The sequence below is a fragment of the Gopherus flavomarginatus genome, chromosome 3 (assembly GCF_025201925.1).
Source record: "Gopherus flavomarginatus isolate rGopFla2 chromosome 3, rGopFla2.mat.asm, whole genome shotgun sequence".
NCBI classification, from domain to species: Eukaryota; Metazoa; Chordata; order Testudines; family Testudinidae; genus Gopherus; species Gopherus flavomarginatus.
The window spans coordinates 108,024,575-108,168,753 of record NC_066619.1 but is presented as its reverse complement, the minus strand read 5'-3'; the positions used below and the strand labels follow the sequence as shown (position 1 = coordinate 108,168,753).

Below are 144,179 nucleotides of genomic sequence, written 5' to 3'. Positions count from 1 at the left end.
TCACTTGCACCTGTTAGCAGCTATCCTAGCAGGAAACGGAGGTGGCAGGAGACCGTGGGGAACAGCAGAAAGGCTATAGAGGCACAGGAAAACACTGAGGTGGGGTGGTACTGCCTGAGGAAGTGCCAGATGTGGGGGTCAGAGGAGCCTGAGGAGGATACAAAGGAGTTGGGCACAGAGAGGGGGTCTTCGAGGTTAAGGCTAACATGTGAGATAGGAAATGATTAAGAGGAACATAAGGAGTTGGGATTGTAGGGAAATGTGCAGAGTAGAAAAGAAGCTGAATAGGTGCAGGAGACAGGTGGGGCAAGCGAATAGGGACTGGCAGAGGGAGAATATGAGGATAGGATACTGTACAGGGAAAAGGAGGGAAAATGTGGTGTTCAGGTGATCAAAGGGAGTAGGATGGGGAGAAATATATTTTGGGGATCATGGACCGTGAGTGGAGAAGGAGATCGGCAAGGGAAAGAGATGGGATAGTGATGGAAAGGGGTAGAATAACTTCCCCCAGCCCAGAGGCTAGGACGAGATAAGGAGAGTCCCCCTCTGAACAGACCATTGGGAAGTTTGAATTTTGCATGAGCATTTAAGGTGGAATTTAGAACCTGAGATGTTCAGATACATATGGGGCGGGAGGAAGCAGATATCCTCATTATAGCTCAAAACTCAGAAAACAAATTGAAAGATTCCACATCTTATTTTGTTAATATCTTATGATTTTTGGACTCTTAAGGGTTGGCAATACTGGTAAAATAAGGCACAGAGTAATTAATGACTTTCCTTTGGACATACAGCATGTCAGAAATAGAACGTGCCTCGAATTGTAATTCCCAATCATTGTTCTAACGTATAGACCACGCTGCCTTGGAAGTCAAACTATCCTTAAAACTTTCTCTCTTGGTCTGCTTACACCACACTAGTAAGTAAGCAATTCTTCTCTCACACACCCAGGAATGTTCCCTCACAGGGTTTACTTACACTGCCTAGAGAGGCTTTGACCTTTGCTTAAAATTAAATAAATGCAAAATTAAGCCTAACAGCTGCAACAACTGTAACAGCAGCTGAGCTCTCCTCCCCACTTCTGTAGCTCACCACTTCCTTTAAACTCTCATCTTAAAATACCTCTCTTCCCATTTGCCTCTGCCACTTCATTTCCCTCTCCTCCTATTATTTTTTAAACTGTGAGAAGTATTTCAGGATACAGCATATATAAAAGATGCTATATAAAATAAAGTTACAGTGTATTATACTGTATCACAACAAAGATTTCCAGAACATCTGGTTATATTTTTATCGTTCTACCACATCCCCATAAGCCTGGAATGTTAGCATTTATTGGCCTCACAGAAAAACTAACTCAGTTTAAGAAAATTGTTGTCATCCACCCAGGAAAGTGAAAAGAAAACAAAAAATTCCCAAGATACAACCTTTCACTTTGATGTTTATGTTGCTTCTCTGCTTGGAGCTTGATTCTGCAGACACTTTTACTCATGCGAGGGTCCATGCAGGAGTGGGCCTTTAGGCTGCATCTTAAAGACTATTTTTCCGTGGTTTGACCAGTGCCAAGAATACTGTCAGCACTTAACAAATGATAAAATAAATAAATAATATTCTAGAAACTAGTTTTATACAGAAAAAAATAGAGTTTTCTTAGTTTATGTTTTAATTAGGGATTATTGTGTAGTATCACAAAGAATGGAAGAGTTTCAGGAATCAGGTCTCATTCGCTTGTTAGTAAAGAACAAAATATTGTCTGTTATTTTCTTAACAGCCTCTAAGAGCACAGCATAGGAAAAAACAAACAATGCCAGTGTGTGGTTATTTTAAAAGGGCATGTTTTATATGGCAGCATAGAAAAGAAAAGGATGGAATCAGATGCAATAATGGATCTTTTTGTAAGCAAAAGAAACCAAACAGTATTAGGAGCTCGTCCAAGTTGAGTTCTTGGAGCATACACTGTTTTAACGGGATGGAGGTTCTGCAAAGAAAAACAGTCCAGCTACAGCTTGTGAAGCTTGCCATCTACTGGGGAAAGCGTAGCATAGAAACATCTGAGACAACAGGAAAAGTCCCAAAGTATTGGGAGGGTCCTACCCCACAGCCCTATTGATTCTTTGGAGTTTGTGGCCATGCAAACCTCTGAGCTGTGTCAGACAATTGCCAATTGTTTTTAAATCACTCAGCCATAGAAATGTTTCTCTCTCCCCTTCCCCGCCTCCCCAAACGCAAAACTTCCTTCCAACATAACACTGGTCTGGATGGATAATATTTTATTCTGGATGAGTGACAGGTTTCAAAACCAATATCCTGTGCCTCTGTACAGTAAGGATTAACTTTATATTACTGGAAATAGGAGATTCCCAACTTCCCAGTGGAACATACAACACTCACTTCTAGCCGTGGGAGGCTAGATGACAAGTTTAGAACTTGAAATCATAACATTATCACGTACAAAACATAGAGATTTCTAAAATTACAGTTGTTATTTCCCCCCTCTTCCTTTACGGGTTGTACTGTATAGTAGCCAAAAATGGCTGACATTACAGCTAGAGTGATATGAAAAATAGTATCAATAAAAATAATTGAAAATATTTCTAAACGAGCCTTTCTGTAAAATGTGTGGCACATATTTGTGCAGTATTATAGATAGGCAAAGAAAGACAAGGTGGGTGAGGTAATATAAGCAACCAGATAGCCATCAAACCAGCAGACAAAAGTGATGCCCTTGTAGTCCTCAAGCATGATGACTGTATTAACAAGGCCAACTGACAACTCTCTGACACCACCTAGTATGAAGAACTCAAAGAAGACCCCCCACCACAATTTACCCAGGAATTTAAGTTATTATCAAATCCTTCCTCAAACAACTCCAAGAGAAACTCTACAACTTGTTTCCCATGAACCCATCCCAAGGACCTTCTACCTGCTTCGCAAGATACGCAAACAAGGGAAACCAGGCAGACCCATTGTATCTAGCCATGCCACTGTTACTGAAGAACTATCAAGACAACTGACTTCCTCCATAAACTCTGCAATTTTAACAACCGCTTTCAGAACATTGTCCTTGCCATCTTGGTCGTCACTTCCCTATACAGCAATATCCCTCACACTGATAGCATAGCTCCCTGCCTCAAATATTGACAAGGCAATGGACAACTCTCAGATATCCAACCCAAACACATTGCCAAACTCATCCATTTTATTCTCACTATACCAATGTTACGGTCAACAACACACAATTTGTCCAAACCATGGAAACAGCCATGGGTACTAGGATGGCTCTCCAATATGCCAAATTCTTCAAGGGCAACCCCGAAGAAGAATTTCCTAACAACTGCATCATGAAACCAATGATATACCTGAGATATATTGACAATTTCATTCTCTAGACAGATGGCTTAAACTCCCTCACAGATTTCCACCACCCATCCCTTAAACTCTCTCTGGAACATTCCCACTAGCATCAACTTCCTTCAACAATAGAACCATACAGACAACCATATACAAGAAACCCACGGATCACCTCATATACCTTTATACCATCCCAAATACACCAAGAAATCTGTTATCTACAGCCAGAAACTAAGACACCACAGAATATGCTCCAAGGAGAGAGTCTCAGATATACACCTTATCATGCTTAAAACTGCCTTCACCAAACAAGGACATTTCATCAGAGGAGTAGATCACATCACGGAATGGGCCATCCAAATACCGCCAAGACAACCTGCTTCAATACAGAAATAAAGCCCTCTCTGACATCACACCCCTAGTTGTCATCTATCACCCCACACCGGAACCCATATGGAGTATCAAATAACTACAACTCATACTTGATGGAGACTACATCCTGAAAGAAATATTTCCTGAACCCCCAACTTCTGGCCCTCAAACAACTGCAAAGACTCTTCAAGCTCATCATCAGAAGCAAGCTCCCCACAGATTAGGACACACCAACTCAAAGCAGCACGAGACCCTGCCAGAACAGATACAAAACCTGCAGACATATCTCCATTACTACAATGATCAACACCCCTCACAACACACTTTTCAAGATCCATGGATCCTACACATGCCTATCACAACATTTGGTGAACCTCAATCAGTGTACTAAATGCCCCAACAACTATATGAGTAAAACCAGACAATCACTATGGTCTGAAATGAACTCACATAGGAAAATGATAAAAGACAAAAACACCATGTTAATTCTGGATGAACACTTTTCATACACCAATCCTTCTATATCTGATCTATCAGTCCTCATCCTCAAAGGAAACCTGCATAACACTTTCAAAAGATGAGCCTGGGAGCTTAAATTCATAACTAAGCTAGACACTAAAAATCATGGACTGATCTGAGACACTGGATTTACGGTTTATTACAACAATCTGTAACCCACTAATCCAGGAGTAGTCAATTCTTTTTTGTCAAGGTCTTGGTCAAGATATTGTCGAAGTCTGGACTCCAGAGAAAATAAAATAAAATAATAATAATAATAGTGATAATAAAATAATAAGTAAATAAAAATTTTTTAGGATCCATTCAAAAGTGTCTGGTGGTCTGGATTTGGCCCATGATCCACCTACTGACTACCCTTACAATAACCCTCTCTTTCTGGTCAATAACTGCAGAGAGGTTAAAAGGCCACTCTATCTTGAATGATCCCTTAGAAATATGTCCTAAGTACTTATGCTAAACAATCTGTTCCATCTTGTATTTAACCGTGATGCTCAAAGTAACTTTACCAGACTTGAAGAAGAGCTCTGTGTGGCTTGAAAGCTTGTCTCTCTCCCAACAGAAATTGGTCCAATAAAATATATTTCCTCACCCATCTTGTCCCTCTAATATTCTGGGATCAACACAGCTACAACTACACTGCATTGTATAAAAGTTTGATTTGCCTGTGTTTGGGATTGTCCTGCATAATTCACTTGAGACTTTACCACAGGAGCATTATATCCATCCTAAACTCATGCTGATCTGACCTTTATACCGCACCTGAAGATATTCTCTCTATATATAGACACAAACATACACTAGACACAAATATCTAGATCTTCTTGAAAATATCAATATACATTTATTTTCATGGATCAGTAAAATTTTCAAAAGTTAGAGTCTATCTGAGTGACTGTCCATCATCCCCTCTCCTGCTTCCAGTCAGGAGTAGATAGCTGGGCAGCAGCAGTTCACTGGCAAATACTCAGCATTTTCCCAAATTACCAGCATGTGTGAAGATGAACCTAATATTTAGCACTGTGCTCAGAACCCAGTGGTATTGCTGAGCTGGTTCAAAAGACTATTTGCATCAGCACCTTTCGCCTCTACCCCCAGCAATGAGCACCCAGCAGCAGACATTGGACTGCCACTTAGTTTTTTAAAAGTCTATTGCCTAGTAATATACTCTGTTATCAGTGGTCAACATCTGTTATCCATAAAATGTACCTATAAAGAACGCAGAACACACCTTTGTAAGTGAAAGTGATGCTTCAGGATGGAATGGAACCTGGGACTGTCATAAACAGATAGTTAAGGGTTAATGTCTCTTTTACCTGTAAAGGGTTGCAAACAGTGAACCTGGACCACCTGACCAGAGGACCAATCAGAAGACAAGATACTTTCAAATCTCGGTGGAGGGAAGTCTTTGTTTGCATGTTTTCTTTGTCTGTTGTTCGCTCTGGATTCTGAGAGTAACCAGACGTACCTACAGGCTCTCTAAGTTTCTATTCAAATAGTGAATATAAGTACAAAGGCGGTTTAGTCTTTTTGATTGTTTTCTTTATTTGTAAATGTGTATTTTGCTAGAATGATTTTAATGTGTATTTGTGCTGGGGGGAAGGCTCCTCTCTAGTGTCTATAAGCTGAAAGACCCTGTAACATTTACCATCTAAATTACAGAGACAACTTTTACTTTTTTTCTTTCTTATTAAAAGTTTTTTCTTTTTAAGATCTAATTGATTTTTTTCCCCTTGTTGAGGCTCAAGGGAATTGAGTCTGTACACACCAGGGAATTGGTGGGAGACAGGAAGAGAGAAGGAAGTGGGGAAGGTGGAATCCCTTTGTTTTAGATTCACGGAGCTTGAATCTGTATTACCTCTTGGAGACGGGGAAAGAGGAGGGGGCCAGGTGCACTCCTCTCTGTTTTTAGATTCAAGGAGTTTGAATCACAGTGATCTTCCAGGGTAACCCAGGGAGGGAAAGCCTGGGAGAGGCAATGGTGGGGGGAAAGGGTTTACTTTCCTTGTGTAAGATCCAGGGGGTCTAGGTCTTGGGGTCCTCTGAGAAGGTTCTGGGGTGACCAGAGTTTACCAGGCACTGCAAGTGCTGGTTGGTGGCAGCACTACAAGATCTAAGCTGGTAATTAAGCTTAGGGGGATTCATGCTGGTACCGCATCTTTTGGACGCTAAGGTTCAGAGTGGGGATTTATACCATGACAGGGATCTAAACACGGGGTTCTCTATTGCCTGATCTGAAAGTCCCAGCTTTATTAGCTCAAAGGCTGTATACAGGCAGATTCATGAAGCTCTGTGTTGTCCAGACGGCCACCTAAGTGAATGCACAGGAAGGTGCATTATATATTTGGCAGATACAAAATCCAGATTTGACTTAAGCAAAATAAAAATAGAAATGTTTTTAACAGTAAATAATTCGCATTAGTAAAAGATGCTGTGGATGGAATACAGAACTCAGTCCAAGTTACTAGGACTACTTGATATTTTTAGTTCAGCAAATAGACATGATTAGCCACACAGAATCTGATGGCAATTTTACATCACCTTCCAAGCACACAGTATTATTTCCGTCTTATTATTTCCCCAAACCTTTCCCTCAAATTCTTTCTTTCCCCTGCAAACAATATTTACCAATTTCTTCATAAGTTTTGTCAGTTAACAGCCTGTATAAGTTGCAAACAGAATGTGGCTTTGGTTCTCCTTACATTCCATTAGCACATGTACAGCAGCTATTCATATTCTGTTCTGTTTGGGAGCAAGCCAGTTTGTGAAAGTTCAGCATGTGACTGCTTCTCCTTTGCTGTAAGGCCTTTCATATGCCTCCCTTCCTGTTAGTGTTCTTAAAGGAACTCTTTATTCCACCCTTATTGAATAGGCCTTTCCTATGTTTAAGGTGAAATTGTAGATTGCACCCTTGATCTGGGTGAAATCTACAGCTGGATTTGTAGAGCACCTGCTCAAGGCCACCTGTTCCATCTGAGCCCTGTGGTGAGCCTGGGTGGTAGGTATATTACTAGGCTGCAGACTAGGTCCTTCATGCTCCCTACATAGATGGAGGGTTCCATGTTACCTCAGAATAGATCAGTGCAGAAGGGATAATGTGGGTCAGAATCAAATGGGACCACAGACTGGAAGAATGGTTGTAGCCAAGTTACTATTGAGTTACTCCCAGCTATGCAAGATTTACTCCTACAGTAAGAGCTGATACACCGACTGCTTGGTACCCTGTTTGCAATGGTTTATTAAGGCCCTGTTTACTGAAAACCTGTCTGAGAAATCCTATTGAGATCAGCCCCTAATCTCATAGCAGTGGTCTTTAAAATACTGTAGTCAGTGCTAAGTTATTAAATAGATTTGTACACAGTGTAATTATTAGGCTTTTTTCCTGGTGGGCTAAATCAAATCAAGGAAAAATATATTATGTTTCTAAAGTGCATTTACAAACAAACAATCTAAAACTGGAAGGAATTTGTCACCGAATGTTCTACAACAACAGGCACGTCTCCTGCTGGTCTAGTGCTTCATTACATCATATTTTTTTGCAGGCCATTTTTTTATTTCCTTTTTCTAAAACAACTTTTCTAGTTCCCTTCAATCTTGTAGGAGGCAGCCAGATGCAGTGCACATAGTAGTTGTCCTCGAATCAAGACAGCCAAATTCTTGCTCCTACCATTGATTCACTTTATCACTGTGGTCAAGTCACTTAAAGACAAATTTTCCAAAGTAGCCCCTAATTCTGAGTCCTGTTTTTGGGTGCCCAACTTAAAACACCTAAGGTTGATTTTCAGATGTACTTGCACATTCAGCTCCCTATTTTGAGGGCTTGAGTGGGACTTACATGGTACAGACCCTCTCCATAGGGGGTGAATTTCACACTCTATGTGTCCCACTTCAAACTATCCCTAAAAGGCCATATTCTAAATAGAGATCGATCTGAACTGGAATCCCAGATCTAGAGCTGCTGAATAATGAAAAAAATATTTAGAATATTTTTTGAAAATATATATCACAAATTTCATCAGAAATTATTTCACAGCCATTATTCAACTAGCTCTACCCATATTTGAAATCATTCCCTCCGCTGCCTCTTCTGCCCTTCACCCCATGAGCCTTCCCAGCCTTTGGGGAAGTTCAGCCAGACCCAGATATGAGTTTTGTGCACTGAGTCTGTTTCTATAAAAACCAGAACCAGGATTCGACATCTGAATTTGTGGAAAGTTCAGACCCAGTCTTGACATCTCAAGTCTCTCTCTCTTAATATATAGAAAATTCCATGTACTAGAGATTAGTTTGCTTTTAATGGTCTCTAGATTCATGTGCATCTTTGTACCATACATATAATGCTCTCCATTCATGTAATTGCTAATATTTTCTACAAGGGGTCGGCAACCTTTCAGAAGTGCTGTGCCATGTCTTCATTTATTCACTCTAATTTAAGGTTTCGCGTGCCAGTAATACATTTTAACATTTTTAGAAGATCTCTTTCTATAAGTCTGAGTCACATGTTAGTCTGTATCCCCAAAAAGAACAGGAGTACATGTGGCACCTTAGAGACTATCGAATTTATTTGAGCACAAGCTTTCGTGGACTACAGCATCCGCTGAAGTGGGCTGTAGCCCATGAAAGCTTAAGCTCAAATAAATTCGTTAATCTCTAAAGTGCCACAAGTACTCCTGTTCTTTTTTCTATAAGTCTATAATATATAACTAAACTATTGTTGTATGTAAAGTAAATAAGGTTTTTAAAATGTTTAAGAAGCGTATTTAAAATTAAATTAAAATGCAGAGCCCCTTGGACTAGTAGCCAGGACGCGGGCAGTGTGAGTGCCACTGAAAATCAGCTCGAGTGCCGCCTTTGGCACATGTGCCATAGGTTGCCTACCCCTGTTCTACAATATCCTGCCTTCACTTTGAATGTTGCTGCTTATAGCAGGCTGAAGCCCTCAAGCCAGCTTCTCTGAGATAGCCCCTTTAAATTAGCTGTACTCGAACTAGCAGCAAAGTCTTTCAAACATGACATAACTCAAACGCACATGGATAACAAAGTCCTTTCCTCTCAGGCATCCCTGCTGGGGTGCAGTCTCTTAGGGTTCACCTACATGGCAATAAAAGACCCACAGCACAGTCATCGCTGGCCTGGATCAACTGACTTGAACTTGCGGGGCTATAAAATTGCCACGTATACGTTTCCCAGGCTCTCAGAGCCCAGCCTCAGGCTGAACTCCTCCACTACCATTTTATAGCCCTGCAGCCTGAGCAGGCTGACCTGGGCTCAGAGATCAGTGCCATGATTTTTTAAATCACAGTGTAGATATACCATCAATCTTCCCCTCCACCATCTGGAAGCAAAAGTTAAACCCCTTCAGTCAAGACTGGATTTTTATTTTAAAAAATATTAAGATATTCAATTAATTAGTTCAAAAGGAATTATTTGGGGGCAGCTCTATGGTGTTATACAGGAAGAGAAACTAGATGATTACTTTATATGCTTCACTCCATCTCACATCTTGTCCTAGTGAGCGCAGAGAGAGAGGAGGCCCCTCCTCCCCTGTCCTAAAACAAAACAAACAAACAAAACAGTAACCTGGGTTTTCCCAGATACTAACTATTACCCCAGGACCACTTCCGCTCTCACATCATCTGCCTCTGCCATTCTCTGGGTCCTTATCTGCTCCAAAACTCTTGTAACAGGTAACCTGGCCTCCTCTGGACTTAAAGAGACAGTGCCTCACATGAATGTTTAACTATTGTCCATCCCACCCTCCATATTTCTCCCTAGGGTTGCCAATTTTGGATGGCTGTATTCCTGGAGGCTTCATGACATGACATAATCTTTAATTAAAGATTTATCTTTAATTCCTGGAGATTCCAGGGCAATCCTGGAGGGTTGGCAACCATATTTCTCCCCCACCAAATCCCTTCTATATGCAGCCAGGAAGACAGTAAAAAAATTGCAGCTGGACAGCTTTCACAACCAGTTATTTTCTCTTTTCTGTATTGATAACATTTCTATATAACATGGAGTACTCTGGATTCTCCAGTTAATCAGAACTTATTTTCAGTAGCACTGACATGTATTCCCTGGAGTGCGGAGTCATTCTTTTCCATGAAATGTTGTTTTGATTGTGGAGTTTTCTGCATTGTTTTCCTCTTTCCTTTCCTTCTTTGCAAACAACTTAACATTTTTATACACATACACATACTTTATAAAGAACTTCATGTCCGACAACCCATCCAGATTTCTCAAGTCTTTCAAAAGGCTGCAGACATCACTCTCAGTAATTGAGAGAGGAGAGTTCAAAACACAGTACATTTCCAGATTAAAAACTACCTTAAATTGGAGTTAAATTATTGATTTGTTCTCAATCTAAGGGCAAAAACATTACAGGGATGTTGTAAATTATCCCCAAAACAAGCTGTACACATGCTGGAAATTAAGAGTTAAGCTTCCATTTAAAAGAGAGTGCTTTTGGTCCCAGATTAGATTAAATTTATTTTTAAAGACAGATTAGATTTTTTTCCCCTGCGTTGTTTCTCTTATCACTCCAGTTGCTTGCTGTGCATTTCCAAGTCTTATTGTGTTTGGATTTCTTTTAACTTCAACTCTGAATGTCTTGAATTCAGAATGCTTGTTTAGTACAACACTTAAAAAAAATTAGGATGAATGGTAATTTTTTGCAGTTATTCTTCATAGTTGAAAGTTTCTTCTTCAAATATGAACTTGAAAGGACTAAAGAATAATGTTCTTCAGCAGAGAATTCCATGAAGAACGGCTCCTCTTGCAAAATTGCTGCCATGTTTCATTGGTCTCAATGGGACTTGTTACAAATAAGCAGATCACGAGAGGGATACTTCTGTGGACAGCAAAAAGAAGTTGTCAGGCTACCCAGGGAAGGGTCAGATTGGGGACTTCATTTCTAGAGAGATGAGATTTTCCTTTCTCTATTCCTAAGAAAAAGGAAGCCTGCTTCACTGGGCTTTGGGAAATAGTTAGTTAAGATATGTTACATAAACCATTTATTTTGTTTTTACGACTACTATCTGTTTGTAATACATCTTGTTTTCAAGACAACTGCTGTTGCACTGTGTGACTCCATGCAGAAATCTACAAAAGAGATGAGAAGCCTAGAAAAGGTTAAGAGTTGTGGAGCATGACCTCCATCTCCCCATTTTCTCAGTCAGAGGGGGCATGCTGAGGTATTCTTTCTCATTAAAATTTACCACAAAGGGCTGCAGGTGGAGAATACAAGAGAGAAGCCTAAAGACCCAGGAAGAGACATGAGTGGATAGGGGTGAGGGTGACACCTATACTCTATGAAGAATCTTCTACTGCCATGAAGAAATGGCCAATGACTAGACCCCTGAGATAGTATGAACTCCTACCCTGTGGTGATTCTGCAAAAGGCTTGCAAAGTACTTAACCTTATTTTTACAACTGTTAAAATGGCTAACCTACAAAAGCAAGGTGAATGCTTCAAAAAAAGTCAGTGAAATTGAAATATGAATTTTTAGTCAGAGATTTTCATTGTGTTCCCTTCTCTTCCATTTTTGCTTTTCACAAAGATTCAGGAATGATCACACAAGCAGCCAATTTTAAGTCAATGTTGTAGACTATTAATAAAAAGCTAACGCTAGTTTTGTAGATGCAAATATTTGCACCAGACGTCCCAATCTAAATTGTGGCCATCCAGTCAATGAGCAGAAGTGTATCACATGTCCTAGACATCTAATCAAAATAGCTCAGTTTGAATTTCAGATATGGAATATTTACGACCAAGCCACAGACCAAGAATTTGTTTCAGAAATTATTTGGCAAATTACTAAGAAGAGCAAATAACTTTGAAATAATGAAGAAAATCATGGACAATTTGTAAACAGAAAAAGTCACAAAATGCATCTGTTTGATTTATCATTCCAGCTCCAGGAGATGCTGCAAGGTGTGTGTGCTGACTTACTGTTTGTGAACAAGCCACACAAATTGTGAAAAGTGAAATTCTCATTTAAAAAATCCTCTTAAGTGTTTAATCTAGGTTGTTAGCAAAACAGTTAAATACGTGTGGTTTGATGGTGCAACTGCTACTTTTGAAGTTTATTGTTCAAAATCCTTTGGCCCATCCATCCCCTCTACTCCCCCCCCCCAAAAAAAATAAAAAGCCTGAGAGAAAAGTTATGTTATACTGAAACTAGAGGAGAGTAAATAGGGAACTTAATGACTCAGGGGCTAAGTCAAGAGCCTCTTACTCTTGTGACAATAATTTGAGTCCCAGCTCTAGTGCAAAGTGAAATCGATTGAGTGGTCTGAGGTTCTGACCCCCAGTGGGTAGCAGCTAGCTGTACAAACAATGCATAATATTCTGGAGGGATCTAGGACAACTGGCAGTTTGTGCTCACTAAAGACATGGGACTGAGGTGGAATGCAGAATAAACCACCTCTTATGTGTGCAGCGGGTGGTCTTCCCAAGTCAAGGTTAATGGCATTCGTGCAGGGAGTGTGGGAAAGCATGCATTACTGCTACCATTGCCACAAACGGCCTGTGAATAGATTAAGGGACTTCTGTTTCTATAACAATGAGCCACTTAATCTAAATGAACAAAACTGTATTTAAAAAAACAGAAAACAAAAATTCTATACATCACCTTCATGACATACAAAATGCTTTTGTCCCAACAACAAACCAGGGAGAAAGAGAGGTAATGTGTGTATGTAGTAAATACACATCCTCCGAATGTAGTCTTCTAGGGCTTTCTGTTTACCAGTAATTAGTTTTCAGGACAGTGCCAATGGCACCAAGTCCTTGCAACTAATTAACGGCAGTTTTCTGGCTCAGTATTATTACCCCTCTGCAATTATAGCTAGAAGACAAAACACCAGGAGCCAGCAAAAGGCTACATTCTGTTTTTTCCCTCTAAAATTTTGTTTACTCACAGACCCACCATGAGCATTGTTTCTCTGTTTTTAGGACTCATCTGTGGATTGCTGTTGATGTTTTGTTCTCACTTCCCAGGGGCAGGGAAATGCCAGCTTATCTGGGGAACAGATGAACAGTTAAGCAAGGCCATCCTGGAAATGCTACATATCAGTAAGTTATCCATACCTCTCAGGACCAAGCCTCACCACTACATGAAGTTAGTCTATCATCTACGAAACCCACTGGCCTTAAACAGCGAAGGGACTCTTGTGCAGAGTTTCAGGAGCATCCAAGGTAGGAAACTGACCACTATTTATTTGTGATTTACATCATATCTTGAATAACTTTAAGCATTACCATGATAAATAATTCCTAAGCGGAAAAACTATTGCCAGTTTGAAAAGCTTTCCTTTTAAAAACAGGTTATCTAATAGATTTTCTTTTTTTTTCTTATCATTAATGACATTGCTTTTATAAACCTATTACTTTACCATTTCAATATCTGCTTTATACATTTTATAACACACAGCATGTGTTTTGAGAGATCTCTATGCAGCCTCCTAGGCCAGAGTTAAATAAAAAGCATCAGTTTATTTCAAGTGACTGCTTTGAGGACAGAGCACTTTAGAAATGAGAAGCTACCTTAACTCTCAACCAACTAAACTTCAGTCACCAGTTGAAACTACTGCACGTCAGTCTTATGAAGACTATCGCCAAGACAAACCACAGCAAAAAAAGTCCTTATTCACACTACTAACAACAGCTGATATTTTTAAAAATGAGTTTTAAGAAATTTAAATTTACTTTTCACCATTTATCCAGTCTGTTTACGTTGTGCTTGTCATGCTGCTTGGGCAGTGAAACCAGAATGGCCTGTGTATGTTTATAATATAACTATTAAGGCTGATGGTTCAGAAGTCCGGAGATTTCATGCAAGTGACTTAACATCCTAATTTGCACACTTGAAGACTGTATCTAATCTTGTTACATGAAAGACAACAAACGGCATGATTACCAGACAGAAGCCTGGCAAAGTTGCAGCATAAAAAAAGTTTCAGGAATACAGGAATCGCTTCAGAGTGGTTCTAGCATCTCCCTGGGGCCGTGTACACATAATTCTGGGGCTTATTTGGCTGCTCCTTGTCCTGGGCCAAGTAAAGGTCTGTGGTTGGGGTTACCACTACTCCTTGGTACTGGCTGCTGCTTGCCCTGTGCTGAGAAGGTGAACTAGATGTTTCCTGCCATCAACTGGGGGATGCTCTGGTTGGGATGCTGGCCCTTAGCTGAGTCTCTCTCTGGCTGTTCCTTGTCCCTTACTTCCAACCTATAGGGTGTGGAGGGTGGCTTAAGCCCCAGCTGTGGTTCCTGCTTCCTGTTACAGTTTACAGGCTGAGAGTGTCTCCTAGGGTCTCTAAATTAGGATTGACCTCCTGGGCTAAACAAAAACATAGTGGCAAAGAATCCTGTGGCACTTTATAGACTAACAGACGTTTTGGAGCATGAGCTTTCGTGGGTGAATACCCACTTCGTCAGATGCATGTAGTGGAAATTTCCAGGGGCAGGTGTATATATATATATATATATATATATATATATATATATATATATATATATATATATATATATATATATATATGCAGGCAAGCTAGAGATACTGAGGTAGTTCAATCAGGGAGGATGAGGCCCTGTTCTAGCAGTTGAGGTGTGAAAACCAAGGGAGGAGAAACTGGTTTTGTAATTGGCAAGCCATTCACAGTCTTTGTTTAATCCTGAGCTGATGGTGTCAAATTTGCAGATGAACTGAAGCTCAGCAGTTTCTCTTTGAAGTCTGGTCCTGAAGTTTTTTTGCTGCAAGATGACCACCTTAAGGTCTGCTATAGTGTGGCCAGGGAGGTTGAAGTGTTCTCCTACAGGTTTTTGTATATCGCCATTCCTAATATCTGATTTGTGTCCATTTACCCTTTTTCGTAGCGACTGTCCAGTTTGGCCGATGTACATAGCAGAGGGGCATTGCTGGCATATGATGGCGTATATTACATTGGTGGAGGTGCAGGTGTATGAACCGGTGATGGTGTGGCCATCACAGGACCTAACCAGATCAGCCACACCATCACCGGTTCATTCACCTGCACCTCCACCAATGTAATATACGCCATCATATGCCAGCAATGCCCCTCTCCTATGTACATCGGCCAAACTGGACAGTCGCTACGAAAAAGGATAAATGGACACAAATCAGATATTAGGAATGGCGATATACAAAAACCTGTAGGAGAACACTTCAACCTCCCTGGCCACACTATAGCAGACCTTAAGGTGGTCATCTTGCAGCAAAAAAACTTCAGGACCAGACTTCAAAGAGAAACTGCTGAGCTTCAGTTCATCTGCAAATTTGACACCATCAGCTCAGGATTAAACAAAGACTGTGAATGGCTTGCCAATTACAAAACCAGTTTCTCCTCCCTTGGTTTTCACACCTCAACTGCTAGAACAGGGCCTCATCCTCCCTCATTGAACTACCTCATTATCTCTAGCTTGCCTGCATATATATATATATATATATATATATATATATATACACACACACACACACACACACACACACACACACCTGCCCCTGGAAATTTCCACTACATGCATCTGACGAAGTGTCTATTCACCCACGAAAGCTCATGCTCCAAAACGTCTGTTAGTCTATAAGGTGCCACAGGATTCTTTGCTGCTTTTACAGATCCAGACTAACACGGCTACCCCTCTGATATAAAAACATAGCGCTAACATGAAGAGTAGGCTGGAGTGGGGCTAGCTCCCACCTACAAGTGCCAATGTCCTAAAAGGGCATGGACATCTAGCATGGAGGTAGGGGTAGGCTCCAGGTCTCCTGCACACATGTTGTTGTCAGCAGTGGGTGGCAGGAGACAGCAAGCACTGCTCCATTTTAGAGCAGCTGTTGAAAGCACCGCTGAGCATCCTGTGTCTCATTGTGCCCCAAACCAGTGAGTGTCCTCAGGCACCCTCTGCAGCATTTATTTACCTAGGTGAGGTCTGGGTGAATAATCGAAGACAGGTGGGAACCATCTGAACTTAACCTGAGTCATTACATACCTGGGGAAGGAGAAATGGGATATTTACAGTGCCACGTTTTGGGCCTCCACATGGACAGGTGAATGACATGGATGAGAGCAAAAGGTGCATTATCTGGCAAGGAGAGTCACACATCATCCACAGTCTTCCACATAGTGATTGGTGTGGGCCCTCTTCAGTTTTGGACCTGGCCAAACCGACTAGTTTGGGTATATAGTGCATCAGTCCTAGAAACTGGGTGGGTTTCTTCTAATCTGTGGTATTAGACTGGGCCCTGATGACCTATAAAAGGACATCCTTTGTGCTGGATGAGGCTGAACATAGTGTCTACAGTGTAAGGCTAAGGTCCTGTCCACACCAGGAGCAGAACTGGGCTCTGAAGCTATTTATTTCCCACAAAATCTCTTCCATTTCTGCTGTTGTATCCTTGAAGTTAACTAACCCTCCAACAGTCCATCCCCATCCTGATCAGGGTGCACTGGGTCAGTCCTGGGAGAATGCATTCTAAGTAGGGCTGTCGATTAAAAAAATTAATTGCGATTAAAAAAATTAATTGTGACTAATTGCACTGTTAAACAACAATAGAATACCACTTATTTTAAATATTTTGATGTTTACTAGATTTTCAAATATATTAATTTCAATTACAATAAGAATACAAAGTGTACAGTGCTCATTTTATCTTTAGTTTTTATTACAAATATTTGCATTGTAAAAAACAAAAAAAAGGTATTTTTCAATTCACCTCATACAATTACTGTAGTGCAATCTCTTTATCATGAAAGTTGAACTTACAAATGTGGAATTATGTACAAAAAAAGGACATTAAAAATAAAACAATGTAAAACTTCAGAGCCTACAAGTCCACTTAGTCCTACTTCTTGTTCAGCCAATCACTCAGACAAACCAGCTTGGTTACAATTTGCAGGAGATAATGCTGCCTGCTTCTTGTTCACAGTGTCACCTGAATGTGAGAACAGGCATTCGCATGGCATTGTTGTAGCTGGTGCGTGCCCAATGCGCTAAAGATTCATAGGTCCCTTCATGCTTCAACCACAATTCCAGAGGACATGCGTCTATGCGGATGATGGGTTCTGCTTGATAACGATCCAGAGCAGTGTGGACTGATGCATATTCATTTTCATCATTTGAGACAGGTGCCACCAGCAGAAGGTTGCTTTTCTTTTTTGCTGGTTTGGGTCCTGTAGTTTCTGCATCAGAGTGTTGCTCTTTTAAGACTTCTGAAAGCATGCTCCACACCTGTCCCTCTCAGATTTTGAATGGCACTTCAGATTCTTAAACTTTGGGTCACGTGCTGTAGCCATTTTTAGAAATCTCACATTGGTACCTTCTTTGCGTTTTGTCAAATCTGCAGTGAAAGTGTTCTTAAAACGAACATGCGCTGGGTCATCATCTGAGATTGCTATAACATGAAATATATGCAGAATGTGGGTAAAGCAGAGCAGGAGACACACAATTCTGCCCCCAAGGAGTACAGTCACAAATTTAATTGACACAGTCTTTTTTTAACGAGCATCATCAGCATGGAAGAATGTCCTCTGGAATGGTGGCCAAAGCATGGAAGGAGCATACAAATGTTTACCATATCTGGCATGTAAATACCTTGCAACGCCATCTACAAAAGTGCCAAGCGAATGCCTATTCTCGCTTTCAATGACATTGTAAATAAGAAGCAGGCAGCAGCATCTCCTGTCAATGTAAACAAACTTCTTTGTCTTAGCGATTGGCAGAACAACAAGTAGGACGGCTGTAAAGTTTTACATTGTTTTGTTTTAAAGTGCAGTTATGTAACCAAAAAAACTGTATTTGTAAGTTACACTTTCATGATATAGAGACTGCACTATAGTACAGTAACTCCTTTATTAAATTGTAGTTATGTTCCTGAAAAATGCAACTTCAAGCAAAATGATGTTAAGCAAATCCAATTTCCCCATAAGAATTAATGTAAATACAGGGTTAGGTTCCAGGGAAATTTTTTTCACCAGACAAAAGACTATATTATATATATATGTATACACAGTATAAGTTTTAAACAAACAATTTAATACTGTACACAACAATGATGATTGTGAAGCTTGGTTGAGGTGGTGGAGTCAGAGGGAGGGATATTTCCCAGGGAATGCCTTACTGCTAAATGATGAACTAGAACTCAGTTGAGCCCTCAAGGGTTAACACATTGTTAATGTAGCCTCATACTCTACAAGGCAGCATGAATGGAAGGAGGGGAGACAGCATAGCAGACAGAGAAAGAAACACACCGTGTGTGTGTGTGTGTGTGTGTGTGTGTGTGTGAGAGAGAGAGAGAGAGAGATGTGCATTGCCCCTTTAAGAACGCTGACTTCACTCTAAGTACATTGCCTTTTTAAGTAGATCAGCAAGTTGAGACAGCAGCTGCTCCCAGCAATTTCCCTCCGTCCTGAGTCCTGTGGCATCCCCACCCTCCCCCACACCGAGCTGTATGGAGATGGGGTAAGCGGGGGACAGAAGCATGGGGGAGGGGGACACCCTGATATTAGCCCCCTTCTTCTCTCCCCGCTGCACAGCAAGCAGGAGGCTCCTGGGAGCAGCTCCAAGGCAGAAGGCAGGAATAGCACATGACAGTATGGGGAGGAACAGCTGAACTGCTGGCAATTGATAGCTTGCTGGGAGGCTGCTGCATAGGGAACTTAGGGAGTGGGGAGCTGACGGCGGGCTGCTGGTTCACCCTGGTTCCAAGCCCCCACCTGCTAGCTCCAACGAGCTGCTCTTTCTGCAAGCAGTGGACAAAGCAGGTGGCTGCCAAACAATGTTATAAGGGAGCATTGCACAACTTTAAATAAGCATGTTCTCTAATTGATCAGCAACATAACAACGAAGCCACGTTAACAGGGATGACTTTAAGTGAGGAGTTACTGTACTTGTGTGAGGTGAACTGACATACTTCAGTTTATCATTTTACAGTGCATATATTTCTAATAATTAATAATATAAAGTGAACACTGTGCACTTTGTATTCTGTGTTGTCATTCAAATAAATATTGAAAATGTAGAAAAACCCACAAATATTTAATAAATTTCAATTAGTATTCTATTATAAGTGCAATTAATCGTGATTAATTTTTTAGTTAATCACATAAGATAACTGCGATTAATTGACAGCCCTAATTTTAAACAATGTGTCTTTTGACTTTCCATGTCCAACTACCAAGAAGCTGCCTACTTATTTAATGTTGATAAATGCGAAGTAATGCACATTGGAAAGCATAATCCCAACTATACATATAAAATGATGGGGTCTAAATTAGCTGTTACCACTGAAGAAAGAGATCTTGGCATCATTGTGGATAGTTCTCTGAAAATGTCCACTCAGTGTGCAGCAGCAGTCAAAAAAGCAAACAGAATGCTGTGAATAATTAAGAAAGGGATAGATAATAGGACAGAAAATACGTTGCCTCTATATAAATCCATTGTATGCCCACATCTTGAATACCGTGTGCAGATGTGGTTGCTCCATCTCAAAAAAGATATATTTTAATTGGAAAAGGTTCAGGAAAGGAGAGATTAATAAGACTGGGACTCTTCAGCTTGGAAAAAGAGATGGCTAAGGGGCGATATGATTGAGGTCTATAAAATCATGACTGATGTAGAGAAATTAGATAAGGAAGTGTTGTTTACTACTTCTCATAACACAAGAACTAGGGGTCACCAAATGAAATTAATAGGCAGCAGGTTTAAAACAAATACAAGGAAGTATTTCTTCATACAATGCACAGTTAACCTGTGGAACTCCTTGCTACAGGATGTTGTGAAAGCTAAGAGTATAACAAGGTAAAAAAAGAACTAGATAAATTCATGGAGGATAGGTCCATCAATGGCTATTAGCCAGGATAGGCAGAGATGGTCTCCCTAGCCTCTGTTTGCCAGAAGCTGGGAATGAGAAACAGGGGATGGATCACTTGATGATTACCTGTTCTGTTCCTTACCTGGCACTGGGTATTGTCGGAAGACAGGATACTGGGCTAGATGGACCTTTGGTCTGACCCTGTAAGGCCATTCTTATGTTATGTACTTTTAATTGGCAATCAGATAAGAAACAAATATTTTCCCCAATCTAGGATGATTTAGTTGATTTATTTAGTGCCAAACTCAGCCTGCAGATGTGTGTGCCAGTTGTACTGATCTTGATGGATCTGGTGTGCACATAGTCGAGTGTGGAATCTGGTTCTTAGGAACCTAAGGCGCAGATCCCATAATATCCAGTTTGTAAGCAATAAGACCATCTTAGCTTATCTTAAACAAATAAGTGTATGAAATAAAACAGAGAAGAAAAACTATTAGCGAGCAAGAGAGTTGCAGGGAAAACAGACAGAAGAGTTTAGTGAAACCCACTAGGGACCTTAGACCTTGGCTGACATCCAAAGTACTCTCTTAAATGAAATAAAAATTAGTTATACACCGACATGGTTGGAAATCTCTGTTGAAAAATTATAATAAAAGAAGCTAAAATCTGAGCTGGCAGCAAAACCCAGCTGCACATCTCCCTCCAGAAGGGCTGAACCAGTCAGATCATTAACAAGGTAAGATCACTACAGCAAAGCCATCTTTCATTAAAGGCCTGTAAACATTTCTGTTTTATCAATTGAGTGTCAGGGAGGTACAATTCAGCCATTAAACACAAACAAAACATGCTCCAAGTTGAAACTTAAGCCCATGCAAACAAATTTGTGTCTTGAAACCATCCTTTTAACAGATGTGTTTACAAATATTCACAAAGGTCATATTAAAGTTACTAAAAAGAAATAAAATATCCTCTGGAAATTTACTGATTTCAAGGTCACAGTATGTTTCTGCCTAAATACAGATTTCTTATTTCAAGTTACATTTTGCATCAATATTTTTAAAGTTTTACAAGAGTAGGGCCAGATTCAGTGGTACACCCTGACTTTAAGCCATTCCAGTGTCTTAGAACAGGTTTGTGGTGAGAACAGTGCAAATCAACCAGAGTATACTGGGGTACCTGGCCCTTGGATTTCATAATATAGTTTTACTCTGTTCCAGCACCCTTCAATAATTAATTGGTTCTGTAAAATGCACCTATTGAGAACGTCTAGGTACGTGCTCAGAAAGAAAATCACAGTTTAAAGTAACTGAACTGATACAATGTCAACAAAAAAACCCCAAAACTCATGATACAACAAAAATTGGTCCTCTCTCTCTCAAACAGGAAACTCCTCTCCCCTCCCTGCTCTTTCCCAAAAGCAACTCTTTCAGCAAATCAGCCTCTTACTGAGGCAAAACATAAATGGGTCTTTCACAATGCCCTGAATATCAACAAACTTGGGTTCTGTTGAACTATTGAGGAAAGAAAATTCCAGAACCAATGGCCCTCATCCTCTCCTGCATCCTCCTCCTTTCCCTCCCATTTACTCACCCTCTCTGCTTCACTGAAACTGCTATGACAACCACTGCCTCAGTTTCCCCTTCAGCTTCCTTGTCTACATGTTCCATGCCTGAAATAAAATTGTACATTAATTGTTCTCCTAGATCCAGATTTTGGCATTCCAGGATGGCTGTGGTTTAATATTTCTTACCTGAAACCTTCCATGAGGCTTGCAGAATTAGTTCTTCTCAGGAAGACTCTACACCCAGAATCGCTGACAGTAAATGTTACTGTGCACAGCATCTCCGTGGTCCAGGGAAATCTCACAGAAAGCAAAGCCTTAGATGAGAAAGTGCTGACATTAGATGAGCTACCACCATCTGGTTATGATGTCTTTAACATTTCAGCCATTTTTAATGATACCACCTCAGATGTCATAGGCTTTCAGCTACGATTCACAGATGACAGTGGCAGCTTGGTTCTCCATGAAGCTCTGACTAAGAGCCTGTACTGTTTGAACAGATGCACCCAGAGTGAGCCCTTACTGGTGGCTTATCGCTTCCTGGTGACTGAGCTATATGGTGGAAGTAAACAGCAGGTCATCAGAGAATGCCAACACTGCGCTACAGAGAGAAGGAGAAACTTGCCAGAAGATTCCAGGCTACGACAGTGCAGCCTTCACCAACACTATGTGAACTTCCAAACAATGCAACTGAGCCACTGGATTCTGGAGCCTCCTGGCTTCTTCACAAGTTTTTGCAAGTAGCTACTTTTTAAATCTCTTCCATGACGTAGGAATGTGCAAAAGTTCCAGTAACTGTCAGCTCTGGGAAGTCCATTCTAATGACTGGAAAGTCAGTTTGTACCAGGTATGTCCAGCAGCACATTTGCTGGATATACCTGCTACTTTTGGCATTTAGAGTAGGAATTGGGGATGAAAATGCTACATCTTTTCACCTTGAGAGAACTGGGTTCAGATTTGGTTTATGTCACAATTATTCAGTAATTTGTTCTCAGTGTGGTACCAAATGTGCAAATATAGATATCTTAATGAACCCACTATTTAGTAAAAAGAACAGGAGTACTTATGCTACCTTAGAGACTAACAAATTTATTTGGGCATAAGCTTTCGTGGGCTAAAACCCACTTCATTGGATGCCTGCAGTGGGGTGTTACCATACACACTATAACGAGAGTGATCTGTTAAGGTGAGCTATTACCAGCAGGAGAGAAAAAAACTTTTTGTAGTGGTAATCAAAATAGCCCATTTCCAGCAGTTGAGAAGAAGGTGTGACAACTGTAGAGGGGAAAAATAAACATGGGGGAAAATAGTTTTACTTTGTATAATGACCCATCCACTCCCACTATTTAGTAGGGTTGTCAGTGTTTAGAAACCAAACACTGTAACAGCATGGGTTTGACAGCTGTGAAGTTCTGATACGGCTTTAGAAAAGCATCTACCTATGATACAGCTGAAACACAAAGACATACAGTATGTGGTATGATTTACTCAAAAGGCATAATTTCTGAGATATACTGTGATTAAAGTATCCACAAAGTGACATGTTTTATAGAGTGGCTGGACATACCAGTCTTGTCTTTGCTTTTCTGCAGTAAATCTGTTAAAACTCTTACCTAGGCACATGCATTGTCCTGCAGCAGCAAAAGGGATCAATGAGGCCTAATACTAATCCTATTAATTGCACTCTTGGAAGTATATTGGAAGATAAGAAAAGCAGAAGCTGTCTCTCAGATTTAAAAAGAGTATCACAGACTATGCTTAAGCACCAAAATGTAGTTAGATGTCCCGTTTTAATCTGTCCTTAGTCAAAAGACCAAGTGGGTTCACCTCTGTTAACTCAGACTGATTTAGCTGTTTTTATGTATCTAATCCTAGGCCAATATATGAGCAATGTAGCATAGTTTGTCATAACTGACACACAGCTGATGTATATTCTTGTGAAGCAAATTCTTCCACTTCAAGGCATCTGGGGAGAGGGAGGGAGGGTACGAGGTACAAGTCACTGGTCAGTCCAATGGAAAGAATTTGACTTTAGGGATGAATGGTACATGAGCCTTTACTCTACACTTTCAAAAAGTTATTCTCTTGCACTTACAAATGCTATTTATATTGCCTTACTGAAGTAGGCGTAATGTCCTCCATTTGGTATATTGACTAAAACCCTTGAATCATATTATTGAATCTCATTTTATAGAAATACATTCAGCTGCAGCAGAATCTAATATGACTTTTAAAAAACTACGTATTTGTGTGTGATCTAAGCACTATACACAGATGTACAGACACTTTTTTCCCAACCTATGTATTATATATGTTTTTTAAACATTAGCTTTAATAAAATGTTTAACTCTTTTCTTTAAGAGGAGAATGCTCTGACGAAGAATTCGGAGAGCTCTCTGAAGCACAGCGGGGTGTAATAAATAAAACAGAAAACTGGATGAGGTAATATATTAAATAGGACATAGATACCTATATCCTTAATAAAAAACAACACAGAGCCCAATTCTTCAGCAGCTGTGTGGAAGCAAGTCTCATGGAAATTAAGAATTGGGCTCAAGACTGGCGCTAGGGTTTCTGGCACCCTAGGCCATTTCGCCGCCCCCCATGCTGATCCTGCGGCTCTGGTGGAGCTGCTGCAGTCATTTCTGCAGAGGGTCCGTTGGTCTGTGGCTCCGGTGGCCGCCCCTCGAATAATCCTGGCGCCCTAGGCGATTGCCCAGGCTGCCTAAATGGTAGTGCCGGCCCTGATTGTGCCTATGACATTTACAAATACCAGTCTGCTTGAATAATAGTAGCACAACACAGGGAGCAAAAGTGTGAACTGGTCCCAGAAATAGCTTTAACCTCCAGCTGGGATATTCAAAGGGGCCCAAGACAGACAAGTGCCCAACTATTGAAAGCTAATTGAAGTTGGACACCTAACACCCATAGTTCCTTTTAAAAAACCCAGGCTTCAGTATTGATCATTCAGAAAATACTTGATGTGTTCAGAAAAACATTACTGAGAGCAGGAAAGAACGAGCAATGCAACTGGATTTTTTTTTTTTATAAAGTAGTGAGAAACATATGAGCTATCCTTAAGTGAAGTGCCATTCATAATAGAAATGTGCACAAACTTCTGAAAGTTTGGGGGCGGGCTCAGACCACATTTTGGGGTGTGTGGATCTAGAGGGTTTGTTCAGGTCCAGTTCTAATTCACACATAGGAGGCGACTTCCTGATTTCCGAGGTGGTGGTGCTCTGACCCAGACCCCGCCCTCCACTTCATCCTTTCCCCCAAGGCCCCACCCTGTCCTGCCTCTTCCCACCCCCTCTTCCAAGGGTGCCCCATAGAAAACTGGTGCTTCTCCATACTGGGAGGGGCATGATCTAAAGGGGAAGTCACATGTTACTCCCCCCACATTCCACCACTCTCCCTGGCAGGAGGGGCAACCATGCTCTCCCCACCACGTTACTTGCAAAGGGGGTGGGGGATGCGCTCTGTCCTCACGCTGTGCCTGCCCAGCCCTGCACTCTGCCTGGCAGGGGCCAGCCATTTCTAATGCCGGCCCCTCCCGGACGTTGCCTGAGGGCTGGTCTACACTATGGGGGAAAATTGATCTCAGATACGCAACTTCAGCTACGTGACTAACGTAGCTGAAGACAAAGTATCTAAGATCGAATTACTCACTGTCCTCACGGCGTGGGATCGATGTCTGCAGCTCCCCCTGTCAACTCCGCAACTCCGTTCGGGTTGGTGGAGTTCCGGAATCTATATAAGCACGTTCGGGGATCGATATATCGCGTCTAGATGAGACGCGATATATCGATCCCCGAGCAATCGATTGCTACCCGCCGATACAGCGGGTAGTGAAGACGTAGACAGAGATCCGGGATGGGGAGGTGGTTTTCACTCCCTGCCCAGGCTCAGCTACCGGGGACCACGGCTGAGCAAGCCAGAAACCTGCCAGGGGGAGAGGGGTTTCTGACTCGCCAGGCTGTGATTTGGGTTTTTGGGGGGTGGGAAGGAGCGGGGGAACAATTCATAACTTTCCTTGCTTCTCCAACTGGCGGACCATATTTTTTTAAGAATAGGTCCTGTACAGTAATATGTGCACCTGAAGGAACAACAGAAATCCCAGCCAGTTCCTTAGCAGGTGTAACTGGCATAGTGCCACCGATGGAGTTAAACTAATTTAGAGGCCAGATTTTTAGCTGGTATAATTGCTTGTTTCAGCTCTATAATTTGATATGGCAAATTCAGATCAATATAGTACCTTGAGATTATTTTCCCCCAAATAAAACTAATTAAAGATTTGTTTGGTTTTTCGCTTGCAGTTCCCACTGTGTGCCCCAGAAGCGATCCTCCATTAATGTGATGTACTTATCTCAGTCAGAAGATCTTGTGATTGAAAGGCTGAAGGATCTGCAGGTAGAAAGTTGTGCATGTAATCAGAAGTTTTGATAAAGTCTAGGTCGCTAGTCATCCTTAAAGATTTGAAGCCTTTGTCACAACAGAACGGGAACTTTATACATTCAGGGTGCAAAAATGTAACCCTATAATCTTTGAGATGCCCTGTTCCACTGTAAAGAGCCAGTTAGATGTGTAAATATCACAGTCTGTACAGCAGATGATAACCAACAAACCAAATGTATCCAAGAATGGCTTGAGGTTGCATATAGGTTACAGCTAAATGGTTTAACCAAGGAGATCTTCAAACTCACAATACAACATTGTCACTACATCATATTCAGATTACCTATTGCCTGGATTACTGTGGTATGCAATTGAGAATAAATATATTCCTGGTCACCTTCATCAGTATTTTTTCCAGGTGGAAGAAAAGGAGAATGTTCAGGGTTTTTCCACATTACATTTGAAAACCTCATTATGTATGGGGAAGTAACCACTATCCTATGAATAACTGAAAGATGCCAGGGTACAGTATGTTTTAATATACAATGTCATTGTTAAAATACATCCTTACCACAGGGCCCTCGTTGCAGTGCTGTGCCTTACAGCAGACACTTAGCTTCAGTTTCCCAGCTGAGCTGCTGCTGCACCCAGCCGACACCACCTTCTGTGTCAGACAGGCTTAGCCCTGAAGCAAGATCACTTACAGTTCTTCCCCTTTTGGCAAACAAGCACGGGCAACCCAAACTTTTAAACTCTTCCTGTTTCTCCAGGGGAATCTGCTCCCCTGTCCCTAGCCCACCTTCTCTCCCACAGCGAAAGCTGCAGCCACCTCTCTTCCCTCCTATCTTCTAGCCCTAACTACTCACCTCTGCTACAGGTGCCTCAATTTAGGCTGATTAAGTCTTTAGTAGCCCATTAATTCTGTCCAGTGATTTACATGCACAGATTCCCCAGATTATAGGGCCTGACACTGCATCATTTAACACACTGGGAACTCTTCCTAGGAATTAAGGATACATAACTAGTTATTAACTCAGTTGGGAACACTGCTTTTTTCATGGTTGATTTTCATAATTAAACTGTGACATGTCCTAGATGTGCTAACAATGTATACTGTATATCAGACTTTGTTTAGACAAAATACCTTAAGGTGTTAAGAAAAAGGAGTGGATTTTTTTTGGTGGGGGGTGTCACTTAACTCTGAACATCAGGAAAATGTTCCTATTCATTCCAGAGTTCACTATAATCCTTTGTAACTAGTTACACATTACATTTTTTGAAAAACGGGAAAGAAACCTGGGGACAATGTGGCTGTTGTTTTTCCTTTGTCAGACCTGTAGCTCCTCTGAAAATAGAAAGGTATTTTTTAAATTAAAGGTTGATTTAGAAAACAAATATAGTCTGATTGGTGTCTGTGCAAGACTGCAAAAGATATTTTTGAGATCTGAATGCTGAAGAACCCAGGCAGACTTTAAAAAAAAAAAGAAAAAAAAGAAAAATTCAACTTGTAAACCAGAAGTTAATCTTTTTCAGGAGTATAAGGAGATGGTTATCATGAATGAGCCATAATAAAATAATTTTATATTAATAAAATAATTTTATATTAATATAGTGCCTTTCATCCTGAAGGATCCACTAACAGTTTACGAACTATAGGTCTTAAGCACACAAGTAATTTTACTCACATGTGCAATATCATTGAGTTCAATTGACCAAACAACCAATATCTTATAGAAGAGACAAAAGGGTCCCCCTCCTTTGTTAGATGCTGTAAGCAAATTTAAAAAACACGAAAACTCATTCACACTGACCTATAAATAAAATGCATGCCAGGCTATAAAACTTTTGGCTATCCAATATATTGCTGCAGATTATAACTCCTTTGCTCTGTACAAATGAACAAACCTGAATGTTTAGATTGATAGAGAGATATGGTTTACAATAACAACATTCAAACAAAATATTGCTTTTTGGGATGGAGACAATTTATTATATGTTAAACTTTAAAAATACAATTTACTGTAATTACATCACCTTGTATAGGTGTTTTCAAGTTAAAAATAAAAGCTACTAGAGACTTGAATATAACTTTAAATATCAAGACCCAAAGAAGTATTTCTTTACAGATGACACATACAATTTAACACAAAATGAGTCTGAAATATTGTGGATATAAACAGCATAATAAATGCAAAACATGACTAATGTTTTATGCTAATATTTGTAGGAGACTCTTATTTGATTGTTGAACTGACAGGTTGATGTTAGGATATTCTCTCTCTAGTTTTCGCTACTGGATTAACAGATTTTTCTATTTAAATTGCTGCTAGTGACAATCAATATACTAAAACATATACGTATTTTAAAATACCTAAGTGGCTTTAATTTTTCTAGCCATTCTGTTTAATTCTGCAAACCTATATTCATTTTTTGGGAAGAGGGTGGAGCATAGAAAGGGGAAAAGCACAGGATAAGATGTTTAACATTCCATGACTGTCTTACAAAGGCCACTTTCTAAGGGGCCATTGACACTGGAGAGATGTATACTGACTGCAGCTGGTGTTTATAAAAATCACATTGATTAGGCCTGCTCTGAGTAGGGTTACATGATAATGTTAAAAATGCCAGTTGCAGCCAGCAGCTTATCTACATTAAGACTTCCAGTATATCTAACACCAGTTGAAGCTAAACCATTGTTAGCAAGTGGGAAATTTTATCCACTGTAGATGACCCCTACTTGCAGATCTAAATTTTACAGAGGGTGACAGGCAAGTGATAGGGAGGGACTTACTGTGTACATTAATCTGCCTGCATAGGTCCCAATTCACAGCCTGAACTAAACGAGACATCTTTTTAAAAACAAACATGCCAATTCCAGCCAAAAATATAATTAAGTTACCAACAAATTGTGAAGAAAATGGTTTTTAAATTAAATTTTAATTTTAATTAGAGAAAAACTAAGATAATTTCTAATTATAATTTTCTTAAAATATTTTTCTGAAAGAGGAACCATCTCTTTTTGCAAGCTTTTCCTCTCTGTGCTCTGGGTCTCCTCACCTGGTGGCGTCTTTACAGTTCCGTGTGCTCCGATGAGTTTAGGGAACCTTTAATGGACCATCACATGTATAGCCCTGATTTTACAAGCAGGCATAGAGGTCTTCTCAAGATGAACTTCTTGCAGGCCTTAGAGAACAATAAAATAGCCCTTCAGTAAATCCTAAATCCTTGTTCTCACCCTAGTTGGAAATGCCCCTAGAGAAGGGGCAGGCTTACCTATCTATCACCATCAAAAGCTCCACTACCCTTTCCCCACAGTTGTCAAGGGCTTCTTCTTTGAAGTGCCTCTTTTCCTCTTGCCCAGCGATACCCACTACTCTCCTCTCTCATTGTTCTTTTATGTCCCTCTCCTCCTTCTCTTTTGAGGTCTTTCCATCGTTTGTCACTGTTCCCTTTGGCCCCATGTGCCGAGGTTCTACCAGCTCTCACTTCCTGACATCAGTGCCTGGGTTTTACAGTAATATCTACCCAAATATTTGCGCTCTTCTGTTTCTGCCCCTTCATTTCTCTCTACTTCCACCCCACTTCCTTTCATCACTGTGTCCTCATTTTCTCCCTTTTTCTTTTTTTCCCCCTCCACGGTGTTCCCTTTCTTCCCTCCTAAATTGGGCTATCTGCTGCAGCTGGCAAGGGCCTATGGACGGTTCTGTCTGCCACTGCAGTGAGGCGTATGAACCAACAGAGAGCTAGGAAGAGGATGAGACATCTTCTAACGCCTCCAGTACAGCCTTGTAAGCAGACACAGAAGTTCTGAATACTCAGAACAAAGAGGTAGATAACTGGGACTCTGTCAAAACTTAGGAGAGTTCCAGCCAAATTGAGGCAGGTAGCAAATATGCTTCTCCGGCGAAGAGAACTCAGGTGATGGCCATTTCTTTCCTTGCTATCCCTGAGCCACTTGGCCAAAAAGCTCAGTGGCAACTAATTTATTTCCACTGACTTTTAACTCTCCTGGGGAGAGCCAACAATGGGTTGTTTATCTCGCCTCTCATCCCTTTTCTTGGGCATCAGGTGTAGAACTCAGGTACTGAATCAGGGAGAGCAAGGAATGCGCTGGTGGTCTCCACAGCTGTCTGGAGCATTCCCTATTGTTCTCAATGGAGTATTAAAAGTATCTCAAGAGCAGCTTTTGTAAATAGAGTGGTGAAACTCATGCATTCAGTGGGTAACCAGTAGAAGAATATGTTTTAGGAGTGGAGGAAGAAACTCAAAGAAATTTTAAATGGATTTGGAGTCAGTTTAAGGAAATAAGTACATTATATTTGCATATATTCAAAATCTACAAAGAACTACCGGGCTATTATTGACCCAGGCTTTGTATTGGGACACCAGGCCATTCTCTAGAGGTGAATGACTCTTAATCATGCAACTTAAGAAGGAGGCAGGCAAACATGGACCAAACACAGAATGAAGCAAGGTAGCCTTTTAAGCTTTGTCTGCATGAGGAAATGTTAACCTCCAAAAATTACTACTAGCAGTTGAACTGGTGTTAACACCTGTACACAACCTTAGACTCTCCTTTTGTATCTGAAATATATCTAAAGCATCACTTATATGTGCAGGCAGGCCTCCCTTCAAAATCAATGGGAGCTGTGTACATACATCCAAAGGCAGAAGAGGTAATTGGCATAATTGTTGTGGTGTCAGCACTGAGCAGAAAGGACTTGAGGTCTATTATAGAGTGAACATGAAAACATTAACATCAGTATCACATACTCTGCTACAAGATATATATCAAACAGTTCTTAAAATAAATCATAGGTTTAATTCAGGTTGGTCTGAAAAAAGTGCATTCTTCACACAAAAAATATAAACATCAGAATAAACGAACACTTTCACCTAATAAATTTACCTATAGCATCACAGTTGGTATGGGCATGAAGTGTGATGACACATGGCCAGATTCTGATCAAAATTAGTTTGGCATGGATCCAGAAATGCCATGGATTTCAATGCAGCTATTCCTCATTTACACAAATGTAACTGAGATGTGAAGCCAGGCTATTTATTGTTAGAAATATCCTCAGTCTTAATGTTACTAACTTCTCTTCCAAGGAGAAGACCCCCAAAGTCTCGGCTGTTCACCAATAATATTCACTATACCTGTTATTAATTATTCTGCTCACAAATAAACAATCAATTAATAAATAGATTTTTAGCACATTTATTTTCCTGTCTCCCCAAGTAAATTGATTAGGTTGATTATAAAATCTCAGTAATAGATAATTGCATAATGAAGTCTTTCATTGCTTGTTTCTCCATCCACTTTGTCTAAAATCTGTTGAAGTATTTAAATTGCCATTAAGAATCAAGTCAGAAAGTATACTTTTATTAGTATATTAAATAGTGCCCTGTTTCACAAATTACTATCAATTGTAGATATTGCCCCATTAATCCCATCACAAATGTAACTTCATTCAGCCTTCCTCTCTCCACATAACTCTGATTAAGAATCCAGTTTAAAACGCCTACTATATGGAAGACTAGTAACAAAAGCCCCTTATTTTATGAGCATGATGCTATATTACTATTAATTCAACAATTGTGCAAGTGATGTTTATATAGAGGCAAACCCCAAAACTACAGAATCCTTGTGAAACAGAAAAGTGAAAAGAGAACTTGCTTGGAAAATGGAAAACTTAATAGGCTGTCGGCAAAATACAAGGGAAAACACTTTCCCCTATGGCTTTCACAGGAATCAGCACTTGAACTTTATTTGCATGTCAATTTGTATTCTATGCACAGAGATCAAATGTAAATAATTTTCAAATTCCCTGTCTGACCAAATCTATGGAATAATGGATACTTCATGGAAAATAAAACCCCTGAGATCTATATCTGAAGTGAAGGGTGGCAAGTGGAAAAGGAGATATTTAATATTATCACATACAAAAATAATGCAAATTGATCTGAAATGACCTGGAATTGAATAAGACCATGAAAAGTATGGAAAAGGCCTTTTGCAACAACTGTTCTGTCAAAAAAAATAAATCTGGATATGGAATTTTTACATAATCTACTTTAAACCATGTTTAGGCACCTCTGCACTAGGATGACTGTTATCCATAGAAAATAGCATATTTTTAATTGAAGCTGGGGTCTGCACATACCAATGAATGATCATTGCACTGAAATGTTTATCTTGTTTTTAAGAAAACATTGCCTTTAAAAAATTTTGAAACCTTTTTTGGCTAGGGGAGACATGCAGCAGCTCATCTTTTTAAAAATATGAATGTGTTAAAGGAAAACTGCAATTGTATGACTAATATAATTCTTTGCTCTTCTATAGCACCTTTAATTCCTAGCATCTCACAGTGCTTTAAAAACATCACTCAATTAAGCCTCAACAAGCAAATTCAACCCCATTTTTACAGACAGGGAACTATCTGACTCCCATCCCAAAGGATCTGAGCATCTTACAATCTTTAAATGTATTTATTCACACAACATCCCTGTGTAATAGGGAAATGCTATTATCCCTATTTTACAGATGAGGAGCTGAGGCACAGAGAGACTTGGTGATTTGGCCAAGGTGACACAGGAAGTCTGTGGCAAAGCAATGACTTATCATAGAGTATTAGAGTTGGAAGGGACCTCAGGAGGTCATCTAGTCCAACCCCCTGCTCAAAGCAGGACTAATCCCCAGACAGATTTTCACCCCAGTTCCCTAAATGGCCCCTGCAAGGAGGGAACTCACAACCCTGGGTTTAGCAGGCCAATGCTCAAACCACTGAGCTATCCCTCCCCCCAATAGTATGAGGGATTATTGTGATCTAGTCTGACCTTCTGTATAACACAGGCCACAGAAGAATTCCTGCAGTATATCTTTTAGAAAAACATCCAATCTTGATTTTAAAATTGCCAGTGATGGAGAAGCCAACCAAACCTTGCTAAATTGTTCCAATGGTTAAAAACTCTCACTGTTAAAAATATATTCCTTTTTTCCAGTCCGAATTTGTCTAGCTCCAACCTACTTTTCTCTGCTACACTGAAGAGTTCATGATTAAATATTTGTTCCCTACGTAGGTGTTTATAGACTATTAAGCAAGTCACCCCTTAACCTTCTCTTTGTTAGGCTAAATTGATTGAGCTCCTTGAGTCTATTACTATAAGCTGGGTTATCTAATCACTTAAACATTCTTGTGGCTCTTCTCTGAACCCTCTCCAATTTATTAACATATATCTTGAACCAGTATTCCAGCAATGGTGTACCAGTGCTAAATATAGAGGTAAAATAACCTCTCTATCTGTACTTAAGAATCCCATTTATGCATCCAAAGATAGCATTGCTCATTTGCCCACAGCATTGCATTGGGAGTTAATCAACTAAACATTATCCATCATAACTGCCATCTCTTTTTTCAGAGTCACTGTTTCCCAGGATAGAGTTCCTCATCATGTAAATATGGCCTACACTCTTTGTGCCTACATGTATGCAATTACATTTAGCTGTATTGTTTGCCTGTGCCCAGTTTATCAAGTGATCCAGATCCCTCGCTCAGAATCAGTGACCTGTCCTCTTCATTATTTACCATCTCCCAATTTTGTGTCATCTGCAACCTATTTTAGTGATGGTTTTTATGCTTTCTTCCAGGCCATTGATAAATACTGTAAAAGTGCAGGGCCAAGAACTAATCCCTGTGGTACTCCAGTGGAAACACATCTGTTCACTAATTCCCCATTGATGATTACATGTTGAGATCTAGCAGTTAGCCAGCTTTTAGTCCTTTTAATGTGTGCTATGTAGGGCTGTCAAGCAATTAAAAAACTAATTGCTATTAATTGCACAATTAAAAAATTAATGGTGATTAATCTCACTGTTAATAACAGAATACCATTTAAATATTTTTGGATGTTTTCTACATGTTCAAATATATTGATTTCAATAACAGAATACAAAGTATACAGTGCTCAATTTGTATTTTATATTACAAATATTTGCACAGTAAAAAAGAAACAAGAAATAGTATTTTTCAGTTCATCGAATATATGTACTGCAGTGCAATCACTATCATGAAAATTGATTTTACAAATGTAGATTTATGTACAAAAATAACTGCACTCAAAAATAAAACAATGTAAAACTGCAGAACCTACAAGTCCACTATGTCCTATTTCTTGGTCAGTCAATCGCTCAAACAAGTTTGTATACATTTGCAGGAGATCACACTGCCTGCTTCCTGTTTATAATGTCATCTGAAAGTGAGAACAGGAGTTGGCATGGCACTGTTATAGCTGGTGTTGCAAGATATTTGCGTGCCCAATGCGCTAAAGATTCATATGTCCCTTCATGCTTTAATCATTATTCCAGAGTACATGCGATCATGCTGATGACAGGTTCTGCTCGATAACAATCCAAAGCAGTGCAGACCAACGCATGTTCTTTTTCATTATCGGAGTCAGATGCCACCAGCAGATGGTTGATTTCTTTTGGGGAGGTTCGGGTTCTGTAGTTTCCACATCGGAGTGTTACTCTTTTAAAATTTCTGAAAACATGCTCCACACCTTGTCCCTCTCAGATTTTGGAAGATATTTCAGATTCGTAAAACTTAGGTTGACTGCTGTAGCTATCTTTAGAAATTTCACATTGGTACCTTCTTTGAGTTTTGTCAAATCTGCCGTGAAAGTGTTCTTAAAATGAATATGTGCTGGGTCATCATCCAAGACTTCTAGAACATGAAATATATGGAGAATGCAGGTAAAACAGAGCAGAAGACATACAATTCTCCATCAAGGAATTCAGTCACAAATTTAATTAATGGGATTTTTTTTTAATGAGCATCATCAGTATGGAAGCATGTCTTCTGGAATGGAGGCCAAAGCATGAAAGGACATACAAATGTTTAGCATATCTAGCACGTAAATACCTTGCAATGCCAAATATATAAGTGCCATGCGAATGCCTATTCTCCCTTTCAGGAGACACTGTAAATAAGAAGTGGCACCATTATCTCCCATAAATGTAATCAAACTTGTTTGTCTTAGCGATTGGCTGAACATGAAGCAGGACGAAATTTGCTCTAAAGTTTTATATTGTTTTGTTTTTGAGTGCAACCATGTAACAAAAAAAATCTACATTTTTAAGTTGCACTTTCAGGATAAAGAGATTGCACTACAGTGCTTGTATGCAGTGAATTAAAAAATAAATTTCTTCTGTTTACCATTTTTACAATGCAAATATTTGTAATAAAAAATAATATAAAGTGAGCACTTTACATTTTATATTCTGTATTGTAACTGAAACTATATATTTGAAAATAAAGAACATACAAAAATATTTAATAAATTTCAGTTGGTATGCTATTGTTTAACAGTGCGATTAAAACTGTGATTAATCGCAATTAATTTTTTTTAATCATGATTTTTTTGAGCTGAGTTAACTACAATTAATCAACAGCCCTAGTGCTATTTTAATTTTTATAGTTCTAGTTTTTTAATCAAAATGTTGTGCAGTACCAAATTAAACACCTTCCAAAAGTCTAAGTATATTACATCAACATTAATATTTTTATCAACCAAACTTGTCATCTAATCAAAAAAGATACCAAGTTGGTTTTGCAGGATCTATTTTCATAAGTCCATGCTGATTGACATTAATTATATTACCCTAGTTTAATTCTTTATTAACTGAGTCCTGTATCAGCTACTCTGTTATCTTGCCAGGGATCAGTGTAACATTAACAGGCTTATAATTACCCTATCATCCTGTTTATATTTTTCTAAGTTTTGGCACAACATTAACTTTCTTCCAGTCTTCTGGAACTTCCCCAGTGTTCTAAGAATTACTGAAAAAGAATATCCTCAGCCAGCTCTTTTAACAGTCTTGGATCCGTTGATTTTAAAAAGTCTAACTTTAGTAGCTACTGTTTAACATCCTCCTGAGATACTAGTGTATTGGAAAGTGTGTTTATAATCATCATAGGATATGACTATATTTGTTTTTTCCCCCAAATACAGACCCAAATGGAGGTTTGAGAGTCTCAGGTTAGTGCCCTAACCATTGGACCATCCTTCCTCCCACTGAGGCACAGTATCCTTAGATGCTGTAATGACTGATGCTCTGTCTATGAAAACAGATGAGAGAGCGACGTATGACATCAGCTGCATTTGTGGCAAAGCTAGAAAGTAAACCCAGATCTGATTCCTAATTTTTATGCCTTAATCATTCTATGATGCTTCCTCTCTTCCTTTCAAATGTATGGTAATAAAAAAAAATATTGTAATTACAAGGAATAAATTATGACAAAAATATCTTAAACATAATAAGGAACAGTAGCTGCCATCTTGACACTTCGCTAAGTTAATTAACAAAAATTCTGAAAACTAATAGAACTTACTGGTCTGAAAGTCTCCTGCCTCTCTCTTGCATCCAGATACTGAGTAACATTTCTATGACTCATACCATGCCATCAGGGGACTACCTGATAAGAAGTATCATTAAAATCACTGTCACTGAAACACCAGCATTTTGCATAGTTATGGAGATAATAAATCACACTAGGTATAATTTAAAACTTTTGAACATTTATTTTTCTAAAAATATGTATTGTTAAAGCCAAATTCTGATTCCATATGTGTGAAAAAGGTATAATTCGGCTATTGTTTGATAAGGCAGGGTCCTAAATGAGTCAGGTGCCTAATTCTCATTGAATTTAAGCTTCTTTGAAGATCCTAGCCTAAATTATTTATCTATCTAAACCATCATCATTAATCAGTAAAGTTTTCCCTTAATTGCACATTTCACAGGTATTCTTTGAAATCTAAATCTACTGCAACTGACAGATTAATTCTTTTTAAAGAAGCACTTTTAATTTTTTACATTCAATCTCTCTTCTCCTAAACATGTTTTTTCTCTAGAACATGTACGTTAGTAGGTGATGTTGGTAAGTAGGAGTTGTGAGCCTGAATTGGCATTTTAATTTTTCAGTGCCGTCTCTGTTCACCAATTTTCTATATTGCCAATGCTCAGCTGTTAGTTTCTAACGCACAAGTAATGTCCTGGGCCAAATTCTGCTCTCAGTTGCATCAATATGAATCTGGAATAACTCCACTGAAATCAGAATCTGACCTACTATGTCAGTGTGAATTAGTCTATTTCTATATACTTTCAATACCAAAGATACTTCACTGTCTTTCAACATTCTTGTTCCAACATCTTGAACATATGCAAACCCCAATATTTTCAAAAGCAAATAAATAGCACCACCAGTGCAAATATAAACAATCTTTGTTGAACTATGAAGTATAAGAGTTTACAGTAACAAAGTACATTAATAGTCAAGACCTGTAGAAAAATAGATGCACAGCATAAGTTGGATTTCTGTTACATATATAGGAAGTGATCATTTTTATCTTTACGCTTGGGTTGGCAAAATGTTCTAAAACATACAACAAAATCTAATTTTTATATATTCTTCTGGCCATGAGGTATAAATACAATTGCTGCCCACATACATTAGAGCAACATATATAAACATAATTCCTTAATAAGTTTTCTGCTAAAATGTATTTTCTCTTCTTATAGTTTCCATTTTAAAAGTGCTTAAAATTTTAATACAATATATAAACAACCCTTCTCCAACAGAATGAACACTCAAACAGTATGCGTAAACATAGTAATAATTTCAATGCCGAAAGTTCCCTACTGAAGTGAAATTTTACCTTATTTTGTTCATGCTGATTAACTCTCTCTCCTTTAAAAAAAAATCACATCTGCTTTAAGGATGAAGATTATTTTATTCACAATGCTACCATTAATGTTGAGCCTAATTGTGTTCTTGGATGTGAGTATATATCTCCTACTAATGTGAATGGAAGCTGTGTCTTTGGAGTACATGCTCAACTTTGCTCAGAGACATTAAGGTCCCAAATCACTATTCAAGAATATCATTGGCATGGGCAATTGAGGTGAAGATCTCGAAAATAATGAGACTAAAACAGTATTATAATGAAGGCCCTGCATAAGCTTTTTATCATGATTCTCTTATCAATAAACCTCATCGCCTAACTTGGGGATAATGTACTAAATAACAATGGAATCTCAATGGGCTGCATTGTGCCAACTCACCTGGAAGCTACTGCGCTTTGAGCCCCTACTTCAGTGGCCTGGAAGGGAAGGCATCCTTCTCACCAGCTTTGCTGGAGCTTGCATTTACATTTTCTACTATCAATGGGTAAAAATTAACTGCCAAGAATGAAGCTAGGAAGACCTGCTCCCTCAAGATTCTAAAACAAACAAGCTAAGCATTTAGCAAGGAAGAATATCTATACGGGAGTTATATTAGAGGACTAAGGGCATCAAAAGGTACAAAATTGTCTTTATATGCCTATTCTGTTTGTGCATGCAATGTGGCTGCCTCCAACAAGAGGCTATTAAAAAAAGAAGCTACTTTAATCAGAAACATCACAAACACAATTATAGTGGGGAAAAAAAAAACTTTTGGTCTTGTTGACTTGGGAAGGCTTCACTGAAGAAACTGGGAAGCTGTTTTGTATTCCTGCAACTGATATCATTACTAATGCGATGTGTGTGCCTAATGCTCTGGACCAGGATATATCACATTATATACTAAACATTTCAAGAAAAGTCTTCCACTATAATTTTTAGGGTATGATCTGCAAACACCTACATGTATAGTTTTACTGAATACATACATGTGAGTGAAGTTACTCATGTTTGCAGGTTCAGGTTCTAAGGCTCTGAACCAAAGCCCACTGAAGTCAACAAAAGTCTTTCCATTCATTGATTTCAAAAGGCTTTGGATCAGGCCTCACATCTAAGGCCAAGCATTTAGAGCCACACTATTTGCTCAGATAGAGGATTCTTTACTGTTGCTGCAGCTCTGAAAATTCCTTTGTCAAGAATACATATATTTATGTTTAAACTAAAACTTTACTAACAGCCTTAGTTCTTTTAAGAAGATCTACGAGGAGAAAATTACATCTTGAAAAAATCTTCTAGAAAGACTAATCATAAAATTTATATTAAATACTTACTTTTTTTAAAACTTCTAAATGAATCTTTCATTACCATTAAAAACCACTAACTGAAGAGGTGTACATTTGAACAAAGTTTTTTTTACCTTGGTTATTTTCTTTCCTCTCCTGACAGTAAGTCACATATAGTGACTTCATCTCTTCGTATACTCATATACTTTGACTGAAACCCAACAAGAGTGGGAAGGACTCCCTGCAATCACTTATTTGGAATGAAACACAGTATTGCAAGGCAACCATAACTGTGGCTGTGCCTAATTTTGTTTTGAAGGAGATTTGTAAAAATATTTCACTGAAGACAAAATTAGTGTTCTTGAGGTGAATTTAAGTCCTTCATATTTATTTGGCTGAAAATTATTGTTTCTTTGATACACAAATTTCTGTTTCAGATGTTTGCCCAATATGTGACTGAGGCTACCACCATGCCAACAAATTTGTTCCAAGGGCACTATGGTCCTTATAAGTGCATTGCAGAAAACCAAGTTCCCATGGAATGCTGAAACTATGACATAAAATCATCTGCTTCACTGCAGAAACAATATTAGTTTTTCACATTAAAAAAATAAAGTGTTTGAATTAGACTTTATTGCACCAGCAACTGGCTTTTAAAATATACCCATTCAAATTAAACATTAAATTATTTTATGAAACAAAATATAAGTTCTTTCTTTAAAGTATCACACAGAGATATGGTATATGTACCTTAAGTAAGGCTAAGTTTTTGTCACAGATATTTTTAGTAAAAGTCAGGTACAGGTCAAGCAGCAATAAACAAAAATTCACGGAAGCCCGTGACCTGTCCCTGATTTTCACTAAAAATATCCCTGACAAAAGTGGTAGGTGGGTTCAGTAAGCACCCCTGCTGGGGCTCCCAGATCCCCCACTGCTGCAATCAGTGGGAGCTCTGGGATCCCCTGCTGCTGTGGGGAGTGGGAGCTGCGGGGTCCCCTCACCGCTGGGTCTCTTGCCGCCCATCATGGCTGGGAGATGCAGGTCCCCAGCCACTTGCCATGGCTGGGTAGCTGAGGGGAATCCCCATAGCCAGACGTGGCTGGGCAGCTTTGGAGGGGTCCCATGCCGCCCACCAAGGTTGGACAGCTGCAGAGTCCGCCACCTACCCGCTGCAGCTGGGCAGCAGCAGGGAATCCCCTTGCCACTCACTGCTATGGCTGGGCAGCTTCGGGGGGTCCCCTGCTGGGCCTGGGCAGCTGCAGGGTACCCCCACCAGTTCGGGAGCCACGGGGGAGGGGCTGGGAGCTCCAACCCAGGGCAGAAAATGTCAGAGATCAATGGAAGTCACACAGTCCATGACTTCCGTAACCTCTGTGATATAATCATAGCTTTAACCATAAGAAAAAACAGCCTAAAAGGATGACAAACATCAAATCACAGATGATAGAAAATATAATAATTAGTTGTTTCTTTTTCATTCTGTCATTTACATGATTTTTTAAAAACATTCAACCAAGATCACGTAGACACTTGAATTCATGGAAAAAGATCACCCTTCAGCTAAGTCAAGGTGTAGAAGCTGGAGTCATTTTCAGGCTGTCAAGTGCTGCATGAATCCTGAAGTGTAACCTGGACTCCATGGAGTATTCTTTGTAGTTGTTTCTGCAAACAATAAAATTACTTCATCAGCCAAAAAAAAAAACCCACCACCACCACCTCACCGTAAAATCCCACCAATCATTTAATCTCTCTGTCCTCTGTTCTCTTCCCTTCCCTTCACTTTATATGGTCCTTTTCAACAGCTCTCAGCCCTTTAGAAAAGATGAGTCATGCCCAACATGAAGATGTGAACAAAAAAACCATATAGGAACATAGCATATTAGTACACTGCTGTCAGCTGAAAAAAAAGTGTGGCCAACCTCAAAACACAGCACTCAAAGGTTCAGTGTAATTGTACAGAAACCAATCCAAAGTACACAGCAAGGTACAGGAAATGGCATTATCTGATCCAAAACCTTTTTAGCTAATGGTGAAATTGATCTCTAGGTTTGAAAGGTTTTTAGGAGGCCGCCATTGACATATACAGTACTCCCAATATCATGTAGACACTGTTAACTTTTTAATAAAAATATTAAGGGGCAAGTGCTGCCTCCAGCATACAGACTGAGTGAATGGGCTGTGCTCTGAGAAGATCTGCTCTCTACCTCCCTGCTCTGGGGGATTCCTGGGGAGTGGGGAGGTAAGGGGGAGAAGAGAGGAAATGGGCAGTGAGTAGATACATGTAGCCACAGATCCTGTCGCTGCTCCACCCCATCCTCACTCAGCCCATGGACTCTTCCACTGCAACATATAGGGAGGCCCACTAAGCTATTCTCTCTGTCACACAGGAGGTATGCATCACATACACTGGCTCTCCAACGCTCCCTGCCCTTCATACAGCAAAGCCACACCTTTTTTTTTATTTTTTTACTTTGTCTAGGGCCCTCGGCACCTATAAAAGTTTGAGTGGGAAGGAGACAGGATTTGCCCTTAATACTGTACCCCATTCAGTCTGGTTCAATTCAGCATACCAGGTGTGAAACATATGGCAGAATATAAGTACTATATCAAAGAATTGGTACACTTTAAAAATTCAGTTCTATTGAAAAACATTTTCTAAGTCTTGAATATAGAGTTATAATAAATGATTTATTTTGCCAAGTTGCTAGTTCAGTTTTGCAGAAAATGTAATGTCACTTCAGCTGAATTTGCAAACTTATTTAAAAAGAGACAGAGGAAGAGTGAGAGATTCCTTTGGTGCTTGGAGTGCCTCAGTTACTCTGAGTCTTAAAGAGTGCACAGAGACAAACATGAACTCTACTTACTTTGCAATTTCTATATATCTTATTGCTTTCTCTCTCTGGTCCTGCTGTTTGTATAGAAGTCCCAACTCATACAGAGTGAATGGCACCAAATAGTTATCATATTTTATCTGCTTCTCACTAAGAAACCAGAGAGATAAGAAACTGGTTAAATATAATAAACATATGTCGTACTGAAGTTATATGATTATTAATTTAAATATAGAGTATACGCCCACCTCAATTAATATTTGAGCACTTGCCTAATTTCCAAAAGTGCTAAGCATTGAATAGCTTCCATTGACTTCAGTGGGAGTTTCACTAGTTTTTAATATCAGGCAAGCACCTAATAATGGTTTCAGAAACCTAACTTTAGGCTTTAGTTTTGAAAACCAAGGCCCTAGTGGCTAAAATGTTTTCTGTGGCTTAGTCAAGACAGCATAGATAGTAAATTCCTCCTCACTCAATCTGATAGGCAAGAAGACAATCAATTGTCACACAGGACTAAAATCAGTGGATTGATCCCTCCAACTAGATCAATCCAAAGATCACCAGGGTTCACCAGCAAATTACATCAGTTGAAACACACAGGCAGAAAACTAGAACTTTAGTGGCACAATATCCTCTTCACATCTGTGACTGGGTGTACTGGCCCCGCACTGGAGTGGAAGGGGTTAAAGCAGCTGCAATATAAAAGGGAACAGCCTAGCTCAGTCTTGGCTGGACGCCAAGGAGGAAGGATGCACCTTGCTGGCTCCAGACGAGCAAGGCACCAGTCAAATGGAAGAAGCAAAGTAGGGAGCCCTAAAGAATGGGGAAATCCTGGACAGTGACTGGTTATCAGCAAGTGAGGAGAAACCCAATGTCCTTCCTGTTGTAAACTTAACCACAGAATCAGACATATTATTGTCTGGGTAATTCAAAATTTAAGAAAATATATTTCGTAATGGACAAAGATGATCGATGAAGACAAATCAGTTAATCTTCGTAACACTCCTTTAAGGCATCTAACATATCTAAAGGGTACCAGATAAGTGCAAATTATTATGATTAGCTCACTAACTCATAGAAAATTATAAAAAAGTCTTTAGAACAGTCCTTCTAGAATAATATAATTTCAAAAATAGCTGCTAATTGTTCTTTGTACTTTATATATTATCAATATGTTCACACTAAAATCACCACTACCACACAAATTCTAAATTCATTTTCCACAGCTTTGATTTCTTTTGTACGTCTTTACAAAACAAGCAACATAAATGAAAAAAGGAAATCAAATGTACATTTCTCATCCCCCTTTAACTAACCAAATTTTATTTTATGGAGACTGTTAAGAGATGCTGTAGATCAGTGGCTCTCAACCTTTCCAGACTACTGTACCCCTTTCAGGAGTCTGATTTGTCTTGCGTACCCCCAAGTCACACCTCACTTAAAAATTACTTGCTTACAAAATCAGACATAAAAATACAAAAAAGTGTCACAGCCACACTATTGCTGAAAAATTGCTTACTTTCTCATTTTTACCATATAATTATAAAATAAATCAATTGGAATATAAATAAATAATGTACTTGCATTTCAGTGTACAGTATATAGAACAGTATAAACAAGTCATTGTATAAAATTTTAGTTTGTACTAACTTTGCTAGTGCTTTTTATGTAGTCTGTTGGAAAACTAGGCAAATATCTAGATGAGTTGATGTACCCTCTGGAAAACCTCTGTGTACACACATCCCTGGCTGAGAACCACTGCTGACGATTAGAGAGGTCTGCACTTTATAACTAATGTAATGCACACGGGGGTGGTTCCTATCCAACTTACCAGTTTCCTGGAACTGACCTTCATTGTGTTATCAGTGGCTTAACTCAAAGCAAAAAATTTTGAGGGAGAACTGTATTTACAAATAGTTCAATATCACACTTTGTACTTAGCTTTTTCTGAGACAACTGCTATCACAGTATCAAGAGAAGTGCACTTAGAGTGGAACACGGAGAGGGACTACAGAAGTGCCCAGTCAGGAATCCAGCCATCACCTGTTTCTGGGCATGCGGTATCTCCAACAAACCAGTTTGCCTGAAATCCAGTGCCTGTGCTTTGATTTCTCTCCAAGGTGTACTGCCAGCAGTTACCAGTTACCACACAGCTCCTTCTAAGTTAAGACATCCACCAGCCTTATAGGGCCCTATTAGGCAAAAAGTCTTTCCAACTCTTCTGCAAGAGTTGGAGGGCCCCCTTGAACAGAAGGCCCTGTTTGTTTGCTGGATTAGAAAGAAGGCCCAGAGTCAGTTCAAGATCACCTTTTTATACCAAAAGCCCTTTCTTTGTCTCCTAGTCGCGAGAAAACCCAGTTTGAAACAGTATTTGCAATCCATTCTACCAATATCGATCTTTTCCTGCGGAAAATTATTTTATTTCAATGAAATCCCATTTTCCAAAGGAAAACTGTTTTAAATTTTTCAACCAGTCCTAGTCCTAAATCCTGACAGTGTGCTACAAACACCGTACTCAAGAGGGAATTTTAAAGACTACATTCCTTGAAATTGGTTACAGCCTAGAGACAATTACAGTATGTCTTACATAGTCTCTGTCTGTATTCTGAGATATGGTAGCAGAAGGTCAGATGTCACAGAGAAAGGTGGCAGAGACATCAGAAGCAAACTTATTCTTTCTTCTTTTCTTAAATGTGATTATTTTTCAATTATCTTTTGATCTTTGGTCTTTATTAATTAGAATTGAACAACACAGATATTTTCTGTTTTCAAAACTACTCTTCTACAGCATGATAAAACTGAGTGAAATCCCTCCACCCCACACACATCCTTGAGGAATTCTATTTCATGCAGGAAATGACATGAGTTTTCTGAAGAGACAGGACTGATTCATCTCCCCAAGTAATAAGTAGGCCATGGAGTCACAAGTGTAGCCATTCCATAGCTTCAGCCAGTGCTCCCCCATGCCCTTTTGGGGAGCATTTGGACACTAGATCTGCATAAGAGGAACCTTTGTAGGCACTCACTGGCTTGCCTTCAACTGCCCTATCCAGGACTTACACAGAGCCCACATCCATCCCACACAAGGGGTGAAGTGGATCAAAGTAGAGTTTAAGTGGGGTAAAAGCCCTTGTGCGGGCCCTGTACACAGGTGAATTTCATCCTGAGGCCTTTTAGATGAGGTAATAAAGTAATTAATGTAGTTTATAAGATGATCTGATATCCTGTTGGACTTTTCATTCTTCTGGTTATTATTTGCATTACAGTACAGTCAGTCTATAGGCACTTAAGAATTAGTGCCACATGTTCTGGGTGCCGTACCAATATGTACCAAGGAGCGTGCAATCTAGCCCAATGATAACACACAAAAGGTGAAAGGAACAGACAAATGGCTAAAATGCATGAGGGAGCAGATGAGGTAACAATAACATGAGCCTGTTTTACATAATCAGCACTAACAGTTCCCCACTTGCCTAGCCTTGTGGAAAGAGATAACACTGTTTTAAAAGCCTATTTCTATTCCACAAATTTATTTTTTGAGTTTTATTGTTATTTGAAACTCTAACTGAATTTGCAGTTAGCACTTGTGCATTTGCATTCAGTGGACTAAATTCAGCTACTGGTGTAAATGAGTATAACTCCATTGGATTTGACTGGGGTTTTGTCTTCCTACACCAGGAGTTAGAGATATTCTCTAGATTATGATTTCTTAAATTAAAGTTGCTACCACTTTCACTGGCAAAATTAAAAATCCAGTGTTTTCTTCATTTTACTAGCTACTAAAAATGTCAGCTCAATGCTTATCCAGACAGATTTTCTTTGTTTATAACATTAACAATCAACTGTTTATCATTTGTTACTACGAGCTCATCAGTATTTTATTGTTAACAGTATGTAAAGCTAAAACATAAGGTTACTATAGCTTTATTTTATTTTTTTACCTTTGGATAACTTGATTAAAACACAGCTCAGCTTGCAAGAGTCTTCCTAGGTGTTTCAAACAAAGGCCTTTTAGTAACTGCAGCAAGCACAAGTCATCTATAAAATATTCAGTGCGACCTTTAAAACAAAAACACAGACAAATTTCAGAGATATACATGGAAATAGAAAGAGAAAAGGTTAAAGGGATTAGTAGTAAGAGATATAGCCATACTTCAAAAGTTTTGCCTATCAAAATTTGCAGCCACATAAGAACATACATAAACCTCTGTACAAATTTTGAATAGTGCCTAATAAGGATCAGAAGAGCAAATTCCAAGCATATCAATACACTGATTCTGGAAAATAAGAAATCAAAAACAGTGGACCTGGTTCTCCACTTTACATATACTTTATACTAGGTACCAGAAACTGTAGAATCAGCCCCACTATTAATAAGTCTGAAACTCTGCACACACAGCAAGTTACTATGCAGCAATCCAAGGTATCAATCTATTGAACAGCAAGCTGGTGAACTGTAATGTGAACACTGCTACAGTGCAGTGAAAGTCCCTGGGTGTGGCCTAACATAGAATCATAGGATTGAAAGGGATCTCGAGAAGTCATCTAGTCCAGTCCCCTGCACTCATGGCAGGACTAAAGTATTATCTAGACAATCTCGGACAGGCATTTGTCCAATCACCTCTTAAAAATCTTCAATGATGGAGATTCCACAACGCCCCTAGGCAATTTATTCCGGTGCTTAACTACCCTGACAGTCAGGAAGTTTTGCCTAATGTTCAATCTTAACTGCCCTTGCTGCAATTTAAGCCCATTGCTTCTTGTCCTATCCTCAGAGGGTAAGGAGAACAATTTTTCTCCCCCCTCCTTGTAACAAACAACCTTTTATGTATTTGAAAACTTATTTCCCTCCTCGGTCTTCTCTTCTCCAGATTGAAAAAAAACAATTGTTTCAATCTTCTCTCATAGGTCATGTTTTCCTAGACTTTTAATTGTTCTGTTGCTCTTCTCTGGACTCTTTCCAATTTGTCCACATTTTTCCTGAAATGTGGTGCCTAGAACTGGACACAATACTCAATTTGATGCCTAATCAGCACGGAGTAGAGAGGAAGAATTACTTTTCGTATCTTGCATACAATACTCCTACTAATACATCTCAGAATGTTTCGGGTTTTTTGCAACAGTGTTACATTGTTGACTCATATTTAGCTTGTGATCCACTATGACCCGCAGATCCCTTTCTGCAGAACGCTTTTCTAGGCAGCCATATCCCATTTTGTATGTGTGCAATTGACTGTTCCTTCCTAAGTAGAGTACTTTGCATTTATCCGTATTGAATTTCATCCTATTTACTTCAGACCATTTCTCCAGTTTGTACAGATTATTTTAATTTTAATCTTTTCCTCCAAAGCACCTGAAATTTCTCCCAGCTTGATATCGTCTGCTAACTTTATAAGTGTACTCTTTATGCCATTATCAAAATCATTAAGATACTGAACAGAACCAGACCCAGAACTGATCCCTGCAAGACCGTATTAGATATACCCTTCCAGCTTGACTGTGAACCACTGATAACTACTCTGTGGGAATGGTTTTCTAGCCAGTTATGCAGCCACCTTATAGTAGTTCCATCTAGGTGGTATTTCTTTAGTTTGTTTATGAGAAGGTCATGTGAGACAGTATCAAAAGCCTTACTAAAGTCAAGATATATCACATCTACCACTTTCCTCCTCACCATAAAGCTTGTTTCCCTATCTAAGAAAGCTATTAAGTTGGTTTGTCATGATTTGTTCTTGACAAATCCATGTTGACTATTACTTATCACCTTCTTATCTTCCAGGCGTTTGCAAACTGATTGCTTAATTATTTGCTCCATTATCTTTCTGGGTGCTGAAGTTAGGATGATGGGTCTGTAATTCCCCAAGTTGTTCTCATTTCCCTTTTTTATAGATGGGCACTATCTTTGCCCTTTTCTAGTCCTCTGGAATCTCTCCCATCTTCCATGACTTTTCAAAGATAATTCCTAATGGCTCAGATATCTTCTTGGTCAACTTCTTGAGTATTCTAGGATGTATTTAATCAGGCCCTGGTGACTTGAAGACATCTAACTTGTCTAAGTAATTTTTAACTTGTTCTTTCCCTATTTTAGCCTCTGATCCTACCTCATTTTCACTGGGATTCACTATGTTAGACGACCAATTGCTATTAACCTTTTTGGTGAAAACGGAAACATACTACTACTTCAAAGCACAGCATGCTATGCTAAGCCACACTCCAGGACATTCACTGTGCTATAGCTGTGTCCACGTGAGATGGTACTGTGTGGCAAGCTGGTGTCCTGTAGATTCACACCCTGGCTTGCTGTGCAGTAATCACCACATGGATACGTTTTTCTTAAAATCTCCCACCATTCCAAACTATTGGTGCAACTCTACCGGAGCCAACAATAGGAGTGTTTGTGTATATTGGCTGCCATTGTTTTTACCACCCTCTCCTTTAGAACTCCAAGCAGGGGAGAAGGTATGGTAGTTAAAATGCTGGAAGCCATTATTAGTGCTCCCACCATTACTACCACTGGAGGAGCTGCATTAGCAGAGTTCCAACAGCAAGTGAATTTAATAAAGAAGATATATGCAAACACAGCGTCTATGCAACAGGACCAAAGACATCACATGAAGGAGTTTTGTGAAGTGTTTCAGAAGTAAAGTAATAACAAGGGCAGTCCCCTTTCTTGTTGTGTTGGCTTATAATATTTGTTGGCTGCAGTGAAGAAAAGCAAAGAAAGCACACATATGGACAAACAGATGGCTGCACATACATTAATGATTCAGGAAGCAAAACACACTTTTCAGATCATCTTGTTTACAACTAATTACCAATTCTCTGAGGTTACATCAATTTTTTTAAAATGGTCTGCCAAATAAAACTATACAAACAGTTCTGAAAACATGGAACACAAAAGCAACTTGAAATATTTTTCACTGTCTTTAAGATTTTTTCTGTCTGCTTTTAAATATTAGTTTTGATCCCTTTATATAATGATGCAAAAGTCCATAATTTTCACTAGCAGGTCCATGTAGGTAAGGTGGGGTGAGATGGCTATTTTGCATGTCCTTGTAAAACTGAGTAGTGATCAAATGTCAAAATCAGGTCGATGTCTCCTACAGGGACTGATTTCTTGCAGTTGCTGGGGGCAGATATTGACCACTGTTAGTCTTCACTGTTTTCTATTTCAACTGCTGTGTTCCTGAGATTTCCTCCCAGAGATAAAAACGAGTAAGCCAAAGTGCTACCATTATAATAGCACTTGAAGATTACATGAAGTTAATACTGACAGTCTGGCAATAAATGGTAGACAGAACCTTCTTGCAGTCTGACTGTATCTACGTGAATTCTATTTTGAGTATATAATAAAGCTGCAAAACCAATCACTCAAATTTTTCAGATTTTCTCTTAGATTATGAATACATTATTTTCATTTGGGAAAGAATATACAGGAATGATGGTGAACTGGTAGAATGTCTCTGCAAGCCATTTCAGAACGTCAGAAATTATATTTTCCTTTTTCTCAGTCTGCTCCTTCCTATGAATTTTAGTAAAGTTTTGTTGTGCACACAGAACTGCATACAAATACCCAAATAAAACTTTTATATGTGTTCATGAAACAAAGTACCATGGCAGACCAATAATGCTTTTCTTTTCAAGAGACACATTCTCTAATTCAGTTGATTATGAGGGACACATCTTGTCTTACAGCTCAGTGTCCAAAAAGATTGTACAAAAGAACTCCTCATATTAATATCATTTTATCTGCAAATGTCTGTCTTAAATGTATTTGCATTTTGGTTGTAAAGTAGCATGCAACAGTAAATAAATCACTTAAGATCTGACTGGTGCAAGACTAATTTGGCAGAAGATGAACATTTTGACAATGGATGAAAGCGTAACACTGGGCCACATTCAGACTGGGTGTAAGGAAGTTAAAATGGCTGACTACATTTACTATTTTATTGTTAAAACTTACTAAGCATGTTTTTAATCTTTAAATTTATATAAATTTAATAGTTATATTAATTTCCTAATTGTTACAAATTAGGAACTTTAATGTCACTCTAGCAGATTCATGGAATGTGTCACATTTGTCTACAATATGCAGTTTACCCACTGAATGATTCAAGTGACTGTACAGATAAAACAATCCAGGCTACCTGTGTGCTTTGCCTACTTGTACTTCACCCCATCCCTTATTGGTCAGAGCACTGCTGAGAGCAGGATGCCAACCCTTACCTTTCATCTACACAACTCTTACTTCATAGATAACATCCTAGGCTGAGCCAAGACAAGGGGTAAAGAGTGTCATGCTAAGTGCTCCCAGGAGAAAGAGAAGAGACTGAGGCATAAAGTTATAAAGTAAGCAATACAGGAGGCAGTTTACCTGGAGAGAAGGCTCACCTCAGCTCAGGAAGAGAAAGACACTTTAAAATAGTAAGATGGAATTAAAAAACACAAAAATTGGCAGGAGGACTCAAGGGCTGGTTTAAGACTTGAAATTTCTTTTAAATCTTTAATTGTCTATTTCAAGGTGACAAGGTCCTTTTATACACGAACATGCAATCTACATTTCAAATATGGGCAAATCATAACTGGAGATTTTGGAGTTAACTCTAAAAGACTTTAGGGAAGCAAAAAATAAAATTATAGTTTCATATGTGCCATGCTAAATCTGAAAGGTTTGTGGTATAATTCAAAATTTTAGGATTTTATGTCAGTAAAAGAAAAAAAAACAGAGCACAGAATAATAGAAAAGTAGAGCTGAAAGGGACCTTGAGAAGCCATCCTGTCCAGCCCCTTGTATTGAGGCAGGACCAAGCAAACCTAGACCATTCCTTGCTGTATGCAGTGCTGCTGTAGCTGTGATAGTCCCAGATATTACAGCGACAAGGTGAGTAAGGTAATATATTTTATTGGACTAACTGGTGAGAAAGAGAAGTGTTTGAGCTTACACAGAGCTCTTCTTCAGGTCTGGGAAATGTACTGAGAGTGCCATACCAAAATACAAGGTGGAACAGATCATTTAGTAGAAAAAGTTAACACGTATTTCAAGGGACCATTCAAGGTGAAGTGGCCCATTAAAACCCCTCTAGTCATAAGCCATAAATCCAGGGTCTCTGTTAAGTCCATGTTTTTTAATGTCTAGCAAAGTTATGAATTTAAGCTCCCAAGTTCATCACCTGTGGGTGACCACTTTTCACAAAGTAATCATTCTATATCAGTCCTCATCCTCAAAGGAAACCTGCACAACACGTTCAAAAGACAAGCCTTTGAGCTTAAATTCATAACTTTATGAGACACTAACAATCATGGACTACAGAAAGACACTGGATTTATTGGTTATTATAACAATCTATAACTCACTAACAACCACCCCAGCTGCTTTTCTCCTCTGATTGGAGGGGTGTTAACAGGCCACTTCACTTTGAATGGTCCCTTGGAATATGTGCTACAATCTGGTCCACCTTGTATTTAGCTATGACTCTCTGAGTACTTTTCCCAGATCTGAAGAACAGCTCTGTAAGCCTGAAAACTTGTCTCTCTCACCAACAGAAGTTGGCCCAATAAAAGATATTTCGTCCCGCACCTTGTATCTCAATTGTAGACCATCCCTGACAGATGTTTGTCCAACCTGTTCTTAAAAACCTCCAATGACAGGGATTCCAGAACCTCCCTTGAAAGCCTATTTCAGTGCTTAACTATGCTTATCGTTAGAAAGATTTTCCTAATAAATAACCTAAATTTCCCTTGCTGTAGTTTAAGCCCATTATTTCTTGTCATACTGTCAGTGAACATGGAAAACAACAGATCACAGTCCTCTTTAAATCAGACCCTAATTTATTTGAAGATTGTTATTAGGTCCCCCCTTAATCTTCTTTTCTCAAGACTAAACAGGCCCAGTTTTTTGATCCTTTCCCCACAGATCAGGTTTTCTAAACCTGTTATTTTTATTGCTCTCCTCTGGCCTCTTACCAATTTATACACATCTTTCCTAAAGTATGGTGCCCAGTATAGCATACAGTACTCCAGCTGAGGCCTTACCAGTGCCAAGTAGAGCAGAACAATTACCTCCTGTGTCTTACATACTACATTCCAGTAAATGCACCCTAGAATGATATTAGCCTTTTTTTGCAATTGCATCACATTGTTGACTCATTCAGATTGTGATCCACTAAACTGCCAAATCCTTTTCAGCAGTACTATCATTTATCTAGTTATTCCACATTTTTTAGCTGTGAATTTCATTTTTCCTTCCTAAGTGTAATAATTTGTATTAGTCTTTATTGACTTTCATCTTGTTGATTTCAGACCAGCGCTCCAATTTATCAAGGTCATTTTGAATTCTAATGCTGTCCTCCAAAGTGCTTGCAACCTCTTCGAGCTTGGTGTCATCTGCAAATTTTTAGAAGCATACTCTCCACTCCATTATCCAAGTCATTGATGAAAATATATAATACAACCGTATACAGGACTGACCCTTGTGGGACCCCACTAGATACATCCTCCCAGTTTGAGAGCAAACCATTGATAACTATTCTTTCAGTATAGTCTTTCAAGAAGTTTTGCATCCACCTTACAGTAATTCCATCTAGATCACATTTTCCTAACTTGCTTGTGAGACTGTCATGTGGGACTGCATGAAAATGAAGATATATCACATCTACCGCTTCCCCCGTATCTTTATCCCTATCAAAGAAGAAATTAAATTGTGTTGGGCATGATTTATCCTTGAGAATTGCATGCTAGCTATTCTTTATAACCCTATTATCCTCTAGGTATTTACACGTTTATAGTTTAATAATTTGTTCCAGTATCTTTCCAAGTATCAAATTTAGGCTGACTGTTCTATAATTCTCCAGTTCCTCTTGTTCCCCTTTTTAAAGATAGGTACTAAGTTTGCTCTTCTCTGGGATCTCACCTGTTTTCCATGAGGTCTCAAAGATAATTGCTAATGGTGCTGAGATTGCTTCAGCTAGTTCCTTAACTACCCTAAGATGAATTTCATCAGGCCCTATCTATTTGAATACATCTAACTTATCTAAATATTCTTTAACCTGTTCCTTCCCTATTTTGGGTTCCATTACTTCTCCTTGCTGTTAATATTAATTGTGTTGAATATCTGGTCACCATTAACCCTTTTAGAAAAGACTGAAGCAAAACAGGCATTAAGCACCTCAGCCTTATTGATCATCCGTTATCATCTCTCCTTCCCCACTAGATATCTTACATTTCCCCATGTGTTTCCCTTGCTCTTAATGTATTTAAAGAACTTCCTCTTATTGCATTTTATGTCCCTTGCTAGGTATAACTCATTCTGTGCCTTAGTCTTTCTGATTTTGTCCTTACATACTTCTGCTATTTATTTGTACTCTTGTTTAGCAATTTGTTCATGTTTCCACTTTTTGTGGGATTCCTTTTTGATTTTCAGGTCATTAAAAAGTGCCTGATGGAGCCATATTCTTCCTATTTTTCTTTTGCATTGGGAGAGTCTGCACTTGTACATTTAATATTGTCTCCTCTAGAAACTGCCAGCTGTCTTGAACTCCTTTATCCTTTAGATTTTCTTTCCATGGGACTCGTGTAATACTTCTCTGAGTTTGTTAAAGTCTGCCTTTTGAAGTCTATTGTCCTTATTCTGTTGCTCTCTCTTCTTCCTTTCCTTAGAATCATGAAATCAATAATGTCATGATCACTTTCCCTCAAATTGCCTTCCACCTTCAGATTTATAGCCATGGTGACGGGTACTTCCTCTACTCCATTAGAGTTATTTTGTTGAAAATAGAGTATGATATTTAGGGACGGAAACTAGAAAAAAATCAACTTTCAGGCAGAAAGGTGGTGCTTTACTTTGGTTAAACTCAGAGAGAGAGAGAGAGAGAGAGGTTTGGGTTTGTTTTGTCTGAAAGAAGTATTTAGAGATGGGATAGTGGACTTGCCTTTAATATTGGTTTCTGACCTGTTGTAGATTGATTTTTGTTTGGGTGTCTTTTCTCTATTCATTAGAGATTAAAATCTCATAGGAAGAGGTGTATAATTTCCATTATTATTGATACCATTATTTAGATTATAATTAGAATCAGAATTTGGGTTCACATGCTGTCTACTTACCTCTATGTTTTTCTTTACTACCCAGGATATTCCATTCCTTCCATTTCCTGCTTTCAGACTGTTTTGCCATCTCTCTCTGGTTCTTACTTGTAGCCCAGAGTTCAAAGAACTGTTTACAGTTCTCCAGGTTAGGTTCTCCAGGTTGGGGCTTCAGTGCTTTTGGTGGCTTTACTGAAGCCTGGCTGGAATTTTATACCTTGAGGTACATTTTTCAATGTAGGAGATTTTATTACTAGCAGCAATTAGAAATGGGCTTATAGTATAACTGGGGATCCTGAACACCTCTGAACTCTGAGGGTTGTACGGCCCAGGTCCAAACGTTGTGACCTTATGTCTTTATCTAATAATAATATTAGTTAGCACTTCTATAGTGTTTTATATTTTCAAAACACTGTGCACACATTAACTACTGATATATTACTTAATCACAGACATTTTCACCAGGAGGTGGAGGGAGGGATTTCTGTTATAAATTACAGGGGAAAGTGTGGTTAAAATCTTTGTATTAAACAAGCATTTTTTAAAATAGAACATTAATGAAGAAATACACTTTTTATTTGTTTGAGTAGCTAAGGTTCATGAGAAAACTGATGTGGGGTAATTATATTGTCCATACAATTCATTTTAATACTAGAACTCAGTAGAGAGCTGTACTGCTGAGGCAAAACAGCAACGGGTGAAGCTGTGTTGCTTGCCTAACAGGCAAAAGCGTCCATCGGAGGAAACCTGGGTCAGGGAAAGTGAATACAGCCATTAACTTTTGAAGTGCATGTTATTTTTATATGCCTCTCTTTTCATCTTATATAAATCATCATTAATTTATGAATTAGCTGTTTGAGTCTGAAAGTATTTATTTTGAATATTCACACTTCCAAGAGCCCCAAACTCTGTCTACAGTCAATAGCTAAATTTTATTGTTTTTTAGTACTCATTGCAATACTACTAATTTTATCTTTCTTGTGGGTGTGGTAGGTGAATCCATTGATATTGCTATCTCATTTACTATTAGTCAAGAAGTTACACTTATCATCGGTCAGTGTCCTCCACAATGCAGTTACACTATGGAAGAATGACTTGAAGGAGAGTTAAATATTTTTAGACTTTTCAAGGAAGATCAGTTTGGTTCCTTTCCTAGAGATCACTCCTCAGAGATAGAATTCTCTCTCTAAGACCCAACAATATCTTACCAAAATATACCCAAGTTCCTCAGTTTTCCATGCTCTCCTTTTGGAGCCAACCTGATTTTGAAAGACATTTTAGAAGTACCAGTAAGTAAAAAATACTACTGCAAACCATAATTACAGCAAATATTACATTCCATGAGATCAGCCGGGAAGTTTATATCCAGAGCCAGTTCTTTGCTTGCAAGACACATTAACATGGTACAAAAAACTTACCTGACCAGGTTTCTGAACAGCTTTTTACATTCTTACCCTAAATGACTACTTACTAGTTTGATTCTGTAAAGCAGTTTCTTCTTTCTCAATTGTTATCAGTAAACTTTCTGTGAGGTCAGCCCTTTTGCCTATGATTGCAAATCCATTCCAGACGTACATCATTTCCTGCCAAAAGAAACAAGAACAACCCCCTGGATCAATATCTACATTTAACCAACAGTATAATTTGGATGGCTGCTAATTATGTCTTTTCCAGCATACACTACATATGATTGTAAAGTTAATAAGTGCCAGAATTAGGGTTTCCTGGCCACCTCGTAAATATGGAAAAATAGTACATGATCATGTAATTAAAGACTTTATCATAATGCATATGCAGAATAGAGGCGAATTAAGGTTGCACAGGCAACGTTAATTCTTGCATTTCCGAAGTTATGAGTGCTTGACGTTGCAACCTTAACAATGTTATTTTAACATAGTTTATATGTGTGTAGTTCCCTAGATTTTTTTTAAAAGCAAACAAAAAACCCAGAAATGGCATCATTTGAACACCCATATGATTTACCAGCAGTGTTAGAATTCTTAGATTCACCATGCAGATTTCCCCTCAATCTGGCCCTTGTTCCCTCTGTATTTAGATCAGTCAACTTCCTCCTCCACAGTGACTGGGTACCAGCAAAGGGTCACTGAGAGCAAGTGTCTGCGCTCTCAGTTCCAGTGACTAGCCTGGAGCAGTTATGTGGGGATGGAACATTCTCAATCCAGTCAGACATGGAAGCTGTAAGGGGCTAGATCATACCCAGTGAGGGTGGAATCTTCAGAGATTTTAGCTGCTGAATTCTAAGAAGTCACTACTGAGCATATTTGAACTGAGATTTTTCAAAGGTTTATAATTTGGCTAGTTGTTGCTGGATTTTCACATGGATAGCAATGGCCACCTCTGCAGCCAAATTTGAAATCCTTGCTCCATATCATGATGGTGCTAAAAAGTTTCTCAAGAGAAAAGGTAACCAGAATTTTTTAACACTGCAAAACAACATATTTTCCTGAAAGTTTGTTCTTTTTCCTATTTGATATAAGTACTTATTTTGTTATTTAATCCGAACTGAAAGAAGGCAGCTTTCAATACCAGGGCAGGTAGTATAAGCTTCACTGGCTGAGCACCATTATAACGTCGAGCTTTCCTCACTGCTAACTTTTCTGTTGGGATAGATTTTCCTGCAATTCTTTGTCTTAGACCATCCACTTGTCTGTATGGGGAAAAAATAGATAATAAACAAGGTAATAATTATAATGTTTCTCTATTTATAAAATAGAAACACTCCAATTCAAGACATGAAGTAGTTTCTCTTCCTAAGATCTCTTGTTTCCTGTGCCTTTTACAAGTGGTTCCCAGCCAATGACCAGGATTATTATGGTAAAAGCCTCTCACCTAGAAAGCAACATTAAAAAAAAAAGTTATAAAACATAAATTAAACAAAATAAAACATATGTAAATGAAAATGCAAAAACAAGAGTGATAATCTCTTCATTTAATCTTTAGTTGACCTCTACTTCTTTTCATTAGATTTGCTAACTTTTGTGTTAAAAGTTATAAGTTTACCACCACTTAACCAACAGATGCTGGTTAAATGTTTGCTAATATCATCCCGATTATGCAGCTGTCATTGGTATTTACTCTGTTTGAGAAAAATCAGTTCCTCAGAAGGTGTTCCAGTTAAACTGATTTCCCAAATAAATGAATCCCGATTAAGCCCATAATAATACATTAGCCCAGAGCTTCAGCCTTGTCACTGGTTCTCTAGGCCTTCCACACCTTAACAATGAGAATCCATGTAGGATCGCAGTATGGCACTCAGTGTTGCTATATATGCTCATCTGCTCTACCCATTTTAGTAAGAATATAAAAGTTTACCTGAACAAAGACACAATATCTTCTCCAGTTGTTTTCACATCCTCATCTGGAAGCATACACAAAATTGCAGCTTTCTGGAATACATATATTGCCTACCCAAAACAAACAAATCCCACCACAACATTATATTAGTATATGATTTACAATATTAGATCAGAGCACTGGTTTATTGAGCATGGTATCCTTCCTTCAGCAGTGAGGCAGGTGAACAATTGTAAATAATCCCCACCCCCCTCAGATTTCCTTTTTCTTGAGGTTTATACCAAATTCCATTTTTATCAAATTCATCAACTATTAACATTGACAAATTAAAATAAAATATTTTGAGAGAGTTTATTCTTTTAAATATGTAGATTTTATTAGGTATTATGTATTAAGTTGAAGAGAAAAGACTCACTCCAGAGATGACAGACCAGTCTATTCCATGGTTTGGGGGTGTTTTGATTCAAGGTTTTGTTAGGCCCATCTATAAACATACCATCATGAACCGATTTCCTAGCACGTTGTCTGCCGAAGAAACTTCACTGGAAAGAGCTTCTTATTTTAAGCTAATTGAAGCTGACGAGCTGTTCAGATGGTACTATTTGATTAACTTTTTAGTAACTTTTAAAATAGGAGTTTAATCAACTAACGTTTGTTCTTGTACATTAGATTTTGATTAAATTAATCCAGTAAACTTTGTTTTTCCCTCTCTCCTCCTTTCTTTTTTTGGACTCTGGTGAACATCTCAATTTATATGGTGTTGAAATCCACAAACTCATTGTTTACTAGTTTACTTTAACTTTGAGAGCAAAATTCTATTTCCATCACAGACTGAACTTACATTATTAAGGCCAATATTCTTTTCTTTATGAATTTAAATTGGGCTCATTATGGAAACTGAAATGCACCCTTAACTACGGAGTGGCTACTGCCATATCATCATAATGTCCACATGCCCAATTACCTTAGACCACCTGCTCTCTTTGCAGAGCAGGTCTGCATATCGATACGCTTGAAGCCAGTTCTGCTGGAACGAATAGCACCACATCAGTTCCCAATAACAGAGGTGATGAATCTGTTTCCACTCTTGCTGAGCAGCAATGCATTCTTGGAATTTTGACTGTGCCTACAGTTCATTTCAGTAAAACAGAATAATGACAGAGGAAAATGATAATTTTACTAATTACAATACAACATGAGAACTATGGCTACTTAGCTAACTAATGAGCCAAAGCCTCTCCCCAGCACCTTGGGCAAATAAATGGGCTAGGTACTGGAGAAATTCACCAAGGCAGGGCAAATTAATTCATCACCCAGACTGTGAAACTGTTCCACCTTAAGGGCTGGAGTAAACTCTACTATATCATCATTTCCCAAACCCAAATGGAGAGAAAACCAGAGATCTGTCCAATTAAAATCAATGGGACTCCTAAATTGAGCAAGGCAAGCACTGAATCTGTCCTGAAGTGTTACACAGTACACAAATCAAGAACTATGAAAATAAAAAATTAATAATAAATGAATAACAATTCATTACCTTTTCAAAATTTCCTTTCAGTATATCTATTCTGGCATCATAAAACAAAATGATGGAACCCTTGACAGGAAAAGAAAAAGCAAATAAATAATCCCTACTTTAATCATGGGCGTATTTATTACTTGTTTTTGTAAAATTTATCAAGAGTACGCACATTTGGAAACTTCTGGAGGTAGGGTTCAAGAAGAGTCTCTGCTTCCTGAAGATTGGCTTCCCCTATACCTACAATCATCACAAAAGAACCTCAGTCTCACCAGAACAAAGCAGATTTTTACAGATTAATCTCCAAATTACATTACAGTTTGAGTAGAAGATTAGTGAACAGTCTTCATCTATATAAAAGGGGAAACTTAAATTATTTTATAATATTGAGTTTCATTAAAAAACGAAATCACATCCTGGAACGATGGATAGCCTTTAGGGTAATAAATGCCCTGGTACAAAAACTTCCTCATTCCCCTCACTTCCTAATTTTCATCTCAATAATCAACAGTAGATGGTACTGGGGCGAAATGACAAATTTCTAAATTTCCTGACAAGTCCAGAAAAATGGCAGGAATATTCACAAATTAAAAGATGCAAATATACATCAGGAGCACAGGTAAACTTAATCTTGACTTTAAGCCTAAGTGACCTGAGCAATTTTATAGGTGCCTGAACTTCCAAGGGCTTCATACCACAGACATTCCTGACCTTCTAACTAGAGTACGATCCCAAATTCCCTGTCTATGGTCTCATTAGGCTCTGCCTTTTGGTTCAGCATCTATCTGGCTTGTATGCCCCAGCAATCTTTGTGAAATGTGTGTGTTTGACTGGTATGAGCTTGACGATATACTTCATGGGAGATGGGGGGAGCAAATAAAAATAAAAGGTGATCATCTTTGTGTTTCTTTCTCTCCATCCCTCCTGTCTTCTCCCTTCAGAACTAGGGAGGCCTATAAACAGACAAAAGTGTGTGTGTGTGTGTGTGTGTGTGTGTGTGTGTGTGTGTGTGTGTATACACATGTATCTGTATACACAAACACACAGATACGTATATATATATATATATATATATATATATATATATATATATATATATATATATATATATATATGTGCACACACACACACACACACACACAGGGGAAGAGGCAAGCAGATAAATAAATGTTTAATATAGTAGTACATATTTGTTCCCCTAGTCATTTTTCAATATTTTCAGCATTAAATTACATAATGTCCTAATATAAATTTAATAATCCCTATATTTCATTTTTTTTCTGAACAGTAGGTCAATAGAAATTTACAAAAGAATATGAAATATTTCACATTTCATAATATATTCACAATGTCACATTATCCAGGAATAATATATTCCAGTTCTTACCAAGGATTAAAGAGACGTAAGTATGATATACCAGCAGGGTAAAAGTACACAGTATGGCCCTCAAACTGCTACCAGAAGCACCTTCCTGCAGCTGATGGAGGCCCAATTTCTATAGGAATCATAAATATGTAGAGACTTAGCTATTGAATAGATTAAGGTGGTAATTTAATAAAAATGCTATAATTTTAAGCAGTCAAATGTTAACAGAAATTTCAATCATTTCTTCATTTTTCCTTTTAGGTATACTGATCTCCTAATTTATTACCTGGCCCAAATCCTGAATGACCCACTCTTCCAGAGTAGAACCTGGGAAGAGCAATGGGATTAATCAATGGGACTAGTCCCCTTCTTAAATTTAAGAATGTGCTGAAATCCACTAGCAGAATGGGAACAGAGCACTCAGCACCTTGCAGGATCAAGCCCCAAGTGTCCTTTTCCCTTCTCAGCCCTATCCACTGACTGGGACCTTCCCAAAATTCCCCTTCACACCTGTACCCCATATGCACTCAGACAGGAATCCAACACACAATGAAATACTCCTGGTTCTCACCTCTATCGCTAGACAGAAACCTTCCACTCATGTTCACCTTTCTCATTGACACTCAGGTAGGGACCCTCCTCCTCTTCACCCTTTTGCAGCAAATCCTCCACAGACCCCTGAAATACTCAACTCTCCTTCATCATCAGCTAATAATTTGGGAGACCCTCACTGAGCTGCTACCCCGATAGATCCCATCCCCACTTCTATGCCCCATTTGCAGCAGCTCCCAGGGTCCTGTGAATGCTGAAGAGAAGTATTATAATCCATGGAGACCCTGTCAGGGAGGTAGGAAGCTCATTTATATGAAGTCTCTGGCCCACCCGCAGTTTCCACAGCTTCCGACTGTGAAGCGTCTGAGCAGCTGCTCCCTGCCCATGCCATGCCTGCTCGACTCTCTTTGGGAGCAGTCAGGCTAGCTCAGAGCTTCTCCGTACAATAAAGGCTCTTAGACTATGAAGTTCAGCATCCATGTGCACAAATTTGAGTTGAACAATTTTGCTTTTTCAACAGGTGTTTGTATGAAACAAGGTCTAATGTTCAGATGCTTGGTACAGAGCCTAAATTGGTTCTGTAGCTTAACAAGTTGTGATGATAATCTCTCAAAAGGGTTCAGCTTTGATTCCTTCTGGATTATTAATTATTATTATTATTCTGATAGGACCCTAGGGTGTACTTTGTCTTTTTATCTGTTGTTGTAAAAAACAATTACCCGGTCATGAATAGCTTACAGTCTCATTTTACATATGACAAGCAATAGCTGTGGGAAAGGTAACAGTAATATGATCCTACAGTGACTCAGTTGTGTCCCATGCACATCTTGAAATTTAGCTACCTAACATTAATTTTTATATTGTTTATTTAACTCCTTTATTGTAGGTAGCAAGGCAGAAGGGAGTTTTAAAAAGAATGTACATGAGGAGAGGATATGTACATAAAGAGCTAGATGAAGACTTAGAGTACTCTCCCCACCTCGGGGGGAAAGGAGGATTATGAACCCTCCTTATGCCTCTGAGTAGGCCCCATACTCTTGGGATTGGGCACACATGAGTAAGGTAGTATCGTGCACTCACAAATCCTTCCTCTCAGAGCAGGAGGGGGTGGGAAATAGATAGGGCCTGGGCTACACTTCTAATGGCTGGTGTGGAGAATGTATGAATTTGCTGCTGGTTTAGACCAGCAGAAAATTACTACCCTCTCCTTGAGGGCCATGGGGAAGTAGGAAGGAAACTGTCCCTCCAAAGGTACTCCCAGGGCTAGTCCTGGAGTGGTGGATCTTATGCACCATCATTTGCTCAGGAACAATTTTTACCTATCATTAATATTTTTGATGGGCATTTAAAAGACCAAATGTAAAAAAGCTGACATAAATGTACTGAACCTTTCACTTTATATATTTAAAATTAAACCCCTCCACATTCCATCAGAGAAAGCACTGATATTTTAAAAACAAATTTAATACCCTATTGCCAGAAAACCCAATAAATTCTAGAAGTCGGAGAATCCTTCCTGGTAAAAGGGACAGCATCTGCAATATCAAACAAAGAGAAAGAAAATGAGAGTGTAATCAGATATACAAACCTTATGTGCAACATTCAAAAGAAAACAAATTCTAAAAACTGCTATAAATCTACAACCAATGTAAGTAGCACCAAATGCCATTTTAATTAGCACTAAAAAGTGAAAAATATCAAAATACAAATATAATTACACTTTTAAAAAAATCTTGAAGTATACATGCATGATCAGGTATTGTGCAACCACTTTATATGTGTGACATCATTTCAGCTCCCACTTGGTCTTGCATCATGGAAGGCACAAGACTGCACTACACCTCCGTGCTTTCTCAAGATGATGACTTCTTATTTCAGGCTGATTAGCAGTGCCAATAAATTGTGTGTTATTTTGGGTGACAGGGAAATATTTTTATATGGCCTATAGTGCCTATATTATTATTTCTATTGTCGTAGCACCAGCATCTAAATATTCCTTTTTTCATTCCTCCTTTAAAAAACATTCCCAATCAGATGATTTAATACTGTCACCTTGGAAAGTTCTCTTTGTGCCTATTTTGTAAGGGTGGAACTAGTTGTACAAAAAGAACACTGCAGGTAAGCATAACTTTTCATTATGTTCATAAATATACACACACACACACACACTCACTTCCTTTTTATCTATCTTTGCCCCATATGGAACACAATGGAAAACTTTTAAAGTTAGCAAACAACTTTTTAGTAAATATATCAAAGGAAGGTCTGGTTGAAGGCCAGTGCTGGAAAGGATCAGTTCAGTTTATAATTGGTCTGTTTGTCTAGATTAGACTTTTTATCCCTTCAAGTTTCCTACTGGGAAACCTCCACTGATGGTAACAACAAGGAATGCTAGTATAATCAGGCTGTCACCAGCTGCTGGTATTTTAGGACTATGCTGTTTAATACTGCTTTAAATAGTATTAAATGACATAGTGATTAGCATGAGAGCAACTAGTCTACACTAGTATTCTCACTGTTATTACCATGGGTGGTAATGCAATGATCAAAAATTTGAAATAAATTACTAGCGCAGACACCTAGATTTATAGACTGTAAGGCCAGAAGGGACCATTGTGATCATTTAGTTTGACCTCCTGATTAACTCAGGCCGTAGAAATTCCCTAATATGTCACTGCTGCAAAAGGAGGGCACGTAAGGACAGGTTACAACAATAAAAGTATTAAAATACAGATGTCCATACTAGCTTATCTAGTGATGGCTGAGGTATATTGCTTTTATATATTGTTAGAAATAGTATTTTTTCTTTGACAGTAACTTCAGCACACAATGCAGACACAGGAGTTTCTATGTTCAATAAGTTTTTAAAAAAATAGATTAGGAAGTTGTAAAAAAAAAAAAAAAAAATAGCAGGCATGCAAGAAGTCACCACTTCTACTGCCACTTTAAATAAAGGTTCCACAAGGTCATCACATGAGCTTGCAGAATCTTCCCACTCTGCACTACAAGACTGTCTCATTTCTAAAGTGATGGCACTTTATAGACTAAACTTTCATTTCTGTAAAGTAAATAACCTAATATAGACCATTATGTCCATATAAACTCCAGTAAATTAGATTCTACCTAATAGTCTCTTTATAGGTTGAAAAACTAAAAACATACCAAATTGAATGCTCCTATTCCAAGTTTTACTCCTCCTTCAAACTGATGGTAGGTTTCATTCTTATTTTTGTTGCCCTGAGTCATCTGTAGCACCTGATGGCATTCTCTTTTAATTCAGAGAGGAAAAAGAAAATACAAGTTAGAGGTGATGACAACAAAAATTAGAGCAATGTGATTTTTTTTTTTTTTAACAATATGGCATATGCTTACCCCAGGGCTAAATGTGACCACATATACTGTAACAACTTACTTGTATATTTGGTAACTTGTCCTAATTTTGAGGCCACCTTTGATAAAGTTGATCATATTTTCATCCTGGAAAAAACAATTTTTGTGTGCAAAAATGTGCAATTTGTTTCCCTTTATGAAGTTGTGCATAACATATTTCTAAGAAATTAATTCCTTTTAACTAAATCTTTCTTTTGATCATGACTCTAATAAATACACCTCTACCCTGTTATAACACAAATTTGGATATAACGCGGAAAGCAGCGCTCCAGGGGGGCAGGACTGCACACTCCAGTGGCTCATAGCAAGTTTGATATAATGCAGTTTCACCTATAACACAGCAAGATATTTGGGCTCCCTAAGACAGCGTTATATCAGAGTAGAAGTGTATATAAAATGTAACAAATAGAAAAATATTTTTACAGTAATTAACTTTAGTCTTATAAATTATTATATGGTATATGCTGAATTGTCCAGGAGACATTCTTCTGTGTATTTTTAATGACATGCTTTAAATAAAACAAGTTAAAAAGAAGTGAAAAATCAACAAAAAATAGGGCTAAGAGAGAAGAAAGCTCTTCAGCAACAGATTGAATGAAATAAGCAATTCTCCACCAAATGGTGCTATAGGAACTTTCTAGAAAGAGTTTCTAAAGTGTGCATTCTGAAATATGTATACATGAGTAGAGAACAGTACAGATGACATCCTACAGTGTCCCCTAACCAGATGAATTCCACGCGTTGATCAGTACCAACTCCAACTTGCCTTGGGTTGCTGTAGGACAGCAAACAACAGATATTCACATTATATGTTACTTTCTATAGAAATTTAACTATACCTGCTTTTTTATTTTGAATTTTCCCACAGAAAAATTTCATTCTACAAAGGCTTAACATCCAAATTCGTTTAGCTTTTAAAGATTCTCTCTTCAGTTAAATCCATTGATGGGTTGCTGGGTGTTTTGTTTTAGTTTGATTTTTTTCTCCTTAATTAATATTTATTTTAAGACCTTGAGCCTGCAAACATTTAGGCACATGCTTAATTTTACACATGAGTAATTGCACTGGAGTTGGGGGAAATGAGGAGAATAGGCTGAAGAAGAAAAAGTGAGAGTTTTAAATTGCTCCCTCTCCTTAAAGGGTGTGGCTCTTTCAGCCAATTTAACTCATTTTTCTAGTGCAAACACTACAGTGGAACAAACTAATTTATATTAAACAATGCTAATTAATGTTGGCTTGCGGGTGAAAAAATTGCTTCTGAAATAGCTGCTGAGCTTTCGAAGAAGGGCAGGGGTCCAAATAGACAGATGACATTAAAAAACAAAAACGAGCACTGCACCTACCCACTCCTCAATATTTTACAACCTCGCCCCTATTATTTTCTCTTCATTTTACTAGGAACTGCTTTTCATTATGGAAAGATAGATTAGGTTTTCACAAACTCACCTACAAGTGGTTTTTACAAAAGGCTTGTAAAATTTATGAGCCATTCTTTAACAGTAATAAACCACTTCAGGGTGGGTATTAGTAGGCTACTGATGCAAATCACAGCTGGTGAAGACACTTGGTTTCAGGCTACATGCCTCACAATAAACCCAACGTGAGCACAAATAGCTGATTGTAATGCATTCCTATAAGGTGGCTAACACTGTTTCAACTCTTATGTGGACAGTGACGTGAACCAGAGAACAAAAAAGGTGATGCTGCTATGTGATCAGCATCAGCTGAAATAGTGCTAGTCAGAAAGGAAGTTCACATCTGCTTCATCTATGTACAGCAATGGACCGTTGGATAGGTGAATCACAGGAATCTTCCACCCTCCTGATGCTCATGAACTAGTGACCAGTGTCTGGTGTATACTTAAACTACGGTGCAGCAGTGTCATGAACTGGAACAACAACAACACGTCTTAGACTACAGGACAAAGAGATTAGGGTGAGCAGATGTATTTTAAACAATGTATATAAATGGAAAACAAATTGTAGGGTAGGATATCATATGTTGCATTTTCAGTTATTTCCTATTAAATAAACATTTATTCATTGCACAGCCTTTTTTATGTGTGCAAAACATTACATCTTTTGTGAGTGGAGTGCTTTTGTTGGATGATTACTAGCACTTTCTGCTAACCTGCACATTCACAGAGAGATCTGAAGTGAAGAACAGACATTACCTGTACAAATGTGAGTGCTGCTTTCTGTAGCAAACATTCAGCATAACAGATTTCTGCATGCATTTCCTCTATTAAAAAAGAAAGAAAAAAGAAAAGGAACAAAGGAAGCCTTAAATTATTTATTGGAGACATAGTATTTTTGTTTACATTCAAATGCAGTATTTGTCAATCAATGGAACTAAAACAATTTTGACAACAAAATAACTAGTTTTGTTGTTAACTTTCAAACCACTCAAAAACCTGTCAAGAAAATTAGATGAAAAGCTAGCTAAAATTAGTCTTCTATGTCACCTCTCTTCAGCCAACAATCTAGACCCCTTCCGATTAGGCTTCAGTCCAGCATATAGTATTCAGACATCACTTGTTGTTCTGGTATGGTATGACACCTCTGCAAGGTATGTATGTTCATTCTCATCCGATAGCTTTCGATACTGTTCAGTAAACAGTCCTGTACTCTCTCCAAGAGACTGGAAGTTGGGGTGGGCTGGCAGGGTGCTGAAGGAGAAGGAGGTTGAGGGGCCCAAAGGATGGACTGGGGGGGGGAGGCTGGAGGAGAGAGGGGATTGAGTGGACCCCACAGGTGGAGGGACAGACTCTGGGGGAGGGGGGATGGGGCTTGCCCCACTATTTCAGCATTAACTTGCCCTGTGTGGCAATCGCCAACTTGTACTGCAGTAGTGAGCTATAGAAAAATGGCATCCTTAAAAATTAAGAGACCATCATGTTCATTTTCACATATAATGTCTGCCAGCAATCACCATTTGAGCCTGATTCCCCATCATCACTACATCAACTAGCTTATTAAATGGAAAAAAAAGTGGGCATGAATAAAGAAAGATTCAATAATTAGAAGTCCCTTATGTTACCTACAATCTGATTACAAGACAGACATTTCCTATAATTTTAAACAGTACAGAAGTATTGAAATTGAAAGAAGCAAAATTCTTACACATGCACTTAGATCCCATGGTAGTAGATTCCTTAGAAAGGTAACAAATAGAGAGATACATCACTGCAGTATGTGTACTCCACTTATTATATAAATGAAAAATAATAAATCTCTATTTGTCTCTATTCCCAATATTTTAATTATACTGCAAAGTTATACAGTCAAAAATTACAAAAACACTAAGTGAAAGTGTCAGAAGCTCAGAATATTTCATAAGTCAGAACTGTTCTTTAAAATACTATTCCTTGTAAATCCTGTACATTTATGATCAAATATAAATTTCTCCTTTTATGATACAATTTTTAATATGTTCAGGGAAATAAACAAGGCCGCCTGGATTTTAAATGAAGGTAACATCTATCAAATGGTGAGTGCTGTATTATGTGCTGAATCTTTGGAACATACAACTCAAAACAGGGTCTACTTCAAGAAACTAGGTATTTATGAATATAAACCACAATTACAGTGAGAAAAATTAAATAATGTATTGAATCTACACACTGAGTCAACACACTATTATTTAGATTAAGTGACAATTTGGCTTTTGGTGATATTCAAACACATACACCAGGCATGAAACTCAACATGGACTTTTTATTGGTTTATGGAGACTTAGGGCCATCTGTTACCCTTAACAGTCAAAATTCATACTTCAGATGTAAATCTCAAACCTACTGAAAGTTCAGGGGTATTTGATTCAACAAAATTTCTATAACATGTATTTAAAAGGCTGAGATGTAAACCATCTACCAGAAAAACGAGCTGTACAAGTTGAGTTGCATGTCATTTACTTCTATGAAAAACCTGTAGCAACCAGCAAAGGACAGGATACAAATATCCATAAAAAACAGCAAAAAAAACCTGACTCCTTTCTGTTTTGAGGATCACTGTGCTATTTCATATATAGCTTTTGTAGCAGAGGGCCACAGCTTTCAGCCAAGGAGAATGCTTAAATTAAGTTTGTGCTGTGTGAGATAAAGCAATTAAGAGAGTTGTTACAGTTCATGCAGTTAAACATTTCCAGGGCCATCACATGATTTGCTGAAGTAACATCTTCCAAAGGCATTACTTCTGGAGATGATGAAAAGCAACAGAAACACAATATTACAATTGCTGATAATACACACATATATAAAGAACTCCAACTCATAACCCTTGAAGATTATCAGATGTTATTCCAAAATTTTTGGAAACTGACCCCCACTCCAGGAAAATTAAACTCATCACTTCCCCTTCAACCCTACCATATATTGTCAAAGGCAGATCCATCTCAATGTATGCATCTCCAGGGCCTCTCCAGGATAATCATTAGCACCCCCCATTTTGTGAAATGCTGCATTAGAGGAACATGTGTACATCAAAATATCCACCTTGACTGAGTAACTTTTTTTTATTAGAGGTGTCCCCAGTATTTGGATACGAGGGGGGAAACATCACTATAACATCTTTTCTTTATTTAGAAGGTCACTTAAATCACAAAACTGCATCTATCTGTATGTTGTTTTTCACAAAATCATTATTCAGATATGTTTTCAGAAAATGCCTCTTATTTCTCTTACCTTCACTTAGCTGATCCATTGACTGTTTAGAAACCAGACTAGACAAAGACTCTACCACTGTGCTTCTTTTCCTGAATCTATGTTGGCCAGCCATGAGAGAGAAAAAAGCAACATAGGACAAGTGAATTTCAACAGGCATTCACATTTATCTCAATACATTGCAATTACTAACACCCCCAAACTTTAGAGAGAGAGAGAGAGAGATTTATAGTCATTCTTTAAAAAAAGGCATGTCCTTACTACAGGGACTACAGTTTTAGTATATATCCCCATTCTTGACATACACAGAAACCTAGAAGCCCATGCAACCTTACTTCCCCTCCCCCCACCCTTGGTGTATATGCATTATGACACAGTCTTTAATTACATGATCATACACATTTTTTTCCACAGGACTGCCTCTTTCTTCAATGCACAGAATGGAAAATGCTCTGGGGATGAGTCAGGGTGTTGTAATAGAGAAGGGTGTAGTTAAGGTCTAGATTTTCAACAAACAGATTTTAATTTTGCATGCCTCAGTTTCTGAGTGCCCAATCTGAGATACCAATAGGGGCCTGATTTTCAAACATGCTGAGCACATGTAGCCCCCAATGAATTCAGCTGGAGGGGTGGACACTGAACACATTTGAAAAACAGGTATTAGGTATCTAAAGCTAGGAACCCCAAACTGAGAACCTTTGAAAATTAAGGACTATTTGCATAATATAAAGTGCTGACATACACAACAGAAAGCAGACTCCTTCCTTAGTAATTCTTGCTTCCTACTGTTTTTCCCCAATGAAGACTGACTTCTTATGGGAACACGTTTCTCATCATGCCTTTCTGTGGGTTTGCCCTTTAAATTTGGCAAAGATGCGAAGCTGCAGCCCTAGACTGGATGTTTTGCAAATAGCTGTTGTACATGTAAATGTAAACCTGATATGTTTCTCTCAGTTTTCTTTTCCCTATTGCTGAGAGGATTAAACACTGTCACACACCAAGTTGACAAATCAAGTCCATGGCAAAGGCAGAAATAGAGGCTACATTTCTTGGTTGTTAGTGCTATGCCCTAACTATAGGGCCACAATATCTCAGTAGGGCCAGCAAAGAACATACATTCAGAAGATTTTAATCTGAAACTGTATCAACCTCTTGTCTAGATATTTTGCAAGATCCACCTCCCTTGCAAAAATTCCAGTAGAGGACAGCTTTGCTCAGGTTATTTCAGTCCTCTCACCTCCAGTCAAAACCAGGAAGCAAAGAAAAGCACAAAATAGGTTAACTGGATGGAGAGTGTGCACATATGGTTACTATACAGCAAACAAAACGTTTGAAATTTCAGGACCAAAAAGGTTGGTTCATTTTTGGGTGAAGGTTCGGTCACCTCTTAATTTTTCAAAATATTTGAACACAATACAAGAGGACAGGATATCCACAATGACGCCAAGAAAAGCACTGAATACTGTATTTTCAAACAATCTAAAAACAAGAGTTGCATGAAATCCTATGCTCATATGGCATACAGAATTACTATAACTGTATGTAGAAGCTGCCTATTTGCTTGTCTACATGGCTAGACAGACACTTAATTAACATTTGAGTTTACAAATAAATACCTCATCTCAATTGAGTCTTCAGGATCTACCACAATACCTAGTTCCATAATATGCTTTGTTCTGTCCTACCCAACTTAATCTCCCATCATGCAAGCTCCATTTTGGAATGATGGTCAAGTACTGATTTGGTGCTGACAAAGTAGAAACTTGACACATATGAATGCCTATTGTATTTAATATCTGTCAAAATGTAAATTACTCAGGCTTACCTTTGGCAGGTGTGTAAAGCTTCCTTCATTGTAGAAATCCCCATTTGGATATCCTGGTGCTCGAAGGTCATAGCAGCCTGCATAACTAAAATAGTGCTATAGCCAAGGGCATGGTACATGCTGTTTTTAGACCTAGGGCAAACATACAATCTTATGCATTTTAGCCAAACTAAAAAATTAAAAAAATACATCCATATTCTTCAGCACCAAAAAGTAGAGTTATGTTTGCCCAATGGTGTTCCAGAACAGTGTAACCAGCAAAAACAACTTCTGAAAACCAGAAAATACACAGTAAACACTACTTTAACTCTGGCCTATCTGGAGATGGCAAATGCCATCCACCTGCAGCAACTGGTGGGGGAACTTGATGGGGCAGTGAAAGAGGACAGTCCAGTAGCAAAGGAGGGAGACACTCGCAAGGGGATAATAGGTAGCTCCTTCCTTGCGAGTCTCTGGCACCCACCAGCTGGCTGTGGCAGAAGGGTATTGATTGGCCAGCATTCCTCAGCTCCCAAGATTTTGCTCAGTGTGGAGGCCATGTGGAGCCTCTTTTGGCTCTGTTCCAGCAGCCCACCCTACCCACCCAAACTAGTAGTGGGAACCCAGTCTGACAGATGCTGAGGATCTACAGATCACCTATTTAGGGCATCAGAAAGGAATTTTTTCTCCCATGAGTCAAATGGCAGAGGACCAGGGAATTATTTGCCTTCCTCACAGCACCTTCAAGCCACAGCAAGTTAAGTAGGAATGCACATGGTACCTAACTAAGGTGCTGGGTGGTGTTTCTTTGTCACAACTGCAGCCAGTTTCCAGTGCAGTTAAGAAAATCAAATGACTGGTTCCCAGAGGTAAAAGACCTGGGATGTTGATGATGGGCTTTAGGCTCATGCGATAGGGTGAGCCCTTGTGGCCTTTGTGCATCAGGCCCCACCCTGATGCACCCTCTGATCCTTGTGGAGGAGGGGTATGTGCTAGGACTAAGAGAGAGCTGAGTCCTGGAGGAAGGCTAAGGAAAGCATACCCTGCATTATGGAGTTATGGGTTATATGGTAAGCAGCCGTATAACTCCTGCATTGGAACCAATTAAATACCTGGTATAGGAAAGTAAAGTATGAGTGATGGACAGGTAGCATCCCTCTCCTGTGTTAAAATTTAATAAAAGTTGCAGTCCATGCATGTGTCTGTCCTCATTTCACTGCTGTATCCACATCAATAGCCACTAGGAACTATTAGCATACATTCTACCTGCAATAATTGTGTTAAATATAGCCGTACTGAATAGAAGCATTAGTTTGGAGAAGCTTGGCAGAGCTAAGATTGTGATATCTGGGAGACCCTTCCTCTAAGAGAGGGGTCTGAGAGCCTCATTGATTACACACGGGAGGGCAAAAGGAAGAGATGTATGCATAACTGGAGAGATCCAGTATGCCTCAATTCAGCACTGAGTGCTGCTATATCAATAGCATTGTACAGGAACCTCTTTGCAATGGAGATTATTAGCAGTGAGGGGGTATATGAGAGTACTCTCTGGGTTTAATGTTTGATTTACTCAAGTATATTGTCACATATAATTTTGTGGTAAGAATGAAGGGGCTGTAAAAGGGGATGAAAAGGTTGTAATATATAGCAAGTTAGTTTCTGTGGGGCTGGCTCACTGTTTAAGAGTAGGACAGGTGTACGTAGCTCCTGTACAGAACAGCTCACCTAAACAAAAAATTTGACTTAGCAAAGAAAGGACATTAAATTCTGTGCTATAGTGATCATGTACCCTATTTCCTGAGTAATGTGTACTATCTGAAAGTATAGGAATATTAGGGCATTGCTCAAAGAGGGCTCAGTTAAGGCTGTGTTGGTATCTGTAGTGGGGCGGCTATCCCACTTCAGGAGAAAATAGGTTAAAGTAGGCTAGAGAGGCTGGGCAGGTGGGCAGCCAATCAGAAAGGGCCTGTGGGAAGCCAATCAAGGCCAGGCTGAGCCCTATATAAAGGCTGCAGCACAGAGAAGAGGGGAGTCTCCCCCTGACCAGCAAGGGAGGAGGACTGTCTGCTGGTAGAAGGAGCGGCACCCTGGATAGAGCAGTGCTGGGCAGGGTTGCTGGGGAGGGTAGCAAGGCAAGTGGGAGCTCTGGCCAACTCTGCCAGACTGCAGGCCTTGAAACAGGGGCTGAGTGGATGCTAGGGCTATGGAGAAGTGGCCCAGGGAAGAGAAGCAGTGATGGAGAGTGAGACACTTTCAGGAGCCTCTCAGCTCACTGGGGAGGGGGTAAGTGGGGTTCAGATTCCCCCAGATCCTGGCACACATACAAGGAGATTGGCTCAGATTCTCTCCCACAGAGCCAGAACACCCCCAGAACCTGGCTTCCTTGCGGGGAGACGGAATGGGAGAGGGACTCAAGTAGCAACATGCCCAGGAATCACTCATATCTGCACAGAGCATGTGTATTTTATTATTTTTCAGAAAACAGTTACCTGTACCTGTTAGTTGTACAAATTAGCAGGGCACATTTCCAGAAAACAAAACAACCCTTGAGAGAGAGAATTGTTGACATATGCATACAGTTCAATCTCCGATTTCTGCTAAGGACAGGATTCAAATTTACAGTGAAGGGGCAACTTAGCTTCAGTGACCACAGTATGTTGCTCTGAACCACCAAATTACTGTGACAACTGGCTGCCAGCAAACCCTCTTGTATAGCCTTGCTACACATGTACATCCAATCATTTTGGGGTGAGAGTGTTTGGCACATACCATTCTAGAGAGCGAAACTCTTTTTTTAATAAAGTTTTAAACATTGCTTTCCCGAAAGGGGCAATGGGTGCCATGCACTAACTAAGATAAATGTCAAGCAACTGAGATCAGTTGGAGGACAGAGTCGTGGGCTGAGCCCTAGTTATGTGCAAAAATTTACAAGAACTTGTTGATTCTGTAAAATGCTGGGTTTTGCCATCTCAGGATGACCCCAAATTTGGATCACCAATCCTATCCATATCTTCATGGGGTGCAGAAAATTTCAAGATATCTGCGTGCTTACTCAGGTTTTTAGAGCACTCAAGAATCATCCTTTAAACAGAAAGCAGTTCCAACTTTAATTATATTTTACATGGATGCCCTCACTCACATCTAAACAAAGGCATCCCTCATTTCTTTCAAATATTCCTTTCTAGTCCAAAGATTTTTCCTATTATCATTAAAGAAGGACCCATGTGGTCAAACATCATACTACAGGAATATATTTATTTAATAGAGAAAATCTTTCTACTAAATTAAGCCTTATTAATTGCACTTTCAAGCTGATTTTCTTGATGGGAGGAAGTGGCAGGGAGAACCAGAAGGAAAGTAACTTTTTCAAAAGTTAGAGTTAACGCGAAATCCTGCACATTTCTGTGCTGTAAAGGGAGAAAAGCAGCTAATCTCCAACTGCCAGGTAGCACATATACCTCCATTAGGGAAGTATCAAAGTGCACTCCACAGCATTCCTCTATCCTGGCCTATTTTTTGAAAAACAGCCATATTTTGCAACAAGCCTTTTGTAGCAGATACAAGACGACAGAATTTCTGCTCTTCTCTCCCCCCACACCGCTCAAAAAAAAACCAAACCAAAAACAAAAAAACAACTTTCCTCCACTGCACTTGCAAGGACTTGATTTAGGCCTTAGAATTACAACTAAAATAAAACAAAGACCATTGGCTGACTGACAGGGTTTGTGACTTCAGTATGTTTAAACAGAAACAGTATACTCTCTGGGGTAGCAATGCAGAACTGCTTGGGTCAAGAGAGACAAAATGGAAGTAATGAAAGCTACTTATTCAGAGGTCTTAGATTAGTACTCAGCAACCAGATGGCACACCTTACAATATCTGCCCACATTAATTCCAACAAACGAAACGAACTCACCATGGCCGAAGTAATTCCAGGGCTTCAGAAAATTTATTACTTAGAAATAAGTTCAGTGCCATTGAACATTCTTCCAGCGCACACTTGAGATCCATCTTGGATGCCCTAATGAAAACATAAAAATATAAAGAAGAGAAAGGGTAAGTATATGAAACTGTATTCAATAGTAATCTCAGCTTTCAGAGCTAAACACAAACTGTATCACAGCCCAACTGTTCCCTAATCTTTTCTGCTTAGTTTGTTACTTTACATCCTAAACAGCTGGTTAGGAATCTAAGATGCTGCAAAACTATTTGCATTTCCAGATCCCTATAACCTTTTTTTAAAATGAGAAATAATTCAAAGGATAGAAATTAGTTAATTTCAGAAACTAATTAATGGCTTCTTTCCTTTAGATTTACAGTATATATTCCAAAAGCCATGTAGGTAGGTATTTTATTGTGTGTTTTTTAAATTTATTTATAATAATTGACTCTTAGAAAACTGAAACAAAACAGATTTGTAACAGTCATTGCTTTTATTATGTGGGTTTGTTTTCTTACTATAATGGTGCTGATGATTATCTTCTCTGTTTACCATGACACATTTCATACCTTCCTAGAATTAGCAGTCAACATGGAATGCAATCTTTCTATCAATTACTATTTATACAATACTGTAAGTACACAAAATACTTAACTAGTCTAAGCTCTGAAGAGTTTGCAGTCTAACTCAGAAGAAATACAATACACTCTATTGACTGCTATGTCTATGAAGGTATGATTTGTGTGTGTTAGACAGACTGAAATCCCTATCAACTGACAAAGTCTAAAGGAGTTTGATCTGAGTAAGGACACCAGGTTTGGGCATTACAATGGGGGCTTCACCAGAGTAAAAGAGGTTAAGCAAAAGAGAAGGCAACAATCATGTCAGCGAGATTAACATTCAAGCAATGAACAGAAAAAGAGGACCTTACAGAGAAGTTCAAAAGAGAGATTTCTTGGTGCTCATAAACTGTGCAGCTGTTATAAATATAGCCATACAATGTATGGATCAGGAGAAAGACAAAGGGAACACAAGGGTAAAATGTTTGGTTTTTTTTTACGTATCTCCCTGCCTGAAAATCCAGGTTTCTTTACTAACCACGAGTCTAACTGTGAAGGAAGGAAATGTACTCACCTCTAATAATGGATGAAAGTAGTTTTTCTATAGATAAGAATCTAATGGTTTTTAATTGTCTTATCCCATACCCTTTTAGGGCTATAACCAAGTAATGGGTCCCATTGGGAAGTTGCAAGTTTCCCCTTTCCGCTGATATAAATCTCCCATTTCTTTTACTGGAAGGTCACAAGACAGTTTAAAACAGAGATATATTTATAAAAATAAAACCTATATCTGCTTAAAGGCCCAATTCCTATCTATTTTGGGCCTTGGATCCAGTGTGATATCCAAGTGTTATAGTTTTTGAGCCCCAGCTATGTGCAAAAATTTACAAGAACAGTGTGGCCAGCGTTATATTTTTCAGAGTGAAATTCTATGTTTATGAAAAAAAGAAGGAAACGTACAATTTTTTGACAGGTTTTAAAAAATATTTACAATTTGAAGATGTTCAAATATTTGGAATGTTAGAATAAATCATGGGATATGGATTAATGGGGAGAGCACAGATCAAGTTGTTAAAAGGTACAAGATAAATGATTTACCATATGGCTCTGAAATTATTATTATATAAATATCCCCTTCATGTGTGTGCACTTACCTTATTCAATTCAAATTTAATAATTTGGTAGAACATTTAATAATTCTCCAATACAATTAAGAGATCTACGAAAGAAACTAAAATACAGAGAACTGACAGGAGTGAATTAAGCTAACAAATAGATAAGAAATAGTATAAATAACTTATAAGTACTTTAGCCTAAGTACTCCTCTGATTCACCTGTTCCAAGAATCAAAGCCTGCTGTAGTCCAAGACTCCCACTGACTTCAACTGAACTTTAAATCAGGCACTTTGACATTATGCTCTCGGGGAATAACTTGTATTGCTACATAAGGTACCTCCTTGGCAACATGTTGTGTGTTTTTACACATTATATGGTGTTACTCTCACAGATTCAGAATTCCCATTTCAAATAATGTGCGACATCTATCACATTGTTCACGAATTCTGAAATTATTATTATTTCCCAAGAAGACCTGTGATGTTAAACACTCTACCTTTAACTGTATGTTTGACTTTAAAGGAAAATTGATACAATTTTCTTCATGAATCATGCTTTCCTCTTTCAAAATACTGTAATTTTGAGCTTCCAGAGACATACTACTCAGATGCATCCTATAACTACTGTTCCTCCCCCAATCAGTTGACAAATATCATACAGATTATTTTAATATATTATGATCATCATTTTCCTAATCCTCACTGGAAGAAGAGAATGGGAGGGAGCTGAGACCAGAATGGTCCCTCGGAACATCTTTCTCCTTCCTATGAAGAAAGAAAAGAGGAGGGAGACAGACTATCACATTTCAGCACAGGGAGTAGATAGTCATGTTGATAGGTGCTGAGCTGCAGCACTGGGAGCACAGAAGCCGTTGTGGTGCCGTGGACAGCACAGGAAGTTCCTGCTGATGCTCAGCATGGAAGCATGTCCTCTGGAATGGTGGCCAAAGCATGAAGGGGCATACAAATGTTTAGCATATTTGGAATGCAAATAGCTTGCAATGCCGGCTACAAAAGTCCCATGGGAATGCCTGTTCTCACTTTCTGGTGCCATTGTAAATAAGAAGTTGTCAGTATTATCTCCCATAAATGTAAACAAACTTGTTGGTCTTAGTGATCAGCTGAATAAGAAGTAGGACTGAGTGGACATGCTTACTGTAAAGTTTTGCATTATATTTGAGTGTAGTTATGTAACAAAAAATTGACATTTGTAAGAGATTGTACTACACTACTTATATGAAGTGAATTGTTTTTTATCATTTTACAGGGCAAATATTTGTAATAAAAAATACAAAGTGAGCAGTATACACTTTTTATTTTGTGTTGAAACTGAAATCAATATATGTAGAAAAACGTCCAAAAATATTTAATACATTTCAATTGGTATTATACTGTTTAACAATGCGATTGAACTGTGATTAATCAACAGCCCTAATATTTTTTCTTTCTACTTCTGCTCCTATTTTTTTCATACTATTATAATATTTTGAAGAATTCTGAAGGATTTTTGTATTTAAAATCATTACATTCTGTGACCTAACAGGGTACAATCCAGATTAGTGAGAGGCTTGCCCTCTGACCTGGGGTGCCTTGCAATGCCTTGCTGCTGTAGACTCCAACCTGAACTGCTCACAACATTGTGTGTGGCAACACTGTATGTGAAGTTATAAAATTTCCCTTTATGATGTTGTTAACAAATTTCAAATTTCAAACCCCACAGCCTCGTGCATACAGAAGTCAGCAAACAGGTCTGTCCTAAACAAAGAAATGTGGGCTTGCCATCATTTGCATTTAAGCAGTAAACAGAAGCATAAAGCAGGAAAAGAAAACAAAGAAAGCTCAGTCAGGTGAAGAAAAAACAGCAGGGAACATCCTTCCACATAGACTATTTGTCTCCTTGTTCTCAGCTGGAAATGTTTTTCAAGGGGACTGAAACTATAAAAAGGAGGGGCAACCATGCCAAGGGACTCCCTGTCTCTGCCCCTCATATTCTCTACACTTAAGACGATAAAGGGAATAGCCATTGGACTCAGGGGTGGGGGGAACCAAACTCTTCAAATCAGTTAGTGTCACAGCTAAATACAAGAAACAAACAGGTAATTTAGTATAAGTAGTTATGACATATTCTAAGGGACCATTCAAGGTGAAATGGTCCCCACGCAGAGTCCAAAAATCAATATCTTAATAAAGACACAGGATTTATGGTTTATTATGACTCTGTAACCCACTAACCTCCCTTTTTATCCTATGACAGGGTTGTGAATGGGCCACTTCACCTTGAATGGCCCCTTAGTTTAGTATAGGTAGTTAGCACATATTCTATCTGTTTGATCTTGTATTTAGATGTGACATAGTACTTTTCCCAGACCTGAGGAAGAGCTCTGTGTGGCTCAGGCCATGTCTACATCTAAAATTTTGCAGCGCTGGTTGTTACAGCTGTATTAGTACAGCTGTATAGGGCCAGCGCTGCAGAGTGGCCACACTTACAGCAACCAGCGCTGCAAGTGGTGTTAGATGTGGCCACACTGCAGCGCTGTTGGGCGGCTTCAAGCGGGGTTCGGTGAACGCGAGAGCAAACCGCGGGGAATCAGGTCTCCTTCCCCGGTTTGCTCCAGTGTTCCCCGAACCCCCGAACAAGCAGGTCTCCTTCCCTGCGGTTTGCAGGGTGGTTCCGGGAAACGCGAGAGCAAACCGCGGCGAAGCTGGTCTCCTTTCCCGGTTTGCTCTCTCGTTCCCCGAACAAGCAGGTCTCCTTCCCTGCGGTTTGCTGGGTGGTTCGGGGAACGCGAGAGCAAACCCGGGAAAGGAGACCAGCTTCGCCGCGGTTTGCTCTCGCGTTCCCCGAACAAGCAGGTCTCCTTCCCTGCGGTTTGCAGGGTGGTTCCGGGAAACGCGAGAGCAAACCGCGGCGAAGCTGGTCTCCTTTCCCGGTTTGCTCTCGCGTTCCCGGAACCACCCAGCAAACCTCAGGGAAGGAGACCTGCTTGCTCGGGGTTCGGGGAACGCGAGAGCAAACCGCGGCGAAGCTGGTCTCCTTTCCCGGTTTGCTCTCGCGTTCCCCGAACCACCCAGCAAACCTCAGGGAAGGAGACCTGCTTGCTCGGGGTTCGGGGAACGCGAGAGCAAACCGCGGCGAAGCTGGTCTCCTTTCCCGGTTTGCTCTCGCGTTCCCGGAACCACCCAGCAAACCTCAGGGAAGGAGACCTGCTTGCTCGGGGTTCGGGGAACGCGAGAGCAAACCGGGGAAGGAGACCAGCTTGATTACCAGAGGCTTCCTCAGGTATGCTGGGATACCTGCTTATTCCACGGAGGTCAAGAAAAGCGCTGGTAAGTGTCTATATTTGATTACCAGCGCTGGATCACCAGCGCTGGATCCTCTACACCCGAGACAAAACGGGAGTACGGCCAGCGCTGCAAACAGGGAGTTGCAGCGCTGGTGGTGCCCTGCAGATGTGTACACCTCCTAAGTTGCAGCGCTGTAACTCCCTCACCAGCGCTGCAACTTTCTGATGTAGACAAGCCCTCAGAAGCTTCTCTCACCAACAGAAGCTGGTCCAATCAAAGATATGACCTCGTTTCCCTAACTGTTCACTCAATTTACAGTGTAGGTATTGCAACAAGCCATCATGACAAACCCATAATCCATTAACTAAGGGGGGGAAATAATTATACATAGGGCCCAACCCTGCAATTCTTACTTGGGTAACTTCTCATTTATGCATATATAAAAGAGACTCAGACCCTAAGAAAGGACTAGGTTCTAAAATTTAATTGTGAGTTCCATACAAAACTTGCTAATAATTTCAATACTTATTAACTGACCTTTATATTTGTTGACCATGTTATTGGAAAATACTTACAACTACCTTTTAAGGAAAAAAAAGACATTTAAAATACATCTAGTTACTTAATTGCATATACACCAAAAACTGTGGATTTTTGAGAGAAGAAACCATTTTAGACAATCAAAATTGATACAAAATGATTTTGTTGATAGCTCATGTGATTAGTTTTTTCATCTACCCTCTTCCATACTTGTTAATAAGTCAGTCATTTTACCTAAATCCAGTTTCACATAGCAAACAGTATGTTTCCCTGTTAAAATACCTTTTAAAAAGTGTAAAAGCTTTCATGCTGTCAAGATTTTCTTTAGAAAAACCAGTCCTACTTTAGTGTCTAATGGAGTAGAGATGCTGTCCAGTTTCCATCCAACTACCGTTTCTCTTGATCTCTGGCCTCCTTTATAACACGTGATTATCATGTTCTCAGCATCAGATCATGTTCTTTCATTTCATTATCTACTTTCACTACTTTGTTGGAATGGCCTTTTCTTTTTTTAACCTAAAACTACCAAATCTTCTTTTCAGTTTCCTTAAAAATGTCTAGGGAGAGTTGTTGCATGACCACTTCGCTTTAAGCAGAAGTGGGCTCATTCCTTCATAATTCAAGACCACGAGTTTTGTCATTTGATTTAATTAGAGAAGAAATGGACTTTATGTTCTTAACATGAGTTTGTAGTAGCTTTATAGCAGTTTTCCTGTAAAATGTGGTGTGTATGAGTGCATGTGAGCAACAAAACTGATAAATTAGTTCTGTATCTGTATAATAAGATTCCAGGATCATCACTCTGTGTGTCACTCTGAAGCCTAGAATGTTTGTTGAGTGAATGTGAAACAGTGGAAACAGTTACAAGCATGGATGATAGCTTTTTGTTTAGAATATCATCAAGTTCAATCATCACCATGATTCATGGTTTCTCACTATTCAATTTTTAAGTTCTTAGCAATTTTGACTTTACAAATTATATCCATGCAATAGCATAGGCTTTCAGCTGCTAGTATCCTCATAAAAATATGAATACATAGTTTTAATGTGCTAAAGAAGCATCTTAGAACTGTCTGCACTATTGCTTTGTAATGGAACTGCAACTTATCTTTGTGTGTGCATTTCACAGGAATAAAACTAGTACTACAGAAAGAAAACTGATTCATAGGCAAAGCCCACTGAGGAAAGTTGAAGTAGAAGTGGTTAAACCTTTATACTTCCTTCCCATAGTTTACATGCTAACCAATATCCTTTCTATACATTATTTATCATTTTAATATATCTTAGTATTTAGAAAGACATGCAGCTTCCTTTCTTTTTTTGGCCTGAAAGGCAGATATTGGGCCAAAAATGCTTTAAGACATCTGCCATTGTCAGATTATAAGGGTAAAGTTAAATATATTTATTCTCTATGGATTTTAGTGGTTTTGCATTGCGAGCTATTTTCTTACTGCCTTTAAAAAGCTGTGGTTTGTATTTACACAAAATGTTACACTAAGGAGAAATCTTATGTACTGTCTTATCTCTGTGTTCATACATTCAATACAGAATAGAGGGGTTTTCAAAAATTCTCCTGTAGGACGTAAACCGCAATATTGATGCAAAAATAATGAAATTATCATAATATATGCTAGTGTTAAGTACAGGAAGGCATGTACTAACCTTTGCTAAATTTTAGTAGATATTTACCTTTATTTTCATACACAGGAGCTTGGAGTAAAGTTGCTCACGTGTTTATTTTTGTTTAATTATATCAACTGTTCAATTACATGATCCTTAGGAATTCTGTCTTCTGTAAGCATGACAGACTTCCCAAGGGTCAGGGAAGATAACATGTTTATTATCCCCAAGAGTGTTTACATAAACTCTGCAGCTTTAAAACTTTCATTTCACTTTAATATTCTAAACTATTTTCTTTTATAATATATTTTGAACAATGTACATAACTGTTATTCTGATTACTGCTTTGTATAAAATATGATAGGAGTCTAATTGAAAATCATAAATGTACTGCAATTAGTGAAGAACTTTTGGTCAGAAAGGCAACCAACCAACAAAACTATTGTATCAAAGACCAAGGGCCCTCCCTCTAATATGAAATACCAGTTTGTTATAATAAAAAACTTTAGTGTATACATGGCCTAAGTTATAAAAATGGACTTTTCCACTCTTTCTGCTCTTCATAGAGAAAAACCTCAGTTTCAAACTCCTCCCCATGCCATAAAGAATGACAGAAACATATTATTAGGTACTCTAAAGTCTTCATATATTTAATGTTAACTATAACATTTATAGTTGGGAAATGTTTTGATCATGTCTAACCCCATGTTTCCACTTGAAGGTGAAAATCTTTGTTTATTCCTTAAATATTTAAGATGGCACAAGTTTTTCTGAGATGTATGTTTGCAAATATTTTATATCTAAATACAAGCTTCTTCTAACTGTCTAGTATCAGATGGGTAGCCGTGTTAATCTGTATCCACAAAAACAATTAGGAGACTGGTGGCACCTTAAAGACTAACAGACGTATTTGGGCATAAGCTTTTGTGGGTAGAAAAAGACTCACTTCTTCAGATGCATAGAGTGAAAATTACAGATACAGGCATAAATATACTGTCACATAAAGAGAAGGGAGTTACCTTACAAGTGGAGAACCAGTGCTGACAAGGCCAATTCAGTCAGGGTGGATATGGTCCACTCCCAATAACTGATGAGGTGATGTCAATACCAAGAGAGGGAAAATTGCTTTTATAGTGAACCAGCTACTCCCAGTCACTATTTAAGCCCAAATTAATGGTGTTCTGTTTGCAAACGAATTGTAGCTTCGCAATTTGTCTTTAAAGTCTGTTTTTGAAATTTCTTTTGTTGCAAGATGGCTACTTTTAAATCTGTTATTGAATGTCTAGGAAGACTGAAGTATTCTCATACTGGCTTTTGTATGTTACCATTCCTGACGTCTGATTTGTGTCCATTTATTCTTTTACTGTCTGATACCATTATTATGTGAATAGTAATACCTCTCCAAAAAAGGAGAGAGAGACTGAGCCTTCTATAATAACCATTCAAGTTAAAGACTGTCTTCCAGAATCAGAGACACAAGGAAGTAATATCTTTTATTGGACCAACTTCTGTGGGTGAGAGAGAAGCTTTCAAGACACAGAGCTCTTCTTCAGGACTGGGAATGGTACTCCAAGCATCACAGCTAAATGCAAGGTGGAATAGATTGTTTAGTATAAGTAATTAGCACATATTCTAAGGAACCATTCAAGGATTTTCCCACACTGAAGAAGAGCTTGGTGTGGCTGGAAAAAACTGAAGTTGGTTCAATAAAAAAACACCTCCCTGAGCCACACTCCCAGCACTGGTAGCTACACCCCTTGCGGAGGTGGGTTTTTTAGAGCTCTGCCACAACTACGCAAGCCAGCACTTTAACGTTGCCAGTGAAGATGTGCCCTAAGAATCACATTGTTTGCAGTATTGTTGTAGCCATGTTGGTCCCAGGACATAAAAGAGAAAAGATGGGTGAGGTAATATCTTTTATTGGACAAACTTCAATTGTGAAAATGATAAGTTTTCAAGCTTCACAGAGCTCTTCTTCAGACCTGGGAAAGATATCCAGAATGTCTGAGCTAAATACAAGTTGACTGATTGTTAAGCATAAATGCTGTAGAAGACCATTTAAAATGAAGTGGACAATTAAGACAAAAAAACACCACTGATTGCACGTCCCTACTTGTCACTCACCAACCGGCACTGAAACTCAGGTGAGATATCATCAAAGAAACAATTACAACCCATGGGACCACATCCTGAAAGAAATCTCTCTCAAACTCCCTCTTCTGGCTTTCAAAAAACTCCCCAACTTTGCCAAGCTCATCATCAGAAGCAAGCTCCCTACAGATCAGGGCACACCAACTCAAAGCAGCACCAGAGCCTGCCAGAACAACAGATGCAAAACATGCTGACATATCTCCATTTTTATGATGATCAATACTCCCCACAAGACACCTCTTAAGATCCATGGGTTCTATGCGTGCCTATCACAACGTGTGGAATACCTTATCCAGTGTCCCAAATGCCCCACATCAACAATGTGGGTGAAACCAGATACCACTACACTCTTGAATGAACTCACAAAGAAAAATGAAAGAAGACATATGACTCATGGGCAAACACTTTTCTCAAAGTGATCACACTATATCTGACATCTCAGTCCTTGTCCTCAAAGGAAACCTGCACAATTATTTCAAAAGATGAGCTTGAGTACTTAATTTCATAACTCTGCTAGATGCTAAAAATCATGGACTAAACAGACACTGGTTTTATGGCTATTATAAAAATTCGTAACACACCCTATCGCTTGCAAAGCCTTAATTGCCCACTTCATTTTAAGTGTTCTCGTACAGCATGTGTGAACCCCTTATGCTGAACCGTCAGTTCCTTCCATCAACAGAAGTGGTCCAATGAAAGATATTACTTTACCTACCTTGTCCCTTTAAGAACAATTTATGTTTTAAAATATTATTTTGAGAGCAGGAAGACCATTATTTGGAAATAAGCATGTTTAGGTTCATCTAAAGCAGAATTTCAACTTCTATAAACTGTTTTAGTTATCTAGGATACACCAAGGCAGGACTCACTAGTAACTTGGAAGAATAATATACTTTGGTCTCAACTTATCTAGAGAAGAATGGTCCCACCAGAGGCAGGCCCACTCTAATGTGTAATCTTTGCTGAACAGTGTCCACAGAAGATTGTGGCATACTGAAGTAACCACTGTTCATTGCTTGCTTGTTTTCTGTTTCATTTTGTTTTGTTTTCCTTTCTTTAATAATAAAATAATCAATATGTGATATTTTACTTGTCTTTAATTGTAGAGCCCCTGAGAAATGGCTAAAATAATGGGAGTCACATCCCTGAACTTCATTAGAAGAGACAATTAAGATTTAGCCTACCATTTGTTGTTTCTCTAGCCTACAAAATTTTAGAAATGTGGAGTATAAAGTTCTTGAGACTCAACAACTTAAAGACATTTTCTACGACACACGCCACTTATTTAAAACATGTGAGTCAACGTGTTAAAAATGAACACACTCATTTGGCTATATCTAGTAACAAAAGCACAATTTCATCTTTAACGCTTTGTATTTAAGAGGTACAATTTTTGTAAAGTTAAGCTCCTCAATAAGATCTAGAAGATTTCTTTTAAGAGTTTCGTCTAAAGTAACTGTTTTCACTCTGACTCAGACTCCCAGTTGACCGTAGCCCTTTATCCTCATTTTCTGCAGATGACAAGAACAAAACTGATTTCTACATAACACAACTGTCCCATTTTTTTTTTAATTTTCAACACTACTATACACAAAAATGAAGGGCCCAATTCTTCTCCCATTGAAGAAGACTGCAAAGCTCCCATTGACTTCAATGGGAACACAATTTGGTCATATTTACAAACAAAATCCAAAGGCAAAGAAATTAACAGCGCAGACAGAGTAAATTTTGAAAGAGCTAAATTTTCCAGAATTCTTTGATAAAACTTCCTGTCCAGATTCACATCTGCACCTTTGAACAAAAACACTTTTCCTTTGTAGATTTTAAATGAAGACTGGTACACCCATCAGTTCTTTGTCTACATCAACAAAGTTCCTTCTTTCCTACCCCTGAAATGCCCTCAGCTTCTGATGGTTCTGAACAAAAAGAAAGGAACTGGAAAAATAAGTAGAAATAGAGTATAATGGAAGGCAGGTTTTCTTCCTTATATGAAAAACTTCCATTTTTCACAGTACCACACAACTGCAGATCAATACCAAATAAATATACCATACGCAGAACTAAACCAAATACTTTAAAACATATGTCTTTGTGAGAAAGAGCATGCCAAAACAATGAAGACTTACTCAGAATCTTAAAAGGAATCAATGTATGAATTCGCACTTCAAAAGAAATCCAAGCAACTGTACAATGACTACAGTCTCTACATATGAAGTGTCATTTTCTCCATCTAGGCATTCTTGTTATGCACACAAAAAGAGTCCCAGAGTTGATTAACCTCCCACCTATTTTATTACCACTAGTAAGTGAGTTCCCAATCTTTTCTAATTTTTAGTGGTGTAAATCTGAATTAACACTATTCATGTCAGTGGAATTAACCTGGATTTACACCAGTACAAATGAGAGCATAATTCAATCCTGAATAGTAAAAGGAAAGAGAGAAAAAGAAAGATATACTATATTCAGATTTTCAGTACATAGGTGGCATTTTTATTCCTTCTATAAAAAGCTACTATGCAAGTGTCTAGTTACTTAAAGGATGACACACACATTTCTAAAGTTAATGATAAAAATATAGCTTAATCCTTCAATTATTTCAAAAACTTCTTAATATTGTTGAGAAAGAATAAACGTGTGTTTTGAATTATGCCAATTGATCATGTGTTTTGGGCATGACGCATGTAAATTTCCTTAGAAGTAAGTGATTTTTTTCATTAATAAAGCACTGAGGTTCAGATCAGTTTAAGTAGCACTTTTAGTAAGATGCTATAATCATGTACTTTTCAGTCTGTCTTTATATCACAAGTTAAGGTGAGTTTGGTCTGATGTTAATATCTTAACGTAGCAGAATATTCAATTATTGACTTACTGTAAAATGACAAAATGAAAATGATATAAAAAGCTTGAGAATTAAGAGAGATAAATTAAAATACTTGCAAGGTACCCCATTCTACTTTTTACACAAGACTTAAAAGGAATTAAGCTTTGCAATAATAACAGAAGACTGTTAGCAAAAGTTTAGCTTCAGAAATGCAATGAAAGAAAACCACTGCCTTGGAACACTGTTAGAAATTTTTTTCAGGGGAAATGGTTACTCAGAGTCCTAGTACTTCACGCAAGACACAGTGACCTTTCATCAATGTAGTTCAGATACATGAGAGAACTGCCTAGATGGCAGGTTGTACTTCACTACTGTTAAATATAATCATAAGACACCAAGCCATACCAAAACTAAATGATGTTTGTGGAAAATTTAGGCAACATCTAGTGCAATTATCCTTCCCCTACAACCAACCAATTCTATTTGGAGAAGAGGGGAACTCAGGTAGGTAGATTTTGCACAAATCTCCTTTTATTTTAATTTCATTACTCAGCTAAAATGCTGAGTAAAGCTAAATCTGAAGTTTAAAGGCCAGATTCTTCAACCTTTATTCATTGAAGTTAATGAGACTCATAAGTACTAACTAACATGAGGATGACAGAATTTAGCCATTATACTTTTATTAGAACACAGACTTTCTAAGAAAGTAACTATCAGCTGCTTTACCTCATAACCATAATTACCACCTATGCTGATCAACAACATTTAGTTGCCTTGTGGTGGGTGGTTGACAGTTTTACTTTTCCAGCTAGGAAAAGCCCTACCAGCCAGTCACTGGATGCATGATCAATCTAGGAATGGGAGCTTTACTACACTTGATCCCCGGCTTTCTGTACAAGGAACTCACAGCACAAGCAACATCATAAAAATCTAAATAAAATAAGAAGAACTGATGTAAAAATACACTCCTAAACTTAAAAAAAAAAAAAGATGGAGAGGTACTATTTAGAAGGCCATCTACCAAGAAGGTATATTGTTTCTATGACATTGTGCTACTCTCTAGATCCTTACCTATGACTTTATCACTAAGGCTACGAATATGCCATGGAGGTCACAGAAGCCAGTAAGAAATCCATGATTTCCAGAGACCTCTGTGATATTTTCTGCTTCAGCCCCAGGGCTGGAGCTTTCAGCCAGCGTAGGCACCAGAGCTGTCAGCTGTGGGACCCGACAGCTCCCAGCTGCTGGCCCTGGAGATCGGAGCTGTGGAGGGGGCTCCTCCCACAGCTCCCAGTCCCTGCAGGTGGTGGGGGACCTGCAGCTCCCAGGCACTTGCCCAGAGTTCCAAGCCACCAGAGCTCTGAACCACAGCAGGGTCTCTGCCAATCTGAGCTGCTATGGGTGGCTCCTGGCATTCTGTTGCAGGTGGTAGGTGGCCTCAGAGCTCCCAGTTGCAGGGGCCCCCAAAGCTCCCAGCTGCCACAGGTGACAGGCAGCTCCTGGACCTCTGCCGGTGGCAGGTTGCCCCCCCAGATCCCAGCTGCTGTGATGGGGGGGGACCCCTGTGCTCCAGCAGGTGGCATGGGCCCCCAGAGCTCCCAGAGACACAGCAGCTGGGGGGCCCCAGATATCTGCTGGGCCGCAGGTGGCAGGGTCCCCTTGAGCTCAATGAGCAGTGGATAGCCCCCACAGCTCTGCACCACAGTGGCAGTTTCTGGAGCTCCCAGCCTCACAGAAATTCATCACATAGTTTGGATGAACCAAGGTGATGAGGAGATAGTCTGCAGCATTCTCCCCCCATGGCAGTGAATATCTGCACCTAAGTTAACAACTGAGGAAGTGTTACATTTATTCTCCATAACTGCATCCCACTCAGAGAAACAGATGCTAAGTATCTGACTAACAGCAGCACAGCTCTTGCAGGGATCTTAGAGGATTTTTTGGGGGGTGGGTGATGTCAGAAAAATGGAATGGAATGGCCATACTCCATGAGGCTGAAAATTCCCTTCTTCACAGATTCATGTCATCTATGGGTTTGGGTGGTCATCTAAATTCCTCCCAATGAAGGGGACAATTTGAAGAAAAGTCCAAAGAAGGCAAGTTCACTGCATTTTCGGGGCCACCTGCCAGACATATCTCCATATAACGCAATTTAGCTATAAATTACTTGTTCAAGGTTACTCAACAAATCTACAGCAGAGCTGGAATACAATCCAGATCTGACTCGTAGTTCTGTCCCTTACCTCCATGAGTATATTATTCCTTTACTCAGGATTCAAGGGAACAGCTCCGAGCAGCAAGATGCACTGTTCACAGATAATTAGCTTACTTAACTTTAGCGGTCAAGAGGGCATCTGTCATCAGCGAAAGGTTGTCACAGAATATACCTCTACCCCGATATAACACAACCCGTTATAACACCAATTCGGATATAACGCGGTAAAGCAACACTTCGGGGGGGCGGGGCTGCGCACTCCGGCGGATCAAAGCAAGTTCGATATAGCGCGGTTTCACCTATAATGCAGTAAGATTTTTTGGTTCCCGAGGACAGCATTATATCAGGGTAGAGGTGTAAATGTGTAACCTGCACAAATAGTGTAATTGAAAGTGTATTTTTCATTAAAAAGGTGGCCTAAACAATCTACTCCATCACAGAAGTATCTCATCACTCCCAAGTATTTTAAAATAAAAATAAAATATCAACACCTCTCTTTTCTTCTTCCTTCCTTCCCAGATTATAGAAAGATTCTGAATCGTTCTTAAGATTTTTTGTTTGTGTCTCTATGGAGAAATTTTTTAAAAATTGCTAGGTTGGAGAAATTAAATTTTGATTTAGTTCTGTAAACATTTAGGTTTGGGGTCATTCTTATCCCTTATGAGAGCAGATTCCAAGGTCTACATTGAGAAATCCCAGGAAATTAGAGCAAATACCAAGGAAAGCTTTAAAGATTAGGATAGACTATGAACTGGACTCTGTTTTCAGTGGGAAGAGAGTGGAGAACACAGAACACCAGTATGACATACTCAGGGTAGCGTATTTTGGAACGTTTACAAGGTCTGTGATTTAATTCTTAGATAAAATGAGTTGCAGTTGTCAAGCCTGGAGGTCACAAATGCACAGATCATCAGAGCTAGAGCTATGACTTTTAGGATAAGTGACCATGTTTTGCCACCATAGTTATTTGGAATCCAGCAGCATAGAGGAGCACAAAGAGCCTAAAACTGACTGATTTAACACTCAGACAGCAGATACCCTCATGAATGGACAATATTACAGCCAGAAGCGGCACCAGGGTTTTGGGCGCCCTAGGCACAAGGCCGGCTCGCCGGTCCTGTGGCTCCAGTGGACCTCCCGCAGGCGTGCCTGCGGATGCTCCACCGGAGCCGCGGGACCAGCGGACCGTCCGCAGGGACGCCTGCGGGAGGCCCATCGGAGCAGTCTGCCGCCCTTCCAAATCCTGGTGCCCTAGGCGACCGCCTAGGTCACCTAAATGGAAGCGCCGGCCCTGATTACAGAGGAGTCAAATTCTTAGAAACAGTGGCTGCTGGTGGGTACCACAAAAGAGATGTATTAAGATAACTTATTCATACAAAAGTAAAATTAAGAGGTTAAGCATTTAAATAGAGCCTCTGTATAAGCCATGATTTATAGCACAGTAAGTCTCATTTTTAAATACACATAGAAGAAAAAGGGATCAGTATCAAATTATTATACCAATACCTTTTATAGTATCTTATATTTTAAATTCCTTAGCGAGACTTATCCCATTTTATCCATCATTATCGCCATTCAGTAAACACTGTTTCATTGATTTTATGCTCAAGTTCCACTGATTTTCTGCACCATGCTAAAATCTTTAGCCAGACCAAGTATTCCAAAAAGGCTGTGTATAAATGCCTAATACAAAAACTCAACTGGAACTAAACTTGAGGAAGATCCAGATGCACCAATTAATTAACAAAACTATCCGAAATTTATTTGCCTGAGAAGGTCAAATTTGGCCTTCACAATCAACTCAGAAATGTGAATCAGAAATAGGATAAAGAAAATCTCTCACAATATTTTTGTGGTTTCTTGCAGATAGATAGCATTATCTTGCACTGTCTAGAATAAAGAGATTTTAATGATTTACATTTATCTATAGTTCTATATTGCTAGTCCTTCCAAACAAGTAGGCGTCAAAACCCAACAACCAAAAAAAAAAAAAACCACACTGCAAGCAAAAATTCTTACTTGCTATATTAAACAAGAAACTTTTGAAGAAATTCACAGGATTTCATCCAGCAAATCTGCAATGCTGCATCCCCGGCTATAGGGCAAAACACCAAGAGGCTGAATCCATAAGGATGAATTATTTTTCTCCTATATATGCTCTTTCTACACCAATATTAAGGGGAAGGGAGAATATAACAAGCAATTTAAGTACATATAATCTTAGTCCTACTGAAAATACAAATGTGTGTGTGACTGATAGTTTTTAGCTCTAACTAGGAAGCTCTGCTCAAACTTAGCTAAGGTGCTGCTCCATAACTGAGAGGTTATATAGTACACTTAAGGGGGTTCTCAACATTTTTCTTTCTGAGGCCCCTAACATGCTATAAAGATTCCAAGACTCAGCAGCGGGGGTGGGGCTCCAAGCTTCAACCACAGGGGGGGGCCTTGGGGCTCTAAGCTTCAGCTGCTGATGGGGGGTGGAGACTCAGGGCTTCAGCCCTATGAGCAAGGGGCTTGGGACTCCAGGCTTCGGCGGCTGGACAGGGTGGCTTGGGGCTTCAACCCTGCAGGGCTAGGGAGCTCAGGGCTTCAGCCCTGGGGGGGCGGGGAGCTCGGGGCTTTAGCCCCAGGGTTCCAGGCTCCCAGCTTTAGCCCTGCAGGCAGCAGGCTTGGGGCTCCTGCCCCGCAAGGAGTTGAGGCTCCAGGCTTTAACCACACAGGGCACTGAGGCTCTGGGTTCCTGGCTTTAGCCCCGTGAGGCAGGTGGGCTCAGGGACCCCTGAAATGGCTCGTGGCCCCCCCCATGGGTCCACAGACCCCCAGCTGAGAACCGCTATACTATAAATTGTTTTTGGATACTTCATATCAATGACTAGTATACAACAAAATTAAAAGATACTGGAATCTGTCCCATAACTATATTTTGATTTGTGAATCATTACTATGAATCTTACAGATTTCGTCCACAGGGACAAGATGCTCATTGGATGCTCACCTGAAGAAAATCAAGGGTTTCACAAGTTCTATTCAGAACATGTTTTCCACAACATTTACAGATATTCCCCTATAAATCTCAAATTTTACTTAGTGCTCAGAAGCTAAGCAAGTAGGGGCCTGGTTGTATACAGATGAAAGACCTCCACAGAAAATACAAGATACTACAAGAAGTGTATTTGTGATTTAGCAGCAGTTTTTCTTCTAGTCACTCCAGCTGGCATTGTGCTTCTGAAGTGCTGTCTTTAGAAGAACACATCAAATTTAAGTCCTAGCCATTGGACACTTTCCCTACAAATGCTCTATAAGAAACTTACCTCCTCTCCACTAAAATTCACTTCCTGTTCTCAACTTCAGTATTGCTCAGCACTTTTACACTGCTGCCACCCTCAACTCAGGTTATTGTATTCGGGGGGAATGGTAGTGTGAACATATCCTACCCACAGAATACATCTCTTACATGCACATCTATTCTCCATTGCAAATTCTGTACTGCGTCAGCATATGTAAATTCCCTTTCACGTATATGGGGATTTCAGACACAAAATGAATGTAGAAAATATAAACAGAGGTCTGCAGTGCATATTCAAAAAGAGGAAGTTTATCCATCATTTAAGTGCTTTGGTCCTGGAAGGTATGTATGACCTTATTAACAAATCATAAACCAGATTTTGAAATGTAGTAATTTTTCTCTTAAATATATGAAAAAGCAGGGCTTCGAGTGAGCCCACACTGTTTCAGCACTTCACTGGTAGCCTCAGCAGTTTCTCCCTATTTTAAGCTTTCACTTATTAAAAATGAGATTCCAACTCTCATAGTTGTGAAGATAATGTTCCAAATGTGAACCAACTCAGTGCTTTCTTTCCAAGGCTGCAGACAGGCAAACAATAGATCTGAAACAGTATAAAACTGTGCCTCATTCGACCCTTCGGGTGTAGTATTATCTACAAAGCCTAACGATGACAATTTAAGTCTCAACATTGTTATCTATTTCAGTGGTTATTTTAGCAGAAATATCACGCTAATGTTTTCATCCTCTGTGGTTAGATAACACAAAGTTAAATCATACTATCCATCCTCTGGAGCTCTTGCAGGAGTTTTCCCATAGGTGTTTTAGCCAGTCCATTTTTTAAATGTCTCATACAACAGGACTTTCAATGCTTCTCTGGTGAGAACATTTCACAATCTAATATATCTAATCATTAGGATGTTTTTCCTAAATCTTTGGGACTAATTTTCTTCTTTTAAAGTTGTCCCCCCCCCTTTATCTTTACCTATCTACCACTGCTGCAAGACAGACATCAGAGAAAAAGGCGAAAGAGGGCCAATAGCGACCAGAGGAGAGAAGGAGAGAGGAAGCATCCATCAAGAAAAAAAAAAAGAGAATAGCACAGCGGGATCCCTCAAAAGAAGATGGAAGCATGAAAAATGGGAGCAGGAAAGGAACAGAAGCCATCAAAGGAAACAAGAAGGGAACAAAAATAGAGCAGGAAGAGGAAGGGATAGCACCCGCCCAGGAACAGAGGAAGGGAAAACGGGGCAGAATGCTACAGCAATAAGGGAGGGAACCACCTAGAAAATAGGAAGATGAGAGAAGATTACCATTCTCTGTCCCCTGCAAACTTCAATCCTTACGATAAAGTATCAACAATATTAGGGAAGGTTCGGCTGTTACAATATGTAAGAAAGCAAAGAGACCAGTCTGTCTGCATCAGACATTTTCTTGTGCTCCCTCTCCAACTTCATTTCTTTCACCCACAAATCCCACTGTGCTTTCTCCCACATTATCTCTTACGCTGGGAATACCCTTCCAAAATCCATCCACAGGACAGTAGAGAATAGAGAATTTCTCTGAAATATATTCCATCCTCACATCCAAAAGTTTGACAACCCCTCTCCTTTATTTTGTTAAGATCCTAATTCTCTCTCTTCTGTATTTTAACCTAAAAGCACCATGATTTCCATCCAGAAGGCCAAGGATGGTGTCTTCATTTCAGAAGTACATATTATAAATACCAATAGAAGTACTAATTGTTCTAATATAAAATTATTATAAAATATATCTTTGCTGAAATGTAACTTTGGACATTTATTTTGCATATGAAGACAAGGCAGGGGAATCTACTTACTTCTATGGTCCTCTCATGACATTATGTGAACATCTCCATAATATTAATGAATTTATCAGCACAACCTCTCTTACTCTGGGGCATTTTGTGCCCCTCAAAAAATTAAAATTCTGCTCACAATATTTTAAAATTCAGCAAATTTTATTTGTCAAAATAACATTACATAATCAAACGAGTTTCAATTATTTTGGTAATTTATTTCTAAATATCTGTCAGCAAGTATGTCTGTAACAATACAGACACACAAAAAATTTGCCTGTGAGTAAAGAATTAAAGAAACCCCTATGACAAACCAGTTCCTGTTTCTCTATCTCTGTCCCCACAGACTCCAGCTGGGAGGGCCAGATATTCACACCCCCTCCCTCCAGAGGCCAACTGTGGAGCCTCCCCTGGCCCAGAAACACCCCCCCCCCCACCACACACACACACACACACACACACAGAGCCTAGCAATGACCAGCCTAGACACTCCTCCTCCTCACCCCAGCCCACACACTTGCATCCCCTACCCCCTAGGCCAGCTGTGGGGCCTCCGCAGCCCAGACACACACATCCTCTACCCTCTCAGAGCCCAGGGTTCCAGAGGCAGAAACAGCCAGATGCTGGTTCCTAGGCTTGCATGGAGTTTCCTGTGTGCCACTGCCGCCTCCTTTTAGGGCATGCTGGAAACTGCATGCTGCTGGGAACCCTCTAGTTCCCTTCCCTTCCCCCACCCTTGTCTGCTATTTGTGAGCTGGGTCCATGAGCCCATAATGGTGGACAGCAGCACGACAGCCCATTTCTGTGGGGAAGAAAAGATATTCTGCGTGTACAACATTAATTTCTGCAAAAGTCTGCGTGGCTCAGAATCCCCCCAGGAGTAAAAATCTCTGCAAAGTAGGGGTGTATCAGTAGCCTCATTTTACAGATAGCAAACTGAGGCACAGAGAGACAGGTGATAAGGTCACACAGGAATTTAGTGACAAGAGGTGGGAATTAAACCCAGGTCTCCCAAGTACCTTAACAAAAATAACCTCCTTCAGGAGAGAAACTAACGTCACAAGATAATCAGACTCTCCCAGCATTCTGGAAACTGGAAGACAGCTCTCTGAGCAAAATGGAAGTGCTGTAGCACTTTGGTTGTTGATTGGCTGGAGAGGAGCTCAGTGAGCCAACAATGAAGTCATTCCATGAGTCAGGAGTGCTAAAACAGTGTTAACTGAGACTATCATCACTTTCTGCAGAAGTCAAGTGCAAAAAGTCTTATAGGCACAATAGCACTGCACAACATGCGCAGTAAGCAAGATCCAAAAAACTTTCCATTAATGAATCAGCCATATAGTGAGAAAAATCAAAAAATGCCAAGTATATGGATAACTATTTACTTATGTAAAACACCACATGAATATTTCATCCCTGATGTAAGCCAATGGAAGTTGTGGAGTAATTTTATTGAAGTCAATTCACTTACACCAGGGATGAATTTGGCTCATAATCTTTAATTCAATGGTACAGCTAGAAGTTACATCAGGCATTTCAGGCTTCATATGTAGTAGCTAAATTCAGATCAGCAGCACTTTAAAATGACCCAATATTCAAGAGAAGAAAATAAAATAAAACCCATGACAGCTGTTTATCTGCAGGTGGGAGAAAATCTGTTTTACACTGCTGGAAACTAATGAAAATGCTAGGGCATCAAAAAACCTGTCAGGATGCATGATATTCCAGTACAAAATAACAGAAGGCTAATGTGTTATCAGGTTTGTCTGGTAAACAGAAAGTTCAGTAATTTGATTTAACACTATTTTTAGACAGAGATTTTAATAATCAGTCTTTACAGTTTAAAATAAGAATTTCTGTAATCCTAGAGGCTGAGGTCCAGATTTTTATACCCTTACTTACACAGAGAAATACCTTACTCCATGCGTAATCAGACTGAAATCAATGTTAGATGCTACTCAATATAAGAAAGGGTATCAGAATCTGGCCAAGAACAATAAGCAATCCCAAATTACTGCCTAATCTTTTCACATATATAAGACCAATTTGTTTATATGTATTTGCAGAAAGAGTTTGCATAAATAAAAGATGGGTACTGAAAAACAATAAAGTTGAAAACAGGAATCCTTCTAAAATAAAGTTAAACTACAGTTTAAACCGTACATAGTTAAAAATATGGTAGTTCACTGATAAAGTTCTAACAAAATATAGCACAATTCATTTTAAAACTTCTCTAGGAAGAAAAACCCAATCATCCAGCATGTAGGACAGCAAATAAGGCCAGATGTTTATGGTACTATGACTGCGTCACACAGATGCTGGCTCTAATCCAAACACACAATTAAGACTGAGTGATCCTATTGCTAAAATCATTTTTCCTAACTTCACAACAGTTTACTGGAATGTGTTATACTGAGAGCTGATACTGTATATTTAATGTTGCAAAATCTTAGATTACTGAGCAGCCTCTAAAATCTAACAATATTCTGCATAAGGTTTGTTATACATTGTTATAGTTAAGCCAAACATATATAGTAGTATAAATGGTTAAATTATAACAGCTGCCAGGGCAGGGAAAAATATCAGCAAATGCAATAAGCCACCAGAACACTGATGGTGTTTTTATGTTGCCAATTTCAAAAAGAGCATCCCAAAATGCACATCTTGCAGTACTCTGCAACCTACAGTATTCTAGCTGATTAATCATTGACATCAGCAGAGAAACTCATATTCACTAGAAGCATTATTCACCACTGCTAAGTACGGAGAAAAAACAATTACTTCATAAATCATTCTGAATACATTTTCCCCCTTTGAACGTACTGTAAGCATGTAGAACAAATTCCATCTAAGCTATAGATGTTTTCAATAGAGCACATTTCTACAAAGGCAGGTTTCCCCAGATAAACATCTACACATATGATTACTGCAATCATGATTTCAGGGACTACTAAACAGAGTCAGGGTACTTACAGGATGAAATCAGCAGATAACTTCAGGTGAATAAATGGAGTCCTCTCAACGCAAGGATAAGTCTCTCTTATTCTCTCTTCTACCAGACACAGAAAAGCTAGCACAGAGAATATTCAATTTTCTGTTTTATTTCTCAATACCCATGGGGTTCTCATTAATTAGATATCAAGCAAAAGGAAAAAAAGACAAAGTTCACAGGACAGCAGCTGGCATCACAGGAGCTCTCCATATCAGAATTTAAAAGAAATGTCAATTAGAGTGGCAGCAGCTACAGTCAATGCTGGTTGCTGATGCCTCTGCAGGCAGAGGATGCTGGGAGATTTTCCCAATCTGTACTGCAGTCTAATTCTAATCTATCACTGCCTAACTGCAAGGACAACATGGAAACAAGAGAAATACAAAAGGATTTACATTTAAAGGGACCAAAAAAAAGTTACCTCAGTGTTTCTCTTTTGAACAACAAGGTACCTTAAAAAGTGACGTTAAAGAACACATTAAAAGGGCTACCTTAAGAAAAGAACCAGATAAAAAGGAAGTACACCAATGCAAAAGTAAAATGTACAACACAGCTTGTAACAATTTACAATTTGAGTAACAGTAACAGGAGTCATATTTTATTTTGCCCTATTCTACATGGCCCTAAAATGAACAAAATCACTTTGGTTATAAACTGTTAAATAAAATATATAGTATATATTACTGTGTGAATTCTTCTCAAAAATCTGATCTGATGCTAACAACAACAACTCCTCACATGGCCAAAAACAAAACAAAAAACCAATAAACACACACAGAGACGGGTAAAATATACTACATCAGACATCATTACTGATAACCTGACAAGGTCAATGAAAGGAAGTAGCAGTCAGCAGCAAGAAAGCCAGAAAAGCAGGGCAGGCGGGGGGCGGGGGAGAACAACCAACTGCAGCTCTTTGGGAGCTCATCTCAAGAGGCTGGTTCCCAATAAGAGCAGACCAGTACCAGCTGGGGGAAAAAAAAAAACCCTCAATGGTCTGTCCATGTCCTCTGAAATCTCTCCAGTTGGGCTGAGTGTGGCTAACCCTGTACACACTGAAGACCACTACTCTTGTGACAGGTGAATAACTTTCGAACTTTCTTCAAAAGAATCATTCTTAGGGCATGGTGGAAGGCACAGGAGCCTCCTCCAATCAAATTCCTGCCAATAAGGGAGGAAAGACTGCTTCTCATGGAAAGGCTAAGTCCCAGAGATCAATCCACTTCTTAACTACTGCTCTTGCCAGACAGGGGCTTTGGTGCTCTCGCTCTTTCTTGCAAAGACTATTTCTTTGAAAAAGGAAAACAAGCCACGGAGCTCTCCCTCACGCAGTAATACGATTCTAGCAGTGAAAGCAAAAACAAATCTAACAGATTAACATAATTCTCAGCAACTGTCTTCAAGGATAAGAGCAATAAAAAAAAAAGTGCGTTCCTGACTTTAGACAATACACTATTGTGGAAGGGTTGGCCTCTGGGGTGTCCCCTTGCAGCCCAACATGGCACTATTCATTCTATCCTGGGGTTTCTGATAGTTGACCACTACCTTCAGCTAAATCTGGTGCTGGAGAGCCTTAGCTCTCTGGCTAAGACACTCTCCAGTTCATTCCTTCTAGGGTATCAAAGTCCCAAAACACAAGAAAAAAAATGAGGGTTGTCTAGCAAGCCTTCAGCAGGACCTTGCCCTTTCCTTCAGGGCCTCTCTTCAAACAAATGGTCAGCCAGCCAGTTTCCCTACGCCCAGTTTCTCCATCCACCTGGAGGCTCACCAAGCTAACAGGCTGTCTCAGGTTCCTGGCTGCAATCACTTTTAGCTCTGTGAAAGAAGCCTGGAGGTCTCCTCTTTTTCTGAATCAGCTACCAATCAATCAATCAATCAATCTAACTACTCTCTCCACTCTTGACGCCTACTGCAACTAGGGTGGGTTGATTGAGCCCATAAGCCCTTGTTAACCCACTCTTGTTCAGCAAGTCTCAGAGACCCTAGTAGTAGTAGTTGTTCTGTAGTACCTAGGAGCCCCAGTTAAGAACCAGGACCCCACTGTACTAGGAGCTGTACAAATATAGAACAGAAAGACAGTCCCTTTTCTTCCCACATCCCCTACACTAGGATCAAAATCCCACACAGTTGCTTCAAGAGTTCAAAAGGGGAGAGGCTTATGGATGACTGGGATACCTCCCACACTGCAAACAGCCAGTGTGCAGTTTGTCTACCACATCACAACTACAGACCAGTATTTCTCAAAACTGTGAAGAGTGTCCATATGGTGGGACACAAAGCACAAGCCAAGGGACACGGACAGATCTCCAAATCATTATCCCTAGTCTCTGCTTTCATTTTTAAAAAAGAGACTGACTTCAACTGTTATGGCTGCAAAGAAAACTTCAAAACATAAATTGAGGGCATAGCTACATTAGAGAGTTTACACTAGAGCTCTTTAAGGCTATGTCTATACTATGGACCTTACAGCAGCACAGCTGTATCACTGCAACGGTGCCATTGTAAAGTCTCCTGTGTAGAGCTCTCCCATTGGCATAATTAAATCACATCTAACGAGAGGCAGTTGCTATGTCAGCAGGAGAGCGTCTCCTGCCGACACAGAGCAGTCTACACAGCACCTGTCTTGGTGAAACTTTTGTAAGTCAGGGATGTGGTTTTTTCACAGCCCTGACCAACAAAAGTTTTACCAACAAAAGTGCTAGTGTAGACAAAGCCTACAGTAACCACTCTAAGCTGGTGGGAGAGAGGACATACCACTGTCCACACCAGCACTTATGTCGGTGTGATTTATATCACTCTGGGGGGTGGTTTATTCACACCCCTGAGCAACATAAATTATGCAGACATAAACTGCAGTGTAGACATAACCTGAGTATCACCAATGCTCTCTGAGTTTGCAGAGAGTCAACCAGACACTAGAGCTCTGAGGTGTGAACTTCCTCATTCATTTCAATGGTTGCTAACTTTAATGCCAGTGACAATATTTTAAAAGTAAATAATTAATTATTTTGCTGTTCAAAACACATAAGAAGAGAGAGAACATAGCTATAAAGGTCTACACAAACATTTCCCAAAGTGGTGGAGGGCTCATAGGAAAAGTCATAGGCCAGGCAGAGCAGTGTGTAAAATGTATGAATTAAGGCATGTAAGTCTTTAACATATGGCAGCGCTACAGAGGGAAAGGGGAATGAGCAACTGGGTTCATCTTCCTGAAGAGGACACTCAACTTTTAAAAGTTTGGGAAAAGCATCTATAAACAATCTCTGGAATATTTCCTTACAATATTTTCCTAACCTTGCCTTCAGAGCCAGGTCAACTACTTAGCGAAAGCCATCAATAATTTGCCATTTTAAAATCAAGATTGGAATTTAAAAAAACATCAATTATGGTCTGATTCAAAAGGAGTTATTTTGGGGAAGTTCTATGTCCTGTGTTATACAAGAGGTCAGACTGGATGATCAAAACAGTTCCTCTGGCCTCAAGTCATTTGACTGGCTTCTAGATTCTGAATCTAGAATTCTTATTCAGGCAGAATTCCCACTACAAGTAATAGCAGTTTGGTCTGAGTGAGGAATGTAGAACCAGGCCAAATATTTGTGCTAAAAATAAAAATTTACATAATTGTAATATTATTAGGGATATCAAGCAATTAAAAAAATTGTGCGATTAATTGTACTGTTAAATAATAATAGAATACCATTCATTTAAATTTTTTTGAATGTTTTCTACATTTTCAAATATATTGATTTCAATGACAACACAGAACGCAAAGTGTTCTGTAAAAAGTTGTGAAAAGTTGAACTTACAAATGTAGAATTATGTAAAAAACATACATTCAAAAATAAAATATTGTAAAATTTTAGCACCTACAAGTCCATTCACTTCTACTTCAGCCAATTGCTCAAACAAGTTTGTTTACATTCGCAGGAGATAATGCTGTCCTCTTCTTGTTTACAATGTCAAATGAAAGCGAAAGCAGGCATTCTCGTAGCACTGTTGTAGCCAGCGTTGCAAGATATTTATATGCCAGATGCACTAAAGATTAATATGTCCCTTTATACTTCAACCACCATTCCAGATGACATGCATCTATCCTGATGATGGGTTCTGCTCGATAACAATCCAAAGCAGTGCGGACCAATGCATGTTCATTTTCATTATCTGAGTCAGAAGCCACCAGCAGATTTTCTTTTTTTGGTAGTTTCTGCATTGGAGTGTTGTTCTGAAAGCATGCTCCGTACCTTGTAACTCTCAGATTTTGGACGGCGCTTCAGATTCTTAAACCTTGGGTCGAGTGTTATAGTTAACTTTAGAAATCTCACATTGGTACCTTTGCGTTTTGTCAAATCTGCTGTGAAAGTGTTCTTAAAACCAACATGTGCTGGGTCATCATCCAAGACTGCTATAACATGAATTATGGCAGAATGTGGGCAAAACAGAACTGGAAACATACAATTTAGTCACAAATTTAATTAATGCATTTTTTTTAATAAGCATTATCAGCATGGAAGCATGTCCTCTGGAATGGTGGCCAAAGCATGAAGGGGCATACAAATGTTTAGCATATCTGGCACGTAAATACCTTGCAATGCTGGCCACAAAAGTGCCATGCGAATACCTGTTCTCGCTTTCAGGTGACACTATAAATAAGAAGCAGACAGAAGTATCTCCTGTAAATGTAAACAAACTTGTGTTTTGTCTTAGCGATTGGCTAAACAAGTAGGACTGAGTGGACCTGTAGACTCTAAAGTTTTGCATTGTTTTGTTTTTGAGTGGAGTTTAGTAACAAAAAACAAAACAAAAAAAATCTACATTTGTAAGTTACACTTTCAGGATAAAGAGACTGCACTACAGTACTTGGATCCGGTGAAGTGAAAAATACTATTTCTTTTCTTTTTTACAGTGCAAATATTTGTAACCAAAAATAATAATATAAAGTGAGCAGTGTACACGTTGTATTCTATATAGTAATAGAAATCAATATATTTGAAAATGTAGAAAAACATCCAAAAATATTTAATACATTTCAATTGGTATTCAATTATCCAACAGTGTGATTAATTGTGATTCATTTTTTTAAATCACAATTCATTTTTTTGAGTTAATCACGTGAGTTAACTGCAATTAATCAACAGCCCTAAATATTATGTATCATTTTCCCCAAAACAACGGCCTCCAGGCCCAAACTGGGCCACTTCACCATTTCCCTGACTAACTGGTTCCAAAGACTGACTGATTGCAGGGCCATTCAGCATCTAGTCCCTGTGCAAATGCATTTGTAAGGGGACTGTTATCCCCTTACTAACATTCAGTGGGAGTGTTTTGGTTGCTAGCTCCCAGCACTAAAAGGGGAGGGATTGATGGCAAATCAGGACCCTGAGACTGACAGTCCCCAGGAACAATGGCAAGAGGCCACTGCTCCAGGTCAGCCTGATTGACAGGGTGGGCAGGCTAATCAAGGAGTCAGGAGGCCAGGGGGGTCCCGTCCTCTGTGTGAGCTGAAATTGCCTGGGTCAGACAGAGTGGGGCCGAGCTAAGGGAGAGTAGGGGCCCAAGCTAAGCTGCTGGGAGCAGAGCTGCAGCCCAAAGAGCCAGAGCACAGCCCAGAGAGAGCAGACCTGCCCTGGGAGAAGAGCTGCAGCAACCAGAGCCAGAGGGGCCAGACAAGCAGCCCAGGAAACAGGTGAGAGCTGAGAGAGAGACATACAGAAGCAGCCTGCAGAGCAGACCTGCCCTGCGAGCAGAGCTGTAGCAACTGGAGCCAGGGAGGCCAGAGAAGCAGCCCAGAGAGCTGAAGGCAGAGCAGTAGCAGCAGCCGTGCTGAGGCAGTGTGGAGCTGGGGCTGGAGCAGTCTGGAGCTGGGTGCGGTGAGCAGCTGGGGAGAGCGAGGGGGACCCTGGGCAGTGGGCCCAGCACAGGGAGACGCCTCAGCCAAGAGGCCCTGCAGGCCAGACTTGGAGGGGGATCGTAACCCTGACAGAGCAGGGGTGACACTGGGGAGAAGGGTCCTGCCATCCAGAGCCTGAGAGTGTGTGGCCACTGCCGGAGCAACTATCTGATCTGCAGCACAGCCAGGGCCTGAGAAGGAGGCCTGGGACCTACAAGGAACAGACTGTGAAGTGCCCTGATGTCCAGAGACACTGTTTGTGATGGTCCCTGCCACAGAGCGGGGTGATGCGTTTTCCTTCAACCTTTCCCATTTTTCCTTATTCTTTTTTAAAATGGTTTATTAAATAACTTGTATTTGCTTTAAATTGTACGATGTGATCAGTGGGTCAGGGAGGTGCGCAGTGCAAAGAGAGTACCCCGGAGTGGGGACACCCTAGCCCCTGTCCTGGGTGACCACAGCAGGGTTGGGGGTTGAGCCCCCCAGGAATCCTGGGCCCAGCCTTGTTGGGGTTATGAGGACTCTGCCAGACAGGAGAGTGGAAAGGGAGTCCTCAAGGGCAGGGAGGCCTCTGGGTAAAGGAAGTGGGAGCGAGGACTCGGATCCTTTCGCTAGCCCACTTCACCAGGATAGTGCAGAAGCCAGGAAAGTTCCCCACAATAGCGGGACCATTCCCCCGCTTACACGTTGATGCACTGTTTGGAAGTGATAAGTGAAGGCTGCTTTAGACTGCTGATGGTGATGTGACTGACTGCAGTACACAATGCAGCCATCTGCTGTCAGCTGCTTTACACTACAATCCAGGGTCTCCAGCCAAACTACAGCCCTGCTTGCTAGCTCTGATTTGATTCTTCTCCAGTCAAGCAACCAGCAAGGAAAGCATGGGATCACAGGGGAAGTCTCCTGAGCTCAGGATGGACCTGCAACAGGCAGTGAGTAAAGAGGAATTTGTTGAGTAACAGTCTGCTCCACTCCAAAAGCCAGCAGCAATTTGCCAATCTTCCATGCTTCTTCGCTTATCAGAAGTCCACCCCGCTACTCCAATCCAATCTCAAGTCAGAAAAGAAACTCCCTCAGACATGGAATCTTGTGGAGGGAAGCCAGAAATGCAAGATGGAATTGCTGGGTAAAACCCAAAGTGGAAGTCTGGCAAAAGCAGCTGGGGGAAACAAGAGAGAAGAATGATTTGGGAAGGAGTGATCTAATGTTTTGGGTAAGGGGAGAAACTAAGGGCTTGTCTACACTTACAGAGATGCAGCTACACTGTTGTAGTGCTCCAGTGAAGACAATATCTATGCTGACAGGAGGGCTTCTTCCCGAGAGGCAGTAGCTATGTCAACAGGAGAAGCCCTCCCGTTGACATAGCATTGTCTATACCTGGAGTTAGACTCCTATAACTACATCGCTCAGGAATATGGAGTGACAATTTATATGGACATGAATTCCTAGCACAGACCAAGCCTGAGTTTACTTTGAGAGAAACAGGGGACAGAGAACTTGGTTCATAAAGATATTCTTGAAGAACTTTTTATGAACCTTTAGCTCCCTCCATATTGCAGCAATTGGCAGGTGTTTAAAAAAAAATACTAGTAAGGGAGATATGCCTCCAGAACCTTCTTACAAAGGACTTATTCATACACTCTGCAAACACATCTGGACCACCTACCCTTGACTCATTTCCCCATCTCTTCCCCAATTACTAAAAATTACTCCATTCTGAAACCACTCCAATGAAATGCTGAGGATTTCCTGCAAAATAATTATCAGAACTTTGATTTTATTGGAAATTGTACTTTATTAACTGTGAGGAAAAATGATTTCCCTCCGAAAAGAAAGGAATATCATCAGGACAAGGAAGAATTAAATCCTCTTAATCTTCCTGTTCAGAGGCATCTTTAATGCTGCACAAATAGATAGATTTTCCCCCCTTAAGATCAACAGTGAAATAGTTGACAATTTAAATGTTAATACTGGCTATTTTTAGATTTTAGAGATAACACCATAAGGAAAATTCACTTTACTGAGGTGTGACATCCTCTTTCAGCGTGTCTCCAGATTCTAAAAGTTTAACAATGCATTGGTTTGCCCTTTTCATAATTAAAATTCCAGTCTCTGCTCAGGGAGAAGAGACAGGCCTAGCTAAAACATCCATCAGCTCTTTCTCCTCTGTGGTAGTCCAGAGCAGATGGGGACGAATGAGTTCAAGAGGAGTAACTTAGGGGAAGTGAAAGGGCAGGGAAAGAAGAGCCTACCCCAACACCTTCTGCTTCCTATAGGTCTCCCAGTCTGCTGAATCCTTTCTGAAATAAAAAACCTTTTATAGCCTATTTCCCGTAGGTAAAATGATTGCTCCCCATTCACCACTCTGGACTACTTCTCACAAAATTCACAGGTTTGAAGTGGTAAGGTCCATAACAGACATGCTGGGCTGAATATATGGCCAAAGGACCCAGCACCCTCTTTCAGAGAAATTTAGATCGGAAAAAAAAGGAAATAAAAAAGTTAATTAATTAAAGGAAAAATTGAAACACCAAGAGAAACGGAAAGGTAGATGGAAGGAGAAATGAAAATAGGGAAGTGAATTAAAGAATTAACAAGAAAACTCAGGAGACATAGCAAGTAAATATATTTGTTTAGAAATTTCATTGTCAAAATATTACAATGAAACACACACTCATGTTTGATTTAAAATTCAGAGGATAAAATAGTGAAAGGAAAATCTAGAGACATCTAGTTTTGGAAAGGAGATGAACACAAGATCTCCATATTCTTAGGCACAAGGGAAGGGGAACCAGCTTTGATATTCCTAAAATGTAACCAGTTAGTAGTGTTGTTATTTGGCATGTTTGATGTACATCTCTGATGGAAATTTACAAGTGTAGTTGGTGCTTTTGTGCACATTGTTTTTGTTGCCCCCTCCTTTTTTTTTTTTTTTTTTAAAAGAGAAAGACAGACCAATCTTGTTACTCTCAAGTAAAAGTTAAATGGCAGATAAGTTAATACCTGTGTGAGTGTCTAAACCGCTCTTCTCAAAGATCTTCATCTTCCAACATTCAGGAAATCGCATGGGGTATTTTGATATTTTCCAGGGAAGATCCCCCAGGCACATACAGTTTACACTCCTATACAGATTCTTCATATTGATCAAGTTTAAATAAAACCAATTATATAAATGGTGCTCGCCACTGCCAAGGATGAACAAAGCGCCTCACTTGCATATGGACAAGTACTGTGTTATGTCTGACTGTGAGCCTGCCTCAGGGCATGCTTTCCTTTCAGAGACACTTCTTCTCTTGAATTAGTTTCTTTTCCTTGTGGCAATCTGACACCACAAAATGATACTATGCTGAATAAAAACATAGGTCTTATAAAAGTTTAGATTGTGAACTCTGGGATTATAAAACTTTGCTCTTTGTGTTTCTGCACATTTCACCGTTATTTTACACAAGTCATACACACACACACACACACACACACACACACACAATTTTTAAATAGGTACCTATTTTAGGGGCAAGTTTATAGCCAAGATACAGGAAAATTTTAAGGCTGTCAAGCGATTAAAAATATTAAGCGCGATTAATCACACCCGTTAATAATAGAATACCATTTATTTAAATATTTTTGGATGTTTTCTACATTTTCAAATCTATTGATTTCAATTACAACACAGAATACAACGTGTACAGTGCTCACTTTATATTAATGTTTGATTATAAGTATTTGAATTGTAAAAAACAAAAGAAATAGTATTTTTCAATTCAGCTAATACAAATACTCTAGTGCTATCTCTATCATGAAAGCTGAACTTACAAATGTAGAATTATGTAAAAAAAAAAATTGCATTCAAATATAAGAGAATGTAAAATTTTAGAGCCTGCAAGTCCATTCAGTCCTACTTCTTGTTCAGCCAATTGCTCAGACAAACAAGTTTGATTACATTTGCAGGAGATAATGCTGCCTGCTTCTTGTTTACAATTTCACCTGAAAGTGAGAATAGGCATTCTCATGGCACTGTTGTAGCTGACGTCGCAAGATATTTACGTGCCAGATGCGCTAAAGATTCGTATGTTCCTCCATTCTTCAACTACCATTCCAGGGGACAAACATCCATGCTGATGACAGATTCTGCTCAATAAAGCTCAAATGGTATAACTTCAGACATAAATAAGGCCAGCTTACATTGCTTATTTTTCAAATTATATTAACTTGGTTCCTCTTTTACGATTCATAAGCCAAATATGGTTTCTCTGAATTGGACAAAAGGCCAAGCCAGCTGTCATTTTCTAATGTGCCTATTTAGTTAGATATCACTTCCTTTTAAAATGTTACTTCTGAACTTGACTTTCATGGACTTGTAATGTTTTAAAATTTCTTTTTAATGACTGATCTTCTACTTGACTCTTAACAGTCCAGGTACCAAACATAAGAAAAAGCTTAGACTGCTTACAGGTATGCTTGAATATCTACTTTTACAGCACTGCTTGGGGAAGTTTGAGGATTCCCCCTCCCAGCAGGCATGGACTTTCTTAAGTGTCTTAGACAAAACCTGTATTTAGGGTCTTCCCCATCCTCACCCGCAGCTGCTTACCACTGCTTTATCCACTGACAGATAAACACACATGCAGGTATAACTGAAACATTAACCACACTTCTGAGATTACAAGGATAACCTTCTAACTTCTTTAAACACTTCTGGCCTTTAATCTATTACCCCAGTAATACCATGTAGAGCAGCTTTGGTAGGATCATGGATTAGTAATATCCAGCTTTGGGTGGGGAAAGGAGAGGCAAAATAAGGACAATAACTGATACCAGTAAATTATGTGCCTTCCTACTGGCACCTCTAAAATTAAGAGCTACTGACAAATTCAAGAATTCTTTAGAAAATCCTTTACTAAAATTCATATCAAGTTAAGTCCTCCTTTCCCACTTTTTCCTTTCTGATCATTGCTTCAGATAATGTATTTAAAAACTAAACCACCCTACAATTGACATTCATCTATACCACAATCCAGTGTTTCATATCACAAATTTGCTGTAGAAAACTAAATGATTAGGGAACTCTCTCTATGGGCATGGTTTATTTCTAAGAGGTTGGATTCTACATATGCATGCTACCGTACTTCCTTCCAAAGACAATCTAAAGGTGATCTACAGGGTATTTTTATGGCCACACATATAGGTGAAAGTGAGGGAATGGTACACAGGATAAGAGACAGATAATATTATTATAATTAAAGAGAATTCTGTACAAGCTCTAAAGGCAAAGGACTCAGGAATGAGGTGGGGAGAGCAAGACCAGCTGTATGTACTAGTCTATGTCAGGCTTTGGCATAAATTTGGGTGGGATCATGAGATTTGACTTTTCCACAATTTTTAATTTTACCTAATTTTCATAATTAAAAAACAAGAGCTTCCAAGCTTCCAGAGAAAATTCATTTGAATCTGGGAGTAAAAGACATGGATCTCTAACTGCCCTAGAGAAAGGGGAAAAAAAGTTTGTGAATGATTCAAAAACTGTTCAGCTCAAGGAAAAGCTAAGAAGATGGGAAAGTATACAAATGAGGGTCAAAAACTGCAGACGTTAAAGGTTAATTTTACTAGATTAAAACATAGACGATAGACTAGGTTTTCATAAAGTTATAAGAAAAGTGAAGCTTTCGGTCAAGAATCAGTAATATAGACATAAGTTAAATGTGTTACATCCTTTTATTTCAGTCTTTTGTCTGAATTATGTCTATTTACACTGAAATTTCTTTGGGATAGAGGACAATATTATGTTTGTAAAGCACCCATTATGTTTTTGGAATACAAGAAGTTAAGTGCAAAGATCTTAAATTGACTAAACAAACTGTGGAAAAGACATTTGAAAACTGCACCCTAAGGGGCAGAGACTCTTAACTGGATGGAGTCACAAGCAGGGAGTTGTCTTCTTCAGTGGGGCAAAGGACTGGGAAGAAGTAGTCTGTAATGTCCTGAGCTCATGCTGAACTTAGTAACGGTCAAAGGCTTGAATTTTCAAAGAAAAAGGAAGATTAAACTCCTATCACAAGTAAGTAACTGGTAATCTTTGCTGTTACTCTTGGAACATGCTGACTCTTGATAGTTGTGTTTACCACAAGTGAAGTTCTGATGGTTAGGATCGCATACATGCCCCTTTTCCCCCTTTCAAATTTGAACATTTGAGTCCTCATGGCTATATAAGGAAATGTGTCAGTCTTTCCACTCAAAGTAACAAGAAATGAGCTTGATGGAGGAGTCACTTAGAGAAATTCTACGAATTGAGTTACGCAGGAGATCAGACTATAAATCATCATAATGGTCCCTTCTGGTTTTAAAATATATCTAGAGAGTTCTATAATGACAGCCCATTAAAATACCTATGAAGGAGATGTTTCAGGCATGCCATAAATACAGCTTTATGTCTGACTGAATAAACCTTTCACCTCTGTGGTACTGAACATCTGTAAAAGATCCTTATACAAGAATCTGGATACAGAATCTATCTAATCCATTTAGCCAATCTGAACAGAGATTGGCTTCCCCTTGGACTTGTCCTCAAACACCACAGCGAGCCCTGGAGATTTAGGGAAGGATTTTACCCTCTTAGATAACTCATCACCCATTTAGCATCTAACATATGCAACCTGGTTTCTCCTAGTAAGCCCTGACGTTTAGTGAATAATGCCAGATAAAGAGGAACTAGTTTTGTTGGAAACTCTCCTGACAGAAACTAGTGGTGTGGACACCAAGGCAGTTTACCCTAAGAGAACACTGTATACGCAGGATAAACCACCAGATTTGGATCTCACTTACTCACTCTCTTCAGGCTTGTACACCAGTGACAGTTGAGGAACTAGATACATAGGAAACATTTCTCAGAGACACACACACACACACAATAGCTCAAAGGGTGCCCCTACTAATCTTAATATTAGGTTTAGTTATTAGGAAGGGAGAGGCTCTAGTACATGTGGGTAGACATGTCATTCATTGAAAAGAATCTTTTATAGTTAGTATATTCAAAAACTGAACACCTATGTTCTATATGGAAGATGATATGCATGTATGGCTTCCAAATGATTCCTTAATGACCCAGAATTTCAAGTATTTCTTGTGCACTACTTGATCATGTTGCAGTTCTTTGCATTCCAGGTCAAGAGTTTTGACCCAGTCCTATAGATTGAGGAATGACCATATGGAGCTTAAAACTTTCATAAAATTCATATGCAAATTGGCTTGAAAATCTTTTTTTAGCCACTGGAAATATCAACAATAAAAATCAGTTTTTCATAAGAGGGCCCCTCAAAATGGGATGAGAAGAGAGAGGGAGGACTGGCAGCAGCATGAAACTGAACTGCTTAACCACTCTACTATTTCAGGCAAACCACAGTTTCAAATTCCTTGTGCCCTGTATATAAAAAGAGTCTAAAGAATGACAATCCCTATAGGGCAAAGGGAAAGAATGACAATCCCTACGGTGTGAAGGGAAAGAACAGCAACATGTCAGATTAAGACAAGGGTCCCTGCTGGTGCCCCATCAAATTTGCTGTTTGAAAGCTGAAATCAAAGATAGTACTAGGGAAGTTGAGACTGAAGACTTAAGCAAAGACTTCCTTTGGGTACAACTGCTTCTAAACAGATAAATGCATCTAGAGTGTCTGAAGGACTTCTCATCCTGGAAGATGGATTGTAGAAGCCCAAGGATCTTGAACCTCTCTACCATGCCTTAGACATCTTCTGCATAGATCCAGGCTCACCTCCTCTCTCAAATTCTCCAGAAGATGGTTGAACAAATGAAAGAGACTGTCCCAGGCCTTGTAGTTGTTTAAGCAGAGAGCAAGCTGCCAACGAGTATGCCTTCAACTCAGACGATCCCCATTTATTTTTATTGCTCTATTGCACATAAACTGAACAAAATAGCTTCCATCTTTTAATCTTTATCAGCCATGGTCAATGCCGATAAAGAACCCAGAAAAGGATAGCTATTCAAATACCCAGATCCCCACCACAGCATTCAATACAATCAATTGGCTCTGAATCCTAGCAGGAAAAGGACAGAGTACATCACTAATAATTTTTAGGGCCTAGCAGACACTTATCAATGGACCACATTCCCATTCTGCCTCACCTCCAACACATTGTAGAGCTTATGGGCTCTCTCATGTATGGTTGACATGAAGATATTTAAGGCCTATACAAAATTCACCTACCAGTTGGAACTGTCTGAAATAGTCTAGTAATGATAGCAAGATAGCGGTAATGGTGTCACTGGTGAAAAACAGATAGCTTCCACAGTCCTGTGATAATGAAACATCCTGATACTCATTTGTGCCAACAGCTGGTTCTATAATACAGGCCTTCAAGATTAGCATGTTAGACCCAGTGGTATTTAGGCAACTAACTCAACTCAATGGGAGTTCGCTGTCTAAATACCTTTGGGGATCTGGACCTTAGTCTGTAATTCAATTAATGCTTAGGATGTGTCTATGTCATATGCCATTCATCTAGTTGGTAAAATTAACCTGAAAGAAAATAAAATCCAAGATTACATGCTATAAATCATATGACCAGAGTGCCACCTGAAACTCCTACTTTTGCAGCATTCCCTTATGGGGTATCTAACTCTAGTTCCACATCTACACCAGCAGTTTTTAAACACTGTCTCCTGTGGGATCAGTAACTTCTCTGGTGTAGAAGTTCTCTAAACTGAAGAGCTGACGTCTCACATATGAGGCCTGTCAATGGATTTATGAACCTGGATCCTCTCACTGAGTCTTTGATATTGAGGAAGCTGCAGTCAGAGCATCCTTCAGTCTGCTTGAATGCCAGGAAACACAAGAAGTCCTGGATCTAGATGTGAACTGTAGTTAAATGGGAAACCAAGTCTGGGGAATGACAGCATAGATGATTGCTAAATTCTGTGCATGTCTGTTCATTTAGACAATGGTAGGACAAGTCAGAGAGCTCAGTACAACAGTTACTCAAACTGCATTCTCCTAAGCTTAGTAATAGTAGCTCTTCCTCCTTGGTTCAGAGAAGTGCAGCCTTATCTATCACTCCTCCCCATCTTTGCCTTAGAAGGCATTATGCTCTTCTCAGAGAGCTCAGACCCATGAAGGATGGGATCAGAGGCTCATCCTGTGAGCTCTCAGATTTGTGCATTGCCTAACAAAATTGGCTTTAGGATTAAGGCACCTGCCCAGTTCAGGTCTGATCCTCCTGAGACCATTGATGCTGGCTTCCATGACTAGTATCAGAATGTAAGAGCTTTGCCCTCTTTAGCCTCATCTCCAGTGTAAAGGTGGCCTCTGCATTGCCCTAGTCCTCATCCCTTTCTGTGATGGGCTGTTCTCCCAGTATAATATAGAGCAGCCTTAAGACTGGTCTAGGCCATGCTTCTTCCACCATCCAGCTTCACCGTCTACACTACTAGCAGGACTGGAGAGTGGTATAGAAGCCATAACTCCAGCTCTTTACCACTAGAAGTTCTACCTATACTCCTCTCAGGGATGGCTATGCCAGATTCTGTTGAGTGTGCAGCTGCATAGTAACAGAGATTATCAGACATGTTATTGCAACATTATTTAATACAGCAAGAAGAAATATTAACTCTTATGTAGTTCTCATGCAGTTGGAGTGGAAATGATCACTCCTCTTTATGTGGAATCTTGTGCCACTATTGCGCATGTAACCCCACTTCCATCAATGCATGGGGAGGGGAAGTCTGCACACAGCCAGGCATAGGTGGAACAATCCCTGCTCAATGTCTTTTGCTTGGCCAAATATGATAAAGAATGATAGGGCCTGAAGGTAATTTCCATCAAAAGGCTATTTAATGGTAAATTTGCTACTGTTCATACTGCATCTCTTCATGAGATTCCCCAGAGCTGTCAGTATGGTACTGAATTACTTTGCCAACAAATATGAAAATTATAAAGGAAGAGTGTAAGGAAACACCAAATGCTTTATATTCACATACACACCATGACGGATGCTGCCTCTCTCAACCTTTAAGAGCTTCATTGGTTTTGGAAATATAAATGATCACTGTGCACGTGTACAAGTGAAATAGCTGATTTTACGAACACACAGAAATCTGTGGTGCATATTAGGCAACAATAATTTAGCACTCTGTATGACTCTATATTTAAAAATGGAAAATAAATATAAATAGTAAAATTGTACTTACACTGGGATACTTTCAAAGGCATCTTCAAAGTTTTCCTGCAAAAGAATAAGCCAAGAATGACTTTTCAATAAATACAAAGGGTGCGTGTGTGCTGTTTTTTAACAAAAGTGATGACAAAAAGCCACACAGCTACAAAATCAGATTGATTTTATTCTACCACTACAGAAAAAACTCACAATTGGGTATTTATTAGTAAGCTACTGGTGCATGCTTTGGTTACAATTTTAGCTAATTAACCAACACCCTACCATGGTTTATTGCCATTAGAATATGGAGTTGAACTAGTGAGACCTCCCATTTTCATCACACCCCACAAGCAGAGCTGCCCTTTCAGCTGAAGTTTATGGTCCAGTGGTCACCTTAGGCTCACACCTCCTATTATAAAAACTATACTTAGGATAAATAATATATTTAAGATAATAAATATAAAAGCTTCACTGGAAATACTTAATAGAAAATTGGAGCTAAAAGTGCTTACAGGGCAACTGGATTTGTTAACTAGTGAAGAGGCCATTTAAAGTTTTACTCTCCCCATCAATCTTTTCTCCATTCTTTCCCACGGTTGCTTCCTCCTCCTCTCCCCCAGTCCTTTAAATCAAGCAATCATAGAAATGTAGGACTGGAAAGGACCTCTGCAGGTCATCTAGTCTAGTCCCCTGCATTCAAGTCAGGACTATGTAATAATTAGACCATGCCTGACAGGTGTTTGGCTAACCTGTTCTCCAGTTTGTCAACATTGTTTCTGAAGTGTAGAGCCAGAACTGGACACAATGCTCCGGCAGGGGCCTTATCAAGGCAGAGTAGAGCAGAAGAATTACTTCTTGCCTCTTGCTTACAACACTCCTGTTAATACATCCAAGAATGATGTTTGCTTTTTTTGCAACAGTGTTACATTGTTGACTCATATTTAGCTTGTGATCCACTATAACTCCCAGATCCCTTTAGATAGTACTCCTTCCTCGGCAGTCATTTCCCTTTTTGTATGTGTGCAATTGATTGTTCCTTCCTAAATGGAGTACTTTATATTTATTCTTATTGAATTTCATCCTATTTACTTCAGACCATTTGTCCAGTTTGTCCAGATGATTTTGAATTTTAATCCTATCCTCCAAAGCACTTACAACTCCTCCCATCTTGGTATCATCCACAAACTTTATAAATGTATTCTCTATGTCATTAGACAAATCATTGATAAAGATATTTAACAGAACCGGAACCAGAACTGATCCCTGCGGGACCCCACTTGATATGCCCTTCCAACTTGACTGTGAACCACTGATAACTACTCTCTGGGAATAGTTTTCCAACCAGTTATGCACCCATCTTATAGTAGCTCCATCTAGGCTGTATTTCCCTAACTTGTTTATGAGAAGGAGACAATATCAAAAGCCTTACTAAAGTCAAAATATACCACATCTACTGCTTCCTTACTACCCACAATGTTTGTTATCCTGTCAAAGAAAACTATTAGGTTGGTTTTGTCAAGACCAAATCGTGTCAAACCATGTTGACTGTTACTTATCACTTTATTATCTTCCTGGTGTTTGCAAATTGATTCCTCAGTTATTTGCGCTATCATCTTTCCAGGTTAAGCTGACTGGCCTATAATTCCCTGGGTTGTCCTTATTTCCCTTTTTTATAGATTGGCACTATATTTGCCCCTTTCTAGTCCTCCAGTTTTGTTTTTTCTCTGGCCAAATTTCTACTCTGTATAGGTATATTTGTATTAGTTCTTTGTTCCTTCTAGTGTTTGAAATTATTTAGTGAAACACTATCAAATGCTTTACAATCAACTGTTCCTTCATCCACTTATTTTGCAAATCTATCAAAAAATTGATTATGCGGAGAAAATCTGCTCTTGATGGACTCTTCATTGTTCTTCTGCTGTTAGTTTCAGTGACTACACTTGTAACATTTTACTGTAGAGTTTAGATTTACAGATTAGTGAAGGGTAGGATAAGCCTTTATTTGCACTACAGAAAACATTAGAAAATGGTGAGTTTCCATTGCTTGTAGTGCTTCCCCACCCACACACCGTGCAATCAGTTGGATGTTACCTTTGAAGGAGAAAGCACTACCTGTACCCAGTTGCTGTGCTTGCTGCCTCCTTCCCACTTAATACTCCACTTTCAATATTGCTTTCCTAGCTATGAAATACTTTGTGCTTTCACATTTTTATCAACAGCTTTTGAGTCTACCTTTTTAAGTTCCTGACTGAAGAGTAAAGGAGAGAGAGTATACATGAGCCAAGAAAGCACTATTGCAGGAATAAGTAGGTATAAGTACAGGTCTGTTGCATCTTACACACACATTTAACATGCGCGATTTCAGCTTTACGCTGTCAGCAAAAACAAAAAAACAAAGAGAAAACCAACAATTTAAATACCGTTTCTGTAGTGTGGGCAATTCCGCCCGTTATTCAGCTCAATGTAATTTTGACTATACGTGGTTTTCGCTTTATGTGCTAACTGCGGAACAGAACCCTTGCATAAGATGAGACTTGCCTGTACACAGGGAAGAAAGTTGCCTTTAAATCCCTAACCTACAGGCTCTCTAGAAGTTGCTCACATGGACCAACAACAGAAATCCAAGGAGCCTGTAAAAAAAAAAAACTGCTGGACATGAGAGGCGGCAAGAGTGAAGAAAAAGGAGGAAAAATAAAAGCAGGATAAGTAATAGCTTAAAAGACAGATCAAGTAGTTTCTTGTGACTTTTTAAACACTTAGTTATCTATTGATTTTTAGTACTACTGTCTTCTCTCCTTCCATCACTACTGTATTTTCCACTATCAACACATATTTAAAAGAATCCTTTTTGATTTTTTTTAATATCTGATTTTCATAGAACTATATGAAGGAATGGCAGAACATGTTTCATTGGTCTATTACTACTGGTCTTTATTAGCTGGAGGCCTATGGCATAGAGCCTTATGCCTCATAAAACACCAGAGTTGCATGGTAATGGGCCAATAAGACATCCCCTTAGTGCTATAAGATGAACTGAATTTTAAATTTTGCCCTGGATGCATAAGATAACCACAGTTTTAACAGTAATAAAAATGGCTAACACAAAACAGGTATTTTTAAAGTCGCATTCAAGTGAATCTAAGTTTGTCTGATAGTCTGGTTTTGTGACTGGTGAGAAAGGATTTTTACAACAGTTCTGAAGAGTAAAGAAATAAAATAAGTAAGAGAAAATTCTCCTGACATGCATCTTCACTACCATTTCTCCCAAGTAAGAAAGCGGACACCAATGAGGGAATAAATGAATGCAACAATACGTTTCAGTAGAATACTGAATATTTGGGGTCTGGCACGTTGTTTCAGTTACAGTGAGAAACTGATAATGGAATCAGATTTGGTTTGTTTTTTTTAATGCAATCCTGTTAATTTACAAAGAATCTACACAAAGTCTTGTATCCCTGAACACAGTAGAAATTAGACAACTAGAGACAGTTTTTCCTCGAAATTCCAAGTCCCCTTGCAGCCAACACTGCCCAAAAACTCTCTGAGTTTTTCGCAGGGTCATGCTACAAGTGCTTTTCTGTCACTGGTGCCTTCTTGCTGCCTTCTCAGTCAGCTTCTCTGGGTTTTCTGCTGTGTCTCCCTCTCACACTTGCACTTCTCCATCAAACAATAGCTATCTGCCTACATCTGCATCCTGTGAAGCCTCCTCCCACAAAGCTCGGATTCCTGAGCAGTGGACGTGGACGTGGACCTGTGTTTTGTGTAGTGGCTCTTATTGTTTTAGCTATCTTATTCCAAGCGTCTTATACCTATTCTGAATGAAGCACAGCTGTTATGCCCACTCGCCTCAACAAGGTTTCACCCAAACCCCAAACATGACAAATCATTTGAAGTTAAGAATGTACACTAAGAATCAATATGCGAGACCACAAGAAAGCTTTAATGTAGACTGCAGTTATATCTACTTTATATAGTGTTTTAAGGGCTGTCAATTAATCGCAGTTAACTCACACAATTAACTCAAGAAAATTAATTGTGATTAATCACACTGTTAAACAACAGAATGCCAATTGAAATGTATTGAATATTTTTGGATGTTTTTCTACATTTTCAAATTTATTGATTTCTATTACAAAGTGTTTATATTATTTTTATTACAAATATTTGCATTGTAAAAATGATAAATAAAAGAAATAGTATTTTTCAATTCACCTCATATAGGTACTGTAGTTCAATCTCTTTATCATGAAAGTGTAACTTACAAATGTAGATTTTTTTTTTGTTACATAACTGCACTCAAAACCAAAACAATGTAAAACTTTATTGCCTACAAATCCACTCAGTCCTATTTCTTGTTTAGCCAATCGCTAAGACAAACAAGTTTGTTTACATTTACAGGAGATATTGCTGCCTGCTTCTTATTTACAATGTGACCTGAAAGTGAGAACAGGTGTTCGCATGGCACTTTTGTAGTTGGTGTTGCAAGGTATTTACCTGCCAGATAAACTTAACATTTGTATACCTCTTCATGCTTCAGCCACCATTCCAGAGGACGTGCTTCCATGCCGATGATGCTCATTAAAAAAAAAAATAATAAAAAAAAAAAATAAAAAATCATGCATTAATTAAATTTGTGACTGAACTCCTTGGGGTAGAATTGCATGTCACCTGTTCTGTATTACATTCTGCCATATATTTCATGTTATAGCAGTCTCAGATAATGAGTCAGCACATGTTCTTTTTAAGAACACTTTCACAGCAGATTTGACAAAACGCAAAGGTACCAATGTGAGATTTTCTAAAAAAACTACAGCACTTGACACAAGGTTTAAGAATCTGAAGTGCCATTCAAAATCTGGGACGAGGTGTGGAGCATGATTTTGGAAGTCTTAAAAAGAGAAACACTCCGATGTCGAAACTACAGAAGCCAAACCACCAAAAAACAAAATCAACCTTCTGCTGGTTGCATCTGACACAGATGATGAAAATGAACATGCGTCAGTCCGTTCTGCTTTGGATCGTTATCAAGCAGAACCCGTTATAAGCATAGATGTATGTCCTCTGGAATGGAGGCTGAAGCATGAAGGGACATATGAATCTTTAGCACATCTGGCACATAAATATCCTGCGACGCTGGCTACATCAGCGCCATGCGAATGCCTGTTTTCACTTTCAGAAGTTATTGTAAACAAGAAGCGGGCACCATTATCTCCTGCAACTTGTAACCAAACTTGTCTGTCTGAATAATTGACTGAACAAGAAGTAAGACTGAGTGGACTTGTAGGCTTTAAAGTTTTACATTGTTTTATTTTTGAATGAAATTATTTTTTGGACATAATTTTACATCTGTAAATTCAACATTCATGATAAAGAGATTGCACTACAGTACTTTTATTAGGCGAACTGAAAAATACTATTTCTTTTCTTTTTTACAGAGCAAATATTTTTAATAAAAAATAAATATAAAGTGAGCACTGTACACTTTGCATTCTGTGTTGTAACTGAAATCAATATATTTGAAAATGTAGAAGAACATCCAAAAAATATAAATAAATGGTATTCTATTATTGTTTAGCAGCACGATTAATTTTTTTAATCGCTTGACAGCCCTAATGTAAAGTATTTATCCCAAGGAAGGGACTTCAAAGAAGAGCCTAAGCAGGCTCTAAATCTGTTCTAGAAGCTTCAAGAGCTTGACTCTGTCCAGGGATGATGGGAAAAGTCATGGGTAATAGTAGTAAATTTTAGTAAACTGCAGATTAAACAACATTTACTGGGCAAATGCTTTTCATCTAAGCAGCAAATAAATCAGCTATAGAGATCTGTTAGACATGTTACCCACAACACGAAGGGCAGGTCTGAAATCCAGCTTTCTTCCAGGGCTCTGCTAGCACAGTAGAAAACAAATCACTGTTACTGGGACGAGGAATGATTCCCGATAGAACCAATAAACATTTTATCCCTAAAATTTAATTTAGGGGAGAAGTTAAGTTTTAAATTACAGTAAAAAGCCTCCTGACAAAGAAAGGAAAAACAAACAAGAAAATGGTTGACAGGCAGGAAGGTCAAGAAAATGCATGGGGTTTCAACTTGCCGCTCCAGCAGTCGAAAGTGTCAGAGTGGATGCTTGAGATACAGTCCAAACCACTCCAAAAGCCCAAAATCTTTCAAGAGGGCTCTGGGATGTGGCACCCTTTCATACATCATGAGAGTGGGAATCTGTACCGAAGTAAAAGTGTAAATTATATAATTATGGAAGTACCCTACTAGTGACTTAAGTTAGGGCTGAATTCTAAATATGAACTTAAAAGGGGGCACATAATCTTAGTTGTCTTTAAAAATACATTTTCATTTGGTGTGATTTTTTACACACAGCCTTTTAAATTTTCTGTAGAGTTTCAGTTTGGTTTCTGTTCTTATATTTTTAATAGAAATATATTGAATTTTGACTCTGAATGAACATTTTTCCTTTGGAGGCCATCCTTCTGTTGAATCACAGAAGGTTAGTGCTGAAAGAGACCTCAGGAGGTCATCTAGTCCAACCCCCTGCTCAAAGCTGATTGTTTATCTAGAAAAAGTAGATTTGGTGCAAACAAGGAGTTTTTATTTTTTTAAATTGGATTTCAGATCATTTTTGCCAGTTGTTTGAGATCTGTAGTTGCTGATGCATACGTTTTTTTATGTGCACCTGCTCTATATGAGAGAATGTTTTTATTACAGCTCTTGATTCTGAAACATAAGTTGTGCAACAGCTGCTAGTACATAAAGTCATCTTCATCAGCAGTTGCACTTACATCCACCCTACAGGTCTACCCCTACCCCCACCTTTGTGCAGTGTCAAACCCCAACTTAAGTATTAAAAAACCAGGAAATTAATATATGATTATCTTAACTGTGAAGCACTTTTGGTTACTACACACCTAACATACCCAACACAAACCCACAAAAAACAAAACTCTATTGTGACTCAAACTGATAACCTCAACTGTGCCCTCCTAGGCATGCCAGTCTTCCATCAAACCCCTTTACCAAACTATCACTTCACAGAACACCACCACATCCAAAGCAATAGGAAAGTGTAGTTTGGGAAATAAGTATATAGAGAAAGGAATGCTGAAAAGGAGGGAGTTATGGTTGTGGTGTCTATGGCATATACAGTAGTTAATGTTAAGGTGTGTGCCTGTGTTTGAAGATGTTATGTCCTGTTCTGTTAGATGACTTTCTTTTCATTCCCTTGCTTTTGTGGGTTTGGGTCAGGTGTTGTACATATAGTTACCCTAACTGCTCCACACAGTTTTGTATATTATTTTATTAGCACCTTATATTTCAGCATCAATTTTTATTGTTTAAGCCAAAACTGAAGATATTAGAGAAATCTATAAAATTAGTCATTTTTAAAACTAGCTTACTGTGATATTAAAAAAAAGCAACAAGAGAGCCTTCAGGTAGTTTGTATCACGATTCCTTAACAGAAAATGACTAAGCAGACAGCACATCTTTTGTATAAGAAGGATTAAAAATGTGAGGAAAAAGTCTGTATTATGTTCTACACAGTTATATTTTTATATATTTGATGCTTAAAGAGTGTCAAAGATGCTTTCATGTTGCACTAAAAGTGACTTCCTTTCTGTGAAAGGGAGGCATTGAAAACCTGTGGTCACATATGGAAGAACAGATCTCGAGAAAGTCCAAGAGAATCATAGACTTCCATGGACACCAAAAGGACACAAGTGGTCAAATTAACACCCTGCACTTACATACCACACCTTACTTCCAATTGCTATAGTAATATGAACTAATTATTCTTTACTTTTAGCCAATTCTTTAGTGAAATCAAAGGAAACGGTTTAGAAGAGATGTGCTTGTAGTTTATTGGATGTTAGAAGTTGGAGAAGGAAGGTTTAATACTGCTTGGCAAAGAAATACGAAGATAAGCATACAGGCCTAAACTGAGATTTGTTTTCAATTTTAATGAGAGAAATAGGATAATGTGTCTACAGATTACTGGGACGCTAATTAACTTCTTATGAGCATAGGATGGAAGCTGTTACCAACTAAAAAAAGAAAAGCAAATTTTAAGAACTTGACCTATGAAATAATCTATTATGGACACCTTTCCTCTATGTGCTAACAATCCAATGATCGTGTCACACAAGGACAGAATTCAACTGTTACTTAAATGGGCAGTGACAGGAAAACACAGCTACCCTTGCTAGCTAGTTTTACTTGTTTACATATTAAAAACAAGTGTTAAGAAAGAGTGTGATTCATATGACCATGATTCTCAAATGTCCCATTTTACTCTGGAATGGAACAGTTTGCATCCTAATTTTCATTTGTTCCAAAAAAAATGTTTGCGCTATGCCACTTTTCGGAATATCACTCAGAATATCAGGCTCCAATACTTCTATTGCAAAGTATCCAAGATAAGAACTGAAATGTATTTTGAAGGGCTGTTTTACTTCATTTGGATGAATATATAGCCAGTAAAAGTTTATCAGGCAAAAGTGAGTAGGTTTATCTGGATACTAAACAGGAAGGGAACTATCCCCTCCTCCCAAAAATAGCAGCAGCCCTAAAGCTCTTAGGACTATTCTGAGCACTCTCCTCCCAAATACTGTTTCACCCAGTGCAATTATATCAGATGCAATAGCTCAGCAAGAACACAGCTGCTCTACAGAGTTGGTCAGAGACTTCACCACAGGGCCCATGAAATAGAAAATGCTTTAACTGAACAGCCCTAACAATTTAACTGGTATGGGAAAACCAGCAGAGAGACATAAGCAGACTAGCACATTAGCACTACTCCAACTCACTGAGTTGTAACCAGGGCTGGCTCCAGCTTTTTTGCTGAGAGGGACTGACAGACCCGCTGCCAAAATTGCCACTAAAGACCCAAACGTGCTGCCCCTTTCCATTGGCCACCCCAAGCACCTGCTTCCTGTGCTGATGCCTGCAGCCGGCCCTGATTTTAACTGAGAAATCATACCATCTCCCATACCCCAAAGCTACTTAACTAGTACATTTTGCATTCATTTTTTCAGGAGTTTAGAATTACCATTACCAGAGCATTGATATCTTTTAGAATTCAAGTTTCCCCCTGAAGCCTTTGCAAGATGCATCTGAGGCAGTGAAAAATATTCCAACAGCTCATGTGGAGAGCCAAAGATGGAGATGAGCAGCTCACAGAGTTGATCGTATAACAGTCATACACAACCACTAAAGTTGACTTGTGCGTTGAACTGGGATCTTTAACAAGTGGAACACCACTTTTGAGCCTGGACTAACACAAGACTAGTAGGACAAGGCTGTACTAGAGATTTAGAATAGGTAAGGGCAAAAAAAATGTTACTTACCTTCTCATGCACCAGTGCTAGAAAGTTTTTTGTAGCAGTACCTGTTGGGGTAGCACGGCCCACCATCAAGAGCTCCTCAAGCTCTGAAGCAAGGGCATAAATGACAGAGTCACCCTGCCCAACCTTTGTTTTCTTCGCACCAGAAAACATGATAGACTCCAATGAATCAGGGAAGGAGAGGGGATCATGAAATGGACACATGCAACACTTCTCAAATAGTTACAAGGCAGCAAGCAATCGTTTTTCCCTTTGAGAGGCTGCATGTGTCCTTTACACTGTAGGTGAGTACCAAGCTGTTATGTCCGGGGTCAAGGCTCAGAGTTTCATTGGAAGAGGGATTTGCTGTCCTACTGTCCTACAGTTCCTGTAGGATTGCCTTACCTACATATGCATCCTCTCTTGATTGCCAGACATTATGAACTATCTGTGAAAAAGTAGGATTCAAAGACTATGTTGCTGCTCTACAGATATCCCAATAATGGACATGTCCCACAAAAGCTGCCAAGGTCAAATGCGCTTTGGTCAAGTGCCCTATGACTCAGTCAGGAAGTGTTACTCCTTTCATAGCAACGGCTTTTCTATCTCTGACAATTTTTAAAAGATATGCTGTAGGAAGTATTTTTGGGAAGTTCTGTGTTATGCAGGAGGTCAAACTAGATGATCACAATGGTCCCTTCTGGCCTTGGAATCTATGAAATGTGACTCTGGCCATTTTTGCCCTGGGTGATAAAGCCTCTTCCTTACTACCCAAATCTTGAGATAAGCAGATTGAGTAATATAATCCACAGGGGCAGGAGGTGGAATGACTATTTGGAGGACTGAAAGCAACATGAAGAGGTTAGTTGGACAGCAGCAACCCTTCAGTGAATAAAAATCGTATCTGCAGACAGCATTCTGAATATGTGAAACCAAAGGCAAATTTTTCAGTTAATAGTAGCGTGGCAAGGGAATCAGATTGATATTAATCAACATGCAGCAGAGCAAATATTTGTCCCTACGTTTGCTAACACAGCTTGCAGTCAAATTAGCAATGCTCTATGCAGACGTTTTCAAGCTGATTTTACTGGGATTTTAATTGTTGGGTCTTAAAGTGCCCTGGGTGTTCTGATAGTAGTCATGGCACAGTTGCAGGACTGCGAGTTTGGCATGATCTAGAGGAACAGACGCAATCCTTTACATATATGATATCTTCCCAGGAGTCATGTGGTTGTTTATTGACAATGGCTTGCTCGTCGGGCGGAACTCCCCAGGGGGAGGAAGAATGTATCTATGGGAGTATATCCTGGTGAAGAGCTGTGCTGAGAAGGTTACAGGATTTGAGAATGAGGGTTGGTTCCTGGCTGAGGACTCGTGGATTGGTACCATATCTTCAGGACAAGACTTTGGCCTTGCTGTTTTTGGTTCCAAGGAGATATGCGATGATGAAATCAAATAATGAGAAAAATAGGACCCATCAGAACTGCCATTCATTTAAGGCTTTTGCCCTATACAGGTACTCCAGATTTTTACTATCAATGAATATGTGGACTAGATGGTGAGCTCCTTCCAGGTAGAGCCACCATTATGCAAAAGCAGTCTTTATTGCCAGAAGTTCCTTATTCAGTATTTCTTAGTTTAGACCCGAGGGGGTAAGCTTCCTCAAATAATAAGCACACAAGTGTAATACTTGTTCAGGACCAGTCGTTGGGAGAGGAGAGCCCTGATCTCCATACTGGAGGCATCAGCTTCTATAATGAAGGCTTGCATGAATTTGGTGGGCCAATATGGGCGTGGTGGTGAAGGCACATTTTAGCTAGTTGAATGCATGCTGGGCCTCAGGAGACTAGTGGAACTGGACATTTTCCCAAAGGAAAGTGGTGAGGGGCTTGATTTGTTTAAAAATATTTGGGATGAATCGTTGATAAAAATTAGTGAACCTGAACAAGCATCACAAGTCATACACCAAGTGCAGATTCAACCATTCTTGGATGGCTTGGACTTTGCATGGGTCCATCTGGATCCTTTCCGGGGTAAGAATTCTACGGAGGCTTGATCAGAGGAACACTTCTCGAGCTTAATGGTCATGCTGCCACAATAATTCCAGGAGCTTCTGAACATGAACATGCTGTCCAGAGTAGTTGGCGAAGACTAATGTGCCATCCAGATAAATAACTACATACTGGTCTAAAGTGTCTTAGAACACATTTATAAAATGTTGGCACGTGGCCAAGGCATTGGTCATCCGGAAGCACATTACCAGATATTCATTGTGACCGTATCAGGTTTGGAAGGAAGTTTTCCACTCATCCCCAACAAGGTTGTACACCCCCAGAGGTCCAACTTAGTGAGTACACAGGCAGCCCCCAGGGGTAGTGGTTCCTGATAGTTAGATCCCAGGACTGCACTTCTCTGTCAGAGTTGTGCTTTGAGTTCTGGTGACTGTTAACACGTCACTGGGCAGCAGTTTTGAACATACTGCATCCTCGAAGCCTGTGGACCAGAGTTGGAGATACAGGACTCCTGACACAAAGTAAGAGTCAATCCACTTAACTATTTTCCTGATAGATGCTATACAATGTAACTGCAGTCAGTTCTTATTCTGTAAAAAAAAAAAAAAAAAAACAAAAAAAAAAACTGTTCCCACAGGAACAATCTGTCCTTCCCACGCATATCACTTTTCTTCCCTTATCCTTTTTCTATTTGCACATACTTCACTTTACATTGCTTAGAGGGATTTCATAGAACAGAATGGATCTGGTCAGGATATTTACATGCATTAACGAAACAGACTGAAGTAGAATTATTACTTCAGCGCTGCAATCTAGTCAGCAGAGACAATATAACAAATACTTTGGTTAGAATCCTTTAAGTTTCTTGTGATAAAGTTATTTACATTGTGTTATGAAGTCTACCCTCTGCTCCTGCTTGTCCCTTATTTTGAGTTTGACTGGGGGGAGGGATAGCTCAGTGGTTTGAGTATTGGCTTGCTAAACCCAGGGTTGTGAGTTCTATCCTTGAGAGCACTATTTAGGGATCTGGAGCAAAAATCTGTCTGGGGATTGGTTCTGCCTTTAAGCAGAGGGCTGGACTAGATGACCTTCTGAGGTCCCTTCCAATTCTATGATACGTAGCATGGATCAGAACAGCTACTCTGTCTGCCTAGTCAGGCACTTTCATCTGGATCAAGAACAGGAGCAAGCCAAAAGGCCCCTCCTACCCACCAAAGGGAAATGCCAAGACTTGAGAACAGCAAGAAAACCAAACCAAGAGGTGACAGGAATGCAATCAGCAACTGTTGCTGCTCATGCTGTAATGGTGGAAAGAGGAAGGAAAATGCCAGACACAGAAGGGACTGAGAGCAGACCAAGGGACAAGAGATGTATCTCCCTCTTAAAAATGCTAAGAACAGAGAATTTATTCCCCAAACCTTAACCCTACAGGGGTTAGCCCCTATCATTACATTTTACAATAAAAACATGCTATTTCCTGAAAAAAAAGTGTTCCTCACCATCAGATTCCTCCTCCTAAATCAGCTCAGCTGCTGACTGCACAGCAGTGTTGCAATACTGAATCAGTTCTCCTAGAGAGATCTTCCAAACCCAGCAATTTATCTCCTGGTGAAGTTCCTCATCCCCTGATCTGCCCAGCTCACAGATAGAGGTTTCCTAATCATCGTCACTCCAAGTTACACACCACAAGGCACTACCATGTTATCTAACAGCACATTAGAGTGCACGAAAGGGCAAGTCTTCAGGATTCAGCCCAGCTCCTCATAAAATTGGCATGTTTTATCAATCAGAACCAGGACTGATTGCCCTGTAACTGCATACCCAAACAGTCCAAATCAAAATATGTATGCTGATGAATGAACTAGACCAATACTAGAAGATATACAGGTCATAACTACTAAGCCAAGAGATTTCCTCTCTACAGTCTTCCCCTAGAGACTTGCTAAGGAACTTCAAGACTGATATGCAGTACTTGTCTGCACAGCCTTGCTAGCAGAGGAACCACCAATTTTATTGTGGCAATAAACTGATTATTTGAAGACCAGACCAGTGCTTGATAGGAACTAGACTGTCTTGTAATCGTAGTATAGTAGAACCTCAGAGTTATGAACTGACAAGTCAACCACACACCTCATTTGGAACCAGAAGCATGCAATCAGGAGGCAGCAGAGACAAAAATAAGAAAAGCAAATACAGTACTGGGTTAAACATAACCTACTAAAAAAAATAAAGGGAAAGCAGCATTCTTCTTCTGCACAGTAAAGTTTTAAAGTTGTATTAAGTCAATGTTCAGTTGTAAACTTTTGATTCAACAAAACATTATGGTTGTAAGTTGTTATTATTTCTGAGTTATGAATCACCTCCATCCCCAACGTGTCTGTAACTGTGAGGTTCTGCTGTACATGAATCCACTGTACCACACCCTCTCCATACTATAGCCTTGATTCTGAGCTGCATCCAATCTACAAGGAGGCAGAGGGCAAAGGTGGCTATATACCGAATCACTTCATCCATCCCTAGTATAAAACCTGGCTGTTTAAATAGGCTACTTGTATTTGCATTTACTGGGGGAGAAAGTAGCTAATCAGGAAAATATTTTTTCCAAATTACTGCCCCATTCAATTTCTCTCTATTAGAACAGGAGTTCGACCTAACCCTAGGTAATTGTGTAAAGGAGTTTCATGAAAGATCACTCATATGGCATGGTATAGAGAATGAAACAGTTGGAGAACCAGCTTATTAGAACTTGCTCTTCAGCCTTTAGTTTAATAAGTAATAAGGCACCAGGTTCAACTAGTCTGACATAATTACAATTAGTAATCAGGGCAAGGTTTGTCACTTTCAATCCTCCCATCTGTGCTAAGGAAGCACTTGTTGGTAGAGTTTTTTTTAAACATATATAGTACATTAAACATCTGATTTTTTTAAGCATTGCTTGTTAATAACTGCTTCGTAGTCCCCCAAAATACTGCTGTGCTTCTGTTACTAACTACTAATGTTAACTTGGTCACAGGTAAAATCACCAGGTACAAAAAAAAAAAAAAAAAAGGAGTTTTAATATTTAATTGTTAATTCCTGGTGGTTGTATCAGGCAGTGCACTGTAACAATTAACATATACAGAAGCAAGTTACGTATAAAAGAAAGCTACTACATCACATTATGTGAGAATGATTTCAAGAAACATGTCACCCAGACACACAAGGAAGGATAAGGAGATGGTGGTTTGAGTTGTCTTCTGCAACTATGAATTGAAAACCTGATTTGTAGCATGACTACAAAGGAGGGAGTGGGTCAAGCTGACAGACTACTTCCTGGCAAAATTAAAGGAGGGTAGAATATCAATAGCTGAGGTGAGGAGCTCATTGCCTATCCTGAACTTTATACCATTTAAACCAATTACAAGTAAAGATGCTCACAGTTTCTATAGATTTCTAAAGCTACCAAGAAAAACAGTACAAAATACTTAAACTGATGTACATATGCATCTTGGGCTAAATCTATAGCAATACAAATACCAATCACCCACGATTTTAGTTCTCCTTCATGTGATGTGTTTGAACCCACAAATCTCTTACAGTGCAACCAGCTGGCATTAGAAAGTCAGGTTTCCTTTTTAAGTGTACATATGAAAAGACATTTGAGTAAAAAAATATCAGTTTATAATTTTTATTAATACTTTTCAGAGGAAACTGCCAAACAAGAGGATAAACTGACTTAATATGCTACAAGAGTGATTCAGAAAGGCTGCCTTTGCTCATGACTGGCAGAAACAAATTTAAAAATCAAGTATGAAAAGAACATTAATATTACCAGCTTAGGTATTGGCTGCCTTCTGTCAAACACGGTAGGCCGAAATAGAAAACTAAGCCATTTTTTTTATACATGTATCCACAAAAATGCACTAGTTATATTATTCACCACATATTTAGTACCACTTAGCAGTGGGAAATTCCAGTTCATGGTGGTCAATGGTTTAAACGTTTTTCCATCCTCATAATTTTAATTTCCTTTAAAAGAAAGGCTTGTCATGATGTAATTCTTGCTGCAATCTTATTATGCGATAATGATGTCGCCATTATGGAGTTTTAAAGAGTCTCTGTAGACTACTTTTTTCTGACCAGTCAACAGTATTGCCTGCAATATTGAAACAGCAACATGCTTAGTAGCTAAAGTTCTGTACAATTACAGAAGCTCCTTCTGATAAGGGATTAATTAACATGACATTTGTCCTGAGCCAACCTGTTTACAACAAAACGAAGACGGCAAATAAAACCCTACAATAACTCTCCTAGGAATGCATAAGTAACTTCCACAATGCCACTGGACACTAGAAATTTTATTGGTGGGGTGCAAAACCCATTTAAAAATCAAATTGACACAGCCAATTTTCATAGTAGTAAGGAAAACAAATGATTTTATAATCTATATCTACACTTTTTAGAGTGGTGTCTTTTCAATAAGCTATTAGAGAATAATGCCTAATATCAAAAGGTACTGGTGCCTCATTTAGAATACATAGTTGGTTAATAGAACTTAAGAGAAGAACCAACCCTTGAGCAACAGAAGCAATCAGTCCAGGCAAAAACTTTTGAGCAGAAGCACGGAGAGAATAAAAACCTTTGTAGGTCCTGCACGCATCCATCACAGAAGTGTTTTTCCATCAAGTGGCATGTAGTTTCAATCAGAATCATTCCAGAGGCATATGTAATCAGATAGTGTTTAATAACTTATGTTATCAACCTATTTAATAGATTTTTGTAATGTAATTTTTATGAATTCCTGATTTGTTATTCTTGTCCCCTTCACTTCAATTCTTCACCAACCGTGCCCCCAAACAGCATAATACATGATGATGCCCCACTCCCGGAAAAATACCTTTCATTAAACTGTCACTGATAGCAATTCCTGCTATAGTAAAGATCAAAACATTAGAAATAAATTCTGTAAAATGTTCAGATTATGTATCTGCTTTGATTTCATCAACTCTGTGCATTGAGTTCTGGTAAAGTTAGGGGTCTGTGAAACAATCTGATGTATTTTCTTTTGGCAGGTTTTTAATGCATTTGCTCCCATGCCCTTTTGCTTCTCCATCCATGTAATGGGCAATTCATGTGAGCTTTAGAATCTTTGTTTGAAGTACAATGAACAAAACCAAAAGATATACAAAATTAGTTGCCATTAGATTCTTCATTATATCCTTGCCATACTCAAAACTAGTCTGGTGCTCTGATAACATGATTAGGGCTATGTGATTACTAAAATAGAAAATATAACTGTTTGGAAGATTGCTTTCTTTGTGCTTTTACTGCAACAACAGGTTAAGACTTCTGTGACTGCCATATTTTAAAGATGCCAGAATATACTCACAGAACTGCTGCCTAAATGCTCTATGTTTTTCTCTAGTTGAAGAAGAGAGTGGACAGAGCAGATCTGGCCCCGTGGAGGTAGGAAACAACCAGCAGACCTTCTAAAAAATAGAAGGGTTTTAAGTCTGAAGCTGAAATTTAGGGACTTCATGACACTGACAGCAACAGGAGATTCTAACCACCACCAATAGCCTGCATCATATCAATCCTTTTAGGAGTGCCATATCATCACTCCTATCTGGGTCATAATAATAGCCAATGCAAAACCTCATGAAGCCCCTGCCCCTTTGGGCAAAAGAGAACTAGGCGGTTTAGGGGGAAGGCTGATATGTCCATCAGCCAAGCCAACTGGGCCTCATGTTGACAATAGAAAAGGGAGGGAGCACTTCTGAAGTCATCTTTGGCTCTTCCTGAGTAACCAGGACCTGTTACAGACCAGAGAAACAATACAATGTAACACAGAAGAAATTGGTATATGCAAACAAGCACAGTCCTTAAAACAGGAAGGAGAAGTAACCTTAAGTTTAAAGGTTGACTGGAGGTAAAAAGGAAACCAGGAGTCAGACACCACTTCTTAACGTCTATCACAAGCATTTCTAGTGTGCCTAACACTACAGTATTTAAGCACCAAATAGTTGAACAATTAAAGATGCAGTATTTGTGCAGTAATTTTTATTTCATCTGCAGCAATATGTCTACAAGAAGTAATATATTTGTCAAATGCCTGCCTGGCAAATATAAGTTTACTCCTTCCCCTCTCTCACCTTGATGAATTGTTTTCAGATGTGATTATCATACAGACATTTATGTGTACTAATAATGTAACTGTAGCTTAGAAATGAACTGCTCAACATACTGATAATGCTGATCAAGATTATTAGCCTGGAAGACTAGTTATTGAACTGTTTCCCAGCACACAACACTATGGTAAGCTGAGGCAGAGGTAGAAAATGGATTAGGCAGAAACTTCAAAGTGATTTTATAACAACTGGATTTATTTACCATTTTTGTCCTGCCCTTACACTCAAAGACAGTAAGGCAATTCAGAACTATAATAAAATTCTTAGGCTTAAAAGAACATTGTACAGAGCAAAAAAAGACTTACAAAAAGTATTTTACAGTTGAACAAAGATCCAACATAAGCTCTGAGGCAAGAGCTAACTGTCCTACCGTGGAGTCCAGTTAGAATTTTGAAAAGTTTTCTATATGAAATTTTTAGAATTAAATGAGTTCTGTAGATACATGTCACGGTGTACAGTATCCATGTATTCAGCAAGTCTTTCATTTCATTACAGCCATATTATTTTAGATATGCCATCCTGCTACTACTTCTGCCAGACTGTCAAATTAACAGCCCTATGTCTCTTCTAAAATAGACTGGCCAACAGCCATCCTGTATTTTCTACTGATAAAAGCAAGCTGTGGCCATAAATAGCTCTTTAATCCAAATTACATTAAAAAAAAAACACACACCACAGACACTGAGCTGCTATTGAATCTCTCTCTTTCTCAAGGTTTTAGACAGACTTTGGTTAAGCTCAGTAGAACACAGCTTAATAGTGCCAGCTACTTCAGTGTTAAGTGTCAATTAGCAGCACACAGGCAAATATGTTTAACTGGATTTTTCAGGGTTGCACGAGTTCTTCACACTGGAGACCTTTCATCTGGACAATGGATAGTTAAACATAGTATACAACAAATTGTTTTGACAGGTGTGTGTGGGGGAGGGTCTTCTATTAGACTCAAGGTAAGGGTTAAGTTTTCTTAAAAATAATTTTGTAGCTCATAACATTGAATTACTATAACACTGCAGTTATGTAAACTTCTGCTTGACTTCTCACGTGTGGTTTTTAAATGTAGTTTCTAAACGTCCCTGAAAAATCTGATGCAACCTTAAGGCAGAGCATGATTCTGAAGTTTAAAAGTGTGTTATTTTTACTAAAGTTCACAATTACTGTAAAGCCTTCAAATTCTCTTTTTTCTGGGGGAGAGTAGTGCTATTGATCATATTCCTTAAGGTTTCTGCAGTGTGTTGTAATCCTCAGGCTGGGGCATGATACAAATATTTATTTGTAACACTGCTGCAATACAAAAAGGAATATCCATATTGTATGTGCCATCCCCCCCTCCAGTTTAAAAAAAAAAGAGGGGGGTGGGGAGCCTTGCTCAGATTATGCTGAGTCTCTCAGATGATTGTTTCTTTGGATATCCTTATGCTGAGCTGAAAGATCATGCACACTTGCAAATGTTACTCCTTTCAAATATTGAGGATACCTTCTGTCTGGTCATTTTTTGGTATAAAAATATATATGTAGATAAAGTATCCTGCCTGGGGATGGCTAATCTTCTGAAATGTTCATTCATTAGAATTTATGGTTTGTCTTCTCAGCTTGGGTACTTGGCTGGAGTTAGGGAGCTAGTCAGACCTCAGAACAGCTCCACCTTCTGACCATATATTGGGAAGCTAAAGAGGTTTTTTTGTTTTGTTTTGTTTTTTAAAAAGAGATAGAGGAGCCTCTGTACTTTGAAAACGAGGAGGAATAATCGAGTTATACTGTCTCACGAAGCACCACATGCCCACTTCTAAGATGGAAAAGTTACATAGGTGTAAGTAAATTTTACTTTTGTCACTCTGCTCCAACCCTACAGAATTTATCTTTCTTCTCCACTCCTCCCCAACTTTCTTCCCATGGATAGCTGGAGATATGGTGCACACTCTCCTTATCTACTGCTCTCCACCGCAGTGAGACAGGGAGACTTGAGAAGGGGCCAAACAAAACAAGCAGCAGGATAGATAGGCTAAAGCAGCGGTTCTCAAATCTTTCCAGACTACTGTACCCCTTTTCAGAGTCTGATTTCTAGCGTACATATCCCCAAGTTTCTCCTCACTTAAAAACTACTTGCTTACAAAATCAGACATAAAAATACAAAAGTGTGACAGCACACCATTACTGAAAAATTGCTTACTTTCTCATTTTACCATATAATTGTAAAATAAAATCTATTGGAATATAAATATTGTACTTACATTTAATGTATAGTATATAGAGCAGTATAAACAAATCATTGTCTCTGTGAAATGTTAGTTTGTACCGACTTTGGTAATGCTTTTATGTAGCCTCTTATAAAACTAAGCAAGTCTCTACATGACTTGATGTAACCTCTGGAAGATCTGCGTACCCACAAAGATATGCGTACCTATGGTTAAGAACCACTGGGCTAAAAAAAGCACAATCTTGATAGCAGCCTTGGCTGATATGAGTTCAGAACTACAAGTGAAAGAGTCCAAGTTTCTCCAGTTAAGCAGGGCCTGAAACTCAGTACAAAAAAATTCTGGACCAGTCCAAGCCAAGTCAGGAGCATTAGCAAACATACTTCCACTCATGGGAAAAAGCTCAAGTGGCACTTGTTTCTCTCTCGGCATCCAGGCCCTAAAAACCTCTCTTTCCCTAGGTAAGGGAGATCCACAGTGGCCTGTTTCTCAGTTCTCCAACCGACTGGAGAGGGAATCCCAGCAGTGGTTAGTTTCCTTCCCATCACTTCTCTGGATTAGGGCTAAGCAAGCAAGTTCCTTGTGCCTGTCTTCTTATGAGTATAAAGAAGAGAAAGCCTAGCATGTAGGATTCCACCACTACACTTTAAATTATTGCAGAGGACAATGACTGTAACCGGACCCTAAAGTATCTGTTACTCCTCCAGCTAATGGATAAATTGGCAAGGCTTTTGCTGAATTGTTTAGCTAAATGCAATAGTTGTCCACACTTAAGTTATCATTGTGCTTTGGTGGTCACATCAACACCACAAATGGAGCTGTTCACCCTTTAGCTATGTCTGCACTACGAGTTAGAGTTGCAGTTCCCTTGCTCGTGTACGCACATTCACGCTAAGTCCTAGCATAAGTGTAAGTAGCAGTGTAGCCATGGTAGCATGGATAGTGGCAGGATAGGCATGGGTGAGCCATGCCGGAGTACATACCCACCTGATTCAGGAGCAAATAAGTGTACATGAGCAATGGAATCACACCCCTAGCTCAAAGTGTAGATGCCACCTCTCAGAGCCAGTCCATATAGCATCTTTGATCACAAACCAACATGCTCTTACCCTCCTCCACTTGGACATGTTACACCAACATCCCCTGAAAAAGGCAAAATTTGCTATGTAGATGAATTCTTAGAACTAGAGGCACAGATTCATTGAACAGGCTGTGTTTAGCACAAGTCTGGGGCCTAAGAGACGTATCCATAAGCCACTTTTTACAGCTCACCACTCAGTCCTTAAAACTGAATGCTATGACCATAAAAGGTCATTATAGCAGCCAGACACTTCTTGACCACACTCCTTTTTGGATGGGCACATCTACATAAAGGCCAATGGGAAATGGCATAGGTGCCCACAGATCCCTCTATAGAAAGGGAATCCCCAAGTAACTAGTTAAGCTGTCTTTAAGTCTTCTTTACAATGCCAGGGCAGCACAGAGTAACTTAATGGTAGGCAAATCTCGCCCAATGTTTTAAGCTCTGCCCAGGCAATAGAACAATCACGTCAAGGTTTAACTGCATCTTTCCAAGTGAGATAACTAGAGATTTTTTTTTAATTGAAAGTCTGTCTAAAGATTATCCAACTATTCTTCTCAGAGAAGTGCTTAAAGTATCCCTTCAATATTACATTTTCCATATAGAAGTGTCCAATGTTAAGGTCCCTTGCAGTCCTATGATTCTATGTTTTAGTGGAAGACAGTATACAGTATGTTCTCTTACAAGTTCACATACAGTACATAGAGATGTCTTATAGAGATGTATACTTCCATCTACAGATCTGTTTTCCAAGTTGTTACACCGGTGAAATCACTACCTAAAAGAAGACCAAATTCCAAATGCTTGGACTTCCAAGCACCAGCTGCTGTGTCCAGAAGTCTTACACTTGAGTATTGGAGTGCTAACCATACTTTCCAATATTAATGTACCTAGCTTCTTGAAAGCCTCTAAACAACAGGCTTCAAAACCATAAACATCAGCTTCAAGAACATATAATTACTATGTTTTTGAGATAACAACTAAAATACCAAGCACTTGAAGAAACCCCCTTGCATTAGATTTACCCTGGACTAGAGTAGGGAGAAGACATCTGGTCCTAGTCCTTAGAGAAGTAGAATATTCTTTTGTCAAAGTCTATTTAAGTTAGAACCTGAGGATGCTTCCTGTTGGTTATAAAGACACTATATCCTGGGCTAATAATTTAGAGATACAAAAGAGCATCCTCAAGTTACTAGGAAATTAAATGCAACAAGTTATGTTCACACACTATTAATGATACACAGTTTATTATAAAACAACTTCTGATTCCTCTAGCAATACAAGTCTGTCACATTCCACAAATAGTTATAGTTCACACCCCAAAGACTTTCCAAAACACTTCTCTGGAAATTATCTACAGTCAAACCTTGCAATAACACGCCCCGCCATAATGCGAAATTGCATATAATGCAATCACAGGTTGGCTCCCCTTTAAGGTATAATACAGTACAGTACTGTACCAATGGTCCCCAACACCATGGCAGGGGGGAGAAGCTGCAGCCCTGCACCTGCCGAGGACAGAGAATTCCGAGGCTGCTGGCCCTGGTGCTCTCTGTCCCCAGCAGGCACAAGGCCGAAGCTTCTCTCCAGCTTCTCCGAAGCTGCTGGAGCCACTGCTCTCTGACCCTGGCAGGTGCGGGGCTGTGGCTTCTTTCCCGCTTCAAGAGGAGCCACGGCTCCCCGCCTGCCAAGGACAGAGAACTCCGGGGCTGCAGGCACCAGTGCTCTCTGTCCCCGGCAGGCGCAGGGCCACAGCTTCTCTCCCACTTCTCTTGAAGCCAGAAAGAAGCCGCGGCCCCGCACCTGCTGGGGACAGAGAGCACCAGCGCCCGCAGCCCCGGAGTTCTCTGTCCCCGGCAGGCGGGGGGGCCGCGGCTCCACTCCCCTGCTGGGCACTAGGCACCAGGGGCACTAGGCGGCACACATCAATGCACTGCTTTTGGGGACCACTGAAAAACTGACTGGTTTGAAAACCCACTATACCACAACCCCGCATTTAGCATGATAGAATTTTTTGGACCCCAAAGGTCACGTGTAAATACACGTTCCACTGTATTTACATTTGGGAAATAGCTGCAAACATATCTAAGGTGGCCATAGTGTATTTAAATTTAGGCAGGCTGCACTTCATTCCCTTCTAGCTGGCAAGTACTCAACTCCTGCATGTCTTTCTTCTTACTTCTGAGAAGGGGACATCTTCACCCACCCTGTTAAACACAGAGGTGAAGCAGAGTGGGCAGGAGAAAAATCCACAAACTTTTGCTGTTATTCTCTATATGATAGACTTTCTTCAGTACTGGGTTTATAGGACAGCAACACAACTGTTTATGTTGCTATCAACCTATCTTGACAACTATAAAATAAATTCCAAGTACTTATTTACAGAAAGCAGCAGAAGTTGTGGAGAGGGATTTAGAATAAAGAATATGCAAGTGGGGAAAGTAATTCTAATATCAACCTAACTCCATTTTTAAAGTTTGCAGTTGATTCTTTGTAACCTTGAGTGAATTTTTGCAAGCTTTTTTTTCTTTAAGGTTTAAAACCTCTCAGTGATTGATAGGTGCCTTTGCATCCTTTAAAAAATAATAAATAATAATAATAATCTCTTTCACAACGTTTGTTGGCATGTATACTTTAGATACTTTTCATATGCAAGGATGAGAAAATGTGACCCTGAGCTGACTCTTGCACCCCCCCCCCCCCACAAACCCACCCCCACGCTGAGCGCCAAACGGGAGCTCCTGCACACACACACCCACATTCCCACCTGCACCCCTCGCATCAAATGGGAGCTGCCCAGGTAAGTGCCTCACACCCAAACCTCCTGCCCCAACCCTGAACCCCCTCCCTCATTCTAGCTCCTGGTCAGACCCTTCGCCCCCAGCCCTGTGCTCAGTGCACTCCCACCCTCAGCTCAGTGCAGAGAGAGGAGGAGAATGGGCCAGAACCAGGGAGAAGGTAGGTACCCAGTGTATGTGGGCAGGACCAGGACCCCAGACTGGCAGTGGGCTGAAGAGGAGCTGGTGGATGGAACCCCTGAGCGGCAGTGGGCTGAGCCGCTCAGCCCACTGCCAGTCTGGGGTCCTGGATGCCAGCTCCGCACAGCCTGCTGCCCATCTGGGGTTCTGGCTGCCGGACCCTTGCCTGAGGGGGTCCCAGCCGCAGGCCCTGCTCAGCCCACTGCCGGCCTAGTGGAACAGAACTCCAGACCAGCAGCGGGCTGGTGGCGTAAGATCGACATTTTAATTTAATTTTAAATGAAGCTTCTTAAACATTTTGAAGACCTTGTTTATTTTACAATACAACACTAGTTTAGTTATATAATATATAGACTTATAGAGAAAGACCTTCTAAAAAACATTACAATGTATTCCCGGCACGTGAAACTTTAAATTAGAGTGAATAAATGAAGACTCAGCACACCACTTCTGAAAGGTTGCCGACCCATAGGTTAGGTTGATGAAAACTGCAGAGCAAATGGGGAGGTATCCCAGCATGCTGTGCAAGCCCATCTGGCACAAAGTCTTATAGGATATTTTCACATTGTTTTCTGGAAAGTCAGCAATTTGCCCATGGATTCCTGGAAACTAGGGGGCTAAATTCCCACCATACTACTTTCAACATAGCATAGTGCTTGTTGTATGCCATAATTTTTGCATCTTTTTTAAAACTCCCATAGTACTGTATAGTGCTTTTTGGTCTCTGCCATCTCTCTATCAGAAGCATGGACCTTGCAGAGCTCAGCACAATTCTAATAACCATTGGTAATACAGTATGTGTAATTCTACTGTATTTGCATACCTTCAATGAGTATTACTACAACAGTAAATGCGAGGAGGATGAAGCGGTGATGTTCAATCACAATAACTGGATACTAATGGACATAGTTGCTGCTGGCTATTCATGTCACTTCTGAGCCCAAGATGCAAGCACCGATAGATGGGATTGTATCATAGGGATGATAGCAATAGTGAAGAACTTTCAGATGAGAAAGGCCACATTCCTGGATCTGTGTTCTGTGCCCACCTCAGCCATTCAGAGCAAGGAAACCAAACTGAAAACTGCCTTGACGGTGGAGAAGTAACTGGCAGTCATGCAATGCTGGATTGCCCCTGGTCAGAGGCTACTCATTTTGAGCTCAAAAATCCACAGTCCCCCAAGTGTGCATCGCCATTAAGCATATCCTGCTGCCCATGACTGAAACTTTAGGCAATGTGCAGAAAAGAGTAGAAGATTTGCAGCAATGGGGTGCCCAAATTCAGGCATAAACAGCACACACACAACCCTATTTTGACACCATCCCACCTTGCTAGCAAGAACATAGACAGAAGGGGGTATTTTTCATGGTTATGCAAGTCCTAGTGAATCAGTGAGGGTACTTCAATGACAATGTGGGCTAGTTAGGGAAGGTACATGATGCTCACATCTTTAAGAATACAGAACTTTTCCAAAAGCTGCAAGCAGAGATACTATTCTTCCCCAACTGGTGCATTCCCATTGACAAAGTTGAAAGGTTGAAATGGTGATTCAGGGAACCCAGCCTACCCTTTGCTTTCCTAGCTCCTGAAGCTGTATACTCCCCATCCTGTAAGCACTAAAGAAAGTTTCAGCTAGCAGTTCAGCAGGTGCAGGATGACTGTTGAAAGTGCTTTCAGTAGATTAAAGGGTCACTGGCAGTGGTAACAGACTAGATTGGATCTCAGTGAGGCAAACATCCTCATTGTCATACCTGCATGTTGTGTATTACACAGTATGTGTGAGGCAAAAGACGACAGGAGGCAGAGGGTGAGGTGGACTGGCTGCCTGCTAATTCTGAACAGCCAGACACAAGGGCTTTTAGAAAAGCGAACCATGGAGCTATATGGCTGAGAGAGGTTGTGCTTTAAAAAAAGCATTAATAGTCAGTAACAGTAGCATTGTATAATGAAATAGTGTGCTTTTGCATGTACAGAATTTAAATGTGGATGAGTTTATTGACTCCCATTATGAATTATGTAATGCAGCAATTATGCTTGGTGTAAACTAGTAAACATACTCTGAATTTCCAAAAATTAAACTTTATGTGCTTTAGTGAGGTGGAGTGGCCTCCTCCAAGCCTGAGACACAGGGACCACTATGCTCTCCTTTGTGGTGGAGCTAATCCAGCCCCACCCCCTATGCTGGAAGCAGAGGGGAGTGACAAGAAGTATAAGAGCCATTCAGCTCAGTTGGCCTGGAGCTAATGAATGAGGCAGTCTTTAGCCTGCTGTAGGACTGTGGACTAGACCCTGAGTTGTAAGACACTCTGCCCTTGGAGGAGGTTGAGAGTGGAGAGGAGCTTCCGGGACTGCTGTACTCCACTTACCCCAAGGAGACTGAGGACCTGCAAGCTACGGAGCCACCTACCAATGGACTAGGGCAGGAGGTAGCCTAGGGGAACCAGACCTTGGTCAGATTGTGCTGGTGCAGTAGGAGACAGTGTGTTTTGGCAGGATCCTTGCTGACCCAATGGTGGGATCCCCTACCACTGATAGGGGCCCTGGGCTGGGACCCTGTGAAGTAAGGTGGGCTTGGATCCCCCTATTCCTCCTGCTAACCTCAATCCTTGGGTGGTGATCTACTTACTCTAGGCCAGAAGGCCTTGCCTTGTCTGTGGCTTGCCCTAGCCAGAAGGCTGCAAGCCTTAGGGGGAGAAATAGCTTATTGGTTTTGAGCATTGGTCTGCTAATCCTAGGGTTGTGAGTTCAGTTCTTGAGGGGGTCACTTCAGGCTCTAGGGCAAAAATCAGTACTTGGTCCTGCTAGTAAAGGCAGGGGGCTGGACTCAATAACCTTTTGGGGTCCCTTCCAGCTCTGAGATAGGTATATCTTCACATTAAAAAAATGAAATAAAAAGCCTTCACACTGTGTGCACTGTCCACCTTAGCCAGAAAGCTGGGCTAAAGACTACCTGATGGTTATTGCTCTGGAGGGCCAGAGCCACTGACTGAAAGTAGTGTCCACCCAAGCCTGGGCTAGAGTGCAAATTAAATGTTTATTGCCTGACTCAGCAGGTCAGAGTGGCCCCTATGTATGCAAAGAAACAGATTAAAACATTTTAGCAGCACTTTAAACGCGTGACATACTTTAAAAACATCAAATAAATAAACATTCACATTTACATATTCATATAACGTTTCATTCATGTTACAAAACATGTTGTGCATTGTGGCTAATCCAGTGGTAGCACAGTTCACAGCAGCTTGTGTAGGGGAAAGTTCCCCTGTGATAAGGAGAGAAACAAAGCCACCATTCCCAGAAATGTTTGGGAGAGGATTGCAGAGTACCTCCATGAAAGTTTCAGCAAGGATGCTCAAGAGGATGAGAGGGACAGCCCTATTCAGGGGAACAAAGAACTTCAAGTGGTCCCAGCAGCCTAATCCAATGAGACAAAGAATAGAAAAGTGGATGCCACCTTTCTTCTACCTCTATCAAAACTGAGGACAATGATCTTATATAGACTGTAATTCTGACTATCCGAATATTTTTCTATGTTGTGCATTATAGCTGTGTTGGTCCCAGGATATTAGACAGAGCCAGTGAGGTAATATCTTTTATTGCACCACTTTCTGTTGGTGAGAGAGAAGTTTTTGAACTTACATACAGAGGCGAAACTAAGCCGGTACAGTATGGTATGGCATGTTGGCAAAAGCCAGCACACTGTGCTAGACCGCACCGGCTTCCACGGCAGGGATGTAAAGGGCTCAGAGCTCCTGCAGCTGCGGGCAACCCAGAGCCCTTTGAATCCCACCCGCAGGTTTGGCGGCCGGGCTGGGGCCAGGATTTAAAGGGCTCAGAGCTCCCGCGGCTGCAGGGAGCCCAGAGCCCTTTAAATCCTGCCCACAGCTCCGGCTGCCAGAGCTGTGGTGGGGATTTAAAGGGCCCAGAGCTCTGTGGCGGCCGGAGCCCTGGGCCCTTTAATTTCTCCTAAGCCCCAGGGGTTCCCACTATCTCTGTAACTGGGAGTCCCAGGTTGATTTCCCAGCCACAGCCGGTGTCCCAGGGCCTTTAAATCTTGAGAGGCACTGCCTCTGCCGGTTCAGGCTACGCCTCTTCCGGATGAGGCCATGCCCCCCTCAGGACTCCTGCAGTACCGGTAAGTCCTGTAAATTACTTTTACCCTGCTTACACACCTTTCAAAAGCTTGTCTCTCTCACCAACAGAAGTTGGTCCAATAAAAGATATTACCTCATGCACTTGATCATACTGATTTTCTAATATTTTAGAACTTAAGTGAGAAGTGAAACACCAATGCCTTTGTTTTCTAAACTTGCAGATGGGACAGATGCCATTTTCAAATGGGGAAAAGGAGGGAGAGGAGATCTTGGGCAATAAAAAGTAAAAAAATGCTTATAAGGAACAATATAGATACACATTTACCTGAGCTCTCTTCCCCTTTATAAAAAGACTCATCTGTGCTTCCCTGTCAGGACTGCCTTAAAATCCATGTGACTGTTGTGGTATGAGTAAGTATGCTGGTAACACGGCAGGTAAGGGGTTGGGGGAGGAGAGAGTATGGTTGAATGGCAAAAGTCAAGGGGTTACACTAGATAGGCATCCTTCAGAAAATGAAAGTGAAGCCAATAGAAAGGAACATGAAGATGATCAAAGTTTAAGCTGGAAATCAGGAGGACTAAAAAGAATTAACAACTCAGAAAGCTAACTTGGGCACCCTTGTGAATAGTTCCATTAAAACAGTAGTTCTCAGACTTCTGTATTGTTGACCCCTTTCACACAGCAAGCCTCTGAGTGTGACCCCTCACATAAATATAAAAAATGTTTTAAATTTAACACTATTATAAATGCTGGAAGTGAAGCGGGGTTTGGGAAGGAGGCTCACAGCTTGCGACTCCCCAGTAATAACCTCACAACCCCATAAAGGGTCACAACCCCCAGTCTGAGAACCCCCGAGGTAAAGTTTTAGCTGAAAGTCGGTGAGAATTACAAAAAGGAGTTAATATTGGAATGTTTAAAGACTGGAATAGAAAAACATTAAAAGAAAATGGCACATTCTCACCTGGAATAGTGTTCCATTATCTCAAAAGGAGATACAGCAGAAACAGAAGTCCAGAAACAGAAAATAAAATAATCAGAAGAATGGAGAGGCTGTCTGAAGAGTGTGAAAAAAATCAGGACAATTTAGTTCAGAGGGGATTAAGTGAGGTGGCTATCCAAAGAACAATATAAACTATAGGAACAGAGTAGGGGATTCAATTAAATTGAAAGGTAATATGTTTAAAACTAATGCAACAAAGTGCTTGTTTAAAAATAAAACTCATAATTGGCCTACCATGAAATATCATTGGAGCAAAGAGCTTAGCAGAAATCAAAGAGTTAAACATTTATATAGATGAGAACACCTAGTGTCACACAAGATAAGATAACTCCTCCTTACTTCAGGGCATAAGCTAACCTCTGACTGACAGGGAGGAGAAAGGGAGCCCTAAGTACTAGTACTGCAAAAAGAAGGGAGAATAACAGAACCAAGGAGACAGGGAGCAACCCACAGCAAGACAGGAAATAAAAAACAAATTAAAGCAAAGGCTAAAAGCAGAGAAGTCCAAGGCGAGAATTCAGTGTCCATCCCCTTACCTCACCAAATCCACCCCTGCTTACCGAACCATGCTCCAGAACCTCAGTTTTGTGTTTGTTTTGAAGTGGTTTCTAGCCCTCAAAATGAGAGCCAAATGAAAACCAACGCAGGGCTGCCCTGAATCAGGAGACTCCAACAGCTCTTTCAGTGCCTATTCTTATATTTTCACACTTCATGTTTTCCCAAAAATAGCATGAACATTTAATCAGTAAACACTCTCTGATGAAAGCCATAATAGTCAGGATTAATGGGGGGGGATCCCCACTCCCCTTTTACTCTCCCTGTACCCACCTTTAAAGAGTAAACAGACTATAAGAGACAGAAGAGTTGAAAGCTGGTACTATAGCTGTTATGGAGTAGCCCTGCCAATTACTGCATTTATTTATTTCTTGGTTTTAAATGTTTCTCTCTGTTGAGCAAAAGATGCTCCGAGAACAGGAAAGTCTATGCAAATTATCATTACTCTGGAGAGTCAGTTTCACTAGTCAATACGCCTAAAAATATCAGAGGAGAAAAGTTACTGCTTATAACAAAACTAGGTGCGTGACTCAGAAAGAAGTGGCAGTGTTTGCCCACGTCCCTCTAAGCCGCCTACACAGAATGACAGGGGCGGTGAAATACAGGTGGCGTCAGTTTCAACATCAAGTTCCCTTTCCCCGACTCTCTCAGGTTTACGCTCCCGCTTGACAGCGATTCTGTAGCGCCGACCAAGGCCACTGACAGGCGCTGACCCAGCCGCCTGGTTACCAGCAGCGCCCTACCGAGCAGCCGGGGGAAGTGCTACATCCCCGGGGGGAGACCGCAGGCGAACGGGGGAGAGGGGAAGCGGCAGCAGGGATGGAGGGAGGCGGACGGTGGAGACCAAGCGTCTTAGCAGCCCCTCCGGTGCAGCGGCATGTCCCGGGGCAGCCCCGCGCTCCCGCTGGGGCTGCCGGCTCGGGGCTTCCCTGCCGAGGATACCCGGGGGACAGGGGGCGGCTGTGTCCGCGGGCCTCCCCGCGTCCCCCCGCCGCCGGGCACCTCCTGCCCGCGCTCTCCCCACCTGTTGGCCGCCAGCCCGCCGCTGGCCCGGCCCCCGCCCCGCCGGTGAACAGGACAGGGCAGCGGCCGGGGGCGCGGGGCCGCACCGCAGCTCGGCTCGGGGTGCGCGGAGCCCCGGGGAACCCGACTCGCCGCCCGCGTTACCTCCTCGCCAGCGCCCTCCTCCGCTGCGCTGCCTGCGCTCGCCATGTTCCAGCTGCCCGCGCACGGGGCCGCCGGCTTCTCCCAACGGCCGGCTGGCGGCGCCTCCCTCCGGTAGGGCCCCTCCGCGACGGCTTCCCCCTCGCGCCAGGCGCTGCCAGCTGCCAACCGCCCCCTCCCCTGCGGTCGCCGGCTCGGAGTCTCCGGCCACCCTTCGCCGGTCCAGCGGGGAAGAGGAGCCGCTCCTACGGCCCTGTCCCGCCCCCTCATTTGCATATCCAACCCCGGGCAGCCTCCTGCGACTTGGCTCTTCTACTGCCTACATTTGGGACACGCCCCATCATTTGCATGCCAAGCCCCCCCCTCAGGCGGGCGCCGACATTCTAGGTACTTTGCTCTGCGAATGGAGCTTTCCCCCTCAGGGCACGAGAGCGTCCCACAGCGCCTCTAGCCCCTGTCCTGGGACAGCCACCCCTGTCCCCCCTCCAGCAGCCTGCCTCAAAATCACAGCTGCGACAGCGCCAGAGGCGAGCGCCTCGTCTCCCCGTGCTGCAGCTCTGTCCCCTGCTGCAACTATTGCTGCCAGCTCGCATAATTTTATCACCACTGGACTGATAAGTCGGGGCGCTTTTTTAAGCCTCAGTTTGCAAGATAGTGGCTGCCCACCAAGTA

General features: G+C 39.8%; 2 protein-coding genes and 1 long non-coding RNA gene across 4 annotated transcripts; 1 reads left to right on the top strand and 2 right to left on the bottom strand.

Moving 5' to 3' along the window:
- Positions 1-13,217: 13,217 nt before the first annotated feature.
- On the top strand, positions 13,218-22,374 carry LOC127047326 (uncharacterized). Its single transcript, XM_050945448.1, has 2 exons — positions 13,218-13,438; positions 21,773-22,374. The coding sequence occupies exons 1-2, from the start codon at positions 13,219-13,221 to the stop codon at positions 22,372-22,374; spliced, it is 822 nt and encodes a 273-aa protein (XP_050801405.1). The 5' UTR covers position 13,218.
- A 7,294-nt stretch (positions 22,375-29,668) lies between these two features.
- LOC127048503 (uncharacterized) lies at positions 29,669-39,917 on the bottom strand. The gene is made up of 2 exons (XR_007773699.1): positions 37,744-39,917; positions 29,669-30,753 (listed from the first exon to the last, which is right to left on the bottom strand). It is a non-coding gene; the product is annotated as an uncharacterized LOC127048503 (long non-coding RNA).
- Positions 39,918-39,966: 49 nt separating this feature from the next.
- On the bottom strand, positions 39,967-143,695 carry TTC39B (tetratricopeptide repeat domain 39B). Of its 2 annotated transcripts, XM_050942923.1 has the most exons (19): positions 143,511-143,695; positions 112,966-113,000; positions 74,462-74,566; positions 70,567-70,698; positions 68,763-68,839; positions 66,255-66,322; positions 64,104-64,168; positions 63,854-63,959; positions 62,161-62,226; positions 60,161-60,269; positions 58,946-59,013; positions 58,792-58,851; positions 58,219-58,380; positions 57,273-57,364; positions 56,487-56,607; positions 55,411-55,522; positions 45,803-45,920; positions 41,895-42,011; positions 39,967-40,692 (listed from the first exon to the last, which is right to left on the bottom strand). In XM_050942923.1, the coding sequence occupies exons 1-19, from the start codon at positions 143,553-143,555 to the stop codon at positions 40,596-40,598; spliced, it is 1,755 nt and encodes a 584-aa protein (XP_050798880.1). In that variant the 5' UTR covers positions 143,556-143,695; the 3' UTR covers positions 39,967-40,595. The 2 variants fall into 2 exon arrangements, with proteins under 2 accessions (XP_050798880.1, XP_050798882.1); XM_050942925.1 differs by lacking the exons at positions 112,966-113,000; positions 143,511-143,695 and adding an exon at positions 96,868-97,087.
- Between the last annotated feature and the right edge of the window lie 484 nt (positions 143,696-144,179).

Excerpts from the sequence above, each read along its gene's own strand:
- TTC39B (XM_050942923.1), bottom strand. The coding sequence starts at position 143,555 with ATGGCGAGCGCAGGCAGCGCAGCGGAGGAGGGCGCTGGCGAGGAG. Across the intron at positions 64,169-66,254 it reads CAGCACTCACATTTGTACAG|GATGAAAATATGATCAACTT; the intron begins GTAATGTCTGTT and ends TGTTTTTTCCAG. Across the intron at positions 58,852-58,945 it reads ACCTCCAGAAGTTTCCAAAT|GGTTCCATCATTTTGTTTTA; the intron begins GTGCGTACTCTT and ends TTTCCTGTCAAG.
- LOC127047326 (XM_050945448.1), top strand. The coding sequence starts at position 13,219 with ATGTTTTGTTCTCACTTCCCAGGGGCAGGGAAATGCCAGCTTATCTGG. Across the intron at positions 13,439-21,772 it reads GAGTTTCAGGAGCATCCAAG|ATCCAGATTTTGGCATTCCA; the intron begins GTAGGAAACTGA and ends TTGTTCTCCTAG.